This window comes from Myotis lucifugus, unplaced genomic scaffold, assembly GCF_000147115.1.
Source record: "Myotis lucifugus unplaced genomic scaffold, Myoluc2.0 scaffold_2, whole genome shotgun sequence".
Lineage (NCBI taxonomy): Eukaryota > Metazoa > Chordata > Mammalia > Chiroptera > Vespertilionidae > Myotis > Myotis lucifugus.
Window position 1 is genome coordinate 9,308,430 of NW_005871050.1, and position 135,450 is coordinate 9,443,879.

Sequence of the window (135,450 nt, forward strand, 5' to 3'; positions counted from 1 at the left end):
TATATATATATATACACACACATATACATATATATATATATATTTATTTATATTGATTTCAGAGAGGAAGGGAGGAGAGGGACAGATAGAAACATCAATGATGAGAGAGAATCACTGACTGGCTGCCTCCTGCATGCCCCCCCACTGGGGATCGAGCCTGCAACCTGGGCATGTGCCCCCACCTATGGGATTCAAACCATGACCTCTTGGTTCATAGGTCGATGCTCAACCACTGAACCACATTGTTCAGGCCTCTGGTTTTTTGCTCTAATGAATAATGCTGGGATTAACCTCTATGGATTTATGCTTTTGTGCTCCTCTAGGGTAATTTCTTAGAAGCAAATTACTACTATGAATGTTTCCAGGCTCTTGTTACATACTGCTATATTGCTTCTTGGAAGGTGACACTTGTTTACTGTTTAACAAGCAGCAGACACGCACGTTTTTGCTTGCCTTCGCTGACACTAGAGTTGTAGATGACACAGATTTTTTAGTCCCACGCATTAGGGTATGTGCTGGGGTACCATAATAAGGAAATGGGGGAAAAAAGAAAAAGGAAATAAAGTGGACTATGACTCTGTTGAATTCCTGACCTGGTGGGAGAGAGTGATCTTGATCAAATAATCCGATCTAATAAAGAAGGAATATGCTAATTGACCCTCACACCATCACAAAGATGGTGAAGCCCACAGCCCATAAGGAGGGAATATGCTAATTGACTGCCCCACCCTCAAAGACGGCGGTGCCCACAGCCACAAGATGGCTGGCAGGGGAGGGCAGTTGTAGGCAATCAGGCCAGCAGGGGAGGGCAGTTAGGGGCAACCAGGCCAGCAGGGGAGGGCAGTTGAGGGCAACCAGGCCTGCAGGGGAGGGCAGTTAGGGGGGACCAGCCCAGCAGGGGAGGGCAGTTAGGGGTGACTGGGCCAGCAGGGGAGGGCAGTTGGGGGTGATTGGCTTGGCAGGGGAGTAGTTAGGCGTCAATCAGGCTGGCAGGGGAGTGGTTAGGGGGTGATCAGGCTGGCAGGCAGAAGTGGTTAGGGGCAATCAGGCAGGCAGGCAGGTGAGCGGTTGGTAGCCAGCAGTCCCAGATTGTGAGAGGGATGTCCGACTGCTGGTTTAGGCCCACAGGGGATCGGGCCTAAACTGGCAGTCGGACATCCCCCAAGGGGTCCCAGATTGGAGAGGGTGTAGGCTGGGCTGAGGGACACCCCCTCCCCGACTGCAGGAATTTCGTGCACCGCGCCTCTAGTGAAGGTATAATTACAAACTCTGATGCATGCTCTGGAGGAGGTGTGAGGAGAATGTAGCACAAGAGGAGTTGGCTCCATAGCAAGAAGGAGCAGAGAGTGGTTAGGGAAACACATCCCTCATGGTTTAAGCCAAAAGAATGGGGGAGGCAGAATGCGGGAGGAAGATGGAGTAGTGACACTCAGAACTGCTAGGACTTGTGGGTCCTATAAGCATTTCAGGAAGTCTAGCTGGTGTGGCTCAGTGATTGAGCATCGACCAATGAACTAGGAGGTCACTTATTCAATTCCCGGTCAAGGCACATGCCCAGGTTGCAGACTCGATCCCCAGTAGGGGGCATATGGAAGGCAGCCGATCAATGTCTCTCTCTCATCAATGTTTATTTTTTAAAAAATATATTTTTATTGATTTCAAAGAGGAAGAGAGAGGGAGAGAGAGAGAGAAACATCAATGATGAGAGAATCATTGATTGGCTGCCTCCTGCACGCCCCACAATGGGGATTGAGCCCGCAACCCGGGCATATGTCCTTGACTGGAATCGAAGCCAGGACCCTTCAGTCCGTAGGCTGACACTCTACCCGCTGAGTCAAACTGGCTAGGGCTCTCTCATCAATATTTCTCCCTCTTTCCTTTTTCCTTCCTCTCTGAAATCAATAAAAATACATATTAAAAAAAGAATTCCATGCCGAAACCGGTTTGGCTCAGTGGATAGAGCGTCGGCTTGCGGACTGAAAGGTCCCAGGTTCGATTCCGGTCAAGGGCATGTACCTGGGTTGCGGGCACATCCCCAGTAGGAGATGTGCAGGAGGCAGCTGGTCAATGTTTCTCTCTCATCGATGTTTCTAGCTCTCTATCTCTCTCCCTTCCTCTCTGTGAAAAATCAATAAAATATATTTTTAAAAAAATCGGAAGATTATTTAAAAAAAAAAAAAAAGAATTCCAGGAAGCTACTAAATGTTTTTATTTGCCTTTTGAGAATCATTTTTTTAAATTTAATTATGATAAAAAATTTTAATTGTGGTTTAAAAAAATTACTGTAACCATTTAAAAGTATATGGCTCAGTAGTGTGACATATATTCACATTATTGTGCAACCTTTCCCCAAAACGTTTCATCTTGCAAAACTGAAACTACCCATTAAATGACAACTTCCCATTTCCCCCTCCTCCCAGCCCATGGCTACCACCAATCTACTTTTTGCTACTATGAATTCTACTAGTTTTTGGGTACTTCATCTAAGTGGAATCATACAGTATTAGTCTTTTGGAGACTGGTTGATTTATTTCAATTAGCATGTCCTCACGGTTCATTCATATTGCAGCATGTGGCAGAATTTCTTTCATTTTTAAGGCTGAATAATATTCCATAGTATGCATATTGCCACATTTTGTTTCTCCATTCATCCATTGATGGACATCTGGGTTGCTTCCAGGTTTTGGCTATTGTAATGTTCTTATGAACATGGGTGTTCAAGTATCTGTTCAAGTCCCTGTTTTCATTTTTTTTTGGGTATATTCCCAGAAGTTGGATTGCTGATCATATGGTAGTTCTATTTTTAATTTTTTGAGGAACCTTGAGAATCACTTTTAAAAAGCAAATTCAGCAGGGCTGATTTTGTTGCCTACAAGACAATAGAAAATAGTATTGGCTGCTAAAAGCTATTCTCTTCTTGGACTATATTAATATACCCTACTAAGTACTATGCATGCAATACTCTAAAGTTAAAGGAGCTCTGTGTGAATAATTAAATGTATACACATTTCAGGGACATCAATTGTATATGATTTGTGTCTTTAAGTGCTTTGAGGGACAATCTTTATTTTTAGCCAACTATTGTTGAGCACTTGCTCTGTGCAAGGCATCACGTGGAAACCCAAAATATACCCAACTTGGTTTCTACTTTCACAAAGCTTCTAGTCCCAGAGCGGGCAGCAATACCCTTTGGTGTGTGGGGTGTTAAAATAGTGGTACAAAGGGAAGGTTCTAGCTGTTCAGGGGAGTCAGGAGTCACGGGGAAAGACTTCCTGGAGAAGGTAACATTTGGGTGTGATAGGGATAGGGTTTACAGGGTTCCAGGTGGCTGGCACACACTGAGCCAAAGCAGAAAGTGTCCATGAGTTTAGAGAAGGTGAGGGCATGAGAAGTTGAGTGGGAGATTCAGAGAGCTGAGTGGAAGAGGTCAAGGAGAGCTTTAATACCAGGATGAAGAATTCAAACTTCTATGGTAAGTGGGGTTAAGGGGCTCGGAGGTTTAATTTTTTAAATATATTTTTATTGATTTCAGAGAGGAAGGGAGAAGGAGAGAGAGAAACATCAATGATGAGAGAAAATCATTGACTGGCTGCATACCCTCTACTGGGGATCGAGCCCGCAACCCGGATATGTGCCCTTGACTGGAATCAAACCTGGGACCCTTCAGTCTGCAGGCCGCCACTCTATCCACTGAGCCAAACCAGCTAGGGCCTCAGAGGGGTTTTGATTAGGGAGTGATGTCAAAGCAGTGCATTGGGAAGGTTAGTCTGGCAGTGATGTGTGTGGGATAGACTAAAAGGGAGAGTTACTGGCAGCTGAGAAATTGGTGAGAAAGGGTTAAAAGGAATAACCCAGTATGCTGTGAAGTAAGTTACAGCAGTGGTTCTCAACCTTGGCTGCACATTAGAATCACCTGGGAATCTTTTTAACCCTTTGCACTCCGAACCATTCTGGACATTGGCTACCAGCTACTCGACGCTACTTTGCGGCGGAAACGTGCATTTACAGACCCTCGTATTATTTAGTATAATTTTGGAACCAAGTAACGTATTATAATGATATTGGACTTATATGAATTGGGTGACATCGAGGAATGTATATTTGCAAAAAAAACCAATATTTTATTGTTTATAATTTTGTACAGTATGGTAAGTTTTGTAACACTCCCCAATATGCATTGCAGGCTGATTAGTGCATGTTTGACAGTAATAAGTGGTTTGACGCCTGCCACCAGGTGTTTTCCTGTTAGAACACACAATGCAGTCCCGTTTTCTTTGTCCCACATCGGGAATATGTAGTTTATTGTTTAATCCGACACAAAACCCGCTGACATTTCTTGTATATATCTTAGTAATTTTACGATATTTTGATTTAATTTCTTGTGCCATTTCAAGATAAAACTTCAGGGAAACATGCATGTCTCAAAAAGTTGCGTTGAAATAACTCAATTCCCCGTAATCACTAATAAACTGCAATGTCCCCTGAGAGGGGACATCCGAGTGATATGCTAGAATTCCGATGTCCCCTGAGAGGGGACAGCGGAGTGCAAAGGGTTAAAATCCTGATTTCTGGGCCTCATCCTCCAGAAATTCTGTTTCTTTGTTACTAATGTTGTGGCCCCACCTCATAACAAAGAAACAGAATTTCCGGAGGATGAGGCCCAGAATCAGGATTTTAAAAAGATTCCCAGGTGATTCTAATGTGCAGCCAAGGTTGAGAACCACTGAGTTAGAGAATGACAAATACCATATGATTTCACTTACATGTGGAATTTAAAGAGCCAAATGAACGAACAAAATAGAAACAGACTCATAGATACAGAAAACAGACTGATGGTTACCAGAGGGAAGGGGGGTTGGGGGGTTGGGTGAAACAGGTGAAGGGATTGAGAAGTACAGATGGGTAGTTACAAAATAGTCACGGGGATGTAAAGTACAGCATAGGGAACATAGTCAATAATATTGCGATAACTATGTACGGGGCCATAGTACTTGAAGTACTTGAAGTATCGGGGGACCACTTTGTAAAGTATGACTGTCTAACCGCTATGTAGTACACCTGAAACTAACAGAGAATAACATTAAATGTCAACTGTGGTTGAAAAATTTTAAAAGGAGGGGGACTACACCAGGCCTGAGGTAATGAGAGTTTGAATTTGGTGGTGGGCTATGGGAAGTGAGCAGTGGAAAGAAAGGGACAGATAAAGGACCTGACCTTGGCCCCTTTTCTGTGGATGCCCCATCATACCTTTCTCCCCTCTCCTTCCTCTTCCTTCCTTTGTCCTTGTTTAAAAAATATTATGTACCTTATTTCATGACCAGTCTTATTCATTTAGGTTTCTTTCAGAACCTTGCATAGTGGCCTACACTTAGCAGGTGCTTGATAACTATTTGTTGAATTGCAATTGGTAACTGATTAGAAGTGGGACAGGGGCCAAAAATAACCAAGGGTTCAAGCCTGGGTGATAGGAGAAAAGAGGATGCCAGGAGAAGCTGATCAGGTTCAAAGTCAGGTTGAATTTGAGCTCCTGGCAGATTATCTAGCTGACTTGAAATCTTGGGATATAGGTAGAAGAGAGGGGACTTTAAAAAAAACCCAGTTTTTAAAATTGATTTTAGAGAGGAAGCGAGAGATATAAACATCAATGATGAGAGAGATTCATTGATTGGCTGCTCCCTGCACACCCCACACTGGGGATGGAGCCTGCAACCCCGGCACGTGCTCTGAGTGGGAATCGAACTGGGACCTTCTGGTTTATAGATTGATGCTCAACCACTGAGCCACACTGGCAGGCCAGGCGAGAGAGGGCATTTAAGGTGCATCCCCACCTTCACCTCCACTCAAGCTGGGAAGATAGTGGCTATGTTTAAGGGTCAAATTTTGGTCTGGGATCATATTCTGGTCTGCCACTAGCCAAGTACCAAGTTAGTTAGTCTCTCTGAGACTCACCTATGAAAGTGAGATAAAGTAGTACTCTATAAGGTGGTTGTCAAGGCCAAAGGTGAGGTAAAATGTATTAATACACCACCTGGGATAAGTGATAGCTCTAGTTATTGGTTATTATTACTATTATTAAGGTTAGGGGAAGGAGCATAAATCATGTCACTCCTGAGTAAGGCAATCCATGGCTTCCTATTGCATGTTGAATGAAAGGCAGCCTCTTGCCCTGGGCCCCACAGGCCTGAGTTATCAAGCCCCTGCCCACCTCTCATCCAGCACCCCCTCATCCACACCCTGTGTTCTGCCTGGTTGTCCCCTAAAAATGGCAAAATGCTTTGCTTGCTGCCTCAGGACGTTTGCATTCGCTCTTTACTTTGCTTGAAAGGTTCTTTGTATGGCTGGCTTTTGGGGGGGGGGGATGGGTATGTATATACTGTACAATCATTCAGATGAAACCTAAGTGATCTTAAGTCTCTCATTGTCCCCTCTAAGCCTGACTTTGCCCATCAGAACAATGAGACTGGATTAGATCATCACTAAGGTTTTCTCTGTAACACTTTGTGAACTTAAGGTGGTAGAGTGTGGCTTTAGAATTCAGTCGTGGGCAAACTACAGCCGGATCTGGCCCGTTTGAAATGAACAAAATTAAAAAAAAAAGACCGTACCCTTTTATGTAATGATGTTTACTTTGAATTTATATTAGTTCACACAAACACTCCATCCATGCTTTTGTTCCGGCCCTCCGGTCCAGTTTCAGAACCCATTGTGGCCCTCGAGTCAAAAAGTTTGCCCACCCCTGCTTTAGATTATTAGACTATACCAAGAATCAGGTCTTCAATTTGCCCTGCAGTCAGAAAGGCCCTAATGGTTCTCCTGGAACAGAAGCTGGGGATGCAGTTTCTAAGACCTCGAAAGGCAGTCACTGAGGCTGCTCTGCCACATTGCCTGCTGCTGTGTAAAAAACTGCTGGGTGTCAGTCTCCATCCACTGGGGGAATCCCCCCCCACCAAAAAAAAAAACACAAAAACTCCACCTTCTTCTGCCAAGGCTTTGGGTGGAGCTAGAAACACTGTTCGTGACAACACTGAGTCAGCACATTCATGAGGGTCAAGCTCACAGTGAAAAGGAACTGGAAGAGGGCGCTGGTTGAGAAGAAACCTCCAGCTGAGGCCTCTTCAGTCTCAAAGGAAATGGAATCAGAATGTGCAAGTTCATTATGCAGATAGCAGGGGAATAAGGTATAATGCTCAAGGTAGGGGTTTCCTCCTAAAATGCTAGAGCTCATATTAGAGTCTCTCCCAAGTATTGAATTATGGACTTCATCACCCCAAGAGATAAAGCTCAAAACTGGTTTTCAAAAGTTTCAAAATGAATTATGTGAAAACAGGCTCTTTTGGAGATATGTAGACACTATTGAGGCTATGTCGGCAAGGACAGCTGGGTTCTCACAAAATGTGTACGTTGGGATTTGTCAGATTTCTGGGCCAGGAGTTCTCATGGACCTGACCTGATGTGACACTTATGTGCATTAAGTATCAACATTCCTTCTCTGAGCAGGATTACTTTGTTGCCTGAATCCCCAGGGTTAAAATAAGGATCCTTGGCTGGCCTCTGAAAGCACTGACTTCTTTATTAGCCTCCGAAAACATGCAGCTGCTTCTCCTGCCCAAGGGCAAATATACTGAGAACTCTTGATATTTCCCTGTAAGACAGGAAATGACAGTACAGGCATAGCTGTGGGGACTGCAACAGTCAGCTGGGACCCAGGGACATAAGGCTCCCTCCTCAGTTCTTCCTCACCAAGATCACACTTAAGATTTTTCACACAACATATATTTATTCAGAAAAAAATTTGCAATAAATTATAATAAAAAAAGATGACACAAAATACAGAATCCCACTAGCAGCTTTGCTTAGTGACCAAAACATGTTTGAGAAATGTAACAAACAATTACAGAATAAGAATCAGAAAACAGTGAAAGGGAGACTAATGCAACATTACCACATGAGTTTGAACTGTTTCTTCCCTAAAACCAAAGATGCAGTCATTCCCTAACAGTTAGATCTGAACTCCTTACTTCAGAGGTGTTAGTCACTAATACATTGGAGGTACTTAGGAATCAGAGGTTGGGGTGCTAGAGGCACTGTAGGGAGGCAGATATCTTATGCCTGCTCTATTTCTTGTCTCCTCTACCTAGAGATTGTCTAAAACTCTCAACCATGCGTACATCTCAGGACCAGAGCTGGAAAAAGGTTGAGGCAATGAACTAAGTGCATTTGCCTTATGAGGAAAGAGCTAGGATGCTGCACACAGTTCCCAGGACAGGCACTGCCCTATCTTTGTGTTATGACCTTGCCCAGCTTCTATAATATGCCTCACCTGTGATCGCTTTCTGGCCTAGTAGAGATGACAAAAGCGTTCTGTTCACCATCTTCCATTGACTACATCAACACCCAGCCTTTAATCTATCAGATCTGTAGATATTTGGCACCAATAATTTGATTCCTAGTACCGTAAGTCCCAGACAGGAAAGGGTTTAACCAGTCTATCACAAGATATGTATGTTTTCTTTCCCCAAAAACCTCAAGTTATAAGAGATGGTGGAACTGGAGAACCATTCAGTTGTGCTGTTTCTCTTGGCTCTCTCCTTTGATGTGCCAGAGTTAAGAGTCAACGCTTAACACTGGGCACAATGCCTGTCCATTAGGCTCCTTGAATTTAATAGTAACAGGCAAGAGTAAGTTGACTCAGGGTGGTTTTAATGAAAGAAAACAAGAGGAAGCCAATTGTATCAGGTAATTTTGCAGTCAGTAGCTGGTTTGCCAACCGACATAGATTAATTTTTTTAAAGGCTGCCCTACAGAGCTTGAGTAAATGAAGAGTGCAGAGGGTTGTCTTGAGTGGCAGAGAAAGGTGCTTAGCTGGCCCCACTGCACAATCTATCTTAAACAGCACTGGACAAAGTGGCTGGGAGCCAAAGGGAGCTGGCTGTACAGTCCAGTCAGCCTTGATGAGGGAAGAGGTGACACTGGCCCCTTGTACGTCAGGAGACTAGTGAAGGGGTTCCCAGAATGATCCTCAATCCTCAGTACTCTTGCTGGGGGAAAGGAGAAATATCTCTAGAAAGGCCTGCTTGAGGTGCAGACTAGCTTTTTTAATGTGGTGTAAGTGTTTCTAAGTGGGGGATGGGTCCCATAGTTCTCATGTAAAATTTGAAAAAGAGAAGGGACGGTAGAAAGCAGGACCTGTCAAACATGAATGTTTTCACTTGTGAATACTCAAAGTGCTTCTACTCTGATTCTCTCACATCAATGGAATGTTATTTCTAATAGTCCTAAAGTTCTGCTATAAAATGAGGTCTGAGACAAGAGAATATGGTTCCACCCAGTGCAGATCCATGAAAAGGCCAATGTTACAGAGACATATGGATACCACTGTAGTAGAAATGCACAAATGCATGTAACAAAAACACGTAGAACGTTAACTCACTGTTGGGGACACCCAAGGAGTCACTAGCCTCACTCTGACTTCCTCCAATGTGATAGCACTAGTAGAGTGCAAAGAGGCGAAGTGGGGATGGTAGGGCAAAAGTGCTTTAGAGGAAGGACTACACACAAGTCTGAGCTACACCAAGTAGTGCTTGTAGGCCTAGAACAGGAACATCACAGAATCTAGGCCTAGGGTGCTAAGGACAATCATGACAGCTGGGCAGGGGGCAACAAACACATCCCCAGGTAAAGGTGTGTAAATACAGAACTCTTTGTCTTATAAAGAGAGAACACAAAAACACCAAAATATGGTAACTTTGGCTTGGCAATATAAGTCTAATAGTACTTTACTGTGTAGGATATGGCAAGGGAGGGATTAGGAAACTTCCTTTTTCATGCCTCAAAATTCTGCAATAGACCCTTCCTGTGACATGACTTTGCAAATCACTCTGAAATACTTGGTGTCCAAGATCTTCCACCTCTAGAATCTTGGAGTGTAGTTAAGAGAAAGGGCTTACTGGTCTTCATCGCCCCCCAGCAGGAAACCCAAAAGGAACTGGATAGCACGCTGGCGGTCACTTGCAGTCTGTCTTGCCAACAAGTTAGGTGGAGGTCTTAGGAGAAGACTTGTGAAGAGAGTAGCTAGAGGGCACAAGAAAGAAAAGGGAAAAAACCCTGTCAGACACAACCTAAGCAAAGCCTCAGTGATCGGGGTGGGGGTCAGGGGATGGGGGCAGTGGGAAGGAAGTGACTGTCCTGTGCCTGGACATTAAGGACATTCTGACCAACACCCACTGTGGCCATTCTTATTAGGTAGTCTTACCGATCATGTTGGCACTGACATTGTTGTATTCAGAGAATTTTAAGAGTTCTCGAAGGAATGCCATCAAGTAACGGAAAACATTTCTATGGCATCTTGGAAGCTGGGAAATCACCTGTTTTTTAAAAAGGGGGTAGGTAGTGAGGAGAACAGTTGGAAGAAGGGAGTAAGAAGAGCCCATGGCTGCAATAAAAATAGTTTGTAATCCAACCTTTACAGGACCCCATTCATCTGTCACAACCCTCCTTGATTTACTCATGACCAACACAGTACCTGCCCAATAATAATTTCCAAGTCAGAATGGTCATACTATTTGGCCCCTGTCCACTCAATGACCAGGCCATGCCATCATCACACATTCACATGCACACCTCACATCACAAGCAGGTCAGTGTTAATCTGGTCTTTTATCATTTCCTCATGATGGGAAAATGTCAGGTACCCATGGCATCTGTCAAGCTGAATAGTTTTCTCAGCAATGTCATTTAGCATGGATGGGAACTCCTCCCAACACTCACTAATCTGATTCAGAGGTATTCTCAGCTATTGCTACACCAAGCAGACAAAAAGAAGGCTCACAAGAAGTGTCAGCCAGAATCCCATGTGTGATCAGCTTCCACAAGTTTATGCCACAGTAGAGGTATCCACCCTACTCAATGGGCCAACTGGAAGAGGGTGCAAAATATAATAGGAAATAACACAACCTAAAATTTAAGGGTTCCAACTCTCAATGCTGGTGTCAAGCCATGAAAAACAGATCCAGAGCCGTCCTACCATGTATCTGGCCGCGCATATGGCTTTATAAACTCAATGGTTTCTTTATGGGGGAGCCTGCCCCAAACACATCCTCAGAGCAATAAAACTTACCTGTTTGCAAACCCGGGGATCCTGAGCAGAGTCAAGGCAACGCTGATACAGCTCATAACAGATGACGGGCTCTGGCAGGGCTTCCAGGAAAATGAGCAGAGCTTCAGCCACAGAGTGATTACTGCCAGCTGGATAGACAAGTAAAGGGAAAGGAACTCCAGGAAAAAGGACACACCTGATTTGCTCCCCTCCTCAAGCTCCCTCAACAACTGCTCTCTTCCTCTTATTCAGGGCATACTGATCCTAATTGGGGTTTGATTATTTTATTGGTCCATGTACACTGCAGCTGAGTTGTGACAAAACCTCTTGGGAGGTTTGGGCCAACTTGAGAGTCAGGGGAATATAGCCTGCAGAAGGACAGTCCACACTGGATCAGTCCTGGAAACTAGTCCCATCCTCCTCCCTGTCATAGTGACAGGACATCTGGTGGCAGAAGTGATAAATTACTTGAAGCAGAACAGTACCAGTGCTGTGGGTCCTATTTTCTGTACTTATTAAAAGCCATTATTGCCCAGCTGGCGTGGCTCAGTGGTTGAGTATTAACCTATGAACCAGGAGGTCACAGGTCGATTCCTGGTGAGGACATATGCCTGGTGTGGGGCGTACAGGAGGCAGCTGATCTGTGATTCTCTCTCATCATTGATGTTTCTATCTCTTCCTCTCTCTTGCTCTCTGAAATCAATAAAAATATATTTTTAAAAAGTCATTGTAACTTACCCTTGATTCTTTTCAGTAAGAGTCTGATACAAAAAAAGGTCAACATTTCATAAAAGAAACTGAGAAACAATTGTATAGTCAATGATTACCTTATAATAAAAGACACTGGAGGTCAATGGGGGGAAAAGGAGACATATGTACTACTATTTGTAATACTTTAAACAATAAAAGAATAAAATAAAAGACTCGTATGAAGAAAAGATGGAAGCACAAACATCAAATGTAGGTGGGAAGAAGAGCTTGGCCAAGTACTCATCCAGCTTCCTAAGCCTTTGTCAAAAAGGATACGGATTTTCTCGGGAAGGCTGGTATCCAGGCAGTCTATGATCTGCTGTAACTCTTCCTGCATTCCAGGGGTTTGGAACAGGTCCTCCTACCAAAGAAGTCACAAGGGATGGAACAAGGCAAGATAATCCTAAGGTTCTGAAAACTACCCAGGGATCAGGAGAGCAGCAGGAAGTAAAGGGAAGGATGGTGTGCATAATCATGATTAGGAATGGAGGTGTGACAACGGTGCCTGCTCTCTTTGTCATCTCTATAATTTGTGTAAAATCTTATTTCAAACCAGAAAATTATCTTCAAAAGTTTTAGCCTGTACCCGATATGGCAGAGGACTAGATGGCTAGATCAGGAAACCAGGTGTTCCCAGTTCTACCATGTTGACAAGTAGAAGACAGAGTCTAAACAGTAGAACCACATTCAAACACTGATACAGGTACCCTCATTTCTGAAAACTCATGTTATGCCACTTTGCTTTTACGAAAGACCTACGTTAGTACTTGTTTTCGCTAACTGAAAGCAATCCAAAAACAATTTTTTGCTTTTCTGAAAAAATGTAAGAAACAAAAATAGCATTCAGTGTTTGTTTTGTAGCAAGCTATTATACAGGCATCCCACACCCAAGCAATGAGAGTGGCCTGGACAATCTCCTTCCCCACAAACCACACCCAGCATCAGCATCTCAGCATTAAGCCACCATAGCTTTGAACTGTCTGTGAGCATCTGTGCTTCATCTCCATTTATTTATGCATTCCTGATTTTACTGTATGTTAGTGTTATTTTAGGTTTTATGTGTTGTTTGGTATGCTTTGGTAGGTCATTTTTTGGGTCTGGGAACATTCAAAAATATTTTCATATAAATTAATGGTAATTACTTCTCTTTACACCATTTTGGCTTATGAAAGGTTTCATAGGAATGCTCCGGATAGTGGGGGAGACCCGTATTACAGAATGCTGGGACAGGAGTAAATAGCATGTCCATCGCAAACCTTGCCGCTCAATTTGGTCCCAAGAGATTTCTCTTTTGGGGGGAAATAGGTTGGGGGTGACTAGCATATTAGATAAGATTTATAAGAAAAATGAAGACCAAATTTAAAAAATGGGCTTGAAGTTTGCTTTAAACTTTAAAATCTGCAATGCCTACACGACAGCAAAAGCAGGCATGATCTCAGGTATGCAGTGGTCCAGGGAAAAGCGTGTGCAACCAGGAGACAGGCGGACTCAGTTCGGGACCCAGCTCTGCCACTACGCTTATGCTCTGGTCTTAGGTAAATCACTTAACCTGCAAGCTTTAGCTTTCACATCTGAAAACAGGGATACTTCCACGTGCCCAGACAATCTGACAGTGCTGCCATGTGGAAGTATCTTGGGACAGTTAAAAGCTCTAGACCAGCGGTTCTCAATCTGTGGGTCGCGACCATCGGAAAACACATATAGCATATCAGATATTTACATTACGATTCATAACACTAGCAAAATTACAGTTATGAAGTAGCAACGAAAATAATTTTATGGTTGGGGGTCACCACAACATGAGGAACTTTATTAAAGGGTTGCTGCCGGAAGCCGGTCCATCCTTGCTGCTTGACACAGTCGCTGCAGAGAAGAAACATCTGCACAGCATATGTTTCAAGGGACCTGAAGTATATGGCATACTGTTCTTAATATGTTTGCTCCCCTTCTTGGCGCTATGTGTTTTAACCAAGGTCACCTCTCTGAGAAAGGTTGTTTCCCCAGGTAGGGATTTTTCCCTGAAGTTAGGGAGGCAATAAAACCCCTTAACCAAGTGCCAGGTGGGTAGTTAATCACTTTAACTGAGAACAATCACGCTTAAGCTACATAATCTTTACTCCCTGGAATGGAGATAAGAAACGCCCTAACCTTTGGAATAGAAATTGATAGGATTAAAATCAACTGGTATAAATACAGATGTAACAAGACAACAGAAGACAGAACCTAGACACAGAACCTAGCAACAGAACCTAGCAAGAGAACCTGGCAGAAGAACCTAGAGACAGAACCTAGAGACACACAGAACCTAGAGACAGAACCTAGCGAGAGAACATGGCAAAAGATCCTGGACAGAACCTGGCTACAGATCTTGGCTGGAGAACCTAGACAGAACATGGCAGGAGAACCTGGATAGAACCTGGATAGAACCTGGCTAAAGAACCTGACTAAAGAACCTGACGACCGAACCTGGCTGGAGAACCTGGCTGGAGAACCTAGCGACAGAACCTGGCTGGAGATCCTGGCTAGGCTGCTGATCAACTGAACGCTGTCTCCATGTCATTCCTTCTTCTCCGACTCCGTCCACACCTTTGGGGACCCCTGGACCTGCTGGGGTTGGATCCCAGCAGATTGCGGCATTAGGAAGGTTGAGAACCATTGCTCTAGACTGATGTGAGGTATGATCATTTCCCACTGAACTCACACACCTTCCAAAGTTGTAGAGCAGGCCCACTCTCACTTACCTGGTGACAGGCATATCTGAATAAGTGATCTACCAGAAGCCAGATCTCCTTGGGGACCTGAAGGGGTCTCTCACTGGTGCCTTCATCCAAGGGAACCATCTGCAGAAGAGATTTCTCCTAAGAGATGAGAATCAAAAGGGTCTCAATAAAAACTTTTGTCTGTAACTTACTCTCCAAATCCTGCTTATATGGGTACAACTTGATCTTCATCTGTTAATATATTTGTAGGGTTTTTTTTTCCCCTCACTGGGAATACCCCTGGTCAGAAGGTACTTGATACTGATTCCCACAGTTAAAGGATCTCCTTTTCTAGATGCTTCACTTAACCATTAAGCATTCCATTTGGGTTTATTAGGTTTATCACTTGGATGCACTGTGTGCTATAAATCCTTTCAAGGGTGACACTGAGAACCAGCACTCCAGCGATTCGGTCATGGTAGAGTCCACACACCACCAGAGACGTGTGGACCATTAAATTACAGTTGTCAACACAGTACTCTGAAAGAGCAGCATCTACTTAGGTTTTTGTTGACTTTTAACTTATTCTTCTTTCAGGTTTTACCACAAATATTAGAGTTTTCACTGTTGATTTAAATGAGGTTCACTGGTCGTCAGGAATTCAATACAATTCTCCACATTAGACCTACGTGCATGAATTATTTCAGGCTTGACAAAAGGTCTAATCTTAAGGCACTAAAAGTCATAAGCCTTAAGATCCAAAAATAGTAAACTGAATACAGCATACCAAGAGCCAGAAATACAATGAAAAGTCTAGGGTCTGAGTCCAGAAGTTATGTTTTATATTAATAGCTCAGTAAAAATTTCTCAGGGCTTTGACACCTTTCACCTATCTTCCTATTATCTGTTAGATTCTCCTGAAAGAATCTAAGAGGAAAAACACAGAAGTGACATAAATTGGATCAATAACTAAATCTGAACTTGAAAATGGTGTGTGAATAAACTCAATTTTCTTATGTTTATATAGTCAAATATAAATTATATCAAAAGATGTCTGAAATGGGTTAAAAGGCATCTGAAGGCAGCCTTCAGAAAAATCCTAGTGGAGAAAACAGTGAACAACTTTTTTGCATCTTTTCCCCATCCTCCTCCTCCAGCTTACGGTCATATATTATATATATTCAACTTTAGGAAATTCTGTAAATTCCATGTACAACTCCCAAGCCATGTAGCTTTAAGGGAAAGAAAGAAACATTTTACTACTTCCAGAGACTGTGTCCACCAGAGCAGAGCTACTAAGGGCTCTTAACATTTTGTTCTTCTATAAGCACTGGTGACCTTTTAAAGCCCCCGTGTCTTTCTGGGGGAGATGAGAAAGAGAAGGGAGCATGACAGCTGCTACCATTTAAAATCTATTTTCTTCACATTTATTTTGCTTCATTTCTTTCTTTTCTCCCCAGGCTTCTATTACTTTATATTCACGTTCCCTAGAGTTGCCAGAACTTCTAACAGCGGCTCATCCTCTAACTTCTTTCTGGTTGTGAGTATTGAATCCAGGCATCCACATGGTACTTAAGCCAAAACACTGTCCATAATGCACTCTGCTCACTTTTTGGACCAAATGCAACACAAGTACAAATTCTGTAGAAGATGCCATCAAACTTATCATATATAAATTATTCAGCACTGATTCATATACTCATAAAAAAAAATCTGACATCCAATAGGCACTTTTTCCTGCACTAAGGCATTAAGGCAACACAGGCACTGTCCAAGATGAAAAGACAGAACATGGTCTGCTATTAACAGGAAAAGGTTGGGAGCAGAACCGTCACAATCCTTAGTGGTTTAAAAAGGTTAATAAAATGTCAGTAGGTTATATACACCATCCACTATCCATTTTCAAATTCATGTATGATAATATGAAATGTCACACTTGAGGTCTCTGAAGTCTAGAAAAAGTTCATGCACAAGAAATAATACTTTTTTAAAAGTCCACAAATTATCCTGAGCTCTTAACTTTCAAAGAGAAACCAGGCACATTTGTCTTCTTTCAACAAGACACATCCAGTGTGTGATGAGCCCACACATTGTAACGCTAGTGCTAATAACTAACGTACAAAAACAGTACATCCCCACCACAAAAAGGTCTTAACTGCACCAAATGTGGAGGTCACATTAGTGACTGTGTGAAAGTGCTTTAAGAATGTTTTTCAAGCCCCTGTTTCTCTACTTGATAGCCCTGTATGGAGCCAGGCACTCTCAAGTTCAAAGAGGCGGAAAGCCGCAAAAGGAGCGCTTCACTAGCCTTCAGGAGAACTGGTTCTAGTCTCCTTTGCCCCACACTCCTGACACCCTTGATGTCAGGAACAGTATGACTCCGGTGAGTTTTTCAATTGTGCTGGGCCTTAGTTGCCTCATCAACAGAATGGAGAAAACACCTGACCCTGTCCAAAGGCAGAGAGTGGGACCAGATGACCCCTTATGAACTCATTCAGCTCTATGATTTTATTCTTATGTTCTATTTCTTGACCAGATCTGGGTATTCTTTCAGTAATTAATCACTATTATCACTAATCCCAAATAACTTTTTTTCCATAGAAAGCTGAAAAATAATTTATTCCAAAAGATGGCAGAAGTAAGAAATTCATCCTGAAAATATACTTTGGTGTAACTCTGTTGGGACAGATCTCCCCTTGAACATGTTCTGCTACCGGCTGCCGCACTGGAGTCTTACTGTCTCATGACAGCTTTTAAGCACGTCACTGCTTCTTCCCATGTCACAAGCAGGCAGGAGCCATCTTCAGATCCACAGGTCCCAAGGAGAGTGCTGTGTTTCCCAGAAGAGCACCTTCTGTCTCAGAGGAGTGCCTAAACATTTGATGGCGTCAGCACAGTTTAGATTAAGGAGGCATATAATTCATCAAAGTGTAAAAAAGCTAACAGGAAAATACTGCACTGGAGAGTAAGATGGTCAACTGTGGTGTGCGTGTTTAAGGCAGCTGATGGCCAGAGCAGGCGAGCAAAGGAAGGTGGCCCAGGTGTGGAGGTGACTGCACATCTAGAGGAATTCTCGATTGATGGCTTGATGGCTGAGCACTGGGCAGGGGGTCTTCTTCCTCAAGGCCAGTGATACTTGAGATACCAGATGGCTTCATTTTTCAACTGTGGTCCAAAGAGAGGGTTGAGTTGGGCCAGAATTGCAATCAGCCAAAAGAGAGAGCAGCAAATTGAACAGGTCACCACATGGTGATTAACTCCCCGGTTGGGACCCTTAGGGATGAACCAGGGCACCAGGAGACCGACGATGCTCCAGAACATGCTCATCACGATCAGAGGTACCGTGAAACCTCTGTACACCATGGTAGCCACCGGAGTTGCTAGCCCCTGCCCCACCACCGCACTTGGGTCCCACCTGGAAGACCCAAGTCACTCTTAGTGCAAGAGCAACCCACTTTTGGTTTTATTATCATTGGAAATGGAGGACAGCTAAGTGGTACCTTCCACCATCTCATGAATTTTCAGATGCATAAACAGCTCTTTAGTTATTTCTCATTTCAAAAATACAAGTCTGGAACCTTGAGTCTATTGCTTTTATGTCCTGGGTCTCAATGACTTGACTGGTAGAGTTAGTATCTTTCCTGTACTTCAGACACACTAAAAGCCAGCTCTGGGGGATTTTCACAGTCAGAGGTCTCTGAAATGGGAAAGCCTAGGGACAAATTCCAAGGACCACAGTTAAATGTTAATCAAGCACAGGGAAAAGCATAGGTTGCATTACCTTTTCTAGGAAGCTGTCTTCTTCCTGAGAGCAGAGCAGGAAAAGAAAGTCATTGACAGACAGAAAATTATTAGAATTAATTTACAGAATTAGAAACAGATCAGTATTATGAGAACTCAACTAGCTTTAAACAGTTTTAAATTCTTCAAATAAATCATGATTGTTGAAAATGAAACAATTCTCATATGCAAAATTCTCTATTATGCATATTAAATTTTTGTGCAGTTTACTGAGACTATCACTCAAGAAACATTCATGTGCAGTCCTAGACTTCTGTGTCCTTTGGCAGCTGCCAGCTGACCTGGTCGAATGGCCCTGATGTTTCCTTTTCCTGTGCTGCTTGGAGGCAGGCCCTGCTGCTGCACTGTGCAGCTTCTTGCTTCACCCTAATGCAGGGGTGGGGAACGTCCGGCCTGCGGGCTGTATAAGCCCCTCAAAATCATTTGGTCTGTCCCTGCCAAGGCACGAGGGGCGAGTTAATTAAATGTTTGACCAAATATAGCAGCCTAATTTTTAAGCTGATAATTTTGTATGGCCTGTGAATAATGTTATAAATATCTAAATGGCCCTTGGCAGAAAAAAGGTTCCCCATCCCTGCCCTAAAGCCACTTTAATGGAAAAATCTGGTTGTGAGCCTGATTCAGAAGGAGGTGGTAAGTTTCTCTCCTCTCAACTGCCATTCCTCTCACTCTGGCTAGCCACACTCCTTTCCATCTCCTCATAGCCACTCCCCTCCTCAAAGGACTTTAGAGTCCCCAAATATGGAGGTCCCTCTGAAATGTAAATTAATTCTATTTCAGATCTTTGCGGGCCAGAACATCCATCTTTATCCCTGTTGTGTTTATCCTATAGGGCATAAGAGGAAAAAAGAAAAGCAGGGGAGAGGGAAGAAGCGCTGAATTAAAAAGCTTTCTAAGCATCTCTGTCTTTTGTGTTATTATTACAATCCAATAACAGCAACAATAACTACACATCCACCACTTAGGGAGCTTCTGCCATATAGTGGGAACTGTGCAAAGTGCTCATACACAATGTCATTTATTCTGCACATGTGTGCAAAGTAAGTATTATCCCCACTTTACAGATGAGGAAACTGAGGCTCTGAGAAGATTAGAACTCAGGTCTGACTCCACAATCATTACCACTATGCTCCCTTAGACAACTCAAAAAGGACAATCTGACTGCTTCCTGGACAGTGAGGCAAGGAAAAGCGGTGAGAACGTATTCCACTCCATAGCAGGCTAAAGACAGTGGGAAACCCTAGGTACAAGGCAGCATAGTTAGCAGAAAGAGTACAGGCATTGGTGTTAGTCCTGAGCACAAATCTCTGTTCTCTTATTAATTTTGTACAGACCTTAAGCAAGTTACTAAACTTTGTAAATCCTTAGTTTCTTCATCTCTAAAACAGGGATAACAAAATTTATCTCATAGGGACGGAGAAGCAGCCTAAACGCAGCGGCGGTAGGACGGTAGGCCAGCAGAAGGCCTGGGTCCCTCAAAGCTCCTTCTACCTTCCCAGCAACTCCCAACAGGAATCCTTCCAAACCCACCACAGACCACTAAGAACTTGAGTATAGCCCTAGCCGGTTTGGCTCAGTGGATAGAGCGTCAGCCTATGGACTGAAGGGTCCTGGGTTCGATTCTGGTCAAGGGCACGTACCTCGGTTGCAGGCTCCAGGGCGAGTGCAGGAGGCAACCAATCGATGTTTCTCTCACATCGATAGATATTTCTCTCTGTCTTTCCCTCTCTCTAAAAATCAATGGAAAAATACCCTGGGTTGAGGATTAAAAAAAAATGATGTTGAAAAATAAACAGATAAATAATAAAATAAATTTTAAAAAAAGAACTTGAGCATAAATCACACATCTAAGGTCTAATAGTAAAAGGAGAAATCTCGTCTCATGTTGCTATCAGAGATGTGCTGGGGCTGAGTGAGCGGTGGAGTATGTTCTCTGGCATTTCGAGTGGTAATGTTGAGTGCATTTCCCCCAAAGGACTATGATATATGGCGAGTAGGTTGTTAGTATTAATAGATATATTATGAATTAAACATTCTTTTGTGGGTTTACCTGGGCTTTTAAATACCACATATAAAACGAAATAAAAATAATCAGAGTAACAGTGCTTCATAAAGTATAAAGTATTTATAGTATTACTAGAGGCCCGATGCACAAAATTTGTGTGGGGCTCAGCCCTCGCAGCCACTGGGGCTACCTCGGCCAACACAGTCCCAGCTTCGTCCAGAAGGTCCTTTGGCCTTCTGGTCTAATTAGCATATTATGCTTTTATTATTATAGATAATTATAATACTTTTTAATGTCAAAGTTAATTCTGAGTGCCAAACATCTAATTTAACATAATTTTGGAGCACAGCCTTTTTAAAAATGTAGACGACTTACAAGCAAAATAGAGACAGACTCACAGAAAACAGGCTGACAGCTATGTGTGTGTGGGGGGGTGCGGGATGGAGGTATGGAGGGATTGAGCAAAAAAACAAAAACAGAGAAAAAAATTCACAGACTTGGACAATAGTGTGATGATTACCAGGGGGAGGGGCGGTGGAAGGAGGTGGAGGAGAGTAAAGGGAGGGGGATAAATGGTGACGGATGGAGACTTGACTTGTGGTGGTGAACACACAATACAGTGTACAGATGAAATTATGCACCTAAACCTATATAATTTTGTTAACCAGTGTCACCTCAGTAAATTCAATAAAAATGAAAACAAGTGTAGATTACTTAGTAATAAATAGAGAATTAGCCTGTCTGACACACTCAATTTTCTCTCCCACGAATACATGCCACATGATATGATGAGTAAAACTAGGCAGAGTTTTTATATACTAACCTGTCAAACCAGGCCCTCAAAGCAGTTTTCTTTGAGCAGCAACCACTAGCAGTACCAGGCACTGTGCTAATGCCTCTGGAGGGTGGGGAGGAGGAGAAATGAGGCCATAGAGAAGAAAGACACAATCCCTCTCTTGGTTTTGCAACTGAGTTGGGGTGAGAAGTCCCAGAATTTATGGCCTTATATTGTTATAATTTACAAATATGAGTTCTCAGTAAATGGTTAAAACCAACAAACAAATAAAACAGCATTCAAAGGAAGGAGAAACAGCTTTCACCTGGGACTGTTGGGGGACATTTCACAACAGAGATGGGACCTAACTAGTCCTTAAAAGATTCACAGAGTTTTAAAGGGTAGCAATGGAGTGAGGACATTATAAGTGTAAGGGGTAGAAGTCAACAATGGTGTAGAGAAGGTAAATAATGAGGTGAGATTAGGGAAAATTTAGTCAGCAGGTTTGTGGAGAGCGTGGGAAGATGTTGACAAAAATAGTGGGAAATAAATCTGAAAAGGTGTGTTGAAGTCAGACTTTGGGGGGACCTTGAGCAACAGGTAAAGCTATTTGGATTGCATTTAGCAGGCACGGGGGAGCCACTGACTACCTTTAAGCAAGGAGATGACAGGTCCCAAAGTTGTATTACAGAAAGACCAAGCTGACAGTGCTGAAGAGGAAGAAATGAAAGGATAAGGATATAGAGGCAAAGGGTATGTCAAAAAGCTATCAAGGTGTGTCAAGAAGGAGAGAGTAAATGCCTTACCTACAAATTGGAAAATTATACATATATACATATACATATACATATACATATACATATACATATACATATACATATATATATATGTATATATACATATATATATATATATATATATTATTGATTTTTTATAGAGAGGAAGGGACTGGGATAGAGAGTTAGAAACATCGATGAAAGAGAAACATCGATCAGCTGCCTCCTGAACACTCCCTACTGGGGATGTGCCCGCAACCAAGGTACATGCCCTTGACGAATCGAACCTGGGACCCTTGAGTCCGCAGGCTGATCGAACCTGGGACCCTTGAGTCCGCAGGCTGATCCACTGAGCCAAACATATATATATATATATAAAAATAAATAAAAAGAGAATGTATACACAAGAGCAATCTCTGAAAGAACAATCAAAAGGCAGTAGATTTACATTGTGAGTTTACTTCCCTGGCTACGGGCATAAAGTGGATATAAATTACAGTTATTTCAACACTAGGCTCAAGTCTGAAAATAGAAGCACCACTTAGCCCCCACTAACAAACAGCATACTCGCAAGGTAGTCCTATGGTTACTGCTAATTACTTAGTTCAACTGACCTGCCCACTCTCTGCAAAAGGCTACACCATTGACCACATTAAAAAAGGGAACCTCGTTCAGGATTTCCTCAGTGGGGCAACATTGGCACACTACAAATGTATAGCAAATCATTCTTTACCCCAGCATTCACTCTGAGAGGAATTTTCCCAGTAGTAAATGCAGCTAAAATAATTTAAAAGAGTCATTTAGAGGCAGATTCAAATTTAGAAATTAAAAGCAGGAAACTGAATGATACTGAAGTTCTAAAAAGGATTGCTTCATGTGAAATTAAAGAGAAGAAACACAAACCATACACCTCACAGGATAAGAAATGGGTGGTTAGATCAGTAATACAAAGGAAACACCTAGGAGAGAAATCACTGAAGATGAATTAACCGCCAAGTTGTTATTCTTGTTATTTTAAATTTTTGATATTATTTTCCTAATAGACATAACCCCAAGCAAGTACAGTTTGTCTACCCATCACTCAACTAGTTTCATCTCTGTATTTACAAGTCAAACCTTAAACCAGATCTGGTGCATTCAAATCTGGTCTCTTCTACATAAGGGACATAGTGAATTAAGGTTAAAGGTACAAGTGAAAAATTACAAGATTTCTATTGTTAACACAAATTACAAACTTGTAGTCTAGTCTACAAGCAACACTGGAATGTTCCTCCTAATGTGTCCATTTGCAAGCTCACACCACTTATCAAAGCCTCCTGCTGGCTCTAGATGCTCTCTGGCTCTCCTATAAACTCATCTGTTGACTTTGAGACTCTCTATCCCCTGCCCCCACCCTACCTAACCAGCTCCACACTCTTATCTTTAATATCCACTCTTCCCAATGAAATCTTACAACTTTTCACTTTCATCTTTTAACCTTAATGCACTATGTCCTTATGCCTGGAAGAGACTGCTTACCTAATATATTAGTACACTTGGACTTGACTCAAAACTCTTCCATGACACACCCCAAAACACTTTTCTAGTCCACTTTATTCTTAGGTGCTGAACTAACTTCTAGTTATGTTAATGCTACATGCACGAAATATTCATTAAAGCCAAAATAGGCTGATTTTGAGATTGATTTTTACAAAGATTAGCTGGTTAATCAATAAGCTTTTATAGCATATAAGGGCTTGAATAAACAGCACAGGAAAGGGATCTATTATTAACACAAATTACAAGCTCCATAACTCTCATTCTAAATGACATTCCAAAATATTGACTTCCCAAACACACTGGACATTAGCCAGTAAAGGTGGTTAATGTTTACATTGTCTCTAACCGAACTCCCTATTAACCTTGATTTAGAATTTAGCCATATTCTACATACAAGAAAACTTTCATTACCACAAAATTACAGAACCCACATAAACTCCATAGTATTTTGTATCCAATGTGTAATAAGTAAATACTGATGATTATATGCTAATCTTAATAAACCATAAAAGTCTTATCTTAATTCTGAAAAAGTATAAAAATAATTACAAACAGGTTCTCCTTGCCACTTGGGCTAATCCCAACTATTCGAGAGGGGCAAAGTCACTATCATTGAGATGGGAATGAAGAATGAAAGTACTCATGCCAAGAGGGTTTGGCACAAGAATCTTTCTGAAATGGTACATGGAGAGTCAACACAGGCACTGAACTCATGTCTGGTTTCACTCAAAATTTAGAGTAAATAATACAAAGATGACAACAGGTACCATTATTAATAGTATCATCTCATGGGATATGAAATATCATCTTGGGACTTGGAACAAAGCATTTCAGAAGGGCAAAATCAAGAGTGGGAAAGGTATTACGATTGGGGTACAGATAATGTTAGATTTCTTGTTTACTGCCCACACTAATATGGATAATTTTCCCATCAATGAAATATAGGAATTTAATAATGCAAAAATGCAACAGGATGTGAAAAGAATCAAAACCCTAAGTTCTACAAAATAAAAGATTTAAAAGAATAAATGACGACCACACACATACAATTTAATAAGAACTCAGCAATTTTGTAATGAAAAATTGATCAGGGTTCTACTTTTTTAAACCTTGAATTATTTGTGCACAAAAAGGAAAGGATTTCCTACAGAGCCATTAACTCCACTACAGATTTTGGCTACTTCCTATTCATGGTCAAACATGGTTAAATTACCTGATATTTTAAATAAAAATTTTAAATTGTATGCTTGCTGAGCTCCTTCCAGTCACTTTAATATGGGACAATTACTGTGGGTATTGTAATGCTTTTGCCAACTCTGACGAAAAGTAAAGCTAGATTCCAGTTTACAGGAAATAGGTGGGAAGAGGGAGTTTAAAGGGATAAGTTTAGCCCAGCTGGTGTGGTTCAGTGATTGAGCATCAACCCATGAACTAAGAGGTCACTGGTTTGATTCCCAGTCAAGGAACATGCTCAGGTTGCAGGCTTAATCCCCAGTGTGGGGCATGCAGGAGACAGCCGATCAATAATTCTCTCTCATCATTGATGTTTCTATCTCCTCCTCTCCCTTCCTCTCTCTGAAATCAATAAAAACATATTTTTTTTTTAAAAAAAGGATAAGTTTAAAAAATTATCAAGAGGAAATAATCAAATTTTGGAAATGGTGGACAGCTGTTCTGGACTCTTAAAAATTAAAAATTCAATTCCATTAAAGAAAAAAGGGAGAACTGATCTGCTCTAAAAGAGACTGAAGATCTCACCAAATGTACTGTATGAATCCAGATTGGATTTTGGCTTTAAGAAAGCTACAAAAAAAAACCTCTTGGAACAACTGGAGAAATCTAGATATGGACTGCCTAGTTTCCTTAGGCATAATAATGGTACTACTGTGCTTATAGACAAGTTGTCCTATTCCTTAAGAGACACAGGCTGAAATATTCACTGGTGAAAGTGACATATCACCACTCAATTTCAAATGGAAAAGCCAAACCCACCGCCCCCCCCCCAAAAAAAAAACCCTCTCTATACTGAGGTGGGCAAAAGTAAGTTTACAGTTGTGAGTACACAACATAGAGTTTATTCTTGTATTAGTATTTAACAATTATTGTATGATTTATTTGTATTACATCTGTAAATCTACTTTTGCCCACCCCACTCCTGTATGTATGTAAAGCATGTGAGTGTTCATTTTTTTTTTTAATCCTCAGCTGAGGATATGTTTTTATTGATTTCAGAGACAGAGGAAGGAGGCAGAGAGAAAGAAACATTGATGTGAAAGAGAAATGTCTATTGGTTGCCTCACATACATGCCCTGACCAGGGATCGAACCCACAACTTAAGTATGTGCCCTGATGGGGAGTCAAACCCACAACCTTTGGTGTAGGGGATGAAGCTCCAACTTTCTGAGCCACCTGGCCGGGGATGTACTGATCTTTCAATTTTTACATTTGCCATTTTCAAAATAAAAAGTTGAAACAAAGAAAGCTGGAAATAGTGTTTGGAATGGAGATAAGAGGGTATGAGAAAAAGAAAAACAACTTCATTTAGAATATATTCTAAAAGGTTAAATGTTAAATTTGAAAGACAGAACTATGTTGGTAGAAGAAAAAACAAGTCTGAAAAATAACAGAATGTCAGGATATGAATTTCTGAAAAAAATGGTTTTCTCTTGCATGGGGGTAATACCCTCAGTCATTAGGGCTCTAGGGAAACACGTACAATTCCAAGAAAGAATGCTGGGACTGGACTCAAGGGCTTTAATCTGCCATCTGAGTCATAGCTAAAACAATCCTATGGCAACAGAACAGATCACAGGCAGACAAGCCAGCAGCCTGCCTGCTGGCCCACCCCTCTAGCTAGATGATACAATCATGTTCTGGCCAGGCAAAAAGATCAAGTGAATTCTAATGGTAGTGATAATGCAGGGCTGTCACGTCACCTACTTTTCTTTGGCAAAAGATCAAGGATATACTTTTATAGCCTAAAGAGGTCTGCACACAAATCTAACAATACATTCATTTAGAAGAAAACTTAATAGGATGAACTTGCTACTAAATCAATGTATGTTCCTAAAGATAATATAAGCATTTCCTTCATAAGGACACTAATATTACAACTTAGTGACAGGGAAGGGGAAAGTCTCCTCCTTTCTTTTCTTAAGAGAGTCACATTAAACATGTATCAAACTTCTGTGAACATTATAATCTTCTGGAATGCTGATATGTGCAGATTCCTGGGCCTCACACCCTGAGAATCTGGTTCTGTTGCCAGAGGTGGGGGGAGGTACCTGCACTTGCGTAACGACCCCAGGGCTTCTGAGGCAGGCATTCTGAGGTTCACATACAGGCCTAGGCTGCAATAAGCAGCCAAGTTTGACTTAGATTAGATAAGATATAGTGACGAGCAGTGGACTGGGAGTCAGAAAATCTGGGTGATAGATTTGTCTTAACTTATTCCACTTGGAAAAGTTACTGTCTCTGTGCCTCAGTTTTCTCATATGTTTAATGAGCATAATACTGCTTCTCCCACCTACTGTACCTCATATACATGCCAATTTATACAAAAGTGACTTGGAAGTATGAAGAGGGTAACAAACAAGCATTATATCTTTGAGAAGGGAACCTTTAATCTAATTCAGTGCTTTTAATATTACCTATTATATTCCTGACAAGAGCCAATTACAGATTATCCTTTCCTCTTTCCTTTAGGCTTAATCTAATGAAAGTAGTGCTAGAGTGACAGTCTCACTCTTATTTATCACATGACAGCCCCCCACAGTCCCACCCACCCCCCCCCCCGACAAAAGAGAAAGCAAAGAGACAATGAGGACATCACTTAAGTATTGTGAAAAGTATATCTAAAGGAGATTCATGTCTTAGGATGTTTCTTACCAAGTCTATGAGTTTGGTAACAGGAACTTCTCGAATTGGTCTTTTCATTCGGCACAAAGCCTCTAAGGATGTACCAAAACAACTGGGGAGGTAATTTCCACTGATGGTCAAAAAGTAATCTTTGCCTCCATTCAGGTGAAGGACAAGAATATCTTCAATTTTATCTTCCCCTGAGTTCAGGATGGTCACAGAGTCTTTGCTCACATACACATCAAGGGAAATGTCTACTGTCTCATCTGAAATGTAAGAGATGACACATGGTAAAAGAAACTTCCAATGGGAAAACAAAATGGGGATGAGAACTAACAGAAGGAATATCCTCTAAAAAATCATCAAGTGACAAAGCAGAGAGTGGACACAAAAAAGAGGTATCCCAATACATTGACGGTGAAGGTAAGAGACATGTGGTTAGAGAATAAGAAGTTAAACAAAGGGAGGGGATATGGGAGTCATGAGGAGATGGTACATCACAAGCAGAGACAATGGTAAAGGAAAAACTCACTTGGCTCCAAGTAGCCCTGATTAGGTTCAGCCCGAAGCCATGGCTTGCAGTATTGGCTGTCATTAAGCTTTCGGATGAAAGAAAAATGACAGGGAACCTGTCCATTGTTGGTGATACGGAACTTCTCCTTTTGTAGTTGCCGAAACTTCACATTGGTAAACACAAACTGAGGAAGGACAGACACAAACATGCATCACTAGTAGGGGAAGTAAGTCAGTTGGATTATTCCATAGAAAATATGAATAAAGAATGAGGTAATTATTAACCAGGTGTGCAACTGTCGTATACACTAACCAACTGAGCCAGATGTACATTATCCCCTCTCATATGCTCACACCAGCAGAGGAGTTAGGCCAGTGGTTCTCAACCTTCTGGCCCTTTAAATACAGTTCCTCATGTTGTGACCCAACCATAAAATTATTTTCATTGCTACTTCATAACTGTAATGTTGCTACTGTTATGAATCATAATGTAAATATCTGATATACAGGATGGTCTTAGGCGACCCCTGTGAAAGGGTCGTTCGACCGCCAAAGGGGTTGCGACCCACAGGTTGAGAACCGCTGAGTTAGGCAGTTCTTGCTACTTCTCTAGGCTACTCTGATTGTTCCTGGGATCCTAACAGGATAACCTAACCTTGGGTCAGGGTTCCTGAGATATGATTTAGTCAGCAACTCTAAAATATTAAATAAGAGTAGCTAAAACCTGAGGGCTTATTTTGTACCAGGCACTGTTTTAAGAGCTTCACATTTATTAACTTGTGTAATCCTCACAACTACCCCTTTATCCAGAAAAGGAAACTGTAGTTCTAAAAAGGTAAGATACCAGCCATGGTCATAAATCTACTAAATGGCAGTGCTGGGATTGGAATGTAGGCAGTCTGACAGCAGATACTGTCTTCAACATTTTTGCTCTGTTGCCTTCTCTAAGTCACATGGTTTTCCCTGTGCTAACCACCATGGGCAGCAGAAGAAGCTGCCATGTATTTTTGCTCACCTCCCTCCTGCTGATTTCTAAGGAAGGGAGGAAATCATTTTCCATTCTGTCCATAATGCGTACACTATCTTCAAACACTTTCCGATACCTCCGTTCATCAACAACCTTCACCTGAAAGAAAACAAACCTCTTTTCAGTCTTACATGCTCCTAGTTCATCTTTTGAGACTACCTAACAATTACAACAGGTCATTACAGCAATCATTTAAGATAAACCGTGGTTCAAACAACATCCTCAACACTCTCTAGTATCCCACTCCATACAAAACTTTTGCCTGAGACCCTTATTTTAGTCTTATGAGCTCTCAACTATCTCTAAGAATCTAACAATTTTTAAAAGATCACTAAAGCAGCCCTGACCAGTGTGGCTCAGTTGGTCTGAGCGTCGTCCCATGCACTGAAAGGTCACTGGTTGGATTCCCGATCAGGGCACATACCTAGGTTGTGGGTGTGATCCCAGTCCGGGGTGCATGCAGGAGGCAACCAATCAATGTTTCTCTCTCTCTCCCTTCTACTCTCTTTAAAGTCAATGAAAACATTTTGTAAAGTCACTAAAGCAAACATAAATGAAACTAAACATTACAGAATCATACACTTTAAGATGAAAGTAACGTTAATCGATTAACTTCCTGGAAAAGTGAAACCTCTGTGTTAAGAAGCTTGGCAATAATAATAACATATTTAAAAAGAATAGTTTCTTTTTCCATGGTTATTTGGTGGTGGAGAAAATGTGATGATTTTGTAAGCGATTTCCTGAACTGTACAAAATGACAGTTTCAAAACATACCTATTATTGTTTCTAACTGATCATAAAGTGGTGAAATAGCAGAAAACATGATTAAAGCGTTTAACTCTATTAGCTGCAATGCACAATGCCAAGAATCATGATATCAACACTCAGATTGTTCATAATGATAAAGGTATGCTAGTAAATGGAGCCTATGGGCATTTTAGAAAACAGCTGACCCAAAATGTCCTAGATTAGACTAAAAGCACGATAACAGACAAACGAGTCATCCTGACCAAAAGATCAAAAATCCTGTCTGACACAGCACTTTCAGCTTCCTGACATAGCTGTTTTTTTTCACTATTAAGACTTCATACAAATCAGTGCCAAAAATGAACATAATTAACACAGTATTTTAACTTATTGAGATCCAAGTTTCTTTTTAGAATACAAACTTGACAAATTCAGTATGAAGGCAGTTAGAGGTTGTAAAGCAAATGTGGAAAATAAAAACATCAAAGCTGAGCAAACATCTGTGGATAAACAGAAAAGCATACGTAAAAGTCTAGAACTGTATTGTCCAATATAATAGTCGCATAGGGACCTTTAAGCTATTTCAAAGTGGAGAATTAAAAATTCAGTTCCCAAAGTCACACTAGCCATACTTCAAGTGATCAACAGCTGCCTGCAGCTGGTAGCTACCGTACTGGACAGGATAGATCTAGAACAGTGATGGTGAACCTATGACACGTGTGTCAGAGGTGACACGCAAACTCATTTTTTGGTTGATTTTTCTTTGTTAAATGGCATTTAAATATATAAAATAAATATCAAAAATATAAATCTTTGTTTTACTATGGTTGCAAAGATCAAAAAATTTCTATATGTGACATGGCACCAGAGTTAAGTTAGGGTTTTTCAAAATGCTGACACGCTGAGCTCAAAAGGTTCGCCATCACTGATCTAGAACATTTCCATCATCACAGAAAAACCTATTGAACAGTGCTGGTCTAGAAAGATATAAATTCATAAGGGTAGTTGGCTTAGCTGGGGAGTGGGGGTTTGGTCAAAGGGGGGAAAAGGGATAGAAAGGAATTGAAGATCTTCGGCCTTATCTGTAAATTTTGCTTAAATATTTTTAATTTTAAAGAGAAAGAACTTTTGAATCCCTGTGTAATTTAAAAAGTAGTAAAAACTAGAAAGATAGACCTTAATTAAAGATACACAAAAATATACAGGAAGCATGAAAATTTTTAAATATCCTGCTGGGAGCTATGGAGTAAAATGTATGGAGTATTACAAATAGTCCAAGGTTCTAAAAAGAAATACAAACAAAAAAGCCAAGCATAACTGATTAGATCATAAAGATAGTGTTTCAGGAAAGACATCCTTTAAAAAATGGATTAAGAGAACTCAAATAATAAAACAGGGTAGCCCAAAAGTACAAACTAGAAATTAGGTGGGCTAAAAGTAGTATCTGAAGGCATATCTAGTCAGTAAGTTCTTTAGACCTATAGAAACATTGTGGGGTAGTGGAAAGAACATCTATACTAGTAGGCTTGGGAGTTAAACAGAGTTAATAGATTTGAATTTCAGCAATCCTTCTAGCTGAATGCTCTTAAAGAAGTTATTTAAATGCATTGGTTCTCCATTTGCTCATCTGTTAAATGAGAAATATTTAACTCAAAGTATTATTGGAAAGCGTAAATGAGATGTGTGTAAATTGCCTTACACAGTCCCTGGCACACACTAGCTACTATTTGAGGAACATTTATTATTATTTTAAAATTTCAAAATGCACAAAAGTGAAGTCATGATTGCCTCAATAAAATTTAGAATCTGTTTTAAGATCAAAAAACTAATTTTGTACATAAAAGAAATGCCTCAAATTCATTCCCCTTTAATACAGGAGTAGGATAAGACATGTTAGTGATAACCTATCTCAGAAACCCCCCAAATCAACATATACTCAGAGGAAAGTAATTATCCTCCCATGCTGTTTGGCATGTCTTACCTCATTAATCCTCATAAGTAGGTACTATTTTAACCCCATTTTGTAGAGGATAAAACTGAGGCATAGAGCTGTTACACAAATTTTCCATGGTTACACAGAAAGTGGTTGGGCTGGGAATTGAATCTAAGCAGTTCTAGCTATAAAATCCATTCTATCATGCACTGCACTATACAGATTCTTACAGATTACATGACTGCAGGTCTGGAAAATCTACAAGAAATCATATAAATGTACTAGCTGTAATAAATCAACACGATCCCAAGATATAACCTGCATACTAATAACACACAGCTAGAATATACAATATGAAAACAAAAGCTTTACTCACAACAGAGACAAAAAGTTAAATAATTGGCTATTAACCTAGCCCAGCGTACAATGGAGTTAAAGAGAAATGTGAAACCTGTGTTCCTGGATGGGAAGACTTCATTGTAGAATATGCTTCTTAAAGTCCAGTATATTTATACAAATTTGGTTGTCTTCTGACCAGTCTGTGCTTTTGCTCCTGCTATCAGCACCCCATCCACCTGGAACCTCTCTCTTGATGCTTCAACGTCTTACTATTTCTGAAGAAAAGCCACTCATCCTTTAAAACCTAGCCTCTCTTTTTTATGTATAAGGACTTTAGGAGGCTAAGGTTACTCCCTCGCCATTATGCAGCATGAGAAACATTTGTGTCACTAAAAGGCCTGCAGTGTAAGAGCCATAGAGACAGCATTTAGGAGGGTCAAGGGTACTAACTTCTCAATGCTGCAAATGACTGTTCGGTTATGGAAACATTTATGGCTCACTGAATACTGATCTGTTCTGAGTCTAAAAAATGCTCTAAGAATACAGATACTTAACACACAAACAAATGAATAAACAAACAAGCCTTTACCCCAATAAGGAAGAGGGCGCTAACAGGCTTGTGGTCACTGGTTTTTAGTTCCATGTGACTCCGGTAATGAAGCTGATTAACATTTGTTCCTCTCCAAAGAATTCGGTCACACCAGGCTGGAACCCGACATTTCCCACTGCAAATAAAGAAAGGAATTATAATGAGAACATACCACACAAGAATGTAATACCTACCACACTGGTTCAAACCTGGGTTAGGCGCTCTTGTTATATACTTCTCCTTCATTAACAACCCCTACTATTATCGTCTCTACCATATTGCAAGCTCTGGTGAAGGGACTGTGTCCGCTTGTTGCCACTGAATTCCCAGTCCCTAGTACAGTATCTGTTGCAAAATAGGTGTTCAATAAACACTTATCTAATGAATGAATAAACAGTGCTCCTAAAGATGATTAACACTGTCCTGGGGGAAAGTATAATAGTACCTTCTTAAAATATCCTCAGGTCAGGATTATATACAGAAAATGTCCTCTTCCTTGGCTCTATAAACTATAATGATACTTCACAATAAATAGACAACTAATAAAAATCTAAAAATCCAATACTATATTCCTAGACTGGGCTTACTCCCTGGAGATGAGTAATTAGATTTCTCCTTTAAACCTGGATTTTTATGAACAAGTCTAGCTTCTAATAGAAATGAACTAACATCTAAGCATGCCAGTCTGAATACTTAAGAGCCCATAGAATACCAAAGATGGGGAAAAATTCCATTCATCATTCTATTAAAATAAGCAACACCTTGTACACCTGATCCAGAAGGTGACACAAATAAGTTCTTATCAGTAGCTCTTCAGTTGAATTTCAAGTCAGGTGAGTGGAAGAAATAAGGCCAAGAGTACAGATCTTCTGCCAGTGTCACCTTTCACTTTCTGGCCAGCTTCTGTGGAGCACAGACTCCTCCCTCCCCACCCTAGTGCTCCCTGAGTCTAAAGAAGCTGAATATGTCCAGGGGCTCAGCCAGCTAGGAAACAAAGAAATAGATAATAGGTAGAAGACCAATAGTTACCAGAAATGTACTGACAATGGCACTTTACTAGGGGTAATTAGGAAACAAAGAGCCCCCAGACAGCGGGTCTCAGCTTTCTCTGGCAGCTGCAGATGTTGGGCCCAGACATCAGTATTTTTTAAAGTCCCCCGAGAGATTCTAAAGTGTACTCAGGATTGAGAACCACTGTGCTGGAAGAACTTCCATGGCTCTTTGTTTTCATTTTCTGGTGTCTTGAGTCAAATAGTTAAGAAACCGTTTGGAAAAGGGCAAAAGGTAAGAAAAAGGGTGAGATCAGGAAGGTCAAAATCTAAGCAAGTCTGCCAGGGTGAAAAAAATAAGGTACTGCAGATAGCCCATAAGACTGCAACAGCCCTGATATAGAAGTTATACTTTTTAGAAATATGCTCATCTTTGAGTTCACGTGAATTAAAAACTCTTCTATAATAGCACTGAACCAATAGGTGTTTTATATCAGCTTCTGTGGCATGACCTAAAAATTTCCTACCCCTTCACCACCATGGAGGGGCAGAAATAAGATCAGGCCTTAACCTATTCCTTGAGGAGGCTTTTGCTACTTTACCTGGAATCCCATCGGTCTGTTTTGGAGTCATACTTATAAGTGGGGATAAACCTGATTTCCCCTTCAGTGAATTCAGGAAAAGCCTTTTTCTGTGTGCGCTGAATATTTAGCTACAAATAGAAAGAAGCATCACATAAGCAGGGTCACACCGTCCTATGTAATAAAAGCCTAATATGCAAATTGTCCCCTCGATCAGGAGTTCGACTGCTCCCTATGATGTGCAGTGACCACCCGGGGGGAGGAGGGGGTACGAAACATGGCAGGCATCGGCAGTTACGCGCTGTGACCTCTTGCTGGCTACCTGGGGGCGGGGGTGACAGGGACGGAGGTGTGGTGAGAATTCGGGGTGTCCGCTGAGCTCACTCTCACTTCCCCTGCTACCCTCCCCTGGGATGCCAGGGCTTGTGTGCCAGGGAAGCCCCACACTTAGGTGCCACGGCGTCTTCCAAATGAGCTGAGCTGCAGCTGCCAGGACCGCAGGGGCCAGTCAGGCTCCCTGTGGGTTTGTGCAGGAGCCGGTCTGCGAGGCCGGCCAGGAGAGAGAGCGCTGCCCGCCGTGCTTCTGTGCTGCGCTGCTAAACGGCCCAGAGGCCCACACTGCGCCCCAGCCCACGGCATCCAGCCATGCTCACCGCATCTCTGTGGGGACTCGGGCGCCATGACTCAGGTGGAGGGGTCACGCGGGGCTCTGAGGGCCCAGGTGCTGCCCAGGGCCCAGAGGTCAGCTGGGACCTGCCCTTCCATGCCAGACACTCATGCTTCAATCGCTAGCCAGGCCTAGGGACCGCACCTGTGCACGACTTTTGTGCACCGGGCCTCTAGTCTTAATAAGTGATAATCTGGTAGATTGGCCATTTCTAAGTAGTTAGTTCCACAGCCTTTGCAACTGTCAAAGTATATAAATAAAATTTCTGTACCTTATGAATTGAATCATGTAATTCCCATAGCACCCAAACTCATCAACAGATAGGATGCTCATTATGAGCACACTGCTGATTATTTATTGGTAATAATGGTTAGGTAAAATGGAAAAATTAAATCTGAATATTCCTAAATTCCCTGAAGTTGGACAAGAACCATCTAGCACAATTTTACTTTTAAAAAAAGCACACATGCCCAGCTGGTATGGCTCAGTGGTTGAACATCGACCTATGAACCAGGAAGCCACGGTTCGATTCCTGGTCAGGGCACATGCCCAGGTTTCAGGCTTGATCCCCAGTGTGGGGTGTGCAGGAGGCAGCCGATCAATTATTCTCTCCCATCATTGTTGTTGCTATATCTCTCTCTCCCTCTCCCTCTCTCTCTCTAAAAAAAAAAAAAAAGCACACAGCTCTAGCCAGTTGCTCAGTGGTTAGAGCGTCAGCCCACAAACTGAAGAGTCACCAGGTTCTATTCTGGTCAAGGGCACATACCTTGGTTACAGGCTCGATCCTGGCCCTAATTGGGGCACATGAGGGAGGCAATCTATATGCCTCTCTCACAATGATGTTTTTCTCTCTGTCTCTTCCCCTTCCTCCCACTCTCTCTAAAAATCAATGAAAAAAATATCGTCAGGTGAGGATTTCAAAAAATACCACACAAATGTTGGATAATTCCAAAAGTCAAATTCAGTGAAGAGCTACAGATTGTTTTGAAAGTTATCCTCACTCAAATATTTTACCAGAAGTACATAAGACGAAGAATTTAATCCAACTATAACCCCTTTGGAGGCAGAAAAAAAGCCATGCAAAGAAATTAGCCAACCAACCTCAATGTGAAGGAAGACAGCCAAGAAAGGCTCACTATAAAAACCATTCTACTGCAAAACACCTGAAATTTTAGTATGTCAGATCAAAAGGCTCATGGAAGGATTTAAAGACATTCAAATAAGCATTCACTTTTAGCATCCAGTACTCATAAGCTGAAACAAAAATTCAAGTCCTGTGCTAGGGTCCGAGGCAAATTTACAAAAAACTAGGTTCCAGAATATCAAGTTTTATATAAATGTTACCAAAACAATACTTTCCCCACAGATTTTACCATCTATAACTCAGCTAGCCCCAACCCCTCAATCAGTTCACATTAAACCACAGTCTGTGTTATTTGTCCCAAACTTCTCTTCTGTGCTTCCCGATTCCCTTACAGGACTTCCCTTTTACCTCTAAACTATTGCTGAGCCTGCCAAACAATCAGAGCAGCTTTCCCTATTCCATCTGCCAAACCACATCAACATGGCTGAAGGCCCACTTCCTCCAGGAAGTGTTCTCAAATTCATCCCACCCATCCTCCAACTCATTGACACAAATCTTTTCTTGATAAAAAGTTAATGAATAACCTTATATTTACTCTTTATCACTATCTCACCTCCTGCCATCTAAGTGCTTCATAAAAGCACCACAAACCTTGTGTGCATTCACTGCATCACTAATCACACTGTTTCCTAAGACAATGAGACCCTTCCATCTATTCCTAGAGTAAGACACACCTCCCACACGTCTGTCTCATAATAATTTTATCTGCTATCTAAGAAAGTACCTATAAAATGAAAATTTACTTACCTGGTCAAATTTCAGGAGTCTCGGAAGATCATTCCTGCTAATAAGACTCTTCACTTCGTTGGCATCAGGCATGCAAAGTCTATAGTTCAAATCTCCCAACCAGATGACCACACTGAGGATCAAGAAATATATGAACATGCTAAGTGAAATTAGTCAGTCAGAAAAAACTAAGAACTATATGATTTCACTCATATGTGGGATATAAAATTCATGAACACAGTGTGGTGACTGCCAGAGGGAAGGGGGGGGAGGGTCCTAATAGAAGGTGACAGAAGATTTGACTTTGGGTGGTAGGCACATGGTGCAATATACAGATCGTGTAACACCGAAACTCACACCTGAAACCTATATGTTCATGCTGACCAATGTCACCCCAATCAGTTTAATAAACATTTAAAAAAGAGAAATACATACACAGAAGTAGCCATAATTAGCATAAAAATCAATCAGAGAAGAAAAATGGGCAGATTGTTGATAAGGATTTGTTTGTCACTATCTGACAAGGGCCTGAAGCTGAAATTGTCCTTTAGGGGCAAGCACTATCAATACCTGAGAGGGATTAGGGATTATAAAATAGGCAGGAGGGTAGGCACTCCAAACATGAAGAACAATGGCGAGGAAATAACACAGTATATGTATGGGATTCAGAAGCCAAGGAGTTAACTGCCTGAGAGAAGCATGTAGTTTATTTGCTGGACCAGCTTCAAAATTTTGCCTGGCTGCTTGCCAGGTCTCTAAGGGAAGAGAATCTGAATGTTTTCTGTCTCTATAAGCCCTGGATTCTGTAGGCTCTCCACTAAGGTCTGCGTGGTCTGAATGACACCTCTTCCACTGGGAAAAGTGGGTCCAGGGCTCTGCTGCAGCCAATCTTTCTGCCCCTGCCCCAGATCTGTGCTCCAAATCCCAAGCAGAAAGGAGACTGAAATATGTTGGGATCTATAGGCTCCCAATCACACCAACAGACCCCTACATGTGCTGAGAACCCCACAGGTGAGACCTTGAAATTACCATACCAAATGGATTCTCCTGTGAGCTACTCAAGCACTGAATGAGTCTCTTTGCCAATCTTAAGTGCAACACGAAATTTCTGGAATCCTGAGGAAATAAATTTATGGAACTTCAGGGCAACTTTATGACCATTAATGCCAAGGCCTTGATTTTACCACTGTGAAACAGAATTCCACCTGATCCTAATTATTGAGACAATATGAAAACAGGCCAACATCACTATCCTTCTGCCCCTGCCCCAGATCTGTGCTCTTTCCTCAGTTACCCAACTCTCTATTGATTTTACTACCCCAAGATTATCTTTTGTTTTCCTACAATTCCCATCTCAAACCACTTATTCTAAACCACATCATCCTCTCAGAATTTCAATTACCAGTATTAATTTCTTTAGAACTGATCATTTTCTACCACCCAACCCATTCCTCAATTGATTTCTGCTTCTATCCTTATTAAGTCCCATTCTTCACTAAACTGTCTTTCATACTGATCCATTGGGGTCTTTAAATCTCCACCATCCCTATTCTTAATGATTCACAGGTATTAAAAGAACAATGTAGATCTATATATACTGGCTTAAAAAGAGATCCACAATAAATAGGACAATATAGTCCCATATAATAAGTATGTGCTTGTATGTGCATAGAAAAAAGTCTAGAACAGCACTATTCAAAAGAAATACAATGCACATCACAAATGTAATTGTAAATTTGTAATCGTTTCATTTAAAAAGTAAAAGAAACAAGTGAAAATAACTTTAACAATAAATTTCATTTAACTCAATATATCCATTATTATCATTTCATCATGTAATCAATACTAAAAATTTTAGATATTTTACATGTTTTCCCAAGTCTCTGAAATCTACTGTATAGTTTATGATTATAGCACATCTCAGCTCAGCCTTGCTGCTTTTCAGAATCCCAGCCACCCCTGGCTCCTGGCTGTCATATTGGATAGCATGGACTTAGAAGGATACACACCAAACTGTTAGTAGTGGTTTCCTCTGGAGAGAGAGATTGGCTGGGGTGAGTAGAGGATAAGAAATCAGGGATTTTTACTTTTAATCTTATCCTTATTACATTTACAACGAACATTTCTATTTTATAATTGGAAAACAATAAAAACTGACTCCAATGGACAGACCCTTCCTGCGTTACTTGAGATGCCCTAACAGAATTAACCTTTCCTCTGAGAGCATCTAATTTCTCTGCCTCCATGAATCTATTCCTCCAAACCCCCTCTTCTTTGTGACTCTATCCCTAAATGGTAATCCCTTACTCTTCACGGTTCTACAGTTTCTCACCATGCTTATTCTTTTCTCAGCTCTACTATTCCAAGGCTAAAGGAGACTTAACCACTCACTCATGTTTCATGATGTTCAGCTGCGGGAGGGCCTGATTTGGGACCACAAAACTCATTCGTGCACAGATGTCCTTATAATCTTGATTCCTTCTCTCGAAGTCCTCCACATGGGCAGCCAGGTGGGAATTGACAATGCAAAACGTAGTATTGTGAAATACAAACCTCACTGCTACCCCACCTTTGTTTCCCTGTTGGCAAGAGTAATTGTTCAGTTAGTTCAAAGATACAAATAGCAACTGAACTTCACATCAAGCTCATTTCCAAAGGAACTCACCATTTTCCCCATGACTCCGGTTCCAACTGTTTCTGTAGCAACATTTCTGTAGCAACATCACAGATATATTGCCACTGATCCTTTCTGGCAAATATCATGAGCATCATTCCAACAAGGCGAACTAGTTGTTAGAAAAGGTCCATGTTAATACCACTCTTTTTAGATACCACATATCTAACTTCACACAACTAAATTTCCATCAAGAAGACATTTCCATCAAGAAGACATAACAAATACCCAACCTGTATCCAAATCATCTAATTTCTTGGTGGACCTCCATGAAGAGGAAACAAAATCTGACCAGTAAGTTAAAAGTCTTCGGGGGACAATGAGTGCACTCAGCTCTAGAGCCATTATTTTAATTACTTTCTTAATCACAATGAGTGCACTCAGCTCTAGAGCCATTATTTTAATCACTTTTTTTTAGCCTATCAGGAGTAGGGCGTATTAAAAATTCAAATAGTGAAGAGAAAACCTCTATCCCAGTTTGTTCCTTTTTCCCTCCTTCCTAGTTTCTAATTTCCAATTTCCCTTTTATTTTGATTATCTTAAGTCTGTGAACTAGAACTAGACATATGTCTGAAATATGTATTAGGCAGGGGCTGATTTGAGAGGAATAACATCATCAGGATATTTATTACCTACATCAACTGTTAGAAGATACAGATAAAAATTACTCAGGCAGATAACTCCTTTTAAAGGCCTTAGTGTGGTAACCCTGCAATTAAAACAACTCTTATGGTAGCCTCTACCTTGTGCCTTCTAAAGACCAACAAATTGGCCCACCTTGCTAAAGTCTTGACTTATGACCAAGTTTAGAACTCATTTAAATACCACAACACTTTGTATTCTTGCTCTGATTCCAAAACATACCCTATGCATCTGCATGCTTCAAACTGCTTTTCTGTAAAGCATTCATTTCTGACAATGTCAGTGAACAATTTCAACCTTAAACTCTTACTCCACAAATCAGTGGCTTTATAGGTAATTGTTTTAATTATTGTTATAAAAATAATTTTTTTTTCTCCTAAAAGCTAACTGAGCAATGAAAATACAGAATCAGAAAGCTCAGGAAATTTTTTTCTAAGATAGGTATAAAAAGGATTAGTCTGCCCTATTCCAGTATTACACATGAGAAAAAAATCAATTAAATCATTCTTTTGGAACAAGTTATACATAACAATAAATTCTAGACAGTTCTATTTAGTCACATACTAAAAAGATAATTAAATGTGACTTACTTTCTTGTACTTGGCTTTGGAATGCAAAGCCCTTTCCACAGCCATGGACCATTCTTGTTCTTTGATGGATTCAAAGTAGAAAAATGCTTCTGTGCTCAAGTCCAGCTCTTGGAATCTGAGAAGCAAGAGGATGTAAAATCTATACATATCCCATAATTATAGCTGACTACCTTCTGTCCCATTTTGAGACATTAGGTGAAAAAAGAAATGGGATAGAGAGAAATTTTATAGAACTGCTCTGCTAACCCAGGTGATCTGTAAGGATAAGTAGCTTTCTTTTCAAAAGACTCCCCATAGCCCTAACCGGTTTGGCTCAGTGGATAGAGCGTTGGCCTACGGACTTAAAGGTCCCAGGTTTGATTCCAGTCAAGGGCATGTACCTTGGTTGCAGGCACATCCCCAGTAGGAGGTGTGCAGGAGGCAGCTGATCGATGTTTCTCTCTCATTGGTGTTTCCAACTCTCTATCCCTCTCCCTTCCTCTCTGTAAAAAATCAATAAAATATATTTTAAAAAAAGACTCCCCACAAGTATATGCACAGACTATGCAAGATGTATACATACAACTCTCCACAAGGGATACAGAAGAGTTTTGCTTATACATCTTAGAAATAGTAACTGTTAGAACTGACTCCATGTCTCAGTTTCTGTGAAGAATATAGTTTTCTGTATATTTCAAGAGGACTAGATGTTTCCTTATACCATTTTAAACATCTGTTCATTTTTGATCTCACAAAATTGACCCACAAATAACTCTCACTTAGAGTCTACAGCAGAATTTTACCATAAAGTTTTTTGTTTTTGTTTTTAAAAAAGGAAGGCAAAATTTCACATAAACTAACACCAAACATACAGCTAAAAGGAAAGTCCAAATGTGTTCTTTACCCAATGCAGTAGATATCAGGAGGATCCGGATCACAGTTCAGCCAAGGTTCTAACCCACTATCAGGAGACTGGCCATTCACATTCCAAGTTCCAACAAAAAATCTAATACATAATACAAAAAAAAGTAAAAACAAATGTCAACAATGAACCAATGGAAGTTCTCTCATCACTTCTATACAACGGTATGTTCAAAATAAGCCAACATAATTTCTCAAATGTTTTGCCAAACATAAGAAAAACCGCCTGCATGTAGAACACAAAGGCAGTGAGCTTATTCTCTCTAAGCTTTACATTAGGTGAACCTATAGAAAGGAGCCAAGTCTCTATTTAAAAAACACAAAGTTAATTGATCTGCCATATTTCTTTTCAATTCAACTCCATCCAAACTCATACTTGAAGGGAGAGCTTATTGATGGGGAAGAGATACCGTCATGCTGTAAGTGTGTTTTAATATGGATAACTAAGAGCTGGTTCTTTGAAAGGATAAACAAGATTGATGAACCTCTCACCAGGCTCACCAAGAAACAAAGAGAGAGGACCCAAATAAACAAAATCAGAAATGAAAGAAGTTAAGTAACAACTGACCCTACTGATATACAAAGGATTGTAAAAAAATACTACAAATAACTCTACTCCAAAAAACTGGACAACCTCGACGAAATGGACACATTCCTAGAAAAATACAACCTTCCAAAACTCAATCAGGAAGAATCAAAAAACCTGAATAGGCTGATAACTACTGATGAAATTGAAACAGTAATCAAAAAGCTTCCAGCAAACAAAAGCCCTGGACCAGATGGCTTCACAGGGGAGTTTTACCGAACATTCAAAGAACTAAAACCAATCCTTCTCAGACTATTCCGAAAAATTCAAGAGGTAGGCACACTTCCAATCTCTTTCTATGAAGCCAGCATTATCCTAACCCCCAAACCAGATAAGGACACCACAAAGAAAGAGAACTACAGGCCAATGTCCCTCATGAACATAGATACTAAAATCCTCAACAAAATTCTAGCAAACAGGATCCAGCATTACATTAGAAAAATTATACACCATGACCAAGTGGGATGCAAGGCTGGTACAATATCCGCAAATCAGTAAACATGATACATCACATAAACAAATCACATAATCATATCGATTGACGCAGAAAAGGCATTTGACATAGTCCAGCACCCTTTTCTGATAAAAACGCTCAGCAAAGTGGGAATAGAAGGATCATACTTCAACATAATAAAAGCCATATATGACAAACCTACAGCCAACATCATACTCAACGGGCAAAAACGAAAACCATTTCCCTTAAGAACAGGAACAAGACAGGGATGCCCACTTTCACCACTCCTGTTCAACATAGTACTAGAAGTACTAGCCGTAGAGATCAGGCAAGAAGAAGAAATAAAAGGCATCCAAATTGGAAAAGAAGTACAATTGTCATTATTCGCAGATGACATGATACTGTACATAGAAAACCCTAAAGACTCCATCAAAAAATTATTAGATTTAATAAATGAATTTGGCAATGTAGCAGGATACAAAATTAACGCCAAGAAATCTATGGCATTTTTATGCACCAATAGTGAAATTACAGAGAGAGAAATTACAAAACAATCCCATTTACCATTGCACAAAAAAATTAAGATACCTAGGAATAAACTTAACTAAGGAGGTAAAAGACCTGTACTCAGAAACCTACAAGACGTTGAAAAAAGAGATAGAGGAAGACATAAACAGATGGAAGAATATACCGTGTTCATGGATTGGTAGAATCAACATTATTAAAATGTCCATACTACCCAAAGCAATCTATAAATTCAATGCACTCCCCATTAAAATATCAACGGCATATTTCACAGATCTAGAAAGAACTCTCCAAAAATTCATCTGGAATAAAAAAAAACACCAAAATATAAAAACAAAAAAACGAATAGCTGCAGCGATCCTGAGAAAGAAGAACAAAGTAGGAGTGATCTCAATACCAGATATCAAGATGTACTACAAAGCCACTGTTCTCAAAACTGCCTGGTACTGGCACAAGAACAGACATATAGATCAATGGAATAGAATAGAGAACCCAGAAATCAACCCCGAACCACTATGCTCAATTAATATTTGACAAAGGAAGCAAGAACATACAATGGAGTCAAGACAGTCTCTTCAATAAATGGTGCTGGGAAACTTGGTCAGACACATGCAAAAAAATGAAACTAGACCACCAACTTACACCATACACAAAAATAAACTCAAAATGGATAAAGGACTTAAACGTAAGACAGGAAACCATAAAATATTAGAGGAATCCACAGGCAGCAAGATCTCAGATATATGCTGAAGCAATATCTTCACCAACACAGCTCCTAGGGCAATGAAAACTAAAGAGAAAATAAACAAATGGGACTACATCAAAATAAAAAGCTTCTGCACAGCAAAAGAAACCATCAACAAAACAACAAGGAAGCCCACTGCATGGGAGAACATATTTGCCAAGGATATCTCCAATAAAGGTTTAATCTCCAACATTTACAGGGAACTCATGCAACTTAACAAAAGGAAGACAAACAACCCAATCAAAAAATGGGCAACGGATCTAAACAGATACTTTTTGAAAGAAGACAGAAGAAAGGCCAAGAGACATATGAAAACATGCTCAAAGTCACTAATCATCCGAGAGATGTAAATCAAAACAACAATGAGGAACCATCTCACACCTGTCAGAATGGCTATCATCAACAAATCAACAAATGACAAATACTGGAGAGGATGCAAAGAAAAGTATGGAGTTTCCTCAAAAAACTAAAAATGGAACTTCCATTTGACCCAGTGATCCCACTTCTAGGAATATATCCCAAGAAACCAGAAACACCAATCAGAAAGGATATATGCACCCTTATGTTCATAGCAGCACAATTTACAATAGTTAAGATTTGGAATCAGCCTAAGTGCCCATCAGCAGATGAGTGGATTAAAAAACTTTGGCACATCTATGCAATGGAATACTATGCCACAGTAAAAAGGAAGGAACTCCTACCATTTGCAACAGCATGGATGGAGCTGGAGAACATTATGCTAAGTGAAATAAGTCAGTCAGAGAAAGATAAATATCACATGATCTCAATTGTGGACTATAATGAACAACATAACCAATGAACAAAAACAGATCTAGAGACAGAGAAGCATGGATCAGACCATCAAACCTCAGAGGGAAGGTAGGGGAGGGTGGGGGTAAAGGGGAGAGATCAACCAAAGGACTTGTATGCATGAATATAAGCATAAGTGATGGATGCAGACAACAGGGGGTAAGGGTGAGGGCAAGCCTGGGGGATGAGGGGACAATGGGGGGATAAAGACACATTTGTAATACCTTAATCAATAAAAATTTTAAAAATATATGGATAACTATTCTGTAAGGAGCTATCTATATATATAAAGAGGGTCCGTAACATCCAAATTGAACGAAGGGACAACCAAATGCCAGGTGGCGTGCGCAACAGGCTCGGGTGGGCGGGGACTGGCGAGCGGGCCGAACTGCTGACCTCTCGGTCTCTCCCCCACCCCGCTCCCACGGGTGCCGTGGTGACCCAGCACTGACTGCCGAGGGGGCTGTGGGCCCCAGGATGCCGCGGCGCCATGGCGGGAGGGGGTTGTGGGCCACGGCCTGCCGGGGTGTGGTGGAACTCTGGTCTTGTGCGATTGGGGGCGTGACTGGCCTTCAAACCAGACCCTGACAGGAGGGAGGAGGGAGCCCCATTCCTCGCAGAATCGGCCTTTGGATAGCTTACTGTCAGCAGCCTGCCAGCCAGGAATCCCATTCACCTGCACCCCGGACCCTGGCAATCAGGCAGGCAGAGGTAGTTAGGGGTGATCAGGCAGACAGGCAGAGGGGTTAGGGGCAATCAGGCAGGCAGGCGAGCAGTTAGGAGCCAGCGGTCCCAGATTGTGAGAGGGATATCCGACTGCTGGTTTAGGCCTGATCCCACAGACATCCCCCAAGGGGTCCCCGATTGGAGAGGTGCAGGCTGGGCTGAGGGATGAATTTTGTGCACTGGGCCACTAGTACTTGAATTAAAAAACTTACTTCCAGAATTACAGGTATCTGTAATTCTGGAAGTAAGATATAGTTTTAAGGGGGAAAACTTCTGATTGTCTTAACCATTTACACACAAATATAAGCATCATGAGGACTATAAGAAACTGAAGGTTTTAGCATAGGGATATAGCTATGATTGAATTAGAATAAGTGAGGCATAATGGGATAGCAGATGGGACTGGAATCTTGGAACAGAAGGGTACATGCTGTTCACAAATAAAGAAAAGTGTTATTGCTTTGTACATTGGAATACACACCAGGCCATGCCACACCACATACCACACACTGCATCCAGAAAAGAAGATATCAACATGTAAGGGTGACATGAAAAATGTAATACAGAGGAAAGAATCTAAGACATACCTCCCCACCAAGAGGATTAGGTGAAATGTTCTTTAGTTAACTACCAAAGGAAGTAAGTTAAGATCTAGTGGTTTTGGTGGACTTTAATTTTCCAATATTGTTGGGAAAAAAATTCAGCAGGCCAGATAGATAAAAACACTTGCTTATGGACTGTGCTATGGGATAATTCTCTAGTACAGTGACTTTCAACCTTTTTCATCTCGTGGCACATAAACTAATTACTAGAATTCTGCAGCACAATAAAAAATATATTTTTGTCTCTGACGAAAAATAGGTATAATTTTGATTCATTCACACCAGATGGCTTTGTTGTGTTGGCTGTTGTCATTTTTTTATTTGATGATCTAATGGAAAAGAGGTCAGTGTCCCTGACTAAGTAATTGGGTATTGCATGTTTTAAAAATTCTTGAAATACACCAGTTAAAAATTACTGCTCTAGTACATGTGAGCTTGATCTGGTTCCCTAAAAGTAGATAGAAACATTAGTAGATATAGTATCATTAGTAGTTAGAAAATCCAAGGGAAATTGTGGCATTTGTATTATTTCGGATAGACATAGGGCAGTGATGGCGAACCTTTTGAGCTCGGCGTGTCAGCATTTTGAAAAACCCTAACTTAACTCTGGTGCCGTGTCGCATATAGAAATTTTTTGACATTTGCAACCATAGTAAAACAAAGATTTATATTTTTGATATTTATTTTATATATTTAAATGCCATTTAACAAAGAAAAATCAACCAAAAAAATGAGTTCGCGTGTCACCTCTGACACGCGTGTCATAGGTTCGCCATCACTGACATAGGGGCTTGAATCAGCTGACCATTCCTTTTCATTATGCCTTGATTCTTAATTAAGCTAATTAAACTAATACCTTACATATCAAAAGGCCATTTTCTGCTATACTTCAGTAGTGCAAGACAGACCTACCTGAAAGTCTGAATGTTGACATACTCTTTCTCTCGCTTTGCCAGGATATGTTTGATGAGACCTTCCCGCTGCCCAGACTGGTTATTTGGTACAAAGAGCTTCCGCATGGTATCGGTCACTTTGGGCTGTTCCTTGTTAGTAGCTTCTTTGTCACGTGGAAGCCTAGCAAATAAATGAGAAATCCAAAAGTTAAACTGCCTAAAATAGAAGTCTTCTACTTGGGAAATATGTTTTGACATAGGACTTACATTCTGCTCACTGAAGGGGGTGGGGGTGGAGGTTCCCGGTGAACCCCAATAGGCTGACTTTGTGAATTTTTCTTCTCCAAATTCATAACTGAAAAATTATCCTCAAATCCAAGAAGCCCTGAAGGACACAGAATCCATCATCAAACCAGGGGGTGGGGGGGATAACATGCAACTTATCCAGGACAAATAGGGCTTTGCTTTGATCAGTGGGTTTGATTTGAGCATTGACACATTAACTAGAACAGTTAATCTGAACCCTAAATAATGAGCGCTAACATTTATTGAAGATTTAGCACAATGCCTGGTTGATAGTAAGGGATTATATCTTATCTTGCTTAATCATCACAAAGACCTCGTGAGGTCAGTGCTATTAAAAATCTTCCCATGTTACAGAAAAAAAAATGGAAGCTCTGAGTTGTTGAGCAACTTGACCAAGGTCATATAACTAGTAAGTTGTAGAATTTGGGATTCAAACCAAGGCAGTGTGGCCTTGGAGCTTGCATTTTTTTAAAACCACACTGCTGCCCTAACCGGTTTGGCTCAGTGGATAGAGTGTCGGCCTGCGGACTCAAGGGTCCCAGGTTCGATTCCGGTCAAGGGCATGTACCTTGGTTGCGAGCACATCCCCAGTGGGAGGTGTGCAGGAGGCAGCTGATCGATGTTTCTCTCTCATTGATGTTTCTAACTCTCTGTCCCTCTCCCTTCCTCTCTGTAAAAAATCAATAAAACATGTTAAAAAAAAAACAAACCACACTGCTAAGCTGGCTCCTGAAGAGCTAACATGCCACGGAAAGGATCAGGAGTGCACCTTGATCAGTGGGCATGGACTCCATAAAACCACTCCATAGGACAGTGATGGTGAACCTTTTGAGCTCGGCGTGTCAGCATTTTGAAAAACCCTAACTTAACTCTGGTGCCGTGTCACATATAGAAATTTTTTTTATATTTGCAACCATAGTAAAACAAAGATTTATATTTTTGATATTTATTTTATATATTTAAATGCCATTTAACAAAGAAAAATCAACCAAAAAAATGAGTTCGCGTGTCACCTCTGACACGCGTGTCATAGGTTCGCCATCACTGCCATAGGAGATGCCTGACACTGATATTAATCCACATTATATTATCTATCTAGAAAAATCTATTGACTCTGCAATGATCAAAGCAACCAGAAAAAAAGAATCTTTTCAGTACCTGAAAAACCAGAAGGTTGATGCTTAGTGTCTAATTTCTGGTACCAGATGGATGAGTCCTTTTGTTCTGGAACAAGAAGTTGTGAATGTGCTGGAGAGATAAGGGTCATGGTCAGAAACTGGGGAGCCCGTCATTGGGTGGAATTTACGACAACCAAAAGCCATTCACTCAGCACTCCTCAAATGCAGGGCCAGCAGCATTCTTGAATGTAAAGGAAGACACTAAGAAAATGAGGGCAGCTTGGGAATCATTTGGGGACAGAAGGCAGATTACACTCTGTAGTAAGCTGTCATGTAGTAAGCTGTAATGGAGATTCTGGAAACTGGCTCAGTGTCCTTAAAGCTGAATAGACTTGTTCCCTAACCCATCCCTGGGTTTATTCTTGAATTTTTTTAAAAAATCAGCTATCAAGACTCAGGAGGTGAGGTACTTTGTTCATGGCCACTTGCTTCTGTATCAGCATGTCAGAACTTCAATCCTATTCAAATAGTAGAAAGAAAACTGAGGAGTCTTGAGTTACCTTCTTGGGCAGCAAGGACCTCTGACAGGAACTTCAAACGGCGTTCCTCATTAGGGATTTCAAAGCGGCGCTCTCTGGTCCAGTCCCCCTGAACCCGAATTCTGCAGCCACCTAAAAAGAATTGAAATCCATACACATATAGCTATGGAATACACTGCTTTCTTGGGATCATATTCTCAATTTACCAGATGAATAGGAGAAAGTCCAGATCACAAATATTTCAGACCTCTAATGTAGGAAGCATGTCCACCAGATCAAAAGATTCAGTGTGATAGTGGTGGTGGAGGGTAATGCAGGGTTGGAGGGTGGTGCAGAGAGGGAAATCTAAGGGGCTGGTGAACTGTGTCAATGAGCAGCCCAATATAGTGATATAATATATACTAAAATCATAGTTTCCTATGTTCTGATATATTTCTCAGATGTCAATGCAGAGACTTCTAAATTCTAGCAAAAGATTAATTCTGCAACCACCCTCCTCCCATCTCCTAGCTGGAAATTCCTACCATTTCAAATCCAGATCACATAGTAAGAGTATCTGAAGTGTGAAGAAAGTAAAAGAAATAGGATGATTATTCCTAGGTACAGATGTACCTAAGCAATCAAATTTACAAACTAATTAAAATGAAAAGAATATGAGATTGGTTTAAATTATTCTGAAAAGAAGCATCTATACTTCATTACTAGTGGAAAACGTATGTCTTGGATAAACTTATAAAAGCAATATAATGACCTATGTTCAGGAGTAGTCTGGTTCAAGTACAACCGATTGGAAAACAGTATAATTACAAGCAAAATTATCTAGGACTTTACAACATTCAATCTCCCTTTTTTCTGATGCCCTATAGTTATCATCTATATCAATCATCTGGATATGGTGATCTAGGAAAACTATATAGTTGTTTATATTTTTATTTTAACTGATTTATTTACATCTATTGCTTTCTCATGCCCCTGGAAACTATAAGTTCCTTGACAGCAAGAGGCAGCCTGCAAACACATACTTTTGATGGTCTCCCAGGGTTGTCTACAATGGAGGGGCTTCTCAGGACTCAGAATTTGCAAAGCTAAGACCAGGAATGTCCCAGGAAAACAGAGATAGTTGGTCACTTTACTGGCGACAATGACATGACTTCGCAGACAGAAGGCATTTAATAAATGACTTTAACTGGACTCTTTCATACTTGTAAATAACAAAGAGATGAGAAAATGAAATGAAAATCCTAGTTTCTCATGGTAGAAATCCACTGCTGAACCTTTGACTCTTTTTTTCCCTTTGTATTTCCTTAAGTTTCTATTGCCATAGATTTAGTGATCAGAAAAGAGATAAAATAGAGAAATAAATAAAAAAGAAGGCACGCAAGGGATCAGAAATAAGAAAATCAATGACGGTGCCACTGTAAGGAGGAGATAAAAAGAGGGGGCATGAATAGACTGCCAATGAAGAGCAGCTGTGAGATACAGGAAAATGCTCCTTCAGGGCACAAGTAGTCCTTTCTTTCTCAGATAATTTATATTAAAAACAGCAAAAAATAAAAAAGAGAAGTTTCAATCTGATAGAAACTTAGAACAAGAACACATAGTCTTCTCTCTCACAATCCTTGAAAGATATTTTAGCACATCTAAAAATAAATTAACCCATTTAATGGAAAGAAGATTCCAGAAATTGCTTACAAAATAACACTAGATGCTCTCTCCCCATGCTGCATGGGAAAGAGAACAAATTACCCCATGACCCTACCTTCTATTTGGCTCCCTTCTGAAAGACTCTGGATTCTTTGTGATCAACAAACACACCTAGATCCTCAACTTTTCTGAACATTCCCTGCAACTCTCAGTGGTTTCCAACTATAGCTGCATTAGAATTACCAGAGGCACTTTTAGAAAATACTGACTCTTAGGCCCCACCTCAGGCCAATAAAACAGAATCTGGGGGGTGAAGCCCAAGCACTGGTAGTTTTTAAATTACTCCCTGAGTGATTCTATGTGCATCCAGATTAAAAATCAGAGTCACCTGTAAACTGGCTGGTCCCCACTGTACTCCTCTGAAATGGAGGCTGTTTGTAGCCTCCCACACCATATGTAATTTAAGATTCGTGTCCTTATTTGTCCTAACACTATTTCCAGGCCATTCCCTCTTCTCCCTAGGAAAAATCCTGTCTCCTTTGAGACTCACCCATTGTGTATACCAGCTTCTTACCCCCCCTTCCTCCATGAGATCATTTACTATCTTCCCAGAAACTTCTGAATCCAGGGTTCAATATATGACTCATAAGACTTCCTCTCCACTCAAACTCCTGCCTTAATTTTTGGTCCCTTCAAAACTAGCACAGAAAACCGAGTCAATACCTTCAACTTCCTTATGCAATGACCTTGCCCCTCCACCTCAGTCATCTACTCCCTTAGTCCTTACTGGGACTCCTTCAGTTATACGCTGGACCTTTTCATCATAGAAACACCACCACTTCATAAATCTCTAATTCAAATATCCCATTCTGATCTGTTATTCCTTCTACCTTACTTGCTCACATGACAACCTCTCCAGCCCATTGATCCCTCCTCTTTCTCAGCATCCACTCACTCACTCCCTTCTGCTTTCACTTCCCTTTATACCAAACAGATGCCATCATTATGCTCTGTTCCAAAAGCTCAGAACTTCCTTTCCATTCTGTTCTTCCAGAGCACTTAGCTGGCAAACATCCAATCCTCAGAAATCCAACTAATTGCTTTCTCTTTACTTACACCTGAGCAACTAGAGAGTGTAACACACACACACATTATAAATTGATTGCTAACCTCAACTGGGCACTCTATGATAGGAAGCAATCTAAGTTTTCATAGTCAACTAGTGTCCTACTACTATTAGAACAACTATTTCACATCTTTTCATTTATCCTCAATCTTTGCATCCCCTCTTCTCAAGCACTCTTATTCCAAGCTGAATGCTTTACTTCACACTTCAGGGAAAATGAAAGCCATCACATGGAAACTTACCTGTATTTGTACTCATTTTTTCCTTTCCCTCCAGATATAAAGAAAAGGCCACATTTTCTTTTAATTACAGCCCCTATTAAAGGCCATCTTTTCTTTGAATTACAACCCCTCTGATTCTCACAGGAATCTTACACTCATTCCTAGACACCTCCCCTGAATATTTTTAACCTGTCCCTTTCATAGGCTACTTCCCATCATCATTAAATTAAACCACGTTTTAAATCCCTCGTTTTAAAAGCAAAAAAAAACCTTCCTGGACCCCCTATTTGCTCCAACTCTAGTCCGTATCTATATTCCCCTCCACAGTCAAACTCCTTCAAAAAGCCAAAGTCGCAACTTGCTCATCTCCCATTTCTCTCTTAATTTAACTCCAATATGACTTTGGCTCCAACCACCTCTATGAAGTTGACTTTTTAAAGTCACCAATAACCTCCATATTGCTAAATCCAATGGGTACACTTCAGTTATCTCATTTGACCTATTAGCAGATATCAACAGTTGACCATTCCTTGAAATGATCTCTTCCAAAGGCATGACAGCATATTTATCTAGTTTCTCTCCCTCCCTCCCTCCAACTTCCCTCCCTCCCTCTCGTCACTAATTTTCAGAGCCTTTTGAGGCATCTCCTTTTCTGTCTAACCTTTAAAAAGTAGAGTTCCTTAGAGTTCAATCCTAAACCTTTTTCTCACTCTATAACAGCACTGTCATTGGACTTACTGTGATGATGGGCATGTTCTATAACTGCACTGTCCAATATGGTAACCGATGATCACATGTGGCTAATGAGCACTTGAAATGTGACTAGTGCAACCGAGGTACTGAATTTCTAATTTTATTTTTAATTAATTTAAACAGGCACATATATCTAGTGGCTACTATACAGTATCTGATAGCACAGCTCTATATGCAATCACATTATCTCTCTGGTTTCAAATATTATCTATGTACTAGAAACCCAGGTCTGAGCTTTGGAGACATATATGTATATTTATACTAACAAACCCAGGGTCCACCTCCTGCAACATGCTGTGTGCCTTAAAGTTTATGTATGAAGTCCAAGGATCAAGATAAAATTTGGTTTCAGTGCATATTACTAAATGGGCAAAAATAACAAGAATTTTATTCAAATGGTTACTTGAACTCTGGAGAGAGTAACACGTGGCTAATTTCTATGTAGGAGAGGCCAACAAAACTAATGCCACAAACTAGGTGTTTATAAGAGAAAAGGCACACTTCAGTTTAATTTTTCAGCTTTGGATGAAATACCTATTTCCACACTAAGAACAGAATATTTCAGTCTCTTCTTTCAGCAGCAATGTCAGCCACTGCTGAACTACCTTTACTCAAACTTTTTAGAGTTCTTTTTGCCTTCTTTCTAAGCACAAGAAAACATAGATTGTAAGTTATTCGCTCTCTTGGATACCTGCAGTAGAAGTCAGGAGCTGAGTTTACTTAACCTTTAGAAATTAGCCTTTAAGACTTCCAAAGAAAATAATAATAAAACCTAAACCAGAAAAGCTCACCCAAACTGTTAAATGCAAATTAATGGTGCCAAGGACAGGGACTATGTGTCTAAACAAAAGTGACAAAAGTGTATACAATCCACAACTCCAAGATAAGAGTTCAGTCCCACTCATCCAAGGACTCAACCAAGAGATAAGGCAACCGGTTTGATTCAGATTCCTGTGGTCACATACTCTTTCCCACAACAATCAAACAGTGCCCATTTTCTCCTCCCCATAAAACAGTACAATTAGATAAGCAAAGAACAGCTTGCACAGAAAGTCAATGATTTGCTTCAAACAAATACAAATGAAATAATGAAAACAGTGAGAAGATGATGTTCTCTCTAATAAAGGGATGCCTTGAGGGGATGGGGCTAAAATAAAAGCCCAAAATTATTTTAAGGAAAAAAAGGTATGCCTGGTAAGAGGGACTCTATAGCCTCCCAAAAGAATATAACAAGTAAAGGTAAACATTATGATTTAACATATAAAAATAATAAATGGATAAAAAAAAGTTTAAAGCATAACAGCAGTTAAAAAACAACCAATGCCCTGGCCAGTTTGGAGTACTGTCCTATACACCAAAAGGTGGTGGGTTTGCCTGACTGGTATGGCTCAGTGGTTGAGTGTCAGCCCATGAACCAGGAGGTCACCATTTGATTCCTGGTCAGGGCACATGCCCGGGGTTGCCTGCTCGATCCCCAGTAGGGTGTGTGCAGGAGGCAGCCGATTGATGTTTCTCTCTTCCATGTTTCTATCTCTCTATCTCTTTCCCTTTCGAAAATCAATAAAAATATATTTTTAAAAAAGGTGGTGGGTTCAGTTCCCAGTCACAGCACATACTTAGGTTGTGGGTTCAATCCCCAGTAGGGGCATGTATGAGAGGCAACCGATCGATATTTTTCTCTCACATCGATGTTTCTCCCTCCCCCTCTCTCTAAAAATCAATAAACATATCCTTCGGTGAGGATAAAAAACAAACTCATAAACCTTCTGTGCTTTAAACATTTTCTGGCCCTTCCTATAATTATCAATTCCATAGCAAAGATTTAACTGATAGCAATAATACTGGTAGCTCAAAGAAGTTCAGCATTAGAAACACGATCATATTTTCAACTTTTAGAGATTCTTGCCAGCCACCTGCTTTTTATTACGCTTACCTAAGAAATTCTAATTTGTATGACTGCCTGAAGAAAATGGAGAATATAGGATAAGATGGTAAGATAAAAAATGTGGCAAAAAGGTGTCTTAAATATAGTGGGTATTCAAGTAGTTGTTTGTTCAATGAAAATTAGTTCCATTCAGAAAGATACTCACTGTTTGAAGCTATATCAATCAAAAGATTTTCTTCTGCTTCTGAGGGGAAAAAAGAATAGGATCAGGGAAGATAAACCAGTCATTACAACCAAAAGAAGTATATGCCTAACTAAAAAAACTGCTTCTCTCAATCACCACTTCTAGGTCCTAGAACACATATTTTTTAAAAACCCTTTGCTTTTTTGTTTAGCATTAAAAAGTGGGATTTTAATAGTACTAGATGCTAAAGATTATGAGCAATTCAACTAAAAGAAAAATGAATTGAACAAGTAACCAAATGGAACGCCTCAAAGCAAATCAAGGGAATCTAACATGTTAATTCAAGTGAAGATGAGTTTAAATCCCCCCAACTATAACATACAAATTTCATATAATCAGCAAAATTTAGATATTTTTTATAAAAAGCCAAGGAAGTGACCCCAAAAGCCCAGAGGTTAATTACTTTTTACACTCAGATCTAGTCTCTGAAAATTTCCCAGTGATCCCATTACCTCCGCCCCTGCCCCATTGAGGAACAAAGAATACCCAAAGTTCTTTATCTTCAGGCTACAACTAGTACCCATGGGTCCAAGGCCTCCCACGCTCAAAAAGGAAGTATAAATTGGGGCAAAGTATAGTCTCCATGTTCAGAGTTCTCTTTTCTCTCCATGGCTCTCCTAGAATTCCTTATTTACCTTTAGTGTCTCTAGACCCAACCCATCTCTTCCTCTGACTTCCCTGGATTTGGCCTACGGCACCTGCCAGATCTTCCTGGTTATCTGCACTCCGGGTACTGACTCCGTGGGATTAGCCTGGATCGACTGTGGCCAAATGGAGTGGTCTCGGCCTTTTCTAGTTCCTTCACAAGCCAGGACTGTATATTTGGCTCCATTATTCAGGTACAACAGAAGCAACTGGTAAGGAACTAAACTGTCTAATATTAGGAAATACTTAATATTCTCACTAGCATGATGAAGCAAGGGTCACAGGACATAGCTGTTTATATGTTTGTCCTTGTTCTTCAGTAACTAATTCTTTAAAACCCAGTATTTATAGACTTTTCAAAACAGGGCACAGGTCAGGAAACAGAAAATATGAAAACTCGAAGTAACTTCCTTTTGTTATGGGGAACTACTGTGTGTGTGCACACATATTTTCCTAGATTTCAATCTAACACTGCTGTATTTCTTATTAAAAACAATACTAAGAGGGTAAAAGAGACTCTAGAAGTAGTACAAAAAGGTATAGAGTTAATAGTATACTAATCTAAAGCCATCTTTGGCTTTTCTCCTTAAAGGTCTGGGTATGCAACAAAGGGTGCTACACCATGAAAAGTGAAGTGACTATAGCAACTTGTGTGGTATGCAGGTGCCTTGTTCAATGTCTCTCTCACACAGGGCAAGCTGAATGGTTATGACTTCAATCTTCTCTACAATGTGGATACCATTCATTGCAGGTATTTTTCATTCTTAATACATGCTTCCTTAAAAAGTCTTATCCACTTAGTATTTCTACTTGCAAGAACAAATCCTAAGGAAATAAAAGATGTGCAGAAAGATTTATGTACAGGGATACTTATCCTACTACTATTTATAGTAGCAGAAAATAACCCAAATGTCAAACACAGGGAAATAATTACATTATGGGCCATTCATAAAATGGAATAGTATACAGCTATCAATGGCAAGGGAGAGCACTCATAACATGATGGCATGCAGAACGAACAAAAAACTACATATAGTTTGAGTTCCACCAACTCTAAAAGTTACATGTGTAGAAAAAGGTGAAAATGTTAGGTGTTTATCTCTGAAGGATGAGAATTTGCTTTGCTTTATACATTTCTATTCTTTCAAAAATTTTATTAAATACTTTTGGGGCAAAAAAAAGTTCAATGTAGTTTAAGAAAGAATCCATGCAAGGTAGAATTCAAGTTTTCCAAGAAGCTACAGCTTAAACAGAATGCTTCTGTCAGATGAAGCCAAGGGACCCAGTGGAAACATAACGAGTTTGTTCTCTAGTAATCAGTTTCCTTTCCAGAGCAATGTGAGATGACACAAGCAACACCTCCTACACAAACCTCCCAATTTTTTGCTGCTCATTGTAGCAGATGAAACAACACATGTTCTGTTCTCTGTCCCTAAATTTGAGGGCAGGAAGCCAAATATATCCTCCCCAGAGCTGATTTTCTTATGATTCACCAATGTCAAGGTAAATTGCCAAATGTTTTAATTTCAAATGGTGAGGGGATAAAGTGCTGAATGTGTGTGAATCCCAGCAACCTTGATACTTTACAATGAGCAGTTTGTCAGTTAAACCCAAGAATGTCACTTAAATCTACATGAGTCTGTCAGCATAAAAGACTACCTACATAGGTAACAGACTACATTTTTTAAATTTTTTTATTTTTTTAAATTTCTTTATTAAGTTATTACATGTGTCCTTATCCCCACATTACCCCCCATCTCCCCCCCATGCCCTCCCCCCATTGTTGAACAGACTACATTTTTAACCCCCAGCCTGGGAAGCGTGTGAATATGTATATGTATATGTATATGTATATATATTCAATATAACCCTTCAGCTCTCTTAGACAAAGCATTTATCATCTTCTCAATGGTAGATTCATGCATAGTAGTATGTTTCATTTTACATACAGTGATAAATTTAAATATGTATGGTATTAAACAAGGCAATAATGACCATGGAAAAACATTATAAAACTAGCTAAGCAATTAAAGCTAGTACCTTGAACACATCTAAAGTGGCTATTTATAGGAATGATATCTTGAACATGCTGTTCCTTCCCGTGCAACTGGATTATTAACCTAGGAAACAGAAGAATGTATCAACGAATAGCTACTGAAAAATCCAAACATTTAACAACAAAATACAGTGCTGTGCTGTTACACAAATCTAGACTGTATTGATTAGGCTAGCTGTATCTTGTTCCCTGGATCAGAGCATCATGACAGCTAGATATTGCTCAGGACTAAAAGGATTTAGTGGTGATCAATATCTCAATATCCACACTGTCCTACGCCATAAATAACATAGAATAGCCTATGTCCTAAAAACAGGTTACAATCTTAAGAGCATGAATTACAGCATGTATACCTTCAGCTTATGCATACCAGAGTGAAGAACTAATAGCAGCTAGGTGTGAACTCCCTAGGGGCAGGGACTGTAGCTTTCTACCAAAGTATTTCTAGCACCTAGCACAGTGTCTGGCACATAGCAATTGCTCAAGTTTGTTGAATGAATGTCTTAGAAATTTCATAAAATACCTCTATAATTATATCCCCATGGCTTTTACCAAAAAATGGTTCTATCTCTTCAAAGTATACAGGTTCATGGAGGACTAAGAGGAAGTGTCCAGCCAGCTGGATCACTCAAAATAACCCCAGTGGGCAACAAGGTAGCAGATATCACCAGACTGCCTTTATATCCCTTGTTTTTTTCTCTGGTTTCCAACTTCATGCTGGTAGTTCTACGTAAACATGACTAAAAAACTTGCCCCCCCCCCAGTATAAAATGTGTGAATTCTAAATTCCTATGCACACCTGAAATATTCATTTTCATTCACTACTTATCCACTGTGGCCCAGCATCAAGGTATAACCTACTGTTAAATGGCCATTCTGAACATATTCCTGCTTCCCCCAATGCTATCACTCTTCAGGTGGTTCTCTTTACCAGGAACATTCTTCTTCCCAAGAGCCACCTCAAAATCTAACCTTCTGTGTGAAACTCCCCGCCAATACCCCAAGCAGAGCCTGAGACTTCATCCCCTTTGTGTGGTCCTGTAATACAGCACTTTTATACTCCATTATAGTTATATTTACTTCCCAAACACGTGAACTCCTTGAAAGCAAAGACTCTATCATATTCACTGTCTCCTGCCTAATACATAAATATCGGTTGAATAAACAAACTAGATTAAACTATAAACAGAGATGAATGTCTAAATATAACTGTTCAACATCTGACATTAAAAATGTCATTGTTTTGAAGGGTTTGATTTCTATTTTGTTATCATTTGGGGAGATAACCTGGAGAAAGAAGTTGCTTAGACAGAACTAAGGGAAATAAACTAAGGAAAAGAATACTGCTTGCCTGCTCTGACCTTAATTTGCAGTGGTTTGTATTTTAAGGTGACTAGGGGAATGTGGGACCCTTTCAACGTGCAAAGTTCATGAGTTGAGCAGAGAGTCCTATAAACCCAGATGGAGACCAGAAACTAGATAAAGGCTGAGAAAGCAAGGGTCAAGGAGGAAAATGAACACATACCAATATAATCTCAAAGTAACTAAACTAGAAACCGTGTTAAACATTAGCAGTAAAGCTTCAACTGGAATGTATTCCTAAAAATGATCACAAAACAGGCAACACGGATGGATCTTGAATGCATTATGCTAAGTTAAATAAATCAGACAGAGCAAGCAAATATTGTATGATCTCAACAAAACACAACAAGAAACAAACCCAGACATACAGAGAACAGATTGGTGGTCTTTAGAAGTAGGGGGTAGGAGGTGGGCAAAATGTGTGAAGGTGGTAAAAAGGAACACAGATTCAGTTATGGGGCTGTATGTTACATTCCCATAATTTACTTTACAAAACTGTAACTACGTGTGGTGATCATCTCTCAACATATACAAATATTGAATCTTTACACTGTACACCTGAAATGCAACCCCCACAAAAGCCCATCAGAAAACAAAGATAATCTGAGAATTTAATTCAATTCCACAAGCATTTAATGAATATCTACATGTTAGTCACTAAATAAATTGTGGCAAGAAAGTAGGGCTAAGAATAATCACAAAAATGCTACTTAACCATTCCTTTTAGAACAGAAAGGAACATGACAAAACAATGGAAATCAGAATTTGGTAGTTGTCAAGCAGTAAAGAGTAACAAATTGCAAATGTGGATTCAGCATTATCCCTAGGAAATACTATGATTTGTTCAAGGAAGGTTCAAGATGAAACAACAGTTTGTATCATAATCTATTTTCCTTGAAAAAAATAAATGTTAGTGCTTGATTTCATTTCCAAAAATCTTATTTTTAACTGTAATGTTAGTCTCTCATGTAAATTTCTCCACAGTCAATAGCAGCAACTACAGAACTAAATATTAAGATAGGCTTCAAGTTCTAGGACAAAAAGGCCTAAAGTAAAAAAGTTCTGGACACCCAATTCAGAGAAGGACCCCAAGAGATAAGAATTTGAGGATTATAGATGGTATGATAGTATTGGGTGTCTCTAATAAATGATCTCTAAATAAACTTCAGACAATGTAATTCTGAGATATGTTATATGGGTGTAAATCTCGGCTATGTTACATCCTAACTGTGAACAAGTGACTTAATTTCTCGGCGCCTCAATTTCTCTCTGTATAAAGGGTGGATGATGAAAAGTGCTTAGAAGAGGACCTGGCACAAATCAAGCCATTAAATGTTAGCTGTTGCTATACCCCCATAATCTATGCAGATATGGAACACAAGAATTTGATTTTATGTGGGAAAGACACAAACAGTCAGGACAGCTATCACTGCAAGTTTAAAAGTTCTAGTACAAGTTCAGATAGAGTGAGACATTTATCTCAAGGCCAGCTGCTCACTCCCTTTTAGCTAAATCCTGGGCTGTGATGATCTCAACAATGCAGCTATTTTATGTAATCCTCATAATTTTTTTTTTGTCCATGAGAAAACCAAGGCACAAAAAAATTACTGATTTGTCCAAGGGTCACATTTTTCCACCCTTTTCTAGCGTCACACAATGTAATTCTGAGAAGTGGAAGTGGTGGTCTACTTTTCAATTCACATTTATGTTAAACTGATTTTTATTAAATTGGTCTTGCAGGGTTTGATGAAACCGGGGAAAAGAATACAAGCTTCCTACATCAACAGATCTGACCAAGAAGGCCCTCGGGAAGAGCTACTTCATAGAACCAGTTGATGTCCAGATAGGGTGGCACTAAGAGTCTCAGAAAACGGGCAGGATAAGCCAGCGGGAATGTCTTCTGTATAATTAGATACAGACTGAGTCTGGACAACCTAAAAGCAGGGACTGAGAAAAATTGTTTTTTAGGCAGAATCCAATGTTGGGCAATGGCAGGATTTAAGTGATCAGCAATTTTTAAACTCTAATGTCAAGAAACCTGTGAATAACCAAGAGAAGTGGCTTGAGCACACAGGGATAGTTAGGGACCTATGAAATGTAATGGTCACCAGAGATACTTGTAAGATGAGGCATTAGTGGCAATGGAGTGAAACCAACAGCTATAGTGATAGCTTATCAAAATAATCATTTGATCCATCAGTCAACAGTATTTACCGAGCTCCTACATGCATGGCAGAGTAGAAGGTAACAGATAAAATGCCAAATGTCATTTCTATTTCTGCACATTTCATTACTTTTTCTAACAGTTAAGTCAATAAATGAGGCACTTACTGGGCTACATTAAACCATTACTGAATTAATGAATATGCGTTCTAGCCAGTGGACTAAGCGGTGGGGAGACTGGAGGAACCAGTTGAATGGGGTTAAGAAAAGGCACTTCTGTCAAGATTAACAATGAAGTGATTCTACAGCACTTTTACTTTTTGTAAACCACTCTCACATTTATTATTCTTTCAGTTCCAACTCCAAAGGCTATAAGGTAAGCAATTAATGTTTTTATTTAACTTATGACAGCATTGAGGCCTCGACACCTTTATTGACTTGCCCGAGGTTACACAACTCAGGTCAGTTGCAGGGGCGGGAACTAAGAACCCAGGCTTCCTGCTTCCCTGCCCATTGAGTCGTTCCACTGAGCCACACTTCCAGGAGCCATCCTGCGGCTTGAGAGTTGGCGACAAGGCCCCGCGGTTAGAGCACTCGCAGTTCACACCTGGCCCTGAACCTGTTGCCCACGCGGCATCAGGGGGAAGGTGGTTGGCTCCTCTGTTTGGGGCTGGGAGGGAATGGCAGGCTACCCTGTGGGAATCAGCTGTTACTTACTCATATTGCCCGTTCCTCTGGGCTAGGGTCAGGGTGCAGGGCTCCTGGACAGGACCCTTGATCTCCACACCCTCCACAGTATGTGGGCTTTAGTCAAGGGTTAGCACTAAAACGCGGCCAGTGAGGGGTAGCCAGTTGCGGGACGGAGGGAGGCTGCCGCCCCTCGGCCCGCCCACCCCCAAACCGGAGGCTCGGCCTCCTGCGCCGGCCCCCTCCCCCGGCGAGACTCGGCCTCAGGGCCTAACGGCTCCCGCTCCTGCTCCCGCCCCAGCCGCGTTCCTCAGTCCCTCCGACCCCCACCCTCGCCCGGAGCGGCCTCCCCTCCTCCTTCCCTCAGGCGGATACTGCAAGGGGCTGGGCTCCGACTGGAAGCGGCGCCTCCATCCGGGCGGCCTCCGGACTCGGCCGGGCTGCGGACTGCGGGCGGATCCGACGACACTGCCTCTCGCGTTCTCCTACACGCGCGCGTCCGTTGCGTGTAGGTTAGGGGAAGCTCCACGCCGCGAGCCGAGAGCTGGAGCCGGGAGCCGAGAGCCGGACCGAGAGAGAGCGTCGCCTCGCGTCCCCGCCAGTTTTCCCAGGCCGCCACGGAGTCCGCCCCCTGCGGCCAACCCTGCGGAACTGCAGCGAGAGACCCGACGGACTGGGCGTCTCCGACACGTCCAGCATGGAATACGTTTTAAATGCTGCCCTTGACACCAGAATTGTTCTGGCGACTTTGAAGATCGCCACAGAAATAAAACATAGTCATATCTGTGAGGGAACTCAAAGGAGATGGGCCAACAGGACCCACATCATCCATTCAAAATGTCCTTATTACCGTTGCAATGCACGGTCCTGGGTATCCTATCTCTGTTGTTCCTTCCTCCTCTTCCTCTTATTCCTTCCACCCACTATATCAGAAAAATCCCCAAAGCTCAGATCTTTGAACCCTTTCCAGGTCACCTCTATGCAGGCAACAACCAAGTTGCCTGGCCCTGACCCCTTACCTAATATACCCCATTGTTACCACAACACTGAATAACAAAACTAACGCATCATAATTTCACACAGCCACCCAGGCTTGAAACATCAAAGCCATATGCTTTCTTCATCTTTCCTCATTTCTCTGTACCCAATCAGTCAACAAACCTTGTTAATATTTCCTTTGGAATTATGTTTTCTCTCTATTTGCACCACCATCACTTTATTGTAAGCCATTGTGATAGATCTCTCCTTTGACCATTTTACTCTGTTGAGTCATAAGAATATTACTCCCAGTGGAATGCTTCAGCTGTTATTCATTTGCTCAAGAATCTACAATGGACTATATGTCTTATTTTAAACTGATTTTTAACCTAGAGTAATTTAGACAGTGTGTTATAGAAGTAAATAGACCAGTGGAACAGAATACAGAGCCCCGATACAGATCACACATATATGGAAGTTGATATGCAGCATGTGACATTTGAAATGAGTGGGGGGAAAATGGGTTATCTACTAAATGGTGCTAGGACTATAGATCATCACATGGAAAATTATAAAATTATATCCCTACCTCACAGCACAGAGGGGAAAAAGCAATTCTAGGTAGATTAAAGATGTAAATGTGAAAAGCAGATCTTTAAAACTTTAAGAAGAAAATAGGAGACCATCTTTCGGACCTTAGAATAGGGAATGAGAATAATTACTTAATATACTAAAAAGATAAACAATAAGGGAATTGATTAGAACACTTAACTATATTACACTTCAAAATGTATGCACTCCAAGACAACATAAACAGTTAAAAGACAAGTCATGGACTAGGACAGTGATGGCGAACCTTTTGAGCTCAGCTTGTCAGCATTTTGAAAAACCCTAACTTAACTCTGGTGCCGTGTCACATATAGAAATTTTTTGATATTTGCAACCATAGTAAAACAAAGACTTATATATTTTTTATTGATTTTTTACAGAGAAGAAGGGAGAGAGATAGTTAGAAACATCGATGAGAGAGAAACATCGGTCAGCTGCCTCCTGCACACCCCCTACAGGGGACGTGCCTGCAACCAAGGTACATGCCCTTGACTGGAATTGAACCTGGGACCTTTCAGTCCGCAGGTCGATGCTCTATCCACTGAGCCAAACCCGTCAGGGCAAGACTTATATTTTTGATATTTATTTTATATATTTAAATGCCATTTAACAAAGAAAAATCAACCAAAAAAAATGAGTTCGCGTGTCACCTCTGACACACGTGTCATAGGTTCACCATCACTGGACTAGGAGAAATTTTATATATATATATATATATATATATATATATATATATATATATATGACAAAGTGAGGTTCTACATTTCCAGCTGTTACCACCTTTCTGACTTCCTCTTCCACCATTCTTCCCAATTCACTCAGCTTAGACACACTGCTCCTTGCTATTCCTAGGACTTGACAGGCACACTCTTGCCTTAGGGCCTTTGCACTTGCTGTTTACCTTGCCTGCACTTGCACTTCCTTCAGGTCTTTTCTAAAACGGCACTTTCTCAATGAGGCCTTTCTAGACAACTTTATTTAAAATTGCACTTCAACAATCTCCTTTTCCAATCCCATACTCTCTTCCTTGTTTATTTTTCTCCAGAGGATTTATCACTATCCATTAGTCTATTTTACTTATTAATTTTGTTTATTGTGTCCTTTCCCCTACTAGGATGTTAGTTCCATGAGGGCAGGCATTTTTTTAAAATATGTATTTTTATTGATTTTTTAGAGAGAGAGGAAGGGAGAGGGATAGAGAGAAATGTCAATTAGAGCAACATCAGCCCTAACCGTTTTTGGCTTAGTGGATAGAGCATTGGCCTGCAGAGTGAAGGGTCCCAGGTTTGATTCCGGTCAAGGGCATGTACCTTGGTTGAGGACACATCCCCAATAGGGGGTGTGCAGGAGGCATCTGATTGATGTTTCTCTCTCATCAATGTTTCTAACTCTCTATTACTCTCTGTAAAAAATCAATAAAATATATTTTTTTTAAAAGAAGAGAGAGAAACATCACTGGTCAGCTGCTTCCTGCATGCGCAATACTGGGGATCGAGGCCACAACCCAGGCATGTACCCAGACGGGGAATCTAACCAGTGACTTCTTGGTTCCCGGGTCAATGTTCAACCATTGAGCAACACCAGCCAGGCAAGAGGGCAGACATTTTTGTCAGTTTTATTCATTGCTTCATTCCCAGTGCCTAGAACTATTCTTACAACAAAGTAGATGCTAGAAAAATATTGATTAAATGAATGAATGAACTAGTAGCTAGAATATAAAAGATCCTCTATAAATCAGTGAGCAAAAAAGAAAATTAGTAGAAAAATTGACAAACTATATAAGAACTTCATAGTCAAGGAAACCCAAATGGCCAATAAAGACACGAAAGGATGTTTCACTTAATTACTCTTTAGGAAAATTGAAAATTAGAACCATGAGATAGCTTTTCACGACCATTTGTTTGGCAAAAATTAAAATTCAGATGACGCCAAGTGTTGTTGAGGATGTAGAACAGATAGAACTCTGATCACTGTGAGAAGGAGTATAAGTTGGTAGAACTGCTATGAAAAGGAATTTGACATAATACAATAAAATTGTATATGTAATATACTTCAACCTAGAAATTCCATTTCCAGCTACAGAACTGGGCAAAATTCTGCACTTTGTGCACAAGGAGGGCATGTAAAAGAATGTTCATTGCAGAATTCTTTGCAATCTCAGGAAAAAAAATGGAAGCAAATTAAATGTCCATCAGCAGGTGAATGGATAAATAAAGCATAGTATTTATGAAGTTGGTTGTTATTTTTAAATTAAAATGAATAACTCAAACTATATGTATTAACAGAGTTAGATATCATAAAATACAATGTTGAACATAAAGAGAATACTGCAAAACATGTACAGTATACCATTTCTATAAAGTCTGCAAATATTTTACGTTGTTTATGGCCACATAGATATAATAGTAAAAGTCTATAAAACATGAAAGGGCAGGCCAGGGCCGGATTGCTCAGTTAGAGCAGAAAGTTGTCCTGATACTTTCAGGTTTGATCTCCGGTCAGGGCACATACAAGAATCAACCAATGAATGAGTAAAATAAGTAAAACAACAAATCTCTCTCTTTCTCTCTCTCTCTCTCTCTCTCTCTCTCTCTCTCTCTCTCTCTCCACTCTCCTCCTCCTCCTCCTCCTCCTCCTCTTCTTCTTCTCTCTCTCAACAAATAAAAATGAACAACAAAAAAAAGAAGTTGTGAAGAAATGGAGGTGAGGACACTAAAACTTCTGGTTTCTCAAAGAAGAGATGATGCTTTTCTCAAAAAATGTAATAAGTGGATATTGTAATAACAAAAATAATCCCTAATCCAGGTGGCTAACATTGAATATTCACGTGACAGACATTCCTCATGGCTTTGCATACATACTTTTAAAAATTTAATTATCATTAAATCTCTGTAAAGAAATAATATTGTTTCTATTTTAAAGATGAGAAAACTGAGACTCAGAGAGGTTTAGCAACTTGCTCATTAACTAGTAATTGGCAGAATCACGAATCAAACTGACCTTTGTCTAAATCCAAAGCCAGAGCTTTTAATATATATATAAATTGATTTCAGAGAGGAAGGAAGAGGGAGAAAGAGATAGAAGCATCAAGGATGAGAGAGAATCATTGATCAGCTGCCTCCTGCATGCCCCACACTGGGGACTGAGCCTGCAACCCGGGCATGTGCCCTGACACTCAACCACTGAGCCACACCAGCCATGCAAAGCCAGAGCTTTTTAACCAAGATAGTTTGCCATTCATTCAATATTAATAGTAAAAACAGTATTTATTTGGAACCTTCGATGTGCAAGGTACTATGGTACCTGCTCTACCTGAATTATCACATTTAATCTGTTGAAATTAAAGTTGAGAGTAGAGGAGGGTTTGAGAACTTAAATAAGGCAGAGAAGGAGGGAAGGCACTGTTGGAGAGTGATAGTGAATGCAGAAAGGTTAATAAAGGGTTTTAGAACAACAGAGAGAGCCCCATTGGAAGCAGATGGCACGACTTTCAATAGTGATCCAAATGAGCATGCATCTATAACTTTCTTTGGCAATGCCTGGCACATGGAAAGCAAGAGTAAGAAAATATACCAAGACGGTACATTAGGCTTGGGAATTAGTATAGCAGGCACAGCAGAAGGTCACGGGGTGAGGGAGTCTAAAGTGGTGCTTAGGATTGAAATAGCTGGCTCTATAGTCAAACTTAGGTGAAGATATGCATCCCCTCAGACTAGGGCCAGCCGAGGGAACAAAGGCAACCTTGATGAATTTAATCATTTCCTTAGGCTTGATCCTGTGGTAAATTGTTATAACTCCTTTGGGGGGATCCTTTCGGGGACTGTATGTGCTTCTGTATGTAAAGCCATTTTTGTAAGTTGAGTGAAATCATTTTTTTAAAAATATATTTTATTGATTTTTTTTACAGAGAGGAAGGGAGAGAGATAGAGAGTCAGAAACATCGATGAGAGAGAAACATCGATCAGCTGCCTCCTGCACATCCCCCACTGGGGATGTGCCCGCAACCCAGGTACATGCCCCTGACCGGAATCAAACCCGGGACCCTTGAGTCCGCAGGCCGACACTCTATCCACTGAGCCAAACCGGTTTCGGCTGAAATCATTTTTTTTAAAATTCACAACTGCCTTCTGACTTATCTGTGGTTGTCAATGACATCACTAACTAGTCATTCAAGTTTGAAACTTCAGGTTTATCCACCAACCCTGCTTCTCCTTCACCTATGATACTCCATAAATCAAGTTTTGCCATTTCTATAGTAAATTCCTTAATGTATAGCTCTGATCATTTTCACCTATCAGATGGCATTTTGCCTTAACAGAGAAAGGTCCTGTGCCCTATACTTGTATTTACATACAAGAGACAGCCAATGTAAAAGTTAAATGGTCATTAAACAAAATTCAAATAAATGAAACTCTAGCTTCAAGAAAACACAGGCCTCACTTACCTTCATCACCACCACACACACACACACACACACACACACACACACACATACAATTAAATGGGTGCTCAGTGCCTGTCTTTATCCATTAGACAACTATAACTAAGTGCTTAGGATTTATGGGCTCTTTGGAGACCAAATTAAAAATTGAGATCTAAAAAAAGAGACTATAAAACACTAAAAGAAAAGGAAAACTCAAAATAATAACCATTTAATGAAATGGTTACAAAATATAACATTATATTAAGTTCATTAATTATTAAAATTTGTTATTAAAAAAGTTGTCTTTGAAAACAATTTATAAGTTGGATCGTCTCACTTCCCAAGAATTTCCAGGTATGCATAATAATTATAGAGAAATTACAGCCATTATAAATTAAATTAGTTATGCACAAATAATTTCAAGAGCAAACTTACAAAAGCCCTTTCAAAAATTTACAGCAAAAACATAAATATTTTAAATGCAGGATTTAGATGCATTTTAATATGTTTATATAATACTGGCTGAAGCTTTCACAAGTAAGAGAGCTTTGGGCCTGCAAGGCAAAAACAGGCCTGCTTAACATAGATGAGGCTGGGGAGGAAGATTTCAAATAGGTGAGTCAGCAGCCAGAGGCTGGAGAGCAGACCAGGCAGAGGTAAAAATGATTCAATGATTATTAAAACACCACTAGCTGAAAAGCCTTGCTTTTCATATGCACAAGTCCAACTTAGATATTTCTTTCCATACAGTGAATCATAAATAAGAGCCATATATATATATTATTGATTTCAGAGAGGAAGGGAGAAGGAGAGAAGATAGGAACATCAATGATGAGAGAGAATCATTGATTGGCTGCCTCCTGCAGGTCCCACACTGGGAATCAAGCCCGAAACCAGGGCATGTGCCCTCACTGGGAATCGAACTGTGACCTCCTGGTTCATAAGTCGATGCTCAACCACTGAATCATGCAGAAGAGCTCATTTTTATTTACATATTTCCATTTATGTTTTTCATTCCTTATAGAATTTGGGGTGAGAAAGGCTCATTAGATGGTGACAGGCACCTTTCCTTTGCTACTTTATTTCTGCCCCCGCTAGTTTTTTAATTCCCTTTGTCCTATTTTTTCCCCCGCTAGGCTAGGCTCTCCTGTCAGCTCAATGAATCCCATAGCCAGGTCTGGCATTGCCTAGGCCCACTTTCTTCCTCTCTGCAGAGATTGGAGATATGAACTAAAAGAATATGGACTTAGCCTGGTATTTAAGGCTCCAAGGAAGCCGTCCTGAACAAACCTTTTCAGAGTTACTTCCCAAGAACAGTCTTCACAAATCCTATGCTCTATCCAACATTTCCCTTAGAAATTGAACATGGGCAGTGGTTAGTGGCAATCAGACGGGTGTGCTCATGACTCAGGTACTTCCTTGATCATGCAGCTGAGTAATGCTAACTTGACATTTTGGTCTTGACCTTTAGAGATTGTTAAAAAAATTTTTTAAAAAATACTGGTCATAAGTTGTTTAATGTATAGCTACAAAGAAACAAAGACATGCTGATGTCGAAACAGGTGATAAAAATGATAAAAATTCTGCAAATTCTCAAGATGATACTCATCAGACCCATAAGCTGCATTTATCTGATCAAAATTCCTACAGAGCACGTACAGATTCCTTTAGTACTTTGAAAATCTTAAAAGAGAGAGTAGAGTTATGGCTAAATTCACCTCAGTTTTTCGCTTATTGGGAATAAAAATTATCCACATCTGCCAAGTAAAAAACATTTCTCTAATCTCATTATTTAGAAACAAAACACAGAAATTAAAGTAAGCAAGCTGATATTTTTTTTAAAGCACAAAATTTTAAAAATCCGATCAGATCTTGAAAAAAGGTTTTTTTGTCTATTTGTGACATTTAATTGGCTCTTTGATGGGTCCAGTGGGGCAAACCATGAAGATTATTAGCTGAGCTCCCTTCTATCCTCAACCCTGTGACCTTCTCAAGGCAGGCAGTGACCCACGAGGCTGATCCTACTGCCATTGCAGGCGTCACAATTGAAGGGCAGAATACATTCTTGGTTTTTAGGTTGTTTTCTGTCTCATTTCAAAGTATAAGACAGAAAAATTTAGGGGAGAATGCTTGCTGCGTAAGACATGTTAGGTTACTTACCCCATCCCTTCACCCTAGTAGGTAAGAGCCTCCCAGATGAGAAGAAGGAGACAAGTAGGAAAAGAGAACTTAGAAGCTGGGGTCTGTGTTCCTGATGAGGGGAAGCAGCATTGAGTGGCAGTGAGGACCATGCCATTAGATGCCTGGTGAGGAGTTGCCCACCTTAATGGATGGCAGCAGGGAGGGGTGACACGGTGAGTGTACTTCTCAGAGAAGGCCAGTGCGGAATATATTAAGAGCCCAAGAAGTGGACACCTCCTTCTCACCACTGCTATTTTAATCTTACATAAACTCTGGAGTTAAAAATCAATAGTAGGGCCATGAAGGAGGGAGAGGGTGACTTTAAATCTGAGTTTAATCATGAAATCACACACGCACGCGCGAGTGCACACACACACACACACACATTTTTGTGGATGAGTCTAGATTGTTTTCTGCTCTCAGGAAGAATGTCGAAATTAAACCGAGATATAGGCAGTGTAATTTTCAGAACCTTATCTGTCTTGCGAGGATGCCTGTATCCCTAGCACGTAGCACAGTAATTATTCAGTGGTATCTGTGGAATGTATAACTATTCCCTAGAGAAAATAACGTATGATTTAGCATTTTCCTAGGGGTGATAAGCATCAAAACAAGTTGGGAGCTGGTCTGGCTTGGCTCAGTGGTTGAGCCTCGACCTATGAATCAGGAGGTCACGGTTAGATTCCTGGTCAGGACACATGCGGGCTCCAGCATGATCAGGGACATGCTGGAGGCAGCCAATCAATGATTCTCTCTCATCATTGATGTTTCTATCTCCCTCTCCCTTTCTGAAATCAATAAATATATATATAAAATAAATTGGGAGATGCTACTCTAATCAATTTAACTATTTAATTTCTTGATCACATGCTACTTATTTTTACTTCCATCACATTAATGCTGTCTTTCCCCCCAACCTCCTCTACAACAGTACCTGCTAGAATCCTCTCTGTTTTTCAATGCTCACCTCAAACGGTCCTTCTTCTGTGAAGCTTTTCCCCTGCCACCTCTCAGCTGGAAAAGAATGCTCTCTCTTCTGAACAACAGTGTCACTGTGTACTTCTTATAGAACTTGGAATTTCTCAAGGTCTGTTTGTTTTGTTACCATATTGTTACAAAGCGCATAAGCACAAGATAGTGCTGGTCATTCTAATCTTCACTCCCCCACAATCTTCTCAGGGCTTTAGTTATACTTTTTTTTTTAAAGAAGCAGACTGTCTTTTTTTTTCCTTTTTCTTTTTTAAAATATATTTTATTGATTTTTTTTACAGCGAGGAAGGGAGAGGGATAGAGAGTGAGAAACATCGATGAGAGAGAAACATCGATCAGCTGCCTCCTGCACACACCCTACTGGGGACGTGCCCGCAACCAAGGTACATGCCCTTGACCGGAATCGAACCTGGGACCCTTCAGTCCGCAGACCGAGGCTCTATCCTCTGAGCCAAACCGGTTAGGGCTATAGTTATACTTTTTAAGGTAAACATTTATAAAGTATGTATGTATGTATGTATGTATGTATGTATTTATTATTTATGTTAATCCTCACCCAAGGATATTTTTCCATTGATTTTTTTTAGAGAGAGCAGGAGGAAGGGGAGGGAAGGAGGGAGAGAGGGAGAGAGTGAGCACATGCTGATGCTCTAACCGCTGAGCAACACCAGCCAGGGCAACATTTATTTATATTTTCCTATAAAATATTTATATTTCCTTCTTTCAATGTGCATAAAATATATATGTACAGTTTAAGAAATGATTATAAAGTGAATGCCCAAGTAACCTTCACCTAGGCGAAGAAATCAAACATTGTTAGCATTTTGGAAATCACCCTCAAACCAGGTGCCTCTCTCTCTAACCACCCCTTCCTCCCTCACCCAGAATTAAACCAGGGCTAGTATTGAGCCAGCATACTCTGGTGAGGTATAAAACTTCTGTCTAGCGATAGCTGGTTTGGCTCAGTGGATAGAGCGTTGGCCTGTGGACTGAAGGGTCCCAGGTTCAATTCCAGTCAAAGGCACATGCCCGGGTTGTGGGCTTGATCCCCATTGAGGGGCATGCAGGAGGCAGCTGATCAATGATTCTCTCTCATCACTGATGTTTCTATCTCTCTCTCCCTCTCCCTTCCTCTCTGAGATCAATAAAAATATATTTGGAGGGGGGCGGTCAGAGATCAACTGAAGGACTTGTATGCATGCATATAAGCATAACCAATGGACACAGACACTGGGGAGGGGGGGTGAGGTGAGGGCATGTGCCAGGGGGGAGGTAGCGGAGGCCAGGGGAAGGTCAATGGGGAAAAAAGGAGACATATGTACTACTATTTGTGATACTTTAAACAATAAAATGAAATTTAAAAAGAATAAAATAATTCAGAAATGATATTATTGGAAAAAAGAAAACAAGGAAACTTGAAAATGTAGCTTATAAAGCAGTGGTTCTCAACTATCCTAATGCCGCGACCCTTTAATACAGTTCCTCATGTTGTGGTGACTCCCAATCATAAAATTATTTTCGTTGCTACTTCATAACTGTAATTTTGCTACTGTTATGAATCGTAATGTAAATATCTGATATGCAGGATGTATTTAGGCAACCCCTATGAAAGGGTCGTTCGACCCCCAAAGGGGTCGCGACCCACAGGTTGAGAACCACTAGAAACAATATTTTAGAAACAATATTTTATTTATTTATTTATTTATTTAAAAAAATATATATTTTATTGATTTCTTACAGAGAGGAAGGGAGAGGGATAGAGAGTTAGAAACATCGATGAGAGAGAAACATTGATCAGCTGCCTCCTGCACATCTCCCACTGGGGATGTGTCCGCAACCCAGGTACACGCCCTTGACCGGAATCGAACCTGGGACCTTTCAGTCCGCAGGCTGACGCTCTATCCACTGAGCCAAACCGGTTTCGGCAGAAACAATATTTTAGAAATGGAGACTAAATAAAAGTGATATGGTAGTTAAAAAATATATATATATTTAAATAAAACAGCAACAACAAAGTTCTTGAATCAAAAGCTTGTTAAAAAAACCTGTCTGTTTTCATTGGTCAAGACTTTTTAGAAAGATATTAAGCATCATGTAAATTCTCACATCTTTATTTACTCATTATTTTTAGTATACTTTATTGATTTATTGATTTCAGAGAGAAGGGAGGGGACGAGAGAGAGACAGAAACATCAATGATGAGAGAGAATCATCAATTGGCTGCCTCCTGCACACCCCTTGCTGGGGATAGATGGAGTCCACAACCCAGGCATGTGCCCTGACTGGAAATCAAACCGTGACCTCCGGTTCATGGGTCGACACTAGCCATTGAGAACGCCAGCCAGGCTTAATTGGTCAAGATTTGTGTCATACTTATTGATTGTTAAAATTTTTGATGATCATCCCATAGACATAACCACTATCTTGACTTCTGTGATAATCATCTAATTGCTTTTCTTTATATTTTTAGCACTTGTATATTTTTATTACTGCTAACCTGTTTTTGAACTTTATATGAATGGCACCATACAGCATGCACTCTTTTATATCTTGCTTATTTCACTCAATATTATGTCATGCATGCAGTTGTATATAGCTATCATTTTTATTGATGTGTAATAATTCATCATATGAATATATGCATGTCCAACAATCCATTCATTCTCCTGTTGATGGACATTTGGGTGAATTATTTTCTCTAGGGCATATTATCCTAGTGGAATTCCTCAGTCAAATATATTGCACATTGGGCTCTCCTGAAGCAAAAACTAGGATGGAGTGTTGAGTACAAAATGCTTATTAAGGACCAAAACTCATGAATGTAAGGCAGAGGAAGTAAAACTGTGCAGAGGGAAAGGATGAACAGCAATACAAATCTGAAAAAGCTTGGGTCAACTTGACATGGAGCTGGAATATAAGTAGTGCCCATCAATGTGTTCTGCATCAGGCTTTGCTCATTTCCACTCCTACCTTGCTCACTCACCTTAGGATCAGCATGACCTTGGGCAAAGCAACTCTCTGCAGCTAAGGCAGACCCTCAAGGAGCTGGTAGCTAGAGGCTACCTATTGATAGCATTCTCTGTACCTGTGCAGAGTGACCTTCCTTGGAGGAGAATCGGGAGGTAAGTCTCTGTTTCTCTACCACAATAGGATACATATGTAGTTGGCTCTAGTAAGTAATGCCAAACTGGCCTTCAAAATGGTTGTGCAATTTACACTCTTACGTGAGTGTAAGTTCCCCATTGATTCTCAACCTCACCAATTGTTGGTACTGTTAGTCTAAAAAAAAAAAAAGGTCATCCTAGTGGATGTGTAGCAGTACTTCACTCTGGTTTTAATGTGCAGTTCCCTGATGACTATCAATGTCAACCACTTTCTCGTGTTTTTATTGCTTTATGTCTTTTTTTAAAAAAATTTGTTTTGTCTTCCTTAGATAATCACTCTCTTTCAGGTAGGGGCCAGCAAACACAGCCTGATGCCCATTTTTGTGTGGCCCTCAACCTTAGAATATTTTTTATATTCTTTTTTTAAAAAATATATTACATTGATTTTTTATAGAGAGGAAGGGAGAGAGATAGAGAGTTAGAAACATCGATGAGAGAGAAACATCGATCAACTGCCTCCTGCACATCTCCCACTGGGGATGTGCCCGCAACCCAGGCACATGCCCCCGACCGGAATCGAACCTGGGACCCCTCAGTCCGCAGGCCGACGCTCCATCCACTGAGCCAAACCGGCTTCGGCAGAATATTTTTTATATTCTTAAGTTGTTGAAAATCAAAAGAGGAACAATATTTCATTATACAAGATTCAAATTTCATTGTCCATAAGTAAAGTTTTACTAGAACCTGGCCATGCTCGTTGTGTTTACCTATTGTCTATGGTTGCTTTCATGCTACAACAGCAGAGTTTAATCATTGTGACAAAGACCTCATAGTCTACAAAGCCTGAAATATTTACTGTCTAGCCCTTTATAGAAAAAGTTTGCTGATCTCTGTTCTAGGTCACTGGTTCTGAAGTGTGGTTCCGGACCATCAGCATCAGCATCACCTGGGAATTTGTTAGAAAGGCAATTCCTAGCCATACCCCCAAACCTACGGATTCAGAAACTCGGAGTGGGGCCAGCCAAATGTGTTTTAACAAGTCCTCCAGATGATGCTGATGTGTTAAAGTTTGAGACTCCTGATCTAGGACCAGGACAAGGACCTAATCTGTTTTCTTTGCAAATCATCATCAGCCTGATATCTTGTTCTACATGTAGTAGGTAAGCTGTAAAAGAGCCTTTAAAAGTGTTCTATAGATGTATTATTATGCATGTGAAATCTGGCCAAAATGGACACCTGGGCAAAATTAATGAGGAAAAGTGGGAGAAACCCCAGAGGGCAACATAAAATCTGAAGGGTATGTGTGGAGGGTGGAAGACCCAATGTAGCTAGGGAGCTGGCCCCTGGATTTTCTTCACTCCACCTCATTTTATGTAGCCTCTTAACAAAGATGAATCAGATATGATCCCTGGCCTCAAGGAGGTCACAGTCTAAGTAGGGAAGTGTCCTGTTGTCCCTCTTCTCTCTCATTTACTGCCTTCCTTCAGAGCTTACCTTTGAGAAAGTGTAATTGCACCAAGTTGCTGACACTAATAATGAGAATGAACAGAGAAAATTAACTTGGCAAACCACAGTTTTGCTCTATTCCCACTTGAGTTTAGGACTGACTTTCAGAGTGACTTTCTCATATCCTGGCTTTTTCCTTGGCTCACTCAGTGTGAAGCTCAAAGCATCCCTGCGTTTTTTTATTTTTTATTTTTGTTAACTACCATCCATTGAGTGCATATTACATGCCAAGGCCATGCTAAATGCTTTACATATACTTTTACATTAAGTCCTCATAAAGCCACTTTGAGTTAGGTATTATTATATTTATTTTACAGATGCAAATCTGAGGCTTAGAGAAGTTAAATAATTTGGTAGAATTGGACTGCCAAGTCTTTTTGACTCTAGAGCCCAAGCTAGTAATAATTGTGCCTCTAATAATATTCACCATTTGCAATATTGCAAGACAATGCAAACCAAATTCAGATTACATAGCATATGCTTCATGTTTTAGGATGCATGGGTGTGTAGAATTTCAGGGAGGGAAATATTTAAAAATCAGCTTTATCCTTTTCCTAAGCTAGATTATGAGTGATAATTTTTTTTAAAATATTTTTATTTTTTTCAGAGAAGAAGGGGGGAGAGAGAGAGAGAGAGAGAGATAGAAACATCAATGATGAGAGAGAATCATTGATTAGCTGCCTCTTACACACTCCACACTGTGAATCAAGCCCCAAACCAGGGCATATGCCCTGACTGGGAATTGAACCATGACCTCCTGGTTCATAGGTCAATGCTCAATCACTGAGCCATGCCAGCTGGGCCGTGTGATAATTTTTAAAAGTAGAAAAATCCTTTTGCAGACAACTTAAAAGGATAGTGTCATAAACAGTTCCTTAACCAGGTAACATTATTGTAAATAGCACAGTAATTTATATTTCTTTTGTTAAATTACACATTAAATAACTGCATTGATTCTTCAGTATGAAATTGTTCTTTTTTGGACTCTGTCTCACTCCTGTTAGGGAACATTTTAACTGGTCCATTTTTGAGCAGTATTTTTCAATTCATCTTTAACAATATTATTTAGTTATTATATAAGTATAAATACCTTCATCAAAGAAAATTAGAATAGGAAAGCAAAAATAAAAAAGTCACCCGTAATCTTACCATCTTGTTGTAACTACTGTTGATATTTGGAGTAGAACTTTCCAGACATTTTCCTTTGTGGAAATTTATTTATGCAAATAGTTTCTTTTTATTTATTTATTTATTTATTTATTTATTTATTTATTTTGCAAAAATGGGACCATTTTAAAACAATCCTCACCCAAGGAGATGTTTATTGATTTGAGAGAGAGAGAGAGAGAGAGAGAAACAGAGAAACATCGATAGTCTGCCTCCTCTACGTGTCCCAACCAGTGATCAAACTAACAACCTAGATATGTGCCCTGACAGGGAATCAAACCCACAATGTTTTTGGTATATGGGATGACACTCCAACTAACTGAGCAACCCTGGCCAGGCCATCCTACTTTCTTCCTTGCCTTTTTTTTTCACTGAAACACATATTAGGAGCACATCTCCATGTTCACAGATATATATTTACAAAATCATTCATAATGACTGCACAGTATTCCACTTATAAATGTACTGTACGATATTTTGCCAAACAATTCTTCTTGAATATCTAAGTTGTTTCAATTAGGTTTCTCCCTTCTCTGCACTCTGTCATGAGTCCCAATATTGTTCCAAGAATTTACTTTGGGTACATGCAAGAATCCCAAATTATTCTCCAAATTCCACCTTATAATAACTTTTATGTAGACCTAAAGAAATTATCTGGCCAGCATTACACCAGAGCCTATGATTGACAATACCTCCTTATAAACTCAGAGGGAACACTGTAGAGACAGATGGCAAAAATATTTCTCAGTCATTTTCTCAGTATGATTTCTACTGTCAATGAGAAAGCCCTGTGAGGGACAGAGAACTTAAAAAAGGTGAAGTGAAAAGATGAGGTTTGGAGCAAGACAAGTTGAGATTTGAATATGGCTTCTGTCACTCATTAGCTAGGGGACTTAGATGAGTTATTTAGTCTTCTAAATCTCTGTCTTCTGATATGTAAAATAGGGATACAGTGGGGCCTTGACTTAGGAGTGTCCCGACTAACGAGTTTTTTGAGATACTAGCTGTCTCGGCCGTTTTTTTTGCATTGAGTTGATAGAGTAATTTGAGTTAACGAGCTCCTTAACGAGCTCTGTCTCGGAACGAATTAAACTCCTAAGTCAGGGCCCCACTGTACTAGCATTTGTTTCATAAAATTCCCAGTAGTAGTAGAGTTCTAATATATAAAGAATCTAGAACAGTGCCTGACACAATAGTGGGTGCTCAAAAAATGGTAGACGTACACAAGCTATTACCATTTCCTTTTCCTTAACATACAGAACACTGAGGAAATACCACCTTTTTAAAAATGCCACTATTGTAAATGCATTCAAGAAGAACGGTGAGAAAGTTTACTGATATAAACAGGATGGTTACTAAAGCTGTAAGCAAGATACTATTACCAGAATCTTTTATACCAGTTTCTGAAGAACACTGACCGTGGGATCACAATGTGGTTTTAAGTCATACTGTGATTTTGATGATAAACGTCAGATACAGCATCAGAGAAAGAACACCAAGCCCTTGACTTCACCTCTATGAACTTTATAAAAATATTTAATACCACCATTGGACATGCTTTCTGCTGGCTACTAAACAAGTTTGGCTATGAAAAATGACTATGGAATAACTTCTACAATATCCATAATTTGACAAAATGGATATACTGTCCAGTAGACTAGGATTTATTTTAAGGCTCCCAAATATGGCCCCAAGGTTCTTTATAAAATGTTGCTTTGTTCTCCAACTTCAATGGGGCAGAGCAATTAAAGACCATGTCAAATGAAAAGACAAGAAAGGAAAATAGTAGCAGATAGAGCAAGGTGTTGAGAAGGATCAGAACCCAGGTGACTCTTGTTCTGTTTTAAATCATTTTTTATTTTCAATTACAGTTGACATACATCATTATATTAGTTTCAGGTGTATATCCCCGTGACCAGACATTACATAACTTAATAAGTGATCACCCCCAAAAATCCTGCACTGGCCCAGTTCCACGCCTAGTTATTGGAATATTATTGGTTATAGTCCCTATGCTGTACTTTACATCTCATGACTATTCTGCAACTACCAATTTGTACTTCTTAATCCCTTCCAGGTGATTTGTTGAACAAAGTCTACAGATCATGAATTTTAGGCAGATTTGCAAATAAGGTAGCACATGCTCTGTAAATAGCAGCTGTTGCCACAAGCCAAAGGGCAATATTTACATGAATCCTGTCTCAAGGTCTATGGATCAAGCTTTGACCTTTCCAGCCAAATTTAGAGACTTGGTAGCACTTTCAGCCATGTCATCTTGAAAAGAAAGGATCACATCATACACACATGGAAAATTGCCAATGTACAAATATATTCTACCCCCCAAAATTAATTTCTAAATTTTCGTTTTGGAACTTGGAACACATGTTCGCACAGAAAAGGTTTTATAAAAGGAAGTGACTTTCCTAGATTTCCTCATAAGAGTACATTTAGCCCACGATGTAACTGAAATACTGTGCATTGCCCCTGAGAAATACAATGGAATGAAGTACCCTTGCAAGCAGCAACACATCAACACACAACAAATATTTCTTGAGCTTTTCCCTTTGAAGCCCCAGGCAATGAAAAGGGAATTCAATCCTCCCATAGCTGCTGTTTGCTGAAAAAGAAATTCTCCACTGTCCTTGTCTGGAAGGGTCCTTCTCAAGTCAGGTGGATGCATGCATTTCAGCATCCCTCTTTTTCAGTGCTTCTTGAACTTTCTCATCAAAGAACCCTTAATGACTGAGAAGATTGAATAGGTAGTGGGGAAAGGGCAGAATGTCTAACTGGAAGTCTCTCAAGCTTTTGTTTGGAGAAACTTCAAACTGTGCAGTGCATTCCTTAACACATCTGCACACTTTAATAGAAAAAAAAGTGTTTAAAACAATCAGTTAAGAGAGTAGATCCCGTCCCACTTTTTGACTAAAGTTGATGCTCCAGAAATATGAACCATTTTTATACTGATACTCACTGTACCTGTTGGACAGTATGCTTGTGTACTGCAGGATGAAAAACAAGGGCATCAGGGGGAAGATGTGAGGTAAATGAGTTCTTTTTTTTTTTCTCAATCCTTCCACCCCCTCTCTCCACCCCCACTAGAGCTGTCTGCCTGCTCTCTAAGGACAAGGAAAACAGTGTGGTAATTGCCAGGGATGGAGGGGGGCGGGGGAGATAGAATAGGGTATGGGAGGAGGGTTTAATGGTAATGGGGGAAAAATGAAAAAAAATTAAAAAAATAAAGTAAATGAGAACACAATGAAAGTAAAATCAGAGCAAAGCTAGCTAGCGCCACCAGCCTCTCCTTTCCCCTCTCAGTGACACATTCCTTCAATAACCAGTGTCTTGCTCATAGCCTTTTCTCTGCAAAACCAGTCCCAGGACAGGATCTCACTCACAGTAAGGTGTAAATGACCAATAATAGCTAAAATGTCACACTTTTTTTTAAAATATTAAGAGTCACAACTTTAAACCAAAAAGGAATTTAAGGTATTATCTCCAGGAAAAAGGGATATATTTGAGGGGGGCCAGCAAATTGTGTGCCTTTCTGCTTTTTGCAGAATTCACACTTGATTTCAAATATACCAAGGAGTGTTGAGGGAAATTAATCATCATTTCTTTACACTTTGGAAAGTATTTGCTTCATTTTGGAAATTATAGGTTTTGTGACTGTTTGCTATGTTTTGCTCTCTTTTGTCTCTGAAATTTAAAAACTAGGAGGCAAATCTCCCCGTTATTGATAAAAATAAAGGGCAAGGAGAAATAGAAACGGCAATATTTAATAATTGATATTTGCACACTGTTGCACCCTTTGCAAAATGCTTTTATATTTGTGATCATGTATATTTTTGGCACTGAATTATTACTAAATAATTACGAGTATACAAATAGAACACCCGTCAATAAATCACAGTAATTCAATCTAATTGTTAACTTTAGGCACTTACCATGAGTTGCCCAGGTTCTGTGGGGACCTTGACCTTGCCCCCAGGATTTTTGCAGTTCAGTCGTTATGGCAAAAGAAAGGCATATTGGCCATTTGAGAGGTATGAGTTGAAAATAGAACACATATGCGTAAAACCCAAGAGTTATTTTTGCCTTGGAAGTGAATGTTTGCCGCTACAATGGAGATTCAAGGAGTGCTTTTCCTTGTGCAGAATGTACTGAGGTGGGAATAAGCACCACCGATCCCCTCTTGGACCTGGGAAAGGGCAGTCCGGGGGGAGGAGGAGGGAGGGAGGAGATTCTGGGTTTTACAAATGGTGAGAAAGACCTTCGCCAGTACAGTTATAAACAGAGGAAAAGTTCTTTGTGCAGGAAGGGGAAAGCACCTCGATGTACAAAGAGCAGATTTAAGGGAAAGAGGATTCCTTGTGCACACATCTGCGAGGGGAGCTCAGGCTGACTGTTGGGGGCTTCTGGGAATGGAGGTTTGAAGGGGTCTGGGGGTTGTGGGTTCCCGCCTCCACCCCAGTCCGTGTCCCGTACTCAGGCAACAGTTGGTCGTGCGGGGCCAGCTCGGGCTCGGAGTGGGGAGGGGGAGTCTCGCGATCGTTGAGGGGGGGTGGGGAAAAAGGGGAGGGTGATGGGGGGGGAGGCCATGACGTAGGGTGGGTGGACGGAAGTGGGGCAGGCTTGAGGGTTATTTAAAGAAGGGGGGCCGAGCGCAGGGGTTGGAAGCGGAGTGATTCCCCACCCCTGCTCCATCTAGCTCTTTCCAGTGCAGCCTGTGCCGCCGCCCAGGAGCCCTCGTTGCTTCCTCGCCTCTGCCTCTCTGCTTTTCCCGCTCCAACGCCATGGAGCAGGACACCGCCGCAGTGGCAGCCGCCGTGGCAGCCTCGGATGCGACCTCCACAGTCGTGGTCCTAGAGGACGAGCAGGGGCCGTCCACCTTTAAGGAGGAGGGAGCGGCCGCCGCGGCCGCCGAAGCCACCGTGGCCACGGAGCAGAGCGAGAAGAAGGAGGTAAATCGGAAGGGGGTGTGTGTGTGTGAGGGGGGGGTGGTGGGGGGTGGAGAGAGATTACGTGCCGGCCACTCGGAGGGCCCCAGACCCCGATCTTTTTGCGCCGACAGGTAGCCACGAGCTCGGGGGGATGGGGGTCGCAGGCGCGGAGTGGGGTGGGGGCGGCGGCACAGTCTATAGCATTCGCTCCCCTCCCCCTTCCCTTCTCGCCGCCTGGAGGGCGGGGGCGGGGCTGGGGCGCGGGCGCTGCGCGGGGTGCAGGGCGCCGTTATCCCAGGGCTCGGGGACTCGGGAGCCCCTTGGCAGCCCCCAGCCCCCTTCGCATTCCCGGAACTGGGGTAACGCGCGGGGTGGGGGATGGGGCCGTGCAGGAACCAGCCTCCGCCTCTCCCTCTCCTCTCGCTCTCTCTCCCCCTCTTCCCGTCGGCCTCTGCCTGGGAAATCTGGGCCCTTCAATCCCACACTCGCGCTAAAGGGGTTTTGCTGGGGCTTATTTTTTCAAATTTGAATTTCAAGGTGCCAGTGGTTGGGAGGCAGAGGACGATCGGGGAGACTTTTACTGCCCTGATTGGCAATGTCGGCCTTTTGGGTGGCAGGGGAGAAAACCACATCCCTTGTTCGGTGGGTCCCCGCCTGCTGAGGTGGGGGGTGTCACCCTGAGAAAAGGAGGTCTCTGAGTCGGACCCCCTCCCGCCCCAGTTCAAACCCCAAACTGAGGAATCCTGGACGCTGGGCTTAGGAAAATTTCCAACGTGTGCACCCTCACCCTCTCCTGCCCCGCCCCCAACGGTTTAGTGTTTCACTCCAGGGCCACCCAAATGGTCCCCCAATCCGGCCCCAAGCCTTTCGGGTTTCTTCCTCCCTCTCCTAGTAGGCGCTGCTGGCTCCTGGACACAGGCAGGTTAAAAAAAAATTTTTTTTTAAACCCAGTTTCGCCAGGATGAGCTGCTGCTAATATGCACGAGGGGACTGCTCAGACACGTATTAAAGCCAAATCCAGAAAATATGTGTTATCTCCATAAGGCGTATTTCATGTGGATCGAGACTTGCAAATAAAACTATGGAAGGAATTGCAAAATTGAGATAGAAATAGGATGGGGCATAAGGATTTTTGATGTATAACAACATTGTAGAATAGATAATTTATGGGTGGATTTTTCCCCCGTTTATGAATAGACATCACAATTTAAAAAACGGTGGGTAATTAAAATTATGGTTAAGAGATCTCAAGTGGCTTTGTCTGAAACATATCAGACTACGACCAAATGAAAAGCTTTTGAGGGAAATTTACATCTTTTGCTATGAATTAGAATAATTTTAAATTCAGCAGTTTCTTAAGTGACATACTTTACTGTTACAAGGTTGACTAAACAGAAAGACAATTGTGCTAAATGAAAACAGTAGAAAACATGCATTTTAAGGATCCATGTGATACTTGGATCAGTAAGACAATATTGATGATTAAAGCTGGGCTAAGGTACCAGTGGCCGTATAAAGCGGATGTTGGGAAATTCAGAAACCCATCTAATGTGTTTTTTTATTCCCCAGACTGGGCAGATGTAACTGCTAAACTGCCTTTTGTATGACTGTAAAGGTTGTTGAATTTCCATGTTGTATACATTTTTTTGAATTGTGAAAAGAATGAGAATCAATGAAAATTGCCTGTATAATAAACACTGAGTTGATATATATTCAAGAGCTCTGTAGCCTCATCAGAAAGTGCCTTAATAATGGAACCTTATTTGTCCACTCAGCATAGGGAAGTGAGATGCTGCATGGCAGGAACTTTCTGGGTATCTGAAGTTTACTACTTTACTCATTACATCGTTTTATTTTTATTTTAAAATGTCCTTGACATGTAAATAGTACCAAAACATCTACTTAAGTGTTTTTCTCATTTGTACCATTTCTTCAAATAAACTAATTTGGTACCTCCCCCCCCAAAAAAAAACCCTAAATATATTACACATTACCTTGACTCCTTAAATGGTGTACTAACAGTGCAAATTAACCTTTTCCTCATGTTCATCAATTATTGTACTCTATACAAAGGCATTTAAGATCTAAGAGGTTGTTTCCCTCAATTAAGTAACCACCTCCCAGACACTTTCAGTATTGTGTTGATTTTTCAATAATTTCTCAGCCTCCTCCCTCAATTGTCAGGCTGTTAGCTATCACTTTTTAAATACTTCATCTACTTTCGTTAGAATTTTTTATGATAATGGATGTAGATGCAAAAGATTGAAAGTAACTGTAAAATACAAAAATACAATTGTTACAGCAGGGAGAGGGAAAGAGTGACACCTGAACACCAAGGAAAAGGGACATTACTGTGGTGGAAGTCACATTTTAGTCCTGGGCTCCTGCCATCCCTTCTTACTGTTGACAGTGTGCCTTCTTCTAGGGGTCTTTCTGATGCCATTTGCTGCTGTTTTTATTCTCTGTACTATGGGAAGCCAGATTATTAAGCTTGCTAAGAATTGTGTATCAAATAAAAGAAAATAGGCTCTGAATGAGAGCATTTTCGTGATGCATAAAGTAGATGAGATTTAGTGGATTGACTTGTGACATTTAGCTACAGAGAGGTATTTTTGCTTATCTTCTGGTTCTTCAACTTTTTGAAGATAGGTATTTTTGCTTACCTTCTGGTTTTTAAACATTTTTTGATGTAAGTGATAGTTGGATAACTTCACTGTTAGATAGTCTGTAAACTGGAGCTGGTATTTTTGGTAATAAAAACATCAGGAAAAAGGTCATGATCTTTTAAGACAAGGCATCTTGATGACCTTAAGCTGCATTCTCCTGGCATCTCAATTACCAGATGATAAAATCCATAAGGAATTTATTAGAATAGCACAGTCACTTTTTATCTTTTCTTGTATGAGAAGCATATTTTTGAAAACACACGTATACAAATAAGAAGGGGTAGAGGGTAGGCTTAGAATTTCTTGTGGAAGATAGTGCCAATTAAGTAATTGCCACAGCTTTTAATAGCACTGTTCAAGATTAGGAATTGTAATTAGCATATAATTAAAATTTTATGGCATTTTACTGCAAGGTAAGCACAAAAAAGTAATGAGTAAAATGTTTTTCTAATATTAAAGCCTTAATTTTTTATAAATCCCACATTATTAGATATATATTTGTATATATGAGGTAAAGTAATTTTCACTGTTTTGAAATTTGAAAATGACTTCATATAGCTTTTCAAGGAATAATAAAAGTGTGGGGTTTGTTACCCAATTTCCCTTTAATTGTCGCTTTGAAAATACAAAAGGACTTATAGTATATGTGACATTTTAAAAGTGTGTGGTTGAGGGGATTTTAGCAGTTTTCTGTTCTTATCTATCCAGGATTACATTCAAAACACCTCATACTAGTATAGATTATATATATGATCCTGTAAATCAAGATGGCTGTTATTTGGATTAAGAATAACTTAACAATATCAGATCAGTGCTCCAAAGTAGAACCATGACCAGGATCAAATCTCCTGATTTTAGTTTGGATTTCCACAGAATAGAAATTTTAGTAAATCTTGGAAGATATGTACAATAAATATTGGAGCCATGTTTTTCTTATGTTTAAGGTTACATTCTGTTTTTGATTTATGATCTCAGTTTTCAGGAAAAGGTTGACAAAAAACCATGATAAAATGAACATAATTTCTTTCGTTTTCACAAACAGATTTGTATTTTAATTTGTGCAGTCTGTGTTAAAATTGAAATACTCTCAGATTTGGTACCAATGGGTAGATTTATGTTTTTACTATTTTATTTCTTGATTTCTTGCAGGGAAGAACTTGTATTCTATATATTGATTTATATTTACAAGTACAAGTTTGTCTTTACAAAGCATAGAATGCATGAGATAAGCCCCCAGATAATTTCAGTATTTTTAAATGAAATTAAAGCTGATTTTCTTTTTTAGTTTTCACTAAATTACAATGTTTTAAATACCAAAGGTTAATAGTTAATAGCCCTGAAAAACTGCTTCTACAAGTAATATAAATAGTTAAAATAGTTTTCTTCCCATTTGGAGAAAACATAAGCCAAAAGTTTTAAACTGTACTAATTAATTATTTTAAATATAAATGATCAATTATATTACATTAAAAAGTTTAAATATTCTAATTAGAATATGGAAACAATAAGACATAGTGTCTTTTCAGGAACAGAAACCACATTTTTTTTTCTTCTGAAACTCTGGCTTGTTTCCAATACTAACATAAAGTGTTAGTATTAATATTTACTTTCCTTGAATTCTTTGGTTTGTGGTTGATAATATAAGTATATTCTAGATTTATTATTTTATTATTTTAAGTATATTCTAGATTTTAAATCTTCTATTCAATGATTAAATTTTCTTATGCTTTAAATGAAAAAATAGGCGAAATGGTTCAATGTTTCTTCTTTTGTTTTTTTTTAATATGTTTTTATTGATTTTTAGAGAGAGAGGGATAGGGAAAGAGAGGGAAAGGAAGAGAGGGAGAGAGAAAGAGTGGGAAAGAGGGAGAAAGAGAGAGGAAGAAAGAAACCTTGATTGGCTGCCTCCTGCATGCCCCCTACTGGGGATAGAGCGGAAACCAGGGCTTGTGCCCAGCAACCTCTCCCTGCAAGGGTTGGTGGTCAACCAACAGAACCACAGGGGGCCAGGGCTCTCCTTTTGTTTTTTATTTTATTTAATATTGTTGCTGTGGCTTTCACAATTCTTTGGATTTTTTTATTTGACTTCAGGTGGATTAATCATAAGCCCTGCCTCATGACATGCTGTTGTCATTGGTCCATGCATGGCTCTTATTTATTTATTTATTTATTTATTTATTTATTTATTTAGTATTTAAGTAATTTTTGCTTTCTTCACATGAGAATGTTGATCACTTTTAAGGCCTTGCTTTGCAATTTGATGATTTATTTTCTTTGAAATTCTAGAAAAGCGTTTCTCCATTTCAACTCAAAATTGCTGCTAAAGTTTCTAAATCTGAAAAGGAAATGGACCCAGAATATGAAGAGAAAATGGTAAATATTCTTGGGTAGGATAGTGAATACTGTAGTTGATTTTTATAGAGGAGAAGTGAAAGATTAAAAAAATACATGTGTATGTATAATGAGTACAGAATCATAGATTTTAGAATTGGATTTTTTGTTGAATAAATGAATTTCCACATTTTCAGATGAGGAAATGAAAGAGCAGAGAAACTATGGAATAGTTGGGACTAGAAGCCACATCTCTTCATTTTTGTTCAGTGCTCTTTACCCCATAATAAGGTGTTTTGTGCTGGAAGTACTTTATTCACTAAGTGAAAATACCTGTGTCAATATCAATATGGCTGAAAGAAAGCAGGTCACAAAGCCAGACATATTTTTTGCTCCCTCTCTCCATTGCTTTGGATTTATGAATGCTACACATTATGAAACATGTAATATGGTAATATGTCTTCTGAAGGGAAGGATATTTCCCAGTGCGTGAAAATATTACATGTTTAAGCAATATAATCTTAATTTATGCTCACCTACTGCTTTGTTTTACATTTAATTATTTAATTTTTAGTCACTAAAATCCATATTTTAGGTTTAATTTAACTATAAATTTTTATGCTTGGGATTTTTTAAAACCAGTGAATTTGGTAGACTCAAAGAGAAATTAACAGGTAGTTGGAACTGAGTTTTTTTTGTTGAGGGGTTGTTTTTGCAGTGATATTTTAAAAATAAATAGATGTGGAATACGTTTTTTGGTGCTTCATAGTGATTTTATAAAAGTCCATTCCTTAATGTTTAAGGCCATAGCTAACATAAACAGTTAATGTTTTAACAACTCAAAAAACAACATTCCAGTGAGGATAACATAAAATGAAAAGGTTTTGGCCTCCTTCCAGCTACCGGTCTGAATATATTTGTCTAATTCTTGTATTTATGTTAATGATCTCTTGTAGGTTTCTGGTGTTATTAATTATGCATCCTTGATTAGCAATCAAGTATTCTCTACCCTGTGAATAAAAAAATTATAATTTTTTCTTTATCTGGAATGAAACATATCCATCTTTTGGTCTTTTAAGAATTTTTACTGAAAAAAGTTTTATTGCATTTACATGGTACAAGTTCTATGACCTTTTACAATGTATTGGGAAATTATATATCAATTTTCGGTAATAAATATACTATTTCATGTGTGTGTGTGTGAGTGTGTATGTATGTATGTATGTATGTACTTTCCTACAAATCCTGCTTACATTGGGGGGAGGGAAACTTTATATACTGTTAGCATAAAACCAGATCATTGTAATTGAAGAGAAAAATGTTTATTGCATTATTATACCATACCATTGAAAATGTTTTGAGACAAAGTGACACTGGATTCTAAGATTACAGTTATTTCTAGAAGCAGCTTGAAAATTCTTAAGATATATATATATAATATATAATGTTTATTATATATATATATTATATATATATATAATATATAATTCTTAAGATATATATATATAATATATATATATATATATATATAATGTTTAATTTATATTTTCATATCTGGGATACATGATATATTATGAAAATTTTGTTAACTGTTCGAGAAAAGAAAATCATTATGATTTGGTAAGAGGATTTGCTTTCTGACCACAACTCTTTAAGCAGGGTACTTCTTATTGGGGGTATTTACTAAGTCTGGCAGATCATTTGGCTTCTATTCAAAATATTTGAAAGTACCATTATCAGATTTGGCTACCTACTAGTTGTGGGAGCTTGAACCAAGTTATTTACTCTCTCTGTACCTCAGTTTTACCATCTATAACAGGGGAAAATACTAGTACCTATCTCATAGGTTTATTAAGAGAATTAAATGGGTTAGTATGTTTAAAGCTTAGAGCAGTACAAATTAAGTACAGTATAAGTGTTTATTAAATAAATTTGAATGAATAAAAAAGAAAATCATTACTTGTTATTTTGTTTTGTGAACTAGAAAGCAGACCGAGCGAAGAGATTTGAATTTTTACTGAAGCAGACAGAACTTTTTGCACATTTCATTCAACCTTCAGCACAGAAATCTCCAACATCTCCTCTAAACATGAAATTGGGACGCCCTCGAATAAAGAAAGAGGACAAGCAGAGCTTAATTTCTGCTGGAGAGTATGTTGACATCTCTCTCTACTTTCTTCTCTTTCTCTTCCTCCTGTTCCCCCTTCTCCCTCTCCTCATACAATCCTTTCCTCTTCACATATTCAGTATAATCTTATGTTAAAAAATAAGGTTATTGTTAGTACAGATATGTTTCATAGGCAATAATATTTTTTTCTCACTAGCAGTTAATCAGTAAAAATCTAGGCTGGTTCTACCCACTTCTGAGCAAGATCCTAGGTAACGCATTGCTTTTTTTTTTCATAAAGGATATTAGCAATGTATACTGACTTAATTGACATCTTAGCACTTGGCTTGAATATGAAGGTGTTTCTTTTTCATCCCAGCTACCGCCACAGGCGCACAGAGCAAGAGGAGGATGAAGAGCTACTCTCAGAGAGTCGGAAGACATCTAACGTGTGTGTTAGGTTTGAGGTGTCACCTTCATGTGAGTACTTCATCATTTTTTTTTCTAATTTGGTTTTAGAAAAATTGTACTTGATTGTATTAATGAAAGTATGAGATATCCTTTTTTTTTCAGATGTGAAAGGAGGACTACTGAGAGATTATCAGATTCGAGGACTGAACTGGTTGATTTCTTTGTATGAAAATGGAATCAATGGTATTTTGGCCGATGAAATGGTAAGGAGTTGGTAGCCAAAAATGCATTCTCAGTTATCAATAATTTTTTTGTAAATTTGAAATAACTGAGCTGATTTTATTTAGTTATTATAGCATGAAAGGGATTTGTAAAGTCAAGAATGGTTTCTATAAGTAACCTTTAGAACATATATGTCACTGGCCATAAAATTGTTTTTTTAAAAGTATGTTTTTATTGATTTTAGAGAGACAGAGGAGGGAGAGGGAGAGAGAAACATCCATGAAAGAGAACCATCGATTGGCTGCCTCCTGCATGCCCTCTACTGGGGATCGAGCCCACAACCTGGGCATATGCCCTGACCAGGAATGGAACTGGGGGACCTCTAGGTCCATGTGAGGACACTCAACCAAGTGAGCCACACAGGCCAGGGCTAGCCACAGAATTCTTATTGAGAGTTGCTCAAATGGTATTAAAAAAAAAAACAAAACAAAAACACACAACAAAAAAATCCTCCTTGTACTTTTGTTTTTGTTTGCACTTTGGCTTCCAGGAAGCTCAGAGCCAAAATGAATGCCAGAATGGAGCATCTGTGTTAGCCTTTAACGGTCTGCTTATTGTGTGTCCTTTGTGCCTTATCCTATTCTTTACCTTTTAGTCTTATTTTCCTTGATCCCTCCTTATTTCTATTTCACTATTAATTTCCGTTCCATGTTTTCATCACAGGCCACCTGAAACGAGTTTTCATTGTAGGCTATCTGAATTCATTTGGGGAATGAGGCAGGGTGTATAAGCCAAACACTAAATGAATGAATAAATAAACCAAACAATAAACAAATGAATGCATGCATGAATGAATATAAATGCCTCCATGTGTGAGCAACCAGAAAGTGAATAGATGGAATAAAGAACAAAATAATAAAGAGCAATGTTGAGTCTTGACAGTCCGAGTGCCAGGTGGGGGTCAGGAAGTAAGCCACGAAATGACATATAAATAAAATTATCAAAGATAAAAAGTAAGGCTATTTAAGGTGCTAATTTAGCTGTTCAGGGGAGTATCTAAAGGCCTAGATTGGTATTTTAAGACCAAAGGAATAAGATGGGATTTAAGAGAGGACAAGGAGAGTTCTAGATCTATATGACCCAGTGAGACTCACTTACCTAACTACTCTGAAGAGTCTTCATATTGAACTTATACTGACACTAGATATGATTTAATTACTAAAAGGGAAATATACTTTAAGGAATATAGAAAAATTGGGGGGAAAACAAGAAAAATATTAAAAGTAAGTCACAATTCTGCTACCCAGCAATAACCACATTGAACATTTGGGCATATTTCTTTTCAGTTTTTTTCCCCCTTCAGGTGTATTTATTTTGCATAGTTAAGATCACAGTGTAGCCGAAACCGGTTTGGCTCAGTGGATAGAGCGTCGGCCTGCGGACTGAAAGGTCCCAGGTTCGATTCCGGTCAAGGGCATGTACCTGGGTTGCGGGCACATCCCCAGTGGGAGGTGTGCAGGAGGCAGCTGGTCAATGTTTCTCTCTCATTGATGTTTCTAACTCTCTATCTCTCTCCCTTCCTCTCTGTAAAAAATCAATAAAAATATATTAAAAAAAAAAAAGATCACAGTGTATATATAATTGGGTATTTTTATTTTTTTCACATTCATATGTATTTTCAACATACTTTAAACATTTTTTATAAAAATAATTGTTAGCCCTAGCCCGTCTGGCTTAGTGGATAGAGCGTTAGCCTGCGGACTGAAGGGTCCTGGGTCCGATTCCGGTCAAGGGCACATACTCAGGTTGTGGGCTTGATCCCAGGTTGTGGGCTTGATGCCCAGTAGGGAGTATGCACAAGGCAGCCGATCAGTGATTCTCTCTCATCATTGATGTTTCTTATCTCTCTCTCCCTCTCCCTCTCTGTAATCAATAAAAATATATTAAAAAAATAAAAATAATAAAAATAATTGTTAGTTACTGCATAATAATCCTAGGGAAGTGCTAACCATCATTTTATTCATTTCCTCCCTTATTGCTGGTCATTTGGATCAGTTGATGTAGTGTGCATATGCGTGTACATGTGCATTATATAATAATGCTATTATGAGAGCCCTTGTAATTTATTCTGTACCTCAAATTATTTTCATAGGTTTTCTAGAAGTGGAGTTATTTGGTTAAAGAGTATAAACATTTTAAGCTTTTGATATGTAGCATAGAAAACTGAAGCAGACAGAACTTTTAATTTAGGTTTATAAAAGAAAATATATATAGTACTTTGCATAGAGATAAAGCCAGAAGTTTTTTTTTTTATTTATTTTATTATTTATTTATTTATTTATTTATTTATTTATTTATTTATGCCAGAAGTTGTTTTAAAAGGCCATACAGCATAGGACATTGTTCCCTTTCCCATGGTTAAGTGGTGTGTTCTTGGTGGTAAATATATTATTTTTAAAAGTCCACTGGACTGGATAATCTCTAATATCCTTATGGCTTAAGAGTTCTGTTATGTTCTGTTCTTTTATGGTTCCTTAGGTCTTCAAGGGTGTGAGGTACTTCTACAGAGCCATATGCCCCTTGACATGCATAGTCTGAATATTTCATGCCTGTGTTGTAGTGTTGGGGACAATGGGTAAGAAAGACTGGTATCTAAGCAGGCTGGTAAAATAAATGTGTCTTTGTGAAATACTCAAAATTCTTAATTTTGAAACTGGTAGAAAAAATTATATAGTAGATTGTTTGCTTTTTAGGAGTAAAAGTCTCCTAAATAGAGAGTTGCTTTGTTGAGCAACTTTCTAATTGCAAGTTCTTGGTTTCTTTTTGTGCTCACAGTAACTATTGAATTGGTATGGTTATTCACTTTTAAAAAAGCAAGGGTTTTAAACTTTTCCCTATGTGAGATAGTTGACAAGTATCTTTTGTAATGTTGTTATTAACAGAATGTTTCATTAAATAAAAAATGTTCATGGATTTTTTTTTCTTATGATGATAATGCAGGGTCTTGGTAAGACTTTACAAACGATTGCTTTGCTTGGTTACCTGAAACATTACCGAAACATTCCTGGACCTCACATGGTTTTAGTTCCAAAGTCTACTTTACACAACTGGATGAATGAATTTAAACGATGGGTCCCATCTCTTCGTGTTATTTGTTTCGTCGGAGACAAGGATGCGAGAGTAAGTGAGAAACAGGTTTAAAAAGGCAATCAAGACTAACATTATTTCTGAGGTTAAGTTGCATACTATTGCCATAAAGACATTTAAGTTTACTACTACTACAACTAAATAACACTTAATTTGTGCTTACTCGGGCTCTGTTTCAGTGCTTTTTAATATATATATTTCATTCTCACAACACTCTTATGTGGTTAGATGTATTACTTAATAACAGACAATCCATTATTTTGCTTATCTTCATTTATGGTTTTTCTGTTAATCCTCATCAGAGGATTTTTTCCATTAATTTTTAGGGAGAGTGTAAGGGAGGGTGAAAGACAGAAACATCAATATGAGAGACACATTGATTGATTGCCTCCTACATATGCCTCAACCCGGGGCCAGGGGTCTAGCCTTTGACCAGAATTGAACCTGAGACCCTTCAGTCCAAGGGCCAACGCTCTACCCATGAGCAAAACTGACTAAAGCTGCATTTACTTTTAAGTAGCTCATTAACTTAAGCATGTTTGAGTTGTACTTTTAAGAGACTTTTTATTTAAAGACGTTATTTTATTGACAGTGTATCTCATCGGTAACTCTTTGTGGTATTTTGACACCAGAAATGTGTAAATTTGCATGACATAAGGTTTTATATTTAAGATTTTGACTTTTGACTTTGGTATACATGCATGCACATGCACACACACACACATATGAATGGAACCTTTTCAGTTTGTACTGAGAGCCTTGTGTTTTGTGTTTATGCATAGACACAGCTTTCAGTTTTGGTCATTGAATAGAAAAATATATGCATGCATTCTTAGATACGAAACTCTGAGCTCTTGTTTAAATTAGCCTTTTGTCAATCTAATAGGCTACAATTATTTTGGGAGTGTAGAATTATTTAAAAAAAATAAATTGTGCAAAAATACAAAAATTAATAACCAGCTTAGAAAGCATATTATTAAACTTTGTCTTTATTTTTCCTCCAGAGAGCATAGTTTAGAGTATAAAGAGTTATTCTGTTTAACATATGTTAGATAGGTTATCAAAATATATACTCAAAAGAATGGTAGCATAATGAATTATGTAATTTTATTTTTGTCATTTTGCTTGAAGAAAAATGACTTAAATTTATTGAAATTTAACATAAATAATTTTAAATATTGAACTCATACATTTAGAATTATAGGCTTGATTTTGCTCTGTGCCTAATATTTCCCAGTAGCAGATTAGTCACTTAGAACTCTTTCTAATCACTACTGTTATTTAATGCAGTGATTTTCAACCTTTCTCATCTCATGGCACACATAAACTAATTACTAAAATTATGCAGCACATAAAACTAAGTATAATTTTGATTCATTCACACCAGATGGCTACTGTTGTGTTGGCTGTTGATTATTAATTTTTGTCTTTCTGCATAATTCATTATTTTTAATTTGACAGTCTAAGGGAAAACAGATTAGTTTTCCCTGACTAAATAGTCAGGTAGTGGATGTTTTAAACATTCTTGGGGCACACCAGTTGAAAATTGCTGATTTAATATTATATTACTACTTATAAAACTTTGTATTTCTAAAGTATTGATTTCTTTTTCCTGCAATGATATCTTGATGAAGATCACAAGCAAAATAGTAATATCTAGAGCAGTGGTTCTCAACCTTCCTAATGCTGCGACCCTTTAATACAGTTCCTCATGTTGTGGTGACCCCCAACCATAAAATTATTTTCGTTGCTACTTCATAACTGTAATGTTGCTACTGTTATGAATCATAATGTAAATATCTGATATGCAGGTTGTATTTTCATTGTTACAAATTGAACATAATTAAAGCATAGTGATTAATCACAAAAACAATATGTAATTATATATGTGTTTTCTGATGGTCTTAGACGACCCCTGTGAAAGGGTCATTCGACCCCCAAAGGGGTCGCGACCCACAGGTTGAGAACCGCTGATTTAGAGGCTTGTGTTTTTATGATATCTCAGTGAAAATGTATGTCATTGATTTTCAACTATATTATATAGAATCCAACAGTTTCATGAAGTATCTCTGAAGTATTTAATAACTTTTAAAGAAAGAGTAGATGCATTTAATTTGTGACTGCCCTATCTCTACCCCATGGGAAGTTTGCATTCTTCTGGTAGCTTCAACATTTTCTTAATTTTGAAAACCAATCTTCAAAATGGTGTTTTTCAAATTGCCACTCAAAGGTCGGGAAGTAATCTTAGTGGGTGGTGACGACAATTTCATAAAACATTGAGATAGAATAGAATAGAAAATAGTAGAGTGTTTTATACATAGTAAGGATATGTATTGCTTTTTTCTATATACACACACTTGAACATGTATGTATATACTGGATTGCAACCTGAAATGTAATTTTACTGGGGGCCATGGTCAAAAGAGTTTGAAAACCAGTAATTATTAATTATATAAATAATGTGTCTTATTCAACACTTAGACATTGATATTGGTATGTATAGAGAAAATCCACATCATTATGTATTGACAGATTTGAACCTTGGTACCACATGGGAAAGCTATATTGGGCCTTTCTGGTTTCCTGGCCTTTTGTAAACATTATATGACGTCAATATTTTAGTAATAAAAATTTGATGTAGGCCACAATAGGTGTTTAATTGAGTTGCAAGTGTAACAGAAAGAGGAGGGGAGGGTCTGTGGTTGGGCCTTCAGGAACTCAAAGTCCTATAACAGTGATGGCGAACCTTTTGAGCTCGGTGTGTCAAAATTTTGAAAAACCCTAACTTAACTCTGGTGCCATGTCACATATAGAAATATTCATTTTTTTTGATATTTGCAACCATAGTAAAAAAAAAGATTTATATTTTTGATATTTATTTGATATATTTAAATACCATTTAACAAAGAAAAATCAACCAAAAATATGTATAAAATGAACAAAAACAGAAAAACAATGTACATTTAGGAAAAAATAATAATAAAAAACAATGATAATCAAATGGTAGGAAAACTAGAACTTGCTAAGGATGTGGTATTCAGAAAGCAGTTACTTTGCCCATGTCCTTTTGGACCCTTTGTGATATGAAGAGAAAGCCTAGTAATTTAATAATCTTTTGGTGATATATTCTGTACTTGTTTAAGGGAAGCCATTGCTTCTCTTTTATTGATGAATATAATTAGCATGGAATCCCAATAATTGACACTGAGGTATCTTTGTGCCTCAGTTTTCCTATCTTTAAAATGGATGAGTCCAAATGATTCCCAGGGTCTCTTAGAATTTTAAATCTTCTCTTGATGCTTTAATTCTGTGTTAATCTTGTCAGCATACTCTAATATAAGGAATATTATTTTGCATTAGGCTGCTTTTATTCGTGATGAAATGATGCCAGGAGAGTGGGATGTTTGTGTTACTTCTTATGAGATGGTGATCAAAGAAAAATCTGTATTTAAAAAGTTTCATTGGCGATACCTAGTCATTGATGAGGCTCACAGAATAAAGAATGAAAAATCTAAGGTAAGCCAGTTCTCAATATTTTTATTAAAGATTTCTTTTACTATTATGTTTGTTTACTTCTCTATATTCAAAATAAAAAACTGAAGGTTGTGATTTTATTCATGGAATATGAATGAAAATCAGTATTTTAAACGATTTTAGAGTTTAAATTATTGAATACAAAACACATGAAAAATTGAGCACAGTTTTTAATGTAATGAAAATTGGGTGTTCATTTGCTATATCTGTTGCAGCCTAACTCTGTTCTGATAATTTTGATATTTTGTTAATATTTGGTGTGCAAATGTCATGTGTGTTGATTTATTTTTATTGAGAAGCTATCTTACTAGTATGTATATTCATCTTTATTAGAAAAGTCATTTCTTGGAATTATCTGACTTGTGTGAATTAGAGTGTGGTGTTAACATAAAAAATATTATATTTCTTGCCATTCAAGTCCACCAGCAGTAGGAAAAGCATCAGTTATTATGATGAACCTCTCTTTGGATCACTGGACTACTTTGAGAGAAACCGGGACAGAAGTGGAGCAAAACCACTAGGTGGATCATACTCCTTTCAAATTGGAACTAACACTAGATAAAAGGATGCATGTTAGGGAATAATTGTTTATTTGAGAGTATTCTAAAGATGTGTCTTTTTATTGATAAGATTACTGTTCTTTTATACTTTTTGTGCTTTCATTTGTGTGGCCATATATTTTGAAAGTCAATGTAAGGTAACAGGGAAATTGGGCTCAACTCTGCTGCTTAAAAGTTGCAACCAAGTCAAGTTAGAACTTGGCTAGGCATGTAGATGACATAATTGACAGGGTGAGGAAGATATTGTGTAAAGTGACTGGCTTGAATTCCACAGAGTTCTAACTGTTTCTGTGATCCCAAAATGGAGACAATAATTTTTTTGAAGTGGGGGAAGGGTCTCAGGTATGACTGTAATCTGCATTCTTGTAAGTGTAGAAATGCATAGAATATTTTATTCAGTTTTGCTTTACTGAGGCAATGTTACCTGAACTAGGATGTTTTCCATAGAAAATTCCTTTTTAAGATTTATTTTTTTATTATTATTTTAAAAATATATTTTTAGTGATTTCAGAGAGGAAGGGAGAGGGAGAGAGAGATAGAAACATCAGTGATGAGAGAGAATCATTGATTGGCTGCCCCCCTGCAGGCCCCCTACTGGGATTGAGCCCACAACCCGGGCATGTGCCCTTGACCAGAATCGAACCCGGGACCCTTCAGTCCCCAGGCCGATGCTCTATCTACTGAGCCAAAACAGATAGGGCTAAGTTTTATTGTATTCAAAAACTGTATTGGTTGGATAAAGGACTGAATGTTGAGTATTCTAATAAATAAAACAATGTTAACATAACTATTATTTCTCTAGCTTTCAGAGATTGTTCGTGAATTCAAGTCAACTAACCGCTTGCTCCTAACTGGAACACCTTTGCAGAATAACCTGCATGAACTCTGGGCCTTACTCAACTTTTTATTGCCTGATGCCTTTAATTCTGCAGAGGTAAGTTTAAGTCATATGTTTCAAATATATTTTTCTTATGTTCGCAGGCATATGTTTTTAAAGCATAGATTGAAATTTATGATTCTTTTTTTCTTTATAATTCTTTATCTGTGTGTTTCGGTTTTCTCAGAAAAGAGCTCGTAAGTACAAATTTTTCAAATGGGGATATTTAGAGAAATAGTTTTTTTTTTCTTTGAGATTATCCTGGCTGTTAAACTTTGCCTATATCACATTGTTGCCACAACTTATGATTTGAGATAGGCTGAGTTCAGAGTAGTGCATTCACAGTTTTCTTTTAATCGAATTGGGAAGGCTTTCTACGGAGTGATTTGGCAGGTGGAGTCTTTAAAATGATCTTTGCTTATTGTAGGCGTTAACATTTGGTGATTACTAAGGAGCTCATAATATGCGATTAGAAAATGCATTTTGTAAATGTATGATTTATATTGCTTTTATCATTAACACAAGGTTATGAATAGAATGATTTAAGGACTTTTGAGCTTGATTTTCCTCATTACTGATATTAATTGATAACAAAAAGTACCAAGTTTAGCTATGTATTGGTTTGTATACCTTATTTTGCTTTTGTTTGGTTTTTATTGTTGGATTTTCATTTTCATTATCATTATATGTCTTCGATTCTATATTCATACTCCTACTGGATAAAATGCTGTTTTGGTATGGGAAGCCTTATAACATTGTTTTAAGGACAAACTGCTGTTTGAGTTCCTGTATAATGGAGTTCAAATTTTGTTAGCTGCTCCAGCTTTTTTCTATTTTCAGATGTAAATAATATTGGCCATCACAGTTTACATATTTTGAAAGTGCTTTAAATATATATTTAAAGAGAGGAAGGGAGAGAAAGAGAGAGATAGAAATATCAGTGATGAGAGACAATCATTGATCCGCTGCCTCCTGCACACCCCATACTGGGGATGGAGCCTGCAACCCAGGCATGTGTCCTTGACAGGAATCGAATCTGGTACCCTCCAGTCCGCAGGCTGATGCTCTATCTATTCACTGAGCCAATCCACCTAGGGCTGATAGTGCTTTTAAAATGAATTATTGCTATATCAATTGTATAAGAATTTATAGAATATTGAGTTTGCATTTAAAAAAAAAACCCAAACCTGTGCACTTATTGCAGAATTTTCTTCCCTCCACAGGACTTTGATTCTTGGTTTGACACTAAAAATTGTCTTGGTGATCAAAAACTTGTGGAAAGACTTCACGCAGTGAGTAATAGCAGATAAGAAAATTTAGTAATTAAAGAGAGATTAGCAAGCCAAGAAACAAACTGCTATAGAATCTGTTTGGACTGTGGGTTTGCCTCTTGACTCAGTCTCACCACTTCTTCCTCTCAACCTTCCTGACAGCCTCTTTGGGAAACAAACTTTACTGTTTCCTCAGCCTCTCTATGGAATAGTTTTTTTGCTTCTGCTCTCCCCAATGGATAATGTGGTCCTCTCCAGTAGAGACTGTTCACTCTACACGCTCCACAGGTCCTCAAGAGCACATCAGTATTCTAGTTCGCCAATGCCAGTTCTAAGCCACTGCTTCTCCACTTATGTACAGAATTCTTCCTTTGAGGCTCATGTTGCTACCCATTTTCTTCTCATCATCTGCTCATCACCAGGTGACTCCCTCATATTTATTGAACACCAATTTTACGTTCTTTGATAACTTCTCATATCCTTCTAATACTTTCACTCATGTAACTCCTTTTCTACTTATTTTGTTACCTTACAGAGACCTCCAGTCCTGGACTCCTGCTTTTTCTCTCCATCCATCAGCCTATTTCTGTGGTTACTTTTTTTCTGTACCCAGCGATGAGCCCGTTTGGACCACTCTTTTGTGGATACTCCCAAACTCCCTTGCTCTCTTGATCTTTCATTTGTGACCTGAAAGCCCTAAACTGGAATAATGTAACTGTGTGTCTGTCTTGGGGTGTAAATTCTGCTTCTACCACTTATTAGCAGAGTGACCCACTCTGTACTGGGGCTGCTTGATACCGATAAGAAGATTATACAACTGTACAGCCTGGAACCACGATTTCATGTTCCCTAACGTAAGCTGGAATTTGAGGAGGCTAGTGATTCTTCACCATGGCCTTGTACAGCATTTATCTTTCCCATTTTCTATAACAGTCATTTCACACCTCCCCTAACCTCCCCAAGACTTTTATCCCAGGTATTCCGTGCCCCCCTCCTTTCGCAGCAAGTAACAATATTCCTTTCTCAAAGAGAAAATAGAAGTTATTAGGGTAGGAACTCCTTCAAGGATATCCATCTTCCAAGGGTATCTGATGTGTGTTACCTTCTGTCTGAGTGGAACAGATGTTGTTTCTCTGGGCAGTGCCTAATTCTTCCTATGTGAACCATGGATCTCATTTCTTCCTGTTTCCTATGGAATTTTCCCCATCATGTATCCTTTTTTACTGACTGAATTTTCTACCTCTCCCTCCATATTGGCTTGTTTCCCTTAACATTCTCAGGTTATCTCCTTTATTAAATCCAAATCTACACCATGCTAACCACTCTCACACACACAAAACAATACGCCCTCAACATTGTGTCCCTCTCAGTGATTAGGTTTTTCCCCCCACTCTTGATAGCTAAGCTTCTTGAAAGAGTTGTTTATCCTCTCCATCCCTGCTACCTAATGTCTTATTCACTCTTTTAAAATTAAGTTACAGAACTTTTATTAAAACGTTTCTTTTTAAAAAATATATCTTTATTGATTTCAGAGAGGAAGGGAGAGGGGAAGAGAGATAGAAACATCAATGATGAGAGCCATCAATTGGCTGCCTCCTGCACGTCCCCCACTGGGGATCAAGCCCACAACCCAGGCATGTGCCCTTGACTGGAATTGAACCTGGGACCCTTCAGTCTGCAGGCTGATGCTCTATTCATTGAGCCAAACCAGCCAGGGCTCCTATTCACTCTTGATTTTAGAGAAGAAAGGAGAGGGAGAGATAGAAACATCAATGATGAGAGAGAATCATTGAATCTCTTCCTCCTGCACGCCCCCTACTGGGGATCGAGCCAGCAATCTGGGCATGTGCCCTTGACTGGAATCAAACCTGGGACCCTTTTGTCCTCAGGCCTACGCTCTATCCACTCAGCCAAATAGGCTAGGGCTTCACTCTTATTTTTATGTACAATTCTAAAATTTTGTAAAAAATTGTCTTATTGGAGTTTTGTGTGGAAGTGGATGCAGATGCATGTTTGCTATTTTTTTTGGTCTGTTGTTTTTACTGAGAATCTCAAGCCTTCTTTACAAATTAAAAAATAAAAACAAAAACGTATTGTTCACCCCCCTTCTCCCCATGTATAAGCTTCATGTGGCCAAAACCCTGTCTGTTTTCCACCACATTATGCCCTGTGTGCCTGATCCATAGTAACTGCTCATTAAACATTCATTGACTTGAATCCCCAACAGTCATCATGCTATAAATATTTGTTCAGAGTAAAACAGAACAAGTTACCTTAAGTAATGGGGCATTTATTGTAAGAATGCAGAAGAGGAATAGAAGACAAATCTTCTAAGAATCTTGTCATACAAGTCGTAGTACAGTTGGGCCTCAGATGTCAGACTTGGTCAGATCTAGGGACAGGGTATTCTGTCTCTAGTGGGCCTTATTCACTCCTGGATCCACTGACCACTGGATTCTATCCATTCCATACAATTGAAATTTATCTCACAAGTCTTCAATGATTTTTTTTTTAAGTTGCTCTATTTAGGGTATACCTTTTGGTCAGTATCTTGGCTTCTCTGTACTATTTGCACAGCTAGCCATTGTTCCTGCTTGAAACTCTTACCTGCTTGATTTCTAGGGTACAGGATGGATTTTCTCTTCTTTTACCTCTTTGTCTGCTCCTCTCAGTCCCCTTTATGGGCTTTTCTTTCTCTGTCTATTCCCCAAAATTTAGTGTTTTGTAGGGCTTTGTATTTGACTTTCTTTTTTTTTTTCATTATTGTTGAAAGTATTACAGATGCCCCCCTTTTTCCCCATGACTCCCTCTATCCCACACCCCCCCCCAGGCCTTCACCACACTATTGTCTGCATCCATGGGTTATGCATACATGTTCTCCCTGGGGATCCATTCCTATAGTTTCAGCTATCACCTATAACTCCCAATTTTATCTCTCCATATCTCTGTCCTAAGCTCTAGACTTACATATCCCATTGCCTTCTAAGTCTTCTGCATAAATATCTTACAGGCAGTTTAAACTCTTAAGAATCCCCCACATGATTTCACTCATGTGGAATCTAATAAACAAAATAAACTGATGAACAAAATAAATCCAGAGATATCGAAGCATGGAACAGATTGATTAATCTCAGAGGGAAGGCAGGGGTAGGTGGGGAGAGATTAACCAACAAATTTGTATGCATATATGCATAACCCATGGACATAGACAATAGGGTGGTGAAAGGCCTGAGGGGGGTAGAGGTGGTCAATGGGGAAAAAAGGGGACATCTGTAATACTTTCAACAATAAAGATAAATTTAAAAAAAGAATATCCCTTAGACAAATTTAAGAGGCCCAAATAAAAAACCAGAAATCTGCTTTTACTTCTCCCTTTTCCTTATCTCCCATTGATCTCTAATAATAATAGTGATAGTTTAGTAATGTCTGCTGTGGTTAAGTTTTACACATGTACTACCACAAATTGTCACATCACCTTAGAAATAGGTATCATTATCCCCTTTTAAAAATGCTTGCCATATATATATATAGTGTGTGTGTGTGTGTGTATATATATATATATATATATGTATATATATGTGTGTGTGTATATTATATATATATATATATAAATATTTTATATATATGTAAATAAAAAATATATATTTGGATGAATGGATGAGGAAACAGGCTTGGAAGAGTTAAGGAACTTGACCAGCTTATGACAGCTAACCAGGGACTGAACTGATTGTAGAATTAACTTGATCTGGGTTTGAATTCTGCTTCTACCACTTACTAGCCAAGTAACTTTGGTGATATTTTAAAAATTAAAATAATCACATTTCCCTAAAAGATATATTGTAAAGATTCAATACTAGTGTGAAGTTCGTGGTGCAGTGTCTGACACATTGCAGGTACTCTATAGATGGTAGCACTATTATTTCCTTGTGATAGAATCTGCCTTGCAAGCATACACTCATTATTTCATCTTTTTTTCTCTGTTCATTTATATCTTCCTTAACATTGGACCATTTTCTCCTCATTCATATATTTAACCATTTTGGAGTTGCCTGAATTTTTATTTCACTTTTAGAGACTCCAAATTGATTTCTTCTAAGGTTTAAAAATCTTATATGACAGATTTTTAAAGGCTCTTTTTTACTTATTCAATAATCTAGTCTTAATTTTTGTTGTATTTTGTGCCATCATATTATGCATGTGTAATTTGGGTTTATATATGAAATTTCTGATAAACTTTTATAAAAACTGTAACTTTTTAGGTTTTAAAACCATTTTTGTTACGTCGTATAAAAACTGATGTAGAGAAGAGCCTGCCTCCTAAAAAGGAAATAAAGATTTACTTGGGACTGAGTAAAATGCAACGAGAATGGTGAGCTATTTTATTTTTATTAGAATTAATGTATAAGGAGTTATTAAAAATTAGCTTTGAAGTGGTTCAGTTACGCCTTTAGTTCAAAAATTACATTGTATGTTTCAATGGCAAGTTAAGTAGTTCACATATTTCAATGGAAAATTGGTGAGTATTTCATTTAGCCTTTGGGAAAGAGCGTTGGCTTTGGAGTCTATAAACTTGTGTTTGAATCCTGAGCTTTTCCTCTTAAGAGCTATTTAGCTTGGGCAAGTTATGTCACCTCAGTTGCCCTTCTTTAAATTGGGGATAATAATACTTAGCTTATCAAGATGATATCAGGGTTAAAGAGGATAATGTCACGGACACATTTGCTATTTTTTCCATCAGGGGAAATAGAAATAACTATAATAACAATCAGTAATAATGAGATGGGTGAAAATGTCAGTGGTTATGTATATTATAAAAATAGAAGCTCAAATGGTTTTATAAATACAAACAAAGCAGGAAATTGACAAAAGAGGAGTCACAAGGAATCATAAATTAGACATGTTAATAGTGTAATAATGCTGCTAAGAGAAACAATATGATGCTTATATAAATAAAATTAGATCATTTATGACATATAATGACTTCTCTGTTATTGAAACTAGTTTAAGGTAGTTGTGAAGAATATATTTTTCTGGACTCAGACATAAGATCAAACTCTGGCTTTATTCCTTCCTGTAGCTCTGAGTAAGTTGTTTCACTTCTCTTAGCTGCTTGAATTTCTGTCTGTAAAATGGGGGTGATACTAGTACAAATTTCAGGGTTTTTATGAAGATTTAACAAGATGATTCATATAAAGCCCGTGACATGCTATTTGGCACTTGCATTCAGTGCAGGTTGGCTCTTATTATAATTAAATATTCTTACCGTTCAGGTGAATACATTGGTCTATTTTTGCCTGCATGAAGGTCTAGAAAAGAAAATGAAAAATGTTTATAGGATCAGAAAAAAAATGACCTGGGTAGAGAAATATAAGAAATAATGATTGTGTATTGAAAAATTATCAGATATAGTTATTTGAATAGTTATCAGCTGATTGTAATTTCTAGTAATGGAAAAAGCAGAGGAATAGATTAATAGGCAACAGAGAAGTTAAAATGTTTCAGCCTTTATTACTTTCTTGGTTTTGCTGATCAGATTTACTATCAAATCTTTATCTTTTTTTAAATGTATTTTTTTTTATTGATTTTAGGGAGGAAGGGAGAGGGAGAGAGAAATAGAAACATCAATGATGAGAGAGAGTCATTGATTGGCTGCCTCTTGTATGCCTCCTGCTGGGGACTGAGTTTGAAACCCAGTCATGTGCTGGGAATTGAACTGTGACCTCCTGGTTCATGGATCGATGCTCAACCACTGAGGCACTCCAGCCAGACTCAAATCTTATTTATCTAATCTAATAAAAGAGAAACATGCAAATTGACCGCACCTTCGCTACACCCCAAGCCACGCCCACCAGCCAATCAGAGTGACTATATGCAAATTAACCCACCCAAGATGGTGGCCGGCAGCCACGGAGCTGGAGCAAGCAGGAGGCTTGGTTGCCCCGGCAATGGAGGAAGCCAAGCTTCCCACCTGCGGGCTGTGGCCTCTGCTCAAGGCAACCAAGTTTCAATTATAGAAGACAAATAAATCCCAGATACCTGCTTCCAGCCAGCCTCCACTGGGAGCTTGGGTGGCTAGGGGCCTTGACCAACCTGCAAACAGCCATCAGCCCCTCACCCAGGATGGCCACACCCTCATGGGGTGAGGGTCCCCGCTGGGGGTTTGGCCAGCCTGCAAAAAGCCATCAGCCCCTCACCCAGACTGGCCAGGCACCCCAGCAGGACCCCCCACCCTGAAGGTGGTGTGGCCAGCCTGAAAACGGCCCTCAGCCCCTCACCCAGGCTGGCCAGGCACCCCAGTGGGGACCCCCACCCTGAAGGGGCTGTGGCCAGCCTGAAAACAGCCATCAGTCCCTCACTCAGGCTGGCCACAACCTCATGGGGTGAAGGTCCCCACTGGGGGCCTTGGCCAGCCTGCAAACAGCCATCAGCCCCTCACCCAGACTGGCCAGGCACCTCAGCAGGACCCCCCACCCTGAAGGGGGTGGCCAGCCTGAAAACGGCCCTCAGCCCCTCACCCAGGCTGGCCAGGCACCCCAGCGGGACCCCCACCCTAATCTGGGACACCCTTCAGGGCAAACCAGCCGGCCCCCACCCATGCACCAGGCCTCTATCCTATATAATAAAAGGGTAATATGCAAATTGACCCTAACAGCAGAATGACTGGGAATGACTGGTCACTATGACACACACTGACCACCAGGGGGCAGACGCTCAATGCAGGAGCTGCCCCCTGGTGGTCAGTGCACTCCCACAGGGGGAGCTCTGCCCAGTCACAAGCCAGGCTGATGGCTGCCAGAACAGCGGTGGTGGTGGGAGCCTCTCCTGCCTCCTCAGCAGCGCTAAGGATGTCTGACTGCAGCTTAGGCCTGCTCCCCGCTGGCTAGTGGACAGCCCCCGAGGGCTCCCAGGCTGCCAGAGTGATGTCTGACTGCCAGCTTAGGCCCAATCCCCTGGGGAGCGGGCCTAAGCCAGTAGGTGGTCATCCCCTGAGGGGTCCCAGACTGCGAGAGGGCACAGGCCCCCTCTAGTCTTTAAATAGGAGTCTAAATTGTTCTCCCAAGTGATGTTTTTGATGGCATTAAACCTTTCTAATAATCAGTGATTAATTATATTTAAAAATTTTAGGTATACAAAAATCCTGATGAAAGATATTGATGTTTTGAACTCTGCTGGCAAGATGGACAAGATGCGACTCTTAAACATTCTGATGCAGCTACGAAAGTGTTGCAATCATCCTTACCTGTTTGATGGTGCTGAACCTGGTCCACCTTATACTACTGATGAGCACATTGTCAACAACAGTGGTAAAATGGTAGTTCTTGATAAACTGTTGGCCAAACTCAAAGAACAGGGTGAGTTACAAGTCTTTCTATTAATATGAAATAACAATATTAATGACTTGTATATGAATAACATTTTGCAGAATCACTCATTATTCATTCATTCATTCATTCATTCATTCGGTCAGGAAACATTGTTGAGTACTTAATATTTGCCAGGAATTGTCCTATAGGCTGGGTATAAAAAGATGCATAGGCACACAAAATACTCTTTGCCTTGGAGAAGCTCACAGTGTGGTGAGGAGTAATAGTTGGAGTTCATTGTGATAAGTGCTGTGATTTGTTGAGAAACTGGGAGTTGGGGAAGTGGTCACAGAGATGGCATTTGAGGTGCGCCCTGGAAAATGTATAGAAGTAACCCACTGGAAAAGGAGGGGAAGGGTTTTCCAGAGTAATGAAGACAGGTGTGAAAGAAGGGAATGTGGAGCTAATGGTATTTGGGGTAGAGTGGCAGTAATGAATCTGGGAAGATGGATGGGGCCATGTTACAAAAGGCCTTTTAAAACATGCTTTAAGGAATTTGTGCTTATTTGAAGGCAGGGTGGGTTGCAGGGCAGTTCAGAGAAGACTTGGCTGTGGTAAGTGATACAATCAGACTTGTATTTTTGGAAGAGAACCTTGGAAGCAGTCTGGGGGAATCTACTAAGAAAAACAGACTAGAGGGAAGAGGTTAGAAGATTCTTGCAGTATTCCAGTAAAAGATTGTGTGGACCCATTGCTCAGCCTCAGGACAGAGTAAAGTCAGATTTTACTAGTAGATCACCTCAACAAATGTATAGCATGCCTTGAAGGTGTGTATGTGTATAAGTGTGTGTGTTTAGTGGAATGTTCATGTGCTACATATTTATATTTCATATGATGCTTACTGTTATTTTTGTAACTTTCAGGTTAGTTTTACACAAACTGAATAACTTGCTTTTTTTGGTAAAATGTTTTAGGTTCAAGGGTTCTCATTTTTAGCCAGATGATTCGCTTGCTGGACATTTTGGAGGATTATTGTATGTGGCGTGGTTATGAGTATTGTCGATTGGATGGACAAACCCCACATGAAGAAAGAGAGGTAAGGATGAGAAATTAAATAAAGACATCAAAATTTAGAGTTAAATTAAGCCATGTTTTCATCATTAAGGAGTTTTGAACTTTGACCTTTTTTGTAACTAGATGCATTGAATTTCTCACTGCCACTCCTCTCTCTCTGAGATTTCCAGTTTGGCTTCCATTATACTGATTCTTTACCAATCATTCTTTTCAAGGTCTTCAAAGACATTTTCACTTATCTAAAGGATATTACACTATTGCATCTTTACCTCCTCTAACCACTGCTATCTCTGACCTTTTGATTACTAACTGTTTCTCAGCTAATTCTTTGACCTCTGATTTTATGTCATTTTCTTTTATTGATTTGCCTCCTACAGTAGACCCTCACCATTCGTGGAGTTTAACATTGAGATTTTTCCACTTTATGACCAACCCTAAAGACTCAAGAAACATAGTAGTAATTTGTAAAGGGAATAATCTCAATCTTACAGAGATTTTGTAAAAGTGAAATGGGATAACATAGGTATAGGTGCTGATCATACATTTGGATCTTGGAATACTAAAAGTTTGGTGTGCAGAAAATAGTCATTTAGTTAGTGAGGAAGCCTACTTAGCACCTAGTATTTTTCTCATATTTGGAAATTCTTCTAGGTCTTAGATTATTCCTCACGAATGTCATGGGTCTAATGTATTTTAAACCTTTTAAAGCACTTTTTGGGGAGGGCTTTGCTAATTTATCTTCTCTTTTCTGTGATCCTTCAGGACTCTGTCTTTGGCCTCTGTTTTAAGTCTGTACTCATGCTCTGGGCAAAGATCGTGATTTCATGGTATAGTGGAAAATGCATTGAACTTGGTTTCAGAAGACCTGAATTTTAGCACCAACTCCACCACTTTGTAGTGTGTGCAAGCCATTTAATTCTCTGAGCCTCAGTATCTTTAACTGTATTATAAGGGTAATATTAATACCTAGGCTTCTTTTATCTGACAACGTTGTGAGGACCATTGGATATAATAGGTATGAATGCAGTTTTTAAATTGTGTGGTGCAGTTTATAGCGCATGTCATGAAATTGCACACAATCCTTTTTACCTCTCAACTTTGGGGCCCCTTCTCAGGTCACAAAGACTCAGCACATGGCCTTCTCCCTCCATAGCTGTGGCGGGCCCTCTGTCCCTTGTACGTTGCATTGAAGCCTGGCTGGAGCATAGGATAGGTATACAGGTCCTTTTCATATTAAGGGTTTACCTGCTGCCCACTTTGGGGAAACACTTGCAGTAACATTTACAATAGTGGAACATTTGAAAGCTTACACTGTCCCCTGCTCTATAGTATTTTACTCTTTCTAAAATGGTAACTTGAAGGTTTATTGGGCTTTTGCTGATTTATTCTTGAGAATGGGTTTCTCCAAATTCACCCTAACTGTAGACCATATAGTACCATTCATGATGACCCTTCTTCCTGGAATAAATATGATATTAAGGCCGAAGGGTAGATGCTTTTTGACTTCAACTAGCCAATATGCATTTCTAGCTGATCTCCCTCCTCATAAACATAGTAGATGTTACCAAATTATGCCCCAAATTCTTCTGTTTTCTTAACATTTCAAATACTGTTGTCCCTCCAGAGGCTTTAAATTGCATGTATTGACTTTAGATACAGCAAAGTCAGAACTGATCATTTTTTATTTTTTGGAAATGCCCTGCTTTTCCATTATGTTGTCCACACAATCATTTCAATAATTTTTTTATTATTTTCCCAATAAGAAGGGGAAGACCATATTTGATTCCTTATTTAATCATTTCTCAGCTGATAATAAAGAATTCTTTCTCAACAGCTTACAGATTGGCCCTTTCTCCATTGATACAGTTAAATTCAGCTAAGTCTTTGGTCATCCTCAGACTCAGTTCCTGTAACTTACACTTAATTGGCATCGTCACTTTTATAGGGAAAGGGACTAACATTTGTCAAGCAACTACTACTATAAGCTAGGCAACTTATAGTTCCAATTGAATTCTTCCAGCAGCCCAATAAAGTATTGGTAAAATTTTCTGTACTTGAAACTGTGTCTCAGAGAGGTTAAATGCTTGCTCAGATCCACATATGTAATAAATGGTAGAGTTATGATTCACGCCCAGGTTTTTGCTATTTCCTCTACACCAAATTGCCTCTCACTACACCATGCTGCTTTCTATACTGCCCTCTCTACATGCTATACTGACTGTGGCAGTGGGAGTCACCTTTTCTGCCTGCAACTTTTGACCATGCCATTCCATTCATGAAAAGTGTAACTGCCTATATTTTGTGATTATAACAGTAATATTTGATTGCTGAAGGAAATTTGGAAAAGAAAAGTATTTCTGGCCAATCTTTTAATGTATATAGTCATGTATGTATTAAGTATATAAATATAAGTGTTTATATAAAATATACATTAAAAGATTATAATTGATATACTATGTACATTATATATAAAGTTCAGTATCCTGATACTTTTTACTCAACATCAAATTGTATTTTCCTGTATCAGTAAAAAAGTCATTGTAAAAATAATTTTAGTGTAATATTTCATCTTATGGATGTACTATGAATAATTTATCCCCCCATTGTTGATCATTTAGGTCGTTTCAAATTTTTCACTATTTATAAATAATGGTAAAGTGAAAGTCCTTATACATAAATCTTTGTGCACGTCTCTGATTATTTCCTTAGGATAATTTCCTAGAAGTGGAATTACTGGGTCAAAGGGTATGAATATTTTTAAGACTCTTGATGCATATTGCCAAATTGCTTTCCAGAAAGGTTGTACCAATTTACACTCCCAGCAGCAATGTATGAGAGTGCCCGTCTCACCGTCCCCTTCGTCAACATTGAGTATTATCATTTTTTTTTAATCTTCAAACAATGGTATTATGTTTTAATTTGTATTTATTTGATTACTGGTGGATTGAACATTACTCTTGTGTTTATTAGCCATTTGTGATTGTTCTTCTGTGTATTGTCTGTTTTTTGGTTTTTTTTTTGGCTCATTTTTTTCTTTTGGGGTCTTAGTGGTTTTTTTTCTAATTAATTTGTATGAGATCTTTATATAGTAAGGATATTAACATTCCATTAATTTTTAAGATTCTTTACTAGATATCCCTTGAATACCTTCCTGATTTTCCTCATTACATCTCTGTTTGCCCCTTTTCACCATATCGAAATAAATCTACTTACCTTCCCCTATATCTGTTGCTCTCATTCCCGTTTCTAAAACTTTTTCTTTCTTGGCTGATCTCCTAAACTATACCTTCCTTATTAATTCATCATAGACTAATGGGAATGAAGTTGACATATCTGACATTTTGTCCCCTAAATATATGTCAGCTCTCACTTAAACATTTTCACTATTATTGTTTTAATAATTCAAATGATTTATTACTTGCTTAGTTAAATTTATTTATATGAGTGTTCTAAGTTTGACTCTATTGATGTACTCTTATAAAGATTAGGCACTTTATGCAATATACTTCCTACAGCAAATCACACAGTACAGTATATAGATAGCTAAATGTTTAAATATTTTAGAAGGTGGGAGAATATTACGAAGTGGGGTTTTGAGTCTGCATTTTAAAATTATATGTTAAGGTAATATAATCTGATTTTCTCTCTTTTTCTTCCATCTCCTGTGTAAATTTAAAAAAAAGGAAGCAATAGAGGCCTTTAATGCTCCTAATAGCAGCAAATTCATCTTTATGCTGAGTACCAGGGCTGGAGGTCTCGGAATTAACTTGGCCAGTGCTGATGTGGTTATACTATATGATTCAGACTGGAATCCACAGGTTGATCTGCAAGCTATGGTTAGTAATCTTTAATGATGTCAGAAATTTTTCTTCGCTCAGAATACTATTGTTATTTATATAGCACAAAGACAATTTATGATAAAAAGATAACAACAATTTTGGGGAGTTTTTGTAGATGCTAAAATAGATTCTCCTGGAAAATAAACAACATTTCAATTGTGCTAACTGCAAAAACAAACAAAAGGAAATGAAAACAAACATACCCAAATCCAACTATAACATTTGTGTGTTGATTTTGGCTTTTTATCATGAAAAATAAATGTCTTGAAGAGGACGCATGCATGTTTTAATGAAGAGGGTTAAAAGTCTCTTAATATTCTGCTTATCAATTAAATATATTAAAATCCTTACTACTAAAATTGGGAGAGGTGCGATTTTAACTTTTGTAATAAAACATTTGGGGTAAGAAGGTAACAAAGGAAAATATTTCAGGAAAACATTTGCCAGTATCAGAAACTATTCTACCTTAATTTTTTTTTTTCAGGGAGCTATTTCTCTTACCTTTCATCATAGTTTCATTTACTGAACTAGAGCTACAACTTCTGTCAATCTTAAGGTATAGAAATATAATTTCAGAAGTAAAAAGATTCAAAAGAACTATTCATTCAAAATCCCAAGAAGTTATGGAATAACTGACTGTCTTTGGAAGTCATATGCCAGTGAGGCATAGCTTAGAAGTCTTTCATTTTCTTTCATGATAGAGAATTGAAAATATTGACCATTGGGACATTTAAAAATCAATATGCTTTGGCATAATTTTTTTTTAGCATGGTACAGAACTACCTGCTTGATATAACTAGGAGAAAGCCAAGTAAGTTAAAGTGTTACTGAACTGGAAAACTTATTGATGATAACCTTTATTTCCATAAATTGTTAGAGTATAGCTGTTTCACAATTTACTGATTTGAGTTTGAAATTTAAAATATGTGTAGGGATGTTGCATTCTCTTTCAGTGTTGAAGGTGTAACTGGACTCTGGTATTTTTATATTTAGTATAAAAGCTGTTTTGAACTTTGTTTCTTTGATGATTTTTTCTCAACTACCATCCTCCCTTCACCTATTTGCTCTAGCAGCTTCTGTTTTTTAAAAACCACTACCCCTAGATCCGTGGTCGGCAAACTGCGACTCGCGAGCCACATGTGGCTCTTTGGCCCCTTGAGTGTGGCTCTTCCTAAGCCTTAGGAGTACCCTAATTAAGTTAATAACAATGTACCTACCTATATAGTTTAAGTTTAAAAATTTGGCTCTCAAAAGAAATTTCAATGTGTACTGTTGATATTTGGCTCTGTTGACTAATGAGTTTGCCGACCACTGCCCTAGATGTTTTAATATTATCAGAACTTGCCACCTGTCAGCTTTACCAACTATAAACCATAGAACCAATTCTAGACCAATATACAGTAAGGATATTAGTATTCAATTAATTTTTATGACTCTACTACGGATTCCTGAATTGCCTCAGCAAGAAGAAGGAACTGTTCGATGATGAGATAAAGCTGACTTTTGCTACCATAGCAACACTTGTTAACTACTTTGTCCCTTACTAAAAGTCCTTGCTCGTGTGGAAGGTGTTTGGACTTAGTGGGTTAAAAATTATTTAGTAACTTAGTCAAGGAGCTTTCAGCTCCCTCTAGTTTTTTTTTTTAATTTTATATAGTTGGCATGTAGTATTATATTAGTCTCAGGTATACAACCTAGTTCAACATTTGTAAACCCTGTGAAGTGACCAGCATGATAAGTCCACAAAGCTGTAATGATGACTATATTACCTATGCTATATATTATATCCTCGTGATTTATTTTATAACTGCATGTGCCGCGGAATCGTCTTCATCTTCTTGATCATCCCCCCTCTGTCACCATTAGTTTGTTCTCTGTATCTATGAGTCTATTTCTGCTTTGTTTTTTAGATTTCACATATAAGTGAAATATATGAATGCATTTCTCTAACTCATTTAACTTAGAAAAATGCCCTCTAGATCCATCTGTGTTGTTGCAAGTGGCAAGACTTCATTTTTTATGGCCGAGTATTCTTCTTCTCTCTTTCCTTCCCTTCCTTCCTTCCTTCCTTCCTTCCTTCCTTCCTTACTTTCCTTCCTTCCTTCCTTTCTTTCTTTCTTTCTTTCTTTCTTTCTTCCTTTCTTTCTTTCCTTTCCTTCCCATCCATTATATCTATTCGATAGATATATATTAGATATATATAGATATAGATAGATATATATAGATATAGATAGATATATATAGATATATATAGAGATAGACTTGCTGGAGGCCTGCATGAATGAAATTTCGTGCAGGGGGAGGGTCCCTCAGCCCGACCTGTACCCTCTCACAATCCGGGACCTCTGGTTCCTAACTGCTCACCTGCCTGCCTGCCTTAACCACTCTGCCTGCCTGCCTGATCCCCCTAACTGCCCTTCCCTGCTGGCCTGATCCCCTAACTGCCCTCCCCTGCCAGCCTGATCCTCCTAACTGCCCTCCCCTGCTGGCCTAGTCACCCCTAACTGCCCTCCCCTGCCGGCCTGGTTGCCCCTATTTTTTTAAAAATATATTTTATTGATTTTTTACAGAGAGGAAGGGACAGAGATAGAGAGTTAGAAACATCGATGAGAGAGAAACATCGATCAGCTGCCTCCTGCACATCTCCTACTGGGGATGTGCCCGCAACCCAGATACATGCCCTTGACCGGAATCGAACCTGGGACCTTTCAGTCCGCAGGCCGACGCTCTATCCACTGAGCCAAACCAGTTTCGGCGACCCCTATTAACTTTTAAAAAAATCTTACCCCCTTCACACATAATTGTATTTGACTTCCTTATTGGCTTCTCCCTGTCACACAATTTTTCTCTCTTTCATGTAACACTTTTTCCTACTGACTCATCATTTGTAAACTTTTCTTTCCTCCTTATTTCCTAGTTCTGTTCCATCATCCTTCTTCCCATCTTTCTCCAACCCTCCCTCCCTCCAACACATTCCTTCTTTCCTTTATCTTTACCCCTGCCTACCTCCCTTTTCCTTCCTTCGCACCTTAATTTTTTTCTTCACTTCCTCCCTTGGACCTCCCCCATTTCTTCCTTCTTCCATTCTCCTTTTAAGCCCTACTGGCTCCCCTTTAAAACTTTTCTTCCCTCCCTTTTTCACTCTCATCCACATCCTTTTCTACTTACTTCCACTGTTTTAATATGTATCTACCTGCCTAATTATTCACTATCATTTATCTTTTTGCTTTTCTGACTTACTTTTAAAATCTGTACCCAGTACACAATTATACTTGATTTTCATTATAGCTCCTACAGTTCACTCACACATCCTCTTACCTTCTTTAACTCTGCTCTCTACTGACTCCTTTATAAAGTTCTTCCCACCCTCCTTCCCTTCTTAAAGCTTCCGTTGGGGGGCAGGGGTTAACCCTCAGCCCAGGGCTCAGCCCAGCCAGGTGTTCACTGTCCCTCCTTCCCCGGCTTCCCTGCCGCTGTCCTGCTCCCATTCCCTGCCCAGGATGCCCGGCCCAGCAAGGGTGGCTGAGGCCCTTACGGCCTGGGCGCTGCTGCCACAAAGCAGGGGCGCCTCTGCCCAGAAGGCCTCGGACAGTCCTCCACTCCATCCAGGACCCGTGGGCACCTCCCCGCCAATGGCCACCACTGCCCTCCTCCTGCGTCTGGGTGGGGCTCCCTGCTCCTCACTGCCTGCGACCCCCCCCTTGCTGGGTGCACCTGCTCCATCCCCCTGCGGTCGCCACCCCCTTCTGTGTGCAGTTTCCTTCTCTTTTCCATTCCTGCGCCTATCGTATCCTATCCTACCCCAGGCCTTGCAGCTGCTTCAGCAGAGGGCGGGGTCGCAGCCTGCTGATCCAGTCGTCACGTGACGATGTAATGGACAGATTTGCATATTCCTCTATTATTAGATTAGATAGATAGATAGATAGATAGATAGATAGATAGATACTAGAGGCCCAGTGCCCAAAATTCATCCACTGGGTGTCTGTCCCTCAGCCCAGCCTGCACCCTGTCACAATCCGGGACTGCTGGATCCTAACCGCTCACCTGCCTGATTGCCCCTAACTGCTCCCCTGCCGGCCTGATCACTCCCAACTGCCCTCTCCTGCCAGCCCAATTTCCCCCAACTGCCCTCCCCTGCCGGCCTGATCTCGCCCCCAACTGCCCTCCCCTGCCAGACTGGTCTTGCCCCCAACTGCCCTCCCCTTCTGGCCTGATTGCCCCCAACAGCCCTCCCCTGCTGGCCTGATCACCCACAATAGCCCTCCCCTGCTGGCCTTATCGCCCCCAACTGCCCTCCTCTGATGGTCATCTTGTGACAACGTGGGGGCAACCCATCTTGTGACCACATGGGGGTGGCCATTTTGTGATGACGTGAGGGCACAAGGGCCACCTAGGCTTTTTTTAGTATAGATATGCCACATCTTTATCCACTCATCTATCTACTGATGGACACCTAGGTTGCTTCCATATCTTGGCTATTGTAAATAATGCTGCAATGAACATAGGGGTTCATATTTCTTTTTGAATTAGTATTTTTGTTTTCTTTGATAAATATCCAGAAGTGGAATTGGTAGGTCATATGGTAGGGCTTTACCTTTTATAGTCATCATGCTTTTTAAAAAATTTGTAGGTATAGAGAGGTTAGGAACTAATTTTAGTTTCAGAATTTTATAGCAGATGGTGGCTATACTACCTTTTATCTAGAATACCAAAATCTTATAATAGATTTTTTTTCTATCAGGATCGAGCACATCGTATTGGTCAGAAGAAGCCAGTACGTGTGTTCCGTCTCATCACTGATAACACTGTTGAAGAAAGGATTGTAGAAAGAGCTGAGATAAAACTGAGACTTGACTCAATTGTTATACAACAAGGTATTTATATGTATAAACTTAATTAGGTGTTTTTTTTTTTTTTGCAAAAATATATGCAAAAAATCTTCCTTTAAAGGAGATTACTTTTAGTGAAAGTTGACCAAAATTTGCAAGCTTAGTGAGCAAAAAATGTCAATTTTTAAAACAAAATGCTAATTTAAATCTTAAACTAAAGCCTTGCATTCACTATAAGCGAGTTAAACATTAATAGCTTATAGCTGAATGTCAATGGTATGTCTTTTGACAGACAAAATGTTGAGTTAAAATTTTTTTAAAACATGTACTCGAGGGTGTCTTTCCATACAGAAAATTTTGATCTAAAAAGTGAAGTTTGTACTTGAAAAAATGTTTCTGTCCTTCTGAGTTTTAGCTGAATTTTACAGAAGGAAATTCATGTTTGAAATAGAAGGTATGATAGAAGAAAAACTTGTAGAGCTGTTAATTAAAAATAACTTTAAAGCTCACTAATTTTTGTTCTTATAAAGCTTTACTTATGGATAAATGTAGTGGTGTCTTATTAGAACTGTTATGCCATGCTTTCTCTGGAATATAGTCGAATATATACAACTTTTATTTTTACTATTAGGAAGACTCATTGACCAACAGTCTAACAAGCTGGCCAAAGAGGAAATGTTGCAAATGATACGTCATGGAGCCACTCATGTTTTTGCTTCGAAGGAAAGTGAGCTGACAGATGAAGACATTACAACTCTTCTGGAAAGAGGGGAAAAGAAGGTTAGTTAAAATGGCATTTTGTTTTCATGATGGATTGTTTTGAAATCAACATACATCAACATGCTATTTGTACTTGCGTTGTTTCAAATACATGTTTTAAACCTCGTGCTTCAAAAGACTTATGTCCTCTAAGAATTTGTAGATTTATATCCTGGGGTAGTTTAGGTTTCTTTAGTTTAAGAAAGACTATGAACCAGAGTTTAACATTGAGTGACCTTATACTACATGCTTGTTGAAAATAATGTTGGTATAAAAACAAAATAAATTTTGTGTTTAATCACATATATCAGAACTATATTTTTTGCACTGGATTAAAAAATGTCTGCTGATAAATTTTGTTAACTGAAAATCTTTTGTGCACATTTCATGAAATATTAAAGCATTATTTGTTAAGGTATATATAATAAGCTGTTGCAGAATATTCTGGTTTTCTGTTGAATTTGCTTTTTGCCACAAATTATTTTGGATAATTTTAAGCATAAGCAAAAGTAGACATATCCATCCATGCTGTCTCAAAAGGTAAGATTGTCTTCATTTTTTATGACTGAGTAGTATTCCATTGTATAAATGTTCCATAGCTTTATGCTAAGTGAAAGAAGCCATTACTATGATTTCACTTATATGTAGAATCTAATGAACAAAATAAACTAAAAAAAAACAAAATAGAAACAGACTAAATACAGAGAACAGACTGATAGCTGTCAGAGGGGAGGTAGGTTGGGGGACTGGGTGAAAAAGCTGAAGGGATTAAGCAAAGAAAAAACCCCCTCATAGACACAGACAACAGTATGGTGATTACCAGAGGGAATGGAGGGTGGGAGGAGGTAGAAGTGGGTATAGGGAGAATAAATGGTGATGGAGGAAGACTTGACTTGTGGTGGTGAACACACAATATGATATACAGATGAGGTATTATAGAATTGTACACCTGATATCTATATAATTTATTAACCAATGTTACCCCAATAAATTAAATATATAAAAATAAATTTAAAAAATAAAATGTAAGAACTCTTTCTAAAAACATAATAATTATAACATTGCACTACCTGAAAACCCTGATAAATCATTAATAATATCAAATATCTAATTAGTATTAAAATTTCTAATTGTTTCACAAGTAGCTATACTTTTAATTTTTTTTAAATTCGAGTACACATAATATCCATACATTGCCATTGGTTGATATGTCATCTATATTTTTAAAAACCTGTAATTCTCCCTTCTTTTATGTATTATTTTCCTTGTAATTTATTTGGTGTAGAAACTGAGTTATTTCCCTTTTGAGTTGCTTACAGTTTGGATTTTGCTGATTTCATCCCCATGGGGTATTTTTCTATGTTCACTATTTGCTATATTTTCTGTAAGTTGGTAGAATTTACTTTTCAGACCATATTTTTTTGTTTATTCACATTATATCTCCAGGACTTATTTTATAATTGACCCCACCCCTTGTCTCTGGCAACCACCAATCAGTTCTCTGTATCTATGAGGGTTTTTTTTAGATTCCACATATTACGTGGTTTTTGTTGTTCTCTGTCTGACTTAATGCCCTCAAGGTGCATCCAAGTATTGCAAATGGCAGGATTTCCTTTTTTTTTATGTCTGAATAATATTCCATTGTATATATATATACCATATATTTTATATCCATTCACATATCAATGGGCACTTAGGTCATTTCCATGTCTTGAGTACTGTAAATAATGCTGCATTGAACATGAGGGATGCAGCTATCTTTTCAAGTTATTGTCTTTGCTTCAGATAAATACCCAGAAATGGAATTGCTGGATAATATGATAGTGTTATTTTTAATTTTTTTGAGGAACCTCCATACTGTTTTCCATAGTGACTATACCAATTGACATTTCCACTAACAATTCACAAGGGTTCCCTTTTATGCACATCCTATCCATTACTTGTTGCTTGATAATTTATTGATGATAGCCATTCTGACAGGTGTGAGATGATATCTCATTGTAGTTTTAATTCGCATTTCCCTGATGATTAGTGATATTGAGCATCTTTTCATGTATCAGATATTATCTTGAATTTTGAGCAATCTTGTGTTAGTATGCCAGTTGTTTAATCCAAGTTTTCCTGTATTTTTGTACTAGCTATTTGTCCCATTAAAATTTTGCAATAGAAAATATAATATGGTTATATCTTCAATGATAAAAGATTTTAAAGAAAGCCTAATTGAAGAATACTTTGGATGAACCACTTAAGTATTTAAAATACTTGGGGCAAGTTAAGTTTATATTCAATTTTGATGTCAGCATTGCATCCTTACCTTATAAGTTAACAGATTGGGTATTTCGTGTCAAAACTTGACTTTTTAAAAACATAAAGTATACTAATTCAGTGATGATTTTCTAACTTCAATGCTTTCAAATGTAGACCGCAGAGATGAATGAACGCTTGCAGAAAATGGGAGAGTCTTCTCTGAGAAATTTTAGAATGGACACTGAACAAAGTTTGTACAAGTTTGAAGGAGAAGATTATAGAGAAAAACAGAAGGTAACTTTTTATCCGCAACCCTTAGACTCTCAAATGAACATTTCTCCCCATAACAATTATAAATATCACTGGCACTTATCTAATACAATACTCTGTTATACAGTGAAATTTGATGTAAGTCAGAAGATCTCATGAAAGGGTTACCTTTAATATATTTTAGTGGTTTGTTATTACCATTATTGTCATCATCATTTTTGCTGCTGTTGGCTGCTATGACTACTACTTTTGTTTTTGAGAAACACTGTAGGAGTGTCGTTGAGTTCCTGGATTCTGAAGCTGAAATCCCAACTCTATCACTAAGTGACTTTGGGTATCCATTTTTCTCATCTGTCAAATGGAAGTTATAGTAATATCCTAGAATGATTCTGAGGTTAAATGAGTTAATATTCATAAAGTAATTAGAACAATGTACTTAGCACTTAGTACTAAATATATTAGTGATAATATTATTAACACATAGTTACTTAAATGATAGAAGCACTTTGTTAAAGGTGTTCTCATTTATGAAATAATGCCTTACGTTATAGCAAGAATCTTTTGAAGAAATGGGAGTTTTATTTATTTTGTTTGTTTTAATTGAATTGTGACTGTAGATTTTAGAACTTTTTATTTTGAAATGACTTTAGACTTTATTGCAAAAAATAGTGCAGAGTTCACATATATCCTTCATTTAGCTTTCCTTAATTTTAACAACTTACATTATTATAATACATCTAGGGGCCCGGTGCACGAAATTCATGCACTGGGGTGGGGTGGTCCCTCAGCCCAGCCTGCCCCCTCTCACATACTGGGAGCCCTCAGGGGCTGTCCTACTGATGGCTTAGGCCTGCTCCCTGCTCCTTTTGGGGAGCGGGTCTAAGCCGCAGTCTCGCCTCCCTTTGTGGGAGGCGACTGGGCTGATCAGGGGAAGGCACCAGCCCCATTACCCCACTGCTGCAGCCACTGTCAGTCACCACAGCCACCAAGGTGTTTTCATCAACACGGACTCCAGTCCCTTCACCATGAAAAAATGACAACTTTCTTTAGGCATTTTCAAGATGTATCTTTCATAAGATATGACATTTCTTTATTATTTTTTTTTATCCTCACCTGAGGATATGTTTCCATTGATTTTTAGAGAATGTGGAAGAGAAAGAGAAAGACAGAGAGAAACATCAAAGTGAGAGGAACACTTTGATTGGTTGCCTCCTGCATGAGCCCTGACCTGGGCCCCAGCCAGGGAAGAGCCTGCAACCTAGGTACATGCCCTTGGTCAGAATTGAACCCAGACCCAGCAGTGGGCAGGCCGAGGCATTATCCACTGAGCAAAACCAGCTAGGACAGGATATGACATTTCTTAACCCTCCAGCAGCAGACCTTCATTTTTTTTTTCCAAGAGTGAGGTGGAAAAACCCTACATCACCTTCTTGCATTCTTATTACCCAAGTTACTAAGAATATTACCAGTGGCATACAGGGAGCTTAGCCAGTGAGCGGTCAGAAAAGGTGTTTCCTCTGTAGTTCACACCAATCCCCAGCTCGGCCCCCCCCCCCCAGTCCGCTCTGATTGCCTGCCCAGGCCTAAGACCTCTGGCCAGGGTGTTAGGCCTGGGCAGGGGACTCCCAGCCCGCTCTGATCGCCTACCCAGGCCTCAGGCCTCTGGCTGGGGTGTTAGGCCTGGGAAGGGGACCCCCCAGCCCGCTCCGATTGCAGGCTCCACCCATGCCCAGGCCAGAGGAGCGTTAGGCCTGGGCAGGGGACCCCCAGGCTGCTCCGATTGCCTGCCCAGGTCTAAAACCTCTGGCCCGGGCCTTAGGCCTGGGCAAGGGACCCCCAGCCTGCTCCGATGGCCCACTCCACCCCTGCCCAGGCCTCAGGCCTCTACTGGGGCATTAGGCCTGGGCAGGGGACCCCCAGCCCTGTGCGGATCACCGGCTCCGCCCCTGCCCAGGCCTCAGGCTTCTGGCTGGGGCGATCGCCGGCTCTGCCTCCCCGGGTGGCGTCCTGGCGCTGCCCGCCCCGCCTCCCCGGCCCCCGATCTGTGGCCCGGATCCCACGGGTGGCTTTCTGGCGCTGCCCGCCCCGCCTCCCCGGTCCCCAATCTGCGGCCCGGACCCCGCAGGCAGCATCTGGCGCTGCCTGCTTCACCTGCAGTATGCAAATTTAATGGCCATCTTTGTTGGGTTAATTTGCATACTCTTCTGATTGGCTGGTGGGCGTAGTGAAGGTATGGTCAATTAGCATTTTTTTCTTTTATGAGTATAGATGATCAAATCTAGGAAATCAACAGGGGATACGGTCCAGGATCCCACATTGCAATTTTGAAAAACAGCTTCATTTTGTAACTACCAATCTGTACTTATAAATCCCTTCACCTTTTTCACTCATTCCCCTTTCCCCCTGCTCTAGCAGCCATCAGTCTGTTCTCTATATCAGTGAGTTTGTTTCTATTTTGTTTGCTTGTTTATATTGTTCTTTAGATTCCACATATAAGTGAAATCATATGATATTTGTCTTCCTCTGACTGACTTATTTCACTTAGAATAATACCCTCTAGGTCAGGGGTCCTCAAACTTTTTAAACAGGGGGCCAGTTCACTGTCCCTCAGACTGTTGGAGGGCTGGACTATAGTTTAAAAAAAAAACTAGTCAGCTGCTAAGCAACAGGCAGCGGCGGCAAAAACACCCGGCGGGCCGGATAAATGTTTTCGGCGGGCCGCAGTTTGAGGACCCCTGCCATGGGGATATAAAGTACAGCATAGGAAATATAGTCAATAATATTGTCATAACTATGTATGGTGCCACATGGATATTGGAAATATCAGGGAGAACACTTTGTAAAGTATATGATTGTCTAACCACTATGCTGAACACCTGAAACTAATACAAAATAATATTGAATGTAAACTATCTAATCTAATAAAAGAGAAACATGGTAATTAGCGTACGACCGCTACCCTTCCCATTGGCTAATCAGGGCTATATGCAAATTAACTGTCAGCCAAGATGGCGGCCGGCAGCCAGGCAGCTGGAAGCTAACAGGAGGCTTGCTTGCTTCAGTGACAGAGGACTCCAACGTTCCCGCCTGCCTTGCCGGCCTCTGAGCTGGCAGTTTGAAACTTTGTAACAAATATAGAAGCTAAACAAAACCCCAGAAACCAGCTTTCAGCCGGCCTGGGATCTCAGAGCTGGAGTTATAGATTGTTTCAATTATAGAACCCAAACAAACCAGATACCTGCTTTCAGCAGCAGAAGCCTCAAAGCTAGAGCCAGAGCTAAAGCTGGCCCAGAATAAAAAAAAAAAAAGAAAAAAAGGAGCGGTTGGGAGCTTCAGTCAACCACCAGCTTGAAAGCAGCCCTCAGCCCCTCACCCAGACTGGCCAGGCACCCCAGTGGGGACCCCCACCCTGATCCAGGACACCCTTTAGGGCAAACCAGCCAGCCCCTACCCGTGCACCAGGTCTCTATCCTATATAGTAAAAGGGTAATATGCCTCCCAGCATCGGGATCAGCGGAGCCGTGAGGCCTCCTGGCACCGGATCAGCGTGACAGGGAGCAGCGCCCAAACCCCCTGATCACCCTGCGGCTCTGTGTGTGACAGGGTGTGGCGCCCCAACCCCCTGATCGGCCCTGCTCTGTGTGTGACAGGGTGCGGCTCCCCAACCCCCCCACCCCCCCCACAGACCCTGCTCTGTGTGTGACAGGGTAGAGCCATAACCTCCCCATCGGCCCTGCCCTGAGTGTGACAGTGGTATCGCCCCAACCCCCTGATCGGCCCTGCTCTGTGGGTGATAGAGGGCGGCGCCCCAACCCCCTGATCCGCCCTGCTGTGTGTGTGACAGGGGGCGGTGCCCTAACTCCCCTATCGGCCCTACTCTGTGAGTGACAGGGGGGAGCTCCCCAACCCCCTGATGGGCCCTGCTCTGTACATGACGGGGGGGGGGGCGGCACTGCCCCAACCCCCTGATTGGCCCTGCTCTGTGTGTGACAGGGGGCAGCGCCCCAACCCCCTGATTGGCCCTGCTCTGTGCATCACAGGGGGTGGCGCCGCAACCTCCCCATCGACCCTGCCTTGAGTGTTACAGGGGGTGGTGCCCCAACCCCCCAATCAGCACTATCCTGAGCATGACTGAGGGTGGCATCGCAACCTCCCAATCCGCCCTGCTCTGTGCATGACAGGGGGTGGCGCCCCAACTCCCCAATCAGCCCTGCTCTGAGCCTGACCAGGGGCTGCACCTAGGGATTGGGCCTGCCACTCTGCCACCCAGGAGCAGGCCTAAGCCAGCAGGTCGTTATCTCCCGAGGGGTCCCAGACTGCGAGAGGGCACAGGCCGGGCTGGGGGACCCCCCTGCCCCCCGAGTGCACAAATTTTTGTGCACCCGGGCCTCTAGTAATTGAATAAAAAAGAGAACTTTTTTTTAAGAACTGTTTTAGGTTCACACCAAAATTGAGCAGAAAATAGAGTCCCATATTCCTCCTACCCCCACACAACCACAGCTTCTCATATCAACATCCCCACAAATAGTGGTATGTTTGATACCATCAAACTTATGCTGACATATCATTATCATCACTCAAAGTCCATCGTTTTCATTAGGGTTCACTCTTGGTTTGTACATTGTTTGGGTTTAGATAAATGTGTAATGACCTGTATCCCCCATTACAGTATCATACAGAATAGTTTTACCGCCCTAAAAATCCTCTGTGCTCTGCCTATTAATCCCTCCCTCCCCTCAGCCCCTGCAACAACTGATCTTTGTACTTTCTCCAGATTTTTTTTTGCCTTTTCTGGAACGTCATATATTTGGAATCACACAGTATGTAGCCTTTTTATATTGGCTTCTTTCACTGAGCAATATACATTTAAGCTCTGTTCATGTCTTTACATGGCTTCATAGCTCATTTCTTTTAGTGTTGAGTAATATTCCAGTGTCTGGATGTTACACAGTTTATTTATCCATTCACCTAATGAAGGACATGCTGGTTGTTTTCATATTTGGCAGTTGTGAAAAAAGCTACTATAAAAAGCCAGGTGCAAAGGTTTGTGTGGACATACAACTCCTATGGGTTTATACCAAGGAGCATGGTTGATGGATTGTATAGTAAGTATGTTTAGTTTGATGAGAAACTGACAAACATGTCTTCCAAAGTGGCTGTACCATTTTGAATTCCCATGAGCAATGAATGAAGGTTCCTGTTGCTATGCATCCTTACCAGCATTTCATATTGTCAGTATTCTGGGTTTTTGCCATTCTAATATGTGTATAGTGGTATCTTATTTTAATTTGCATTTCCCTGATGACATATGATGTAGAGCATCTTTTCATTTGCTTATTTGTCGTCTGTATATCTTTTCTGGGGAGATATCTATTCATGTCTTTTGCCAATTTTTAATCATGTTTTTTATTTTCTTATTGTTGAGTATTAAGAGTTCTTTGTATATTTTGGATAATAGTCCTTTATCAGATACTAGTGGCCCGGTGCACGAAATTTGTGCATGGGGGGGTGTCCCTCAGCCCGGCCTGCACCCTCTCAAATCTGGGACCCCTCAAAGGATGTCCTACTGCCGGTTTATAGGGATTGGGCCTAAACCAGCAGTTGGACATCCCTCTCACAATCTGGGACTACTGGCTCCTAATCACTCACCTGCCTGCCTGCCTGCCTGCCTGATTGCCCCTAACCACTGTGCCTGCTGGCCTGCTCACCCCCAACTGCCCCCCCTGCTAGCCTGCTCGCCCCACCTTCCCTCCCCACTGGCCTGCTTGCCCCCAACTGCCCCCCTGCTGGCCTGCTCACTCCAAATTGCCCCCCCTCTGTCCTGATCACCTCCAACTGACCCCCACTGATGGCCTGCTTACCCCCAACTGGCCCCCCTGCTGGTCTGCTTACCCCCAATGGCCCCGCCCCCCATCAGCCTGATCACCCACAACTGCCCTCCCCTCTTGGCCTCTAACCACCTCTACCTCAGCCCCGCCACCATGGCTTTGTCCAGAAGAACGTCTGGAAGGTCTCCTGGAAGGTCTCCCAGTCTAATTAGCATATTACCCTTTTATGAGTATAGATAGAGGCCTGGTGCATGGGTGGAGGCCAGCTGGTTTGCCCTGAAGGGTGTCCCGGATCAGGGTGGAGGTCCCGCTGGGATCCCTGGCCAGCCTGGGTGAGGGGCTGATGGCCGTTTTCCGGGTGGCCACGTCCTCTGGTGACCCAAGCTCCCAGCCTCTCCTTTTCTTTTTTTCTTTTTTTTCAGCACCTCCTTGAGCAGAGGCCAGGGCTGGCTGGAAGCAGGTATCTGGGATTTATTTGTCTTCTATAATTGAAACTTTGTAGCCTTGAGTGGAGCGCAGGGCTGGCCAGGGCAGGTGGGAAGCTTGGCTTCCTCCATCGCTGGGGGCAACCCAAGCCTCCTGCTCACTCCAGCTCCATGGCTGCCACCATCTTAGTTGGGTTAATTTGCATACTCGCCCCTGATTGGCTGGTGGGTATAGCGGAGTGATGGTTAATTTGCATGTTTCTCTTTTATTAGTGTAGATGTCTTTTGCAAATATTTTCTCCCAAGCTGTGGCTCGTCTTCTCATATTCTTGACCCCCATTATGTTTTTGTTGCTATGTCTCTTCTAATCTGTGATCTCAGTTTTTCTTTGTCTTTCATGACCTTGACACTTTTGAAGAGTATTGGTCAGTTATTTTGTAGTCTTGTCTCTCATTTTGGGTTTGTCTGACATTTTCTTGTGTTTTAATGGAAACTTATGCATTTTTGGCAAGAATGCCATGGAAGGGATGCCATGTCCTTCTCAGTACATCATACCAGGGAACATACGATGCCGCTATATCTTACTACTGGGGATGTTAACCTTTATCACTTAGTTGAAGTGATGTCTGCTGGGTTTCTTCACTGCAGGATAACCATTTTCCCCTTTGTAATTGATAAATATCTTGGGGGAAGATATTCCTCAAACTTTTAGTCACTGATTTTAACATCTATTGGTGGAGTTTGCCTACAGCAGTTATTATTGTAGTATTTGCCTAATGGTAATTTTTAAAATTTTTCTTCATTACTAAATCTACATTTATTAATGGGATTTTGTAGTAAGGAAGAACTGTCTCTTCCCATTTATTTATATCAACATGGGCTCATGGATACTTATTTTTATTAAATATGTGTTTAGTGGTATCTTGTTTTATTTTATTTATTTATTTTTTTGTTAATCTTCACCCAAGGATATGTTTTCCATTGATTTAAAAAAAATTTTAATCCTCACCAGAGGAGTGAGGATATTTTTTTCCATTGATTTTTTTTAGTGAGTGGGAGTGAGGGGAGAAAGAGAGAGAGAGAGAGAAAGAGAGAGAGAGAGAAACATTAATGTGAGAGAGACACATTGATTGGTTGCCTCCCACAGGTGCCATAACAGGTCCGGGGATTGAACCTGCAACTCAGGTACATGCTCTTGACTGGGAATCGAACCCACAACCTTTCAGTGCCCAGACCGATGCTCTATGGAGCCACATTGGCCAGGGCAGCTATTTTATTTTTGAGTTTTAATACAATTCTATCATTATTTTGTTGCTCAAATGGTTTTATAAAGCTGTTGCATTTTTTAACTTCAGAAGTGAATTTTTATTTAAAAAAACTTATTCTTGGATATTGATTTTACTGAAAAAATGAGAGATGAGCCATTTTAGTTTGCAGTGCAACTAGTATGCTTATAATGCTTTGTTGCATTCATTATTTCAGGTAGTTTTTAGTGTCTTGACTTAAATCTATCTAGTTATATCTATAACTTTAATTCTGACTATTTACATTTTATTGTGATGAGATAGAGGTGAAGGCCTACATGTACAGGTTAGAAATTGCCTCCCTAATATGCTTTCTAGATCTCATTATGTGATATTAATTTTGTAAATTTTATAGTTATTCCCATGGGCTTACTGATATTAGGAGTGTTTTACAAAGTGGAAAAATATTACAGTGAAGAGTCTAAATATCATTGGAGCTTCTTATCTACATTCTTAGAGGTAAATTAGACTTAGTAAAGTACTTGTCTGTTTCTAATATAACTGGTCTTCTTGTGTTTCTAATTCTAGCAAACTAATGATGTACAGATAACTAGAAATTTTAATGATGATGATGATGATATATTTTTATAATTGAATGTCTGACAAATCAGATTTTTTCCGAGTATTTGAGTTGAGATTATATTTTATTTCTGTCTTTTCATATTTCCTGGATAGGTTCTTGAAATAGGTTCATATTATTGTTTGAAGGAATCAAAAACTTGTAAGAATGTTGTTTATACTTAAATCATGGGAGTTACACAGTGTGGTAGATTTCCATATATGATTTGTTGAACCACTTGCAGTACTTTACAACTATACCTGGTAGATTAAGTCATGACTGACATTGATACTGAATAAATTAACCTGAATAAGTTTGTATTAATGTACTGCAGTCTGAAACAAACTAATTCAGCATGATTTATTCTGTTTTTAAAAGTTCAGGAATTGGTTTTTAATGCTATTTCAAATTTGGGTACCTAGACCTTCAAAAAAGTATAGTTTAAATGACCAAATACATTACTTTTAGAAAGTTAATTGAAGTTATTATTGATTTATTTTTCACCCCAATTGAGACAAATAAAATGTTGGTTATTTATAAAATATTACTATTATCCCACATTAATCCATCTGAGGGGAAGAAAAACAAAACTCATTTCACTGCTCAGGGTATTTCTCATTTTATGTAAATTCATATTATACTATCGGTATCTCGTAAGTCTAGATAGAGTTAAAAGAGACCTTAAAGGTTATTTATTCTAATCTTTTTTGTAATTAAGAAGTCCCATTATAGTATCTATGATAGTTATCCAGCCTGAGACTGTGGTCATATTGGGAATTCTACTCTTCTCAGGATAGTTCATTTCATTGTTTTATTTTCTCTGGTTCTCAGAAAATTTCTTATCTATAATAATAAAAGCGTAATATGCTAATTAGACCAGACAGCTGAACGACCTTCCAGACGTCCTTCTGGACGACTTTCTGGACGAAGCCAGGACTGTGAGGGCTGAGCCCCTTTCATGAATTTCATGCATCGAGCCTCTAGTTTGATTTATAAGCTTCATAATGGAAGAGATTATTTTATTCATCTTTGTACCCTTGACACTGACTTGCAAATAATACAGTAGGTACTTAAGACGTATTAAATTATATTGAGTAGATGTCTACTTTCCTGTGACTGTCCATGTTGTTTTTAATCTTATGAATCAATGAAGAACTGTATTCTTTCCTGTTTGATAGACTTTTACCTATGTGGATGCCACCATTATGTCTCTTTAGTCTTTACTTCTCTAGACACTGAGTTTGTAGATCTCTAACCATCCTAGTCATCTTAGATCTTAGTTTATCATACACTCTTTATTTAATATATATATATATATATATATATATATATCTATCTATATTGATTTCAGAGAGGAAGGGAGAGGGAAAGAGAGATAGAAACATCAATGATGAGAGAGAATCATTGATCAGCTACCTCCTGCACGCCCCCCACACTGGGGATTGAGCCCGTAATCTGAGTATATCCTCCAATTTTTAAATATGATACCAAAGTTGGAACTCAACCCTTAGATAAGATTAGAGTGGGGCCATTAATTGTAGATTAATGGCCTCTTTTGTGTAAAGACACTAGGCTAGGCACTATGAAATAAAGAAAAATGTTTGAACAAGAAAACCATTCCTATAGACTCCAGAACTTGTATTGTTAGTTTTGTCTGCTTATTTTTAAAATATATTTTCTAGCTGATATTGGGGTGAAGTTTTGTAAAACTACCAAATAACTGTTTACTCCACTTTGGATGCTTAATAATAACTTACATTGATCTCTTGGCAGTTTACCTAATGCTTTCACATATATATTCACATTTAATCATTAAGGTAGGTATTATTATTTCCATTTTACAGATGGAAAAATAATTTCTCCAAAGTTAAACAACTGGTAAAAGTGGCAAAACCTGGTTTCACATTCAGGTCATTCTGATTTCACTGACTTTTTCCACAGCTACCTTACTAAGAAGTCTCATTTAAAAAATTATCTTGATTTTAAGGGATATGTGCCTGTCATACTGATATTCATCATTTACCCCTTTCAGCTATTTTCTAATTCATACACTTAACAGAGTCACCAGAATCAATGTGAGTCTTCTTTCTTTAGTAGCTACTACAGGGTGGGGAAAAAGTAGGTTTACAGTTGTTCGTATGAAAAGTAACATAATAAACAATAATACAAGAATAAACTCTATGTTTTGAATACTCACAACTGTAAACCTACTTTTACCCCACCATGGATTTATTTATTAGGCATAAAAAACTAAACTAACCAGATTGTGAAAATTCTTCTCAATTGCTAAGGAAGAACCAAATTTTAAACTTACTTAAAAAAAAAAAGAAAAAGAAAACCATCCTTGCACCTAAACTTGGTATACAGGGCAAGGTTTTGGCCCTTGGGATGCATACTTGTGACTTACAAAAAAGCAAGTTTTGGTTCTTCCTAAGGGCTCTGGTTTTCTCATGCTTTTGCAACCTTGATGTGCTTGATTTTTATAAAACGGTTTAGAGTAATTAAACTCCTCATTCTTGTTTGTTGTGTATAGCCCGGGATGGTGGAATGGATTGAACCTCCTAAACGAGAACGCAAAGCAAACTATGCGGTGGATGCCTACTTTAGAGAGGCTTTACGTGTCAGCGAGCCAAAGGTTCCAAAGGTAAAAGACAACAGTATGAGGCCAGTTTTTATGTCCTACAGCAGAATTCTTTTGTAACATGGTCTGTGAATCAGAGTTATTTCTATTAGTGCTAAATCATAGTCCCTAAAACATAACAATAATATAGAAAAGTACTTGATATGGCCCAGCCATATCAATGGATTTCATTGTATTCATTTTTCTATATATAAAAAATAGTAAAAAATAAATATGTTCACCTTATGTACTGAAAAAATATGTGTATATATATATACACACACATATGTGTGTGTATGTGTGTGTGTATGTATATATATATGTATATATCATGCGTTTTCCCCCCCCACAGGCTCCACGACCTTCAAAACAGCCAAATGTTCAGGATTTTCAGTTTTTCCCACCACGTTTATTTGAGCTCCTGGAAAAGGAAATTCTTTATTATAGGAAGACAATAGGCTATAAGGTAATATTTAAATTTTTGAGACTAGTGTAATGTAATCCTTTAAGCTAATACAATCTATTCAGCTAGACTAGAAGGTGTTTTATTTTAATTTGAGAGGATGTAAGAGTAAATCAAAATAGTGGTGTTTTTAAAACCAAAGAGGGTTAACTAGAAGTAAAACATCAATCTACTTAATTGCCAGTAGGATCATCACTATATCAGATTAATGGAGAATTCTCCAGTATTTTAAAATAGTTATAATAACATATTATTTTAATAATGCTAGTGTTCAAGTGGTTAAAGAATGTGTAGAAAGAACAACAGGTATGTGATTAGGTAGAAGTGAATGTATGATAGATGATAGGAAGGTTTATCATTTTTAAAAAAATATGAATAAGAAATAGTATTTTTGAGTTTATTGTTCAAGGTTGATGAAAGCCCTGTTGGTGATTAGTAGACTGTGGTCACAGGTATTAATGATAAGCATGACAATAAATTATATCATTTAAAAATGATATTTTGGAATTCAAAATTTTTATTTATATTGATAAATAGGAACCCATTTTTGTGAGTGAAATTTAATGTTATCACACTAAAGCTATCACATTGAAAATTATTGCATATCATGTTATTTCTATATGTTGAAATTGACTTACTAGTGAACAAAAAGGGATGACTAGAAGTATAACCAATAGTATAAATTAAATTATAAAAATATTAACATTATTATAATTTTAGAAAAATTTCAGTTATATGAACTGGACGATGTGTTTTAAAATTTATTTTGTGAGCCTTTAACACAAGTGGGACTATGCCCAATTATTTTGATTAGATGTTGTAATGTGCCTATAAAAGCTCCATGTATATAAGGTATTTAGTTAGCTCATTTATATTTTGGAACTAGAGTGGATCTCGAGAGCATTTCTGCTATTATTACAGAGTGGAAGCATTGCATTTGAAACATGGTAAAAAAGCTTTGCTTGCTTTTTATGTACCAAAGTTTAAATATATAAAAATAGGAATAAGAAACTTAAGGTAAATACTAGTATAAGTAGTTAGTTATAATCTGGTTAGGGAAATGTGATTAAATTTGAATGTATTTAACCAACAGGACTGGATAAAATCCTTCTTAGGAAGTTATAGAAGTGTACAGTAACCAGTTGAACGTTGAGACCAGACATAAAACTATTTCAAAGACAGTGAAAATGGTAATATGACAAGAGAAAAAGGCAAGTTATAGGTACAAAATGTGAAATAAAAATAGTGAAATTAATAAAGTAGTTACTACTATTTCATGAGGTAAACAAATATATATTATCTCACTAAGGGTTATAAAAATTTTGTTTAGATCATTACTTTTTGTTACTTTTATTGACTGTTATTTGTGAGAGTTGAAAGAAAAATTAATTGAAATGTTAGACCTCATAGTTTGATTACTAACAACCCTGTGAAATAGGTGCTGTTATCACCTCTATATAGTAGGTGAGGAAACTGAAATTCAGAGAGGTTAAATGACTTGTTCAGAGTCGCACAGTTAACAGAATTGCCAAAGGTGCTGGTCCCAAACCCAAGTTCTCAATGTTCAAATGCTATGCTCTTTCCACTCAGACATCCTGGGCTATTTCTGCATGTGACATAACCCTGCTTCTTTCTGCAGCCCTAAATAAGGACTGTGTTTACAGTGGTGTGACGTGTTTGGGAGGTGAGCCAAGTGGTAATCAAGAAGCAACAATAAAAATTATCTTTGTTGATAGAATTGTTTATGCTCCTTCTTTGGGAGATACTGAACTTCTGTTCCCTGCGATAATACAGTGCCCACCGCATTCTTACCATACCTCTGGTTTTAATGTAAACAGTGCTTTTCCTTACACGCAGTTTGTAGTGAAGAGCGAGGTCTCACAATGATTGGTTGGGTGGTGGCCAACTGGAAGGAGATGGAGGAGAGGAAACCTTAGAAGAGGGAGGGATGAAGGGACAGCTGCAAAGGGTGATAGAAAGGAGGAAGGTGTAAGAAGAGAGGAAAGGGATGAATGAGGAGCGGGAAGGTGACATGGAATCCATGCTATGGCACCTTACTGTTATTTTCTCTTCTTCACCTCCCAGAAAGAAGTGACAGGACAAGGAGAATGAGTGAAAGGAGGGCTTTTAAAAAATGTTAATACATATTTATTGAGTACGCCTCTCTGTCAGGTTCTATGCCAAGCACTGGGGATAAAGCAATGAGTAAGAGGGACATGAACTTTACATTCTAAAAGGCACAGGCATTAAGCAGGTACCACAGAGTAGTGACATTGGTATGTGTGTGTTTCAGTGCTTACACAGGGTGCTGCAAGGGAGCATAACATGGTTATCTAATGTGGACTGCAAGATCTAAGTAGTGGTCCCTAAGGAAGGGCCATTTAAACTGAGATCAGAGAGATGCACAAGAATTAGCCAAATGCAGTGTGGGAAAGAAAAGCTCAGGTAATGGAACCATAGCTGCAAAAGTGTTGCGGTAGGAAGGACTGCCCCTTCAGAAACTGAAAGAAGCCCAATGAGTAGAAGAGTGACTTGAGATAAAGCTAGTGAGCAGGTGAAGTTGGATCATGTGGAACCGTTATAGGTCATATTAATGAGGTTGAACTTTAGCTTCAGAGCAAAGGAAAACCATTGAGATGATTTTAAGACAGAAGGGTGGATGGGTGGTGAAATAATAATAGCTACTTATTCAGTCCTTGTGATGCTTACTGTTCTAAGTTCTTTAAAAAGATTAGCTCATTATTCTCATAACAGCCCTGGAACTTCATCCTATTTTACAGATGGGGAAACTGAGGCATGGAGAGGTTAAGTAATTTGCCCTGAGTAATTTGTTAAAGATCAACTTATAAGTAAGTGGTAGAGTATGATCAGATTTACACCTTTAAAAGATCACTCTGGCTGCAACACAGAGGATGATGAGTTTCTCCAGGAAATCAGCCAGGGGGCTGTTGAAGTGTGAAGATGAGAGAAGATGGTGGTGGCTTGGAGTGTAGCGGCTGAAGTGGTGGTGGTGGTGGTGATGGAGGTGGAGGAGGAGGCAGAAGAGGAATGATCCCATACCACTCTACCTTTAGCTTGTCCTCCCTTCATCCTGAATTGCTTCTGTATTGTCTTAAGACTTGCCTTGATCCTCTGATGCATCTGTAGCTGAGGATTTATAAGACAAATGAGAATACATTCTGGATGTTGGTTCTTTCTGAACCTTTTTTATTTTTTACAAGAAGCTACAGACCTGAGTTAAGTTGGGTGACTTAATTGGGTGGGTTTCATGTTTGAGTTCAGAGTACAGACAGAAGAGCATGGCATGTTAATTACCTGCAAATGCTTCCTTTCAAGGACAGTGTGATACTGATAACTGTTAGACCTATTTTCTCATGGATATCCAGCATTGATTCCCCCCTCATACCTCCAGAAAACTCAACAGAGGCACAAATGAATTGAACAATGGTTTATTTTCAGATTAACAGAACTGCTATAGCACAATTACATGGTATTCTCTACACAAGTTAGGTTCTCAAACGGGGACTCCTTCCCCCCATTTCTGCTTAAATGATTGCTAGCCCAAGGGAGGTGTGATCTATAGCTGGGGCCACTGTGGTGCACAGTACTATTTTGTCCATTTTGAGTCCCTCATAATCTTATTCTGTAGTGATTTGGGTTAGGGTGAGAGGCTCAATAATTGATTTTTAAAATATATACCATATTTTTATTGATTTCAGAGAGTAAGGGAGAGGGACAAAGAGAGATAGAAACAACAAAGATGAGAGAGAATCATCGATCGGTTGCCTCTTGCACACCCCACACTGGGGGTTGAGCCTGCAACCCAGGCAGGTGCCCTGACCAGGAATCGAACTGTGACCTCCTGATTCATAGCTCGATGCTCAATCACTGAGCAATGCCGGCCGGGCAGGGGGCTCAATAGTTTTGAAGCAGTTGAGAAAGAGTATTTTTCTTGAGGGCCTGCTTATTTGAATTTTATTTTTTTTCTCCCACCCTTCCCCCATATTCAGCACAGTAAGGTCATAGCAATATTGCTGATAAGATCTGTAGTTAGAGTTTTGTTTTATTGAAGGCTGGATGAAATACAGGTTTGCTTTGCCCTAACCACTTGGTGGATAGCAGTGCATGTGTACCAATTCCCCCTGCTGTCTAAGCTTTGACCTTGTTGCAAGTTAGACATGTTCAGAAGCTTCATTGCTCTTGCAACTTGAAAGAGTTACTTAATGCATTTAATAGCTTGTTCACTAAACTCTTCACATTGAAAGAGAAGACTTAACTGAAATTTCAATTGCAGAATAAAAAATCCAGAGTATTTAGAAATTCTATTGAAATCTAAGACATGGAGTGAAAGAGTTTTGTTATATTTGAAGCTGAAAAACACTGTAGAGCTTTCTAACATGTATCCTCAATAAAAAAAAAAACAAAAAACCTTTAGGGATGGATATAAACATTTGACAAATGGAGGAAGTTCCATAATCTTTGTGAGTTTTGGTAGCGTGAGCCACCTGTTTTGCAGTGGTAGAACTAAGATGCAGTGAGCTGATTTCAGGTTACTGCTTTCATTTTGTGTGCTGTCACATTTAATTCAGTATTTCATATTTCTGTGAAAGGCTTGCTAAACTCCTTCCAAGAAACAAGGCCAAAAATGTTTTTCACTTCTCCATGGAACACAGCTCTTAAGTGCAAATTCCTTAGGGTCTGACTAGAAATCCATATAGTAACAGAGATGCTTCCTTTTGAAAGATAGCTTTTGTATATTGTGGCTATCAAGTGTTGCTGGGAGCCATTAGTAAGAATCACAGTGTGAGTACTTGAGACCTTTGAGGTATCTGGTTAGTACTATTAGTCTGTAATTTTTCTACTTAATTATTATATAGCAGTTTTAAATAACTACAGGAAGCTTAGTGCTGATAAGAATCTCATGAAGTAAAAAATGAATACCTTTTTTAAATGATGAATATTAAAAAGATTTTTTTGGTAGGATGACATAATGAAATTTAGGAATATTGAGTCATTTCTAATTCTAAAAAATTAGCAACTATGTATTTGAATAATTTCTAGAATTAAAATAGTAAATGTGACATTGATGAAGGCATTTCTGTATTAAAATATGACTGGTGTTTATGGAAGAATCAGTCCGCAGTGGACCCTAAAATCTAATGGTATGATATAATATTTTGATTTTGTTCTTATTAAAGTTCAAGGGGGAAAGTTTTAGTATTGGGATTATCTGCATAGGAATAAAGAGTTTATTTTGTATGGGTATTTTCCATTTTCTGTCATAAAATTAGACATTTATGAAATATTTTATTTGGTTAAAATATGGTTTATTGGACATAGAAAATTTGAAGGTATTTGATAGAGAAATATCTTACATTAAAGAGGTTTTCCTTAATTAAAATTTGAAGCCAAGCCTGCCAGTGTGCTCAGTTGATGAGCGTCGTCCCATGAACCAG

The 135,450-nt window shown here is 39.4% G+C and overlaps 2 protein-coding genes and 1 pseudogene across 2 annotated transcripts in view; 1 reads left to right on the top strand and 2 right to left on the bottom strand.

The window, feature by feature from the left end:
• Positions 1-9,739: 9,739 nt before the first annotated feature.
• On the bottom strand, positions 9,740-62,053 carry OCRL (OCRL, inositol polyphosphate-5-phosphatase). The gene is given in 25 exon segments (XM_023758093.1): positions 9,740-10,071; positions 10,253-10,364; positions 11,117-11,244; positions 12,122-12,206; positions 14,587-14,703; positions 18,326-18,349; positions 27,329-27,564; positions 27,831-27,996; positions 28,827-28,937; positions 32,447-32,582; positions 34,038-34,147; positions 36,575-36,686; positions 38,945-39,132; positions 39,219-39,266; positions 39,269-39,347; positions 40,458-40,574; positions 41,343-41,444; positions 46,720-46,881; positions 46,968-47,085; positions 48,165-48,254; positions 48,685-48,795; positions 54,498-54,536; positions 57,222-57,301; positions 61,480-61,559; positions 61,825-62,053. Coding segments are annotated over 25 exon segments (2,718 nt in total). The 5' UTR covers positions 61,864-62,053; the 3' UTR covers positions 9,740-9,943.
• On the bottom strand, positions 17,214-17,907 carry LOC102431095 (annotated as a pseudogene).
• Positions 62,054-81,061: 19,008 nt separating the features above from the next.
• The window catches only part of SMARCA1 (SWI/SNF related, matrix associated, actin dependent regulator of chromatin, subfamily a, member 1), an 81,974-nt gene continuing 27,585 nt past the window's right edge, over positions 81,062-135,450 (top strand). Inside the window, 19 exon segments of the mRNA XM_006082129.3 lie at positions 81,062-81,368; positions 86,300-86,386; positions 88,329-88,495; positions 88,831-88,931; positions 89,025-89,125; positions 92,085-92,264; positions 95,592-95,747; positions 97,128-97,259; positions 98,426-98,494; positions 102,733-102,842; positions 105,599-105,825; positions 106,752-106,873; positions 109,561-109,596; positions 110,535-110,687; positions 115,432-115,564; positions 116,151-116,299; positions 118,700-118,819; positions 129,445-129,555; positions 129,884-129,997. Coding sequence (XP_006082191.1) covers positions 81,201-81,368; positions 86,300-86,386; positions 88,329-88,495; positions 88,831-88,931; positions 89,025-89,125; positions 92,085-92,264; positions 95,592-95,747; positions 97,128-97,259; positions 98,426-98,494; positions 102,733-102,842; positions 105,599-105,825; positions 106,752-106,873; positions 109,561-109,596; positions 110,535-110,687; positions 115,432-115,564; positions 116,151-116,299; positions 118,700-118,819; positions 129,445-129,555; positions 129,884-129,997 — 2,436 coding nt within the window. The 5' untranslated portion in view covers positions 81,062-81,200.